The 144,179-nt window shown below is 39.4% G+C and overlaps 1 protein-coding gene across 2 annotated transcripts; it reads right to left on the bottom strand.

The window, feature by feature from the left end:
- Window positions 1–41,048: 41,048 nt before the first annotated feature.
- On the bottom strand, window positions 41,049–136,446 carry LOC129353936 (uncharacterized). Of its 2 annotated transcripts, none has more exons than XM_055023368.1 (5): window positions 135,453–136,446; window positions 70,148–70,252; window positions 62,113–62,249; window positions 57,273–57,397; window positions 41,049–53,153 (listed from the first exon to the last, which is right to left on the bottom strand). In XM_055023368.1, the coding sequence occupies exons 1-5, from the start codon at window positions 135,561–135,563 to the stop codon at window positions 49,222–49,224; spliced, it is 4,410 nt and encodes a 1,469-aa protein (XP_054879343.1). In that variant the 5' UTR covers window positions 135,564–136,446; the 3' UTR covers window positions 41,049–49,221. The 2 variants fall into 2 exon arrangements, with proteins under 2 accessions (XP_054879343.1, XP_054879344.1); XM_055023369.1 differs by having other exon boundaries at window positions 41,049–53,114.
- Between the last annotated feature and the right edge of the window lie 7,733 nt (window positions 136,447–144,179).

Below are 144,179 nucleotides of genomic sequence, written 5' to 3'. Positions count from 1 at the left end.
CCGGTTCAGAGACAGCAGGAGCCCCCTTTCTTCTCTAATGGCAGCAATAACTCACACACATACACACACATGCTTTAATGGCTTTTATAATGAATGGACCAAGATAGTGGGCTAAATGGGGGGTTGCCATGGTGATAGGGTCAATCGATCAGAAAGTATCGATCGGTCATCGATAAGTTCCAGACGGCGAGCGACTGGAATAGAGAATGAGCTTTGTGTGTGTGTGTGTGTGTGTGTGTGTGTGTAGGTGTGTTAATATGAGGGCTGCAGACATTTCTCCACAGCAGTTTGTAATATTGCGACAGTGCATTGACGTGTCACGGCCCCGCCCTCTGCTCAGTGATTTTGGGAGACGTTAATGTCTACAGTAACCTTAGTGTGGCCTGTTAGTCAGCCTGCATGACGCCTATTTGGAGAATTGAACAAGAACTGTCTTTAGAGCGCTGTCTGAGCCAGATTACCATTACAGGGAAAGGTCTGCATAGAGATATTCAGCGTGCTACACAGTAATTTAACTCATTATGCCAAATGGCATTTTAACCACCTGGAAATTACAGGATGTGGTCTGTAATGGACAAAGACATTAGTACAAGCCTTTAACTCGCCCAGAAGCCAAATCAATTCCCCCGAAATGGAAAGAGAAGACCTATTAAAACATGAGTATGGCCCATTTTATTCAATAGCGTACAAAACAAACCTCCACTGTAACAGGTCATGGTAGGTCGGGGGAGGTATCCTGACAATGATGAACACTTAGTGCTGTTCTAAATGTAGTAGTTTAATGTAGTTTGTGATCAGTGCTGTTCTTTGTGAAGGCAGTAGTTTGAATCAGTTTGTCTGTTTGTCTGTCTCGCTCCACCCGTATTCTGCACAGACGGAGGCAAAGACAAACATGACAGTAAAACATGGGAATAGAAAGCTTCTGATTTCTGTCGGCTAACGACGGTGTTAGAGCAACGTTGTGACGATTTCCTGAAGGTGGAGCTTCTGAGAGAGCAGGAGTTTCGTAAAGAGACAGGCATTAAATTACAAAGTACATTTTTTAAGTCTTGTTTGATAGATATAGAACTTTTAGTACAATTGAATATAACATAGTTACTTGATAATGCCATACTGCCCCTTTAACATGTCTTACTCAGCCACTTTTTAGTCTCAGTTTCAGACTAATTTTACTTTTAAATTAAATCAGGAGAACACTGGCTATGTAAAAATATATATTTTCCATGCAAAGGAAGCAGAAAAGAAAGAGCGAAGCCTATGTAAATATGCAGAGACCAGACTACAGGCACAGCGTGATGATGCACTCTGTTATGCTAATTAACACATCAGAACACATCAACTAGCAAAACGACATTTAACCAAATAGAAGTAGGAGTGTGTGCATTCATTTCGGTATGTATTTATAGTTTGATCCTGTGTGGATGAGAGAAAACCTACAATCGTTTTTGAAACTTCTCATTTTATGTTTCTAAAATATACTTGCTCATAGAAACACCAGTTTATCCGTTTACATGATACGGAAAGCCATGTATTATTTTCCTCCAAATTCACTATTGTGTCCTACTTTCACAAAAAAATCCAAGTAAAACAGGGAAATTTTGTGAAGTTCAATGGTAACAAATGCTTTTATACAGCGCTCTGGATAGAAAGCAGAGGAAACTGTTGAAAAATGGCTTCATGAAAAGACTTGAGTCGTCCCGACATTTTATTTGCTGAAACAGTTACCAGGCTCTGCTTAATTTAAATGCCATAGGGACATATTTTCCTCCCACAGTGGATCTAATTAACCTCACAAAGTGGGAAAAGTCCACATTAGAAAAACGTGAGACACCAAAAGGTGAGTCTGTTAGAGAAATGATCGAGAGCCACATTCACAACATGTCAAGTGTGAAATGAAACAACTTGTAATTATTTTTACTGATCAGTTGGAACTGCAACTCTTACACATTTATCAGAATGCCATCAATATTTCTGACACAATCGCTGACCCCTGTGTTTTGGGAGTGGAGCAGGTGAATTGTGCAGAGACAATTTAATATGTAGGAGAGTGGGGAGGATATTCCCCACTTTACTGGTTTTCATCAGAATAAATACAAAGGTTTTCACATTCGTTCAGTGTTTTGGTGATGTTGGTGCATTTTGTGTTACCATTATCTTGTAAAGCACCACTTTAGGGTGTGTTTTAGTCTTACAGGAAAAAACAAGTCAACATTCAACTGCAGCAGATTGAGTCAGTGTAGCACAGCTAGTCATTATACCATGCCAGGTCTGTTTCTTCCAATCGGTAAAACAATGAATTGTTTGCTAGTTTCTTATAAATACAGAAAGATAATGAAATAAGTATTCAGCATTCCAGAGAAATTTATTCAGGAGGTTTTTTTTTGCTTATAATGCAGAAGGAAAGCTGATTAAACAATTTATTTTTTCAGTGCTGTTGTATAGAACTGGGTGGTGGTGGTGGGGTCAGGGGGTCGCTCACCACTTTTCAACAACTGGGATAATCAATTTAACGATTTGGTTTGGAGGGATGACCTGATACATTTGGCAATACAGTGTCCAGTTAGTAGTGCTTTACATACCATTATGACATTATTAATAAACTGACATTTCCATTGACCATATGATTATGCAAATTGAAATTCTGAAAACAAATTTGCTTAATGTAAAACAGCAATATCAACAAACACTGACTTTTGGTAATAATATTAATAATATTTTTGCACAAGGGAGTAATGTTTTTTCAGCTTGATCGAGAGTAGCGTATAATGAAAAATTGTAATGGAAACATTTTTGCATCACACAACTTATGTGATCAAGCACCAGACCGCTTCATCTTTTCAAATGACTTATTGTATGAACAAACTTATTCACGTGTGATTTCAGTTGTGTTTCTTATGTAATTGAAAAACTGAAGTCCCAAATTGTTATTTTTTTTTACATTCGTGGAATATCAACAACATTTTGCACAGATTTGTAAAGGAAATTCAGCTCCCGATATTCTTCTTCCAGGATATTTTGGAGGCATGAATCAGGAGAGAAGTGATGGACTAAGAGCTGAACATCCAGAGACGCATAAAGACAATCTCAAAGGCAGTCTTTTTATCATCTGAAGATCATAGGACCAACATCCCAACAAGATCTAACAAAACTCAGCCATGCGTTTTCACATTTGTTTAGAGCTGCATTTTATTAATTATAGCTGGTGCATTGATTACTATCTGTGATGATTATTATTTTGACAAAATGTGTTACTTGTTTCCTAATTAGCTATTGTCTGATATTTTTAACATGTAAAGTTCTGAATAGCTTAAATTTGCAACACATGTAAACTTGACTTATCTTGATTTTCAGGCCATTATCATGGATCATATAAACATATGAAATATGTTTATAGGAAACTTTCATGGACTGTGCTTACATGCTCTATTATGAGGTCTGACATCTTGCACTGATTAAACAATTGTTTTTTTTTTCAGTGCTGTTGTGCCACTGAAAAAAAAAAACAATTTCCGGTTACTTAAAGGCTACATTCAGGAACCAGACTGAACATTAGTTTTTTTTTTAAATTGGCATGTTTCCATTAAGCAAATGTATTATAATTCCAATTTATGCCATTTTAAAGTCAATAGAAACATAGCTCATGGTGCATCAATGGAAACACCAATTGATGCATAAATTGGTGTGACACAAGCGTTTGAGACGATATAAATGTCTTCAACGTGTTTAAGGTATTGAAGATGTCGTCTTGAATTCTGCCCTGGTGAGTTGAGCAGGAATCTGCAGCTTCTCTCATTCTGCAGCACAACATCATGGCATCTTTTAAAGAGGTCTTAAAAATAAAACTCCTCTTCTTCTGAGTAAATATCACATGCTTCTTGGCTGATGGAGAGAAAAGAAATTTAACAACTTCATGATTATTGTTGCCTTGAACATTCAGACAAACTGCGTCACTTCTGTCTTCTTAAAGCTTTTGCTTGGTTGTGTGTGTGGACGAGTGGAAGAAGAAGAAGAAACAGTAGCCCTGTTCACAGAGTTATCTCCATGGTAAATGTCAATCTGTTGTCTTCAGCTTCTGCTGTTGCAATTAACTTCAAGAAGACTTAGCAAAAAAAAGAAAACAGAAGGAACCATTGGGTAAGAATCTATTTCTATGGTTACAGAAACATTAAAACCAATTGCAGCCAGTGTATAATGGCTTGCACAGTGTTTCTTAATTCCTTTTTAGCATTTTTCAGTTGGTCAATAACAGCGGTTACACTAATTTACTCAAGATTAAGAAAAAAAAAAATACACACAACTTTCCTAACGCAATTAATCATGAGCCATAATAATGGATCAACAATCCAGGGTACATTTAATTTTCAGTTTTGGTAAATGGCTCCTAATCATCTCTGAAGAGGACATCAGCCATCAGAAAGGACCACTTTGAACTACACAACTTACATTTCATTGGCAGTAAATGGAAAATATCTGAAGAATATCAGTCTGGACAGATTTTAACAGCAGGATAATTTAATAAGTGAACATGATGGGAATGAAAATACCTTCCTGTTATTTTCTTTCTTTTCCTTGCTATTTATGAAGCAGGAGTGTGTTATGATGCATAAGGTATTTACTGATTCAGAGAATTAGACATTTTCAAAAACGTATTTAAAAAAATTAAAATTAGCAAATTTATGTGAAAAGCTAGCAAAATTGCACCTTATTGTACCGTCTGACTGATGGACATTTTATGATTCCGGTCATTAGTTAGAATGTATTCCTGGAAACCCATCCACTGTTGAAAACAACCAAACAGTTCTGAGAAATCTGCCTTTGGAAGAGCAGAAAAATGGCTTCTGGTCAATCATAAACGGGACTTGAAGACGTGTTGTCCAGTGTATTTGCTGGCCTCCAAAATATATTCAATTATAAATTCAGCACAACTCAAAATAGCTGATATATTTTAATGAACACAGATGCTTGTCCAATTGCAATTTTCATTTTAAAAAGTGATGAAGAACTTCACAGCTGTATGGTTTAACCAGTGCTGCATATTAGAATATGTTCAGACCAATTTTAGATGCACAAGGTTCATGGAAATTACTGCATGTTGGTGAGAGCACACTTAGAAAAACTACTCAACAGATATAAAAAGGTCTTCAACAGAGGAAACCTTGGTTTTATTTTCAAAAAGTACAACGTGGATTTGGTGAGGACCAAGATTCCTGGACAACATCCCGAAAATAAAACGAAGCGGCTAATGTATAACCATAAAATAACAATTGCAGGTTGTGCCACATTTGCTTTGCTTTGAATCTCCACAATAGATGCCAACATCTCAGAAAAATGTCTTCATTCTCATTTTGTAGGAGTACTATTTTATATTGAAACCTAATAACACAAATATATTGCTGATTCTATATAAATGAAATGTCTTGTTGTAGGTTTTTTGCACAGTATGTTTATCATAAACTTTTCAAAGGATTGTGTAATATTTGCTCCCCTGAGCAACTTTTATTGAGGGCAAAAACGTCTCTGAGTTGTAAAGTTTGCACATCCCTGGAGAGAATGAAATGTTTTGCAGCCTGTGTGACGCTGTCAGACTCCAAACATAAGAATCAACCGATTTAAAGATTGTTCACACTTATTCAACATGGTTATTACACCTTTATGTTTCCCTCTGACAGATTTCTTTGTTTTCAGTTTAATACGGCAGGAGAAATATAATACAGAAATGGATTTGAAATGATTTATTGCGACCTCATTTTTTGAACTCCAGAATAATTTGATGTTTTAAAAGGAGTTCATAAACTTATAAAAGCATAAGAATAAAATGAACTCCAGATTTTTGGATTTCACCCTCTAATTCCTCTTCTTATTCTTGTCAGACTGTCAGACTGAGCCCAGAAGTAAGCAGAATGAAGTCAGTCACTGGCCCTGCTCTCGCCTCAGTAGAAACAAGTCTAATTATTGATCCGTGATCAGATTATTGCTCATCAGCTGTTTTCTCGCTGGCAAGACGGCAGCACGCTTAATTAAGGTGGTTTCAAATGGTCACAATGCTTCAGCTGCAGCAGCTCCAGGTCCATCTGCGGCGCCTGGAGCCGCTGAAAACCCTTCAGCCTTGTCACAAAGCCACATCAGAGCGATGCAGACTTCCTCAGGTAATTAACTGGGACCGCTCTCAGCGAGGCCATCACACAGCTCATCATGGCGCCGGCAGGGGAGTTTTGTCACGTTCCCTGCAGCCTTAGAAAATACCTTTGTCCTGACACTTTTGACAGCCGCCGCAATTTCAGGAAGATGAAAAGTAGTTGTCGACCGCCGCGTTTTAATAGATACACTGACAAGGCGATGTTCAATGTGGGGCGTTCTCCGACAGAGTGTCTGCTCTCATTTGGTTTCAGGCCGCATCATCATTTTCTCAGGCATCAGTAGGTTTTGGATCACATTAGTGCAGCCAGAGAGAAACTGTAATTGAAAAATTGAAAGGGGTAGAAATAAAGACACTTGATGAAAGAGAGAGAAAAAAAACAAGCTGTCATCTCAAACTGTTTGGTCTGGCCTTCCTGTTCTTACACATGCTCTGTGTTCTCTTCCATGAAAAAGTCCAAGAAACTGAATTTATACCCATTGAACTAATTTAAATTGTTCAATTGAAGCTGCAACAAGCTTCAAAGATGAAGTATGTAACAAGAATATGTTTGTTAAATATTTCCTAAAACTGTCACCATGTTTTGACTGACATGACAGATTATCTTCTCCACCTCCTCCTGGAGCTACTATTACTGACTGAGGAAACGCACCAAAAACAACCAATCAGAGGCAGGAGGCGGGTCTTAGCGCTGTCAGTTTAAACGTGCCAATGGTGGAAAAACAACTTTCCGTTCCATGAAAGCCATTTATTGCCATTGTTGGTGGCCATGCTAACTAGCTGATGGAGAAGAGCTACAACATAAATACAAATCTACTGAAAATGGACCAATGAAAACGAGGCATTGTCTTTCCTCTAGCCGGCACTGCTTCCGGTAGATAATTATCAAAAAAAGTTATTTTCCCATTTCAGGTTTTCCTACTTTCTCTTGAATGTCACATAAATCCACTAAAAATATATGACAGTTTGTAGTTTTACTGTGAAAAAAAAATGTAAGGGGGTATGAATACTTTCTAAAGACACTGTTTATGTTCTGTAGATGTATTGGTCTTGGACTGACATAGAGTAAATGTTTGATTTCGAGATGCGATGGCACCGGCTGTGGCGCTTTAAGGAAAGTAAATATTTTAAATCTTGTGTGTTTGGGAAGCTTCACATCACAAACTCTGGCTTCTCCCATGGCATATGATTAAAATGCTGCTTTATGAAGCAGATTTAACTCATGCAGGAATCTCGTTGCAACTAAAGTCCTCATACTGTTGGAGTGAAGGAACCTATTTGAAAAAATACTGCAGCACTACTTCATTATTTGTTTTTGAAAATGATTAAATACTTATTTATGTTATAGCTTTCACATCATAATTGTGTTGTTGACTATTGCAGAAGCAGCATTCAGTTTTTCTGCTCCTCTAATCTGGAACAAAACTCCAAAACTGCTGAAACACTGATCTGCTTTAACTCAAGTCTAAACACCCACCTGTTCAGAGATGTATTTGATTCATACTAACTGGAACACAGATTAATATACTTCATTTATATATCCTGGAGGATTTTCGTGATACATTTGACAAATTGTAATCTTTATTGTTTGTTTCAAAACTGGTCACTGCAAGATGTTTTTATGATGATGAAGAACTTTGAACTGCCTTGTTGTTGAAATGCGCTATACAAATAAACTTAACTCGACATCTACCATTACATTGATTTATGCAAATATGTAAAAGATATGGAAATCAAATCTAAGAAAACTAAATCAGTCCATGTGGCCAATGGACTCATTAAAATACATAAAGAAAGCCTCCTGAAAGGATTTTCTGAAGAATACACAAATGAGTTTTCTTTTTATTAGTTTGAAACAACTTTTCTTGTTCATTGTTTGGGTTCTTTATTTGTATTTGCAGTGGCTAATTGCAGTCTGAACATTTCCCAGCTAAGCTCTTTGCCTTAGGCGCAGAGAGAACAGGTGCAGAGATTCGCCTTCCAGCCTATTTGTGGGAGCAGGGCAGGAAAAAGGTGAGGATTCTCTCACTGTGCATATAGAAATGCTTTGATCAGCAAGATAAAAAGCCTCTCCTCTGCAGAGAGCGCATTGTAGCATATGAAGAAGGTCAGAAAAAAAATAAATTAACAAAAAACCAAGCCTGTTGAGGATAAGGAATGAAAATAATAGAATACTATGAAGACAGAAGTCTCTAAGACAAATGAACTGTTTGGCAAACGCTCCTCCTGTTGTTTCATCAAAGTGTATGCCAAACAAACACTTCTATTGCAATTGTTAATTTGCCAGTGTTGAAGCAAGTTGAGTCTTCTTGAAGACAACGATGGGCTTCAATGGTTTCTGTGAATTCAGTTCAGACTAAGGGTGTTTTCCCATCTGATGGTCTTCCTGCTTTGCTATGGTCCACTTGGCATTCATAAATGCATTCAAACCACACCAGTTGAGTTCACTTCAGCTAAACTGAGACCAAAGACTGTACACAGACCAGATTCTGACCAGATCAGAGTTTGATTGCACATTCACACCTCTACAAATGAACTTGACTTTCAAGTTCTAGAGTTGGATTAAAGTGGAATAAACAAGCCTGGTGTGAATGCACTGTTAGTCTAAAATCAGAGGTTCCAACTTTTTCATTAACCTGAATTTCTTTCCAAGTCACAACTCTACTGAAGCGATCTCTTGCGGCATCAGGAAACCCCTCATTCAGTGACGCTTGCTGACTTTTGATTGCTTTAATTGGAAAAAAAATGTTCCCCTATTTCAAAATTATGGTTGAAGAGGTGCTTGTATTTACAGTTTCCTGAGTGTGCATTCAGTCTCCACATCATCATCACAACCCTGGTGAAAAGTCATCTGTTTGAGGCAACCAGCGTGCCTGAAGCACAGACTGCTTGTCTAGATTCAAGTCTATGTGGACCAGGAGGAAGTTGAGAGATTGTATATTTAGGCCACGACAGGCCAATTTGTAATTTGCTTAATTTGATTGTTTATGTGTAGTTACTGCACACCACAGTGAGGGTTTTTTGTCACATTGAAGGAAATGATGCATGTTCATCTGCTTGATGTATAACAATATGATGTGGGTTCTATGTCCAACTTGATTAAACAAATTTAAAATTCAAAGCATTCATTTTAACAATTGACAGGTAAAAATAGATTATGGCTGGATTTTTTTTTGACCCTCAGTCAAAATGACGGACAAAAAAAAAAAAACATGTCGCACAACCTTTGTTTGGCAGCTTATTTTATTTAGGGCAATCGGAACAAAGAGAGCAAACGTCCATAGAGGTCAACACATCTCTGTGTAAGAAAAAAAAAGTATCATTTTTTTTACATTTGCTAAAACTTCACTCTACTTTAAGTTGCTCTTTTGCCAGAAATCTGAATAAAACTTATTGAGGTTGGTGGTTATAAAAGGATAAAATATGAAATGTGAAAGTTAAAGGGAATGAATATATTATCTAGTTACTGCATTGGAAACCTTTGAAGGCCTGCATGAACTCACTCCCTGCCTGCAAGCCAGAAATTACAACGAAAACCTTTGCCTCAGTTGGAAATGCACAGATAACCAAAGTTATGGTTAGAAAAGTTTAACTTTTTAAATTATATACACATATTTTTATTATGTAAGCCAATATATTACACATGTGAGAAATATTAGAAATTTAAGAAATAAATATGGAGGTCAAGAGGTCATCTCAAGCATTAACATCACAATTGCAATTTATTTGAACTATGATTTAAAGAGTAGAACTATGCAATATGCAACTTTTATCTAAAAGAAAAACTGGTATTTTATTAGGTGATTTTTAAAAACAACAGGATATGTTGGATTTTATATAAAGGATGGAAGATTAGTTGAACTTGTTGGCCTAAATATGTTGTAATTTCTCTATCAACTAAAAGAATAGCTATTTGTGATACGCCAAAACTCATAAATACTTCAAAACATGTATATGTTCCTTCCGATGCGTTGATGATGCGCTTTGGTCCATTCTGTACTGGAATCTACAGAATAAACACAGGAAGGCTAACTTTATCTGAGTTGCTGTTAGTAATATTGTTTTTGCCTGGTGTAGTTTTAGATATGGCCACACTGTGTCACTGTTAGCTGTAGTTAAAAAACAAAAACAAAAAAGGGAGGTAAATCTTGATCACTTCCCACACAAGAAAAGAAGAGTGCAGTCTTACAACATATGCTGATCTGACAGAACACAAACTGAACATAAGTTCCAAACATTTGTCATCTCATCATTTTTCTCCATAAGACTTCGTCATTTGTACGAGCAAAACTGACAAAGTCTCTAACAAGTGATTGTTACTTTAATAATTTAAAAGTAAATGCCATAGCACAAACTTAATCCACAAAGCGCCTAAACCCTACTGCTGCAGGAACGAAAAATGTCAGGAGAATCATCAGCGACTCTTTTAAATGCTAACGGAGCTCTGTGCCAGTGTATCGGCAACTGGTGCCCAAAAGAAGTATAGCTATCCTTACCAGATCACACTCTCTCATCAGATATTTTAACACAAACAATACAGTTACTTAATTATGCCACAAAATAACATATGTGCCTGGAGAACACATAATACTGCTCTTTAAGAGTATCACAGAGCCAGTTATGGCTCTTCAGCCATAATTTTGAAATAGGGGAACATTTTTTTCCAATTAAAGCAAGTTGAACACCAATTCACAACACACTTTTCAGATTATTTGCGATATAAAACAGCTGAATTTCCCTTCAACAAATATGAGTTGCTTTGTGTTGAGCCATCAGATAAAACCCTGCTAGACGAGATCAAAGTTTGTGGCTAGATGGTGAAAAAATTTGAATTAGCTCCAGAGTATATTTTGGTAAGACGGTAAACGTGTTTATCTGTCATTCTCATTCCTTTACTTATGGCAGATCCGTATCTCAAGATTTTTATTTCCCTTCCACACCCTCCCCTCTTGCAAGTTTTTTCAATTTCTCTCTTCTCAGGCATGAGATTACAGGAAAAGGCGGTGAAGCTACCAGCGGAGCACGCAAACACGCGACGAGCGGCACATGTACATCCGCTTTGGTGAGCGCATGAACATGGGTGATGACACACAAATAGGAAAAGCAGGTGCCGACTGGAACAGTTAGCCGAATGGTGGCTCATGTATATGGAATGGTCTTTTCGCTCCCAACCTGCCTCTGTGCGTGTGTGTGTGGTTGTGGATTTGTGTGCGTGTGGGTATGTGTGTGTGTGTGTGTGTTTTCACCATGCAGAGCTTTGGGAATAAGACACTATTACCTGAGCCAGTCTATGAGAGGCAGTGTAAATATTGACAGAGAAGAGATAAGAGATGGGGAGGAGATATGAACCCAGAGGGGGTTGTGGATTGATAATTTAATGGTTTCACTGGGAGAGGAGATTAGATTGAGAGTAGAAAAAGAAGGGTGGGGGGATTTGAACCCTTTGTGTTTCCATAGTGACAAAAGGCTGTAAAGTTGCAGCATGCAAATTTCATAAAAAATATGTTTCTTACAGATTTGTTTAAATTATTATGAATGCTAATCCTAATTCTCATGGTGACTACGACTGGATAATCAGTTTTCCTGTATCAGTAAGTTGTTCCTCCACGGTTAGCACATTAAACAGCGTTTACACGATGATGACTGTCAGTGTCAAGCCCCTCCTCCTGGCTCTCATTGGTTGTTTTTGGTCGGTGCGTTTCTTCAGACACCAATAGCAGCTCAGGAAGGAGGAGGGCAAGACTGATCTTCCCACAGACATTTGTCTCATATTCTGTCACGACATGGTGACACTTTTAACAAATGTAAAAGCCACATTTGTAAAAGTTACGTACTGCAGCTTTAAGAAGAGTTCAACTGTAGGCAGTTGCAAAGAATAAGCATGGAAAACAAAACATAGTTGAGTGTGACCCGCCACCGGCATCACTGCATCCAAAACAGAAACACAGCAAAAAACATTAATTAACTTTTCTGCATGTTAAATGAGTCTTTTCAGTCTGGGTGGACTTAAGGGCATCTATGGACCTGCTTGTTGTTGCTCTTTGAAGGACAATTAAATGTTCCTGATCAGAAAGGCAGAAAATTATGGGTTTCATCATGAGGTGGGATGATGGCAGGGACTGGGGGGCCCATCAGACTAAACACCAAGCAAAGGGAGGGTCGCAGGTGGAATCTGGAGCGATGTCATTTTTCACACTTTAAATAGGCTTCAACATCAATAGGAACAATTTGCTCCTAATCAATGTATGAAATCTGTTTTATTGATTGACAGAGAGGGGTGAAAGCTCAGCCACAGCATTCCCAGCCTCACCATTTAGTGCATGGTGCACTGCAGCAAACTTTGTCATAGTTCCTTGATGCTTGGGTTTTAGGCTAAGTTATTCTTGTGGGTTGTTTGTGTTTCATTGTTTCTACTGTCATGTTCATTCACATCGTTCATGCTGGGGTTTGTTCCATCATGTCTGTCTAGTGCGTTCACACTGCAGCCTGAAGTGACCTAACTCTGATTTTTTTGATGTAATGTGACTTGTGTCCTACCTTTTTATAACAGTCTGAACAACTCAGGTCCGTTTTTTTCAAACGTGACCCAGGCCAACTGGCTATCTCATATGTACCTGATTCAAATGTGACCTCACATCCAGGTCACATTCACTGATGCTTGACAAATGTCTTGTTTTTCTTCCGCACCAGCTAGAAGAAAAACAACAACCATGGAGGACTATGAGGATTAGTGCTTGTTCTGCTCAGAAAACTGCTTGAAAATCGGAAGCTATGCTCTACCTTTAGCAACCATGTTTACCTCTGAGCACTGCTTCTTTAAGGTGGTTGGCTCAGTCGCTATGCGTGACGTTATTACGTCCTCTGCTGCACATGCGGGACACTTTTAGGTCTTTTGCCCGTTCACACTGGAAAACACACACAGGTCGCACATATTTGGAAGTATGAATGGCCACGGCAAAAAAAATTCAATTTAACAAAAAATTGGAATTGGGTCACTTCAGGCTGCAGAGTGAACGCAGCCTTGGTGTCTTGGTTTTCTTTTGTTTGTTGTTCATATTTTCTGGGTACATTAATGACATTATAACTGGATAAAAACCATGTTAATGTCAAGTTAATATTAAACGAACTAGACAGCTTTATTCTCTTCCTCTGCTGCCATTGCTGAAACTACAGAGAAAATCAACGTCACAATTACTCCTTCTGTTCACTGATAGGTCCGGTTGAAATTCTAATCCAAACCAGAGGGAGGAAGCCCAGACTGAGCTGTAAGCGAGATTTGAATGGAGCAGAGTAACGCAGCAATGCATTGGCTAGGCTAGGAAAATCCCTGCATCCCAGTCAGATTTCCCATTAGGAAAATAGGAAAGTTTATATATTTGTATGGTTGGATTTAATCTTCTTGTGTTTTTCTTTCTTTATAATACCATCATTTGGTAAATATGACATGGGCGTTTTTGTTGTTAATTGTTTGTAGATATTCTTTTTTTTTTTTTTTTACATAGAACTCTGGAAAGAACTTCAGTCTCCTAAAGGAGTTCACACTAAACTTTAAAGCAGCTGTATAATTTTTCCAGGCTCCCACTCGGAACTGTGTGTGTGTGTGTATGTGTGTGTGTGTGTGTGTGTGTGTGTGTGTGTGTGTGTGTGTGTGTGTGTGTGTGTCATTGAGAAATGTTGCAGCAGCAAAGATAAGCAGTAAATCTGGAAAATGTGGGTTTTACTTTGAGAGTTACAAGCCCATCTGAGATCGACTAAAGCCTTTAAAGAGCTTGTTAAGCTGGAGACGAAGCAGTGCCGAGTGCCACGCGGCTTTTACCGCGTCAGCATGGAGGCCATATTCCCCCTCCTGCCGTTTTAGAACACATAATTAGTTGGTGAACGATAAGTGAAACTCACCTGCGACGTTTCTTTTACATTCAGCTGTACGTCCATCGGCAGCAGCTTTAATGATTCCTTCTCTGGTGATTCTCACCTCCTCCCAGTCAACAGTTTGGTCTGAGTGTCGTCTCACATCAGCAGCTCCTCTGCTAATGAGCTGCCGCTGTGATTGTCAGGCGGCCTGAAGAGTTTCTGGAAGTTAGAGCTGAGTGGTCGATTTCAGGCGAGTCGACACTGAGGCTCCCAATAAAGTCGGAAATGTTTGCACCAGAGCTCTGCTTTTTGTTTGCTCTTTTTTTTTTTTTTTAAAGGTTGAAACTCTACAGCAAAACGATGAATCATCTTATCTGTAAAGCTCCAGAGTCAACAGAAATACCAGGATTTACCACATTATAAGATTAAGGCTCAACCTCCAATATCTAGTGTGGCTTTGATTATATATATATTTGTTTCTGTAAATGGCAGAAAACAGCAAAAAAGCTCCAAGAGCTGAAATAACAATTTAAGTTCAACAAACAGCAAAAGGAAATGAAAGTTGTTTGTTCAGCTTTTCGTTGGAAACGTGACAATTATTTGAGATGTTTGTTTGCTTTTTTTCCTGAAGAAAAATAAAATGAAGCAATTCCATCAGACGGATGGTTCTCATCATTTGTTTAACCTGACAGAACCGCAGAAAGTATGTGCCCTTTACGTTTTCTTATTTGTGAGACTTAAATGTTACAGACCAGATACCAGTTTTCATATCAGACAAAAAGCACCTGAAGAATTATAAATCAGAATTCTCTCAACAAAATTTGTCCCTGTTATTTCTATCACCATTCTGTGGTTAACCACATTTTGTAAAGATTTCATCAATAACAGTCAATATAAAATCAATGAATCACTTAAACAGAACCTTTCAACATGGCTCCCTTGTTGTTTCGTTTATGAGCCTGTTAGCAGTTGTTTTGAATTTCCTGCACCTGCAGATTATTTCCTCTACATTTTCATGTTACCACATTCAAAAGCTGCGACATTCTTCAATCTGAATGCCTCAGGACTCGTTCAGTCTCAGCATGGTGAGTACTCTCACTGCAATAAGACACCAAACATACCAGGTGGGCAAACCTCCTTCAAAATACTAAGTAATGATCATTTCAGCGTTTTTAAATAAGGATGAGGAGGGGAATGTACTTATTTATTCCTCAGTATTGTTATTTTTGAAATTGCATTTTACAGAAAATTTGTAAAGTTTTGTCTCTTAAAATTCCATAATTTAATCTCATCTCTTGATCTTAAAAGAGTAAACTTGACATTGAATTATTTCAACACAATTTTATGGTCAATGGAAACAGCTGCTGATGTAATCCAGGTTCCTTTTTCCTGTCACATTCCCTCTTAGCATTCTGGTTTTAGTTGCACAGCTCTCTCTTGATCCAGCGATGCATTATCTCGGCAGGCAGACACACAGGAAACATGCTGACACAATGACAAGAATAAAAAGGCCTCTCAGTGGAAGTATGATGGAATCAGTGTTGTTGATTTGTCATTTGGTCGGCACACGGCAGGCGGCTGCCAAACTGCCACTGATACGGTTGCCATGGAAAGAGTGCTGGTTTGGTACACGCAAGGCAGAAATCTGGTGGGCTGCTTTGAAATCCAAACTCTGCAAATTCAAGCACTGAAAAACTGAAAGCTGAAGAATTCAAACCTTCAAAAATGTGTCCTTTTCTGTCCTTTCGGAGCACGGCTGTCAGTGAGCGATAATAATAATAATAATAAGAAGAAGCAGCTCTGAGCCGTTCCTGATAAGGAAACAATCAAATCTCAGCTAGAATACCGAAACACACTCAATGTATTTACCTATTATCTAACTGGAGATACAAGATGTGATAAAGAAAAAGGAAGAAACATATATTTCTCCTTCCTCTCCTCTCCTCCATCGCCTATTTTCCATATAACATAGCGATCCCAGTGACCTTTAAGCTTTAAAGTTTGACAAGAAAAATGAGAATTACACTGCATGAGGCTGAGTTTGTAATCTGCATCCGTGGTTTAAATAAGTTAAGTACAGTCTAACATCCAGGAGGCTGGCTGCTTTAGAGCAAGTGGAACAGAAAGTTATATCAGATCTGTATGTTTATCACATGCTTAGATAGGAAACTAAAAACTAGTCAGTTACAGCATGTAGTGACGTCTTTAAACCAGTGAAAGACCAATAAGTAATCTATAGATAATATCAAGATTTGTAGAAGCTATAAAACAGTATCTAATTTAATTTAAGATTTCTTATTTTCTGTCAGCAGCACTGATTCATTGGACAAGTTTAGTTTCTATTCCTTTATGAATGTCAATGTCAGCTTTATTTATAAAGCCCTTCACAACAAACAGGTTGTGGCAAAGAAGAACACAATTAACGCCAGCAGGAGGCAAGAACAAAAAACACAGACAATATCATTAAAATAATGCTTTTGCAGCAAACAGTAGTTCATATTATTGATAATTTTTAAAATTCTTGACCTAAATTATTATTAATAATTATGCTGACCAACAATTGAAGACAAATAAAAAGTAATCTGAGCTGAAGATATGTGGACATTCAGATATGTAAAGCAGAAAATCACAAAATCGGCAAAAACCATTAGTACTGGTGACATGACAACACGTTGACAATGGCAGTGAGAGTTCAAGTGGTTACAAGACAGCAGAAGGCAACGGTGCCCAAAATGATGATGTGGAAATAGAAAGTAGAGGGAGCAGAGGGCACAGAGGAGAGCAGACAGATGGAGGTGAGGAAGAGGAGGAGGAATCTCAGGCAGGAAATTTCGATCATAAACTCTAAAGTTGTTAGTAGTTTCCAGATGTTCGGAATGCAGACTCTCTCAAAACCCAAACAACATGTCGAACAGTAAAAAAAGCATGACAGAAGGTTGATTGTAAATAATTTAAAGAAATTATGCCGTATATTTACTCTCATTATTCAGGCTCGGCATGCAGAATACTAATGATACGCCGACAGGTGGAGCTGAGGATGGAGGGAGCTGTTCAGTGGAAATTTGTGTGATAAGAGTTTGAACTTGAGCTGAGGTTGCAGGGCAGCTAAGCAACATGTCAGGCTGTTGAAAAACACCAAGAAACAGAAGGTTGAAGGTAAGTAATTTGGAGGAATTATAGCATAATGTTCACTCTCATTACTTAGGCAGAGCATGCAGAATGCTTAAACAGATCCTGATTCGTGTCGGTGTTGAGTTTCCACCAAGCCGCATCGTCCAGAATCTCCTGAAGGAAACATAATGTTGCATAAAGTTTGCAAGCAAGTTCCACAGTATTACACATTATTCCTCAGGATGTTAAATGCCACAACTGGCAAAAGCTGGGGTAATATGAGGCTGTGCACACAGTGTAAAAGCAAAGTAAGCTTATGCAATTACAGCCTCAATGGCACAGAACAGCAGCAAAGCAGAGTTGGTGGGGGCTGTGCAAGGGGGACACAATAATTTATAATACAACAATACAACAGCTGTGCAGAAAAATCTGCTCCTGCGATCCTGCAGCACTGACGCTGAGATGAGCCTGAGCTACAGAGAGAATGATGACTCAATGTGTGTGTTATTATAACCCCATCATAATGCTGCTCATCTCCATTGCATTCAATAGCGTTCAAAGATACAGGGCTTTTGAGTAAGTAACAATTCAGCAGAGCCTTTGTAGTTAGAGGCAATTTCTGGTACAGATAATATGACATAAGTGCAGTTCAGGGTAAATGATATATTGAAATAATACAATTTTAAATCACTTTTTTTGTTTTAAAAAAAATTTTTTGTCTTGATGTTTTGGAAACACAAAACATCAAGACGAAGTTAAAACATCAGTTATCAATAAAACTCTGTGCCTGGAGGAGCTACGTTGTGGCATAATCAGGAAACTGGACAAAAATGCAGTAAAAAAGAAAAACAAACAAAATCCAATCACTGATGAGTAAATGTATTGAGTGGAATAAAAATCTGACATTAAATACTTTTTATGAAATCACAAGTTTTCTTCAACATCCAGATCTTTAGACTGGAAGAAAGTTGAACATCTGCCTATTGAATTTGTTTGAGATTTATTTGTTTTACAACAAAGCTACCGGCAATGTTTGTTACTGAAAAGTTCAGGTTCCCATTTATTTAGAACTAGAAGTGCAATTCACACCAACTGTCAAACACACTCTGCTTTAGACCTTAAAGCAGAGTTGAGCTGTTTGGGGCAATAAGCTGAAACACCCTGAAATGTCTGAGTTCAGGCTGAGGATGGGTCTCCACTCTGGGTTGAACCGTTTTCTGTAATCCTCCTCCACACTTTGATTAAAGTCCAGGGCTGCTCGCGTGCAGCAGCCACCTCACCTGAGTCATTACTGCAGCCATTTTATTCATTTTATGCATTGAGTTGTCATCCAGTGTCTTCACGCCTGACTGCGGCTCCGGAGCCCCACGGGCCACGAACACAGAACTGCAGCGAGAGCCGCGGCTTTACAGCTGAAGTGAACGTTTCAGGAAACACTGGAGATAAGGAGTAGGTACTGTGGACTGGGGGGGAGGGGAAGCATCACAACAAATTCAGTAAAACTCTTCTAAGAAACATGGCCGGTACTGAAAAAAACACAGCTTCAGTTTTGCTTCCTTGGGTGGAAGGATATTTCAAAGAACGTAGCTGCATTTCCATTACAAATGTCTGCAAAACTGTGTCGGTATTTAGCTAATGTAGAAAAAACATAATTTTCCATGAAATAAAAAAACACAATTAAAATCAAATGAGAATAAGCTTGTTCACATGATGAAACATGCGGTACCATGTTGGTTGTCTTCTTCGTGGTTTGCGCCAGTGGTCACCTCCAGTTTTTGATAATGTGACTCATGTGAAAAAGCTGTTTTCATTGCAGTTTTACAAAATAAACCCATTTCAAGATGGCCAAAAAATATCCACACCATCCTGACACTTTCTTTTTCAAAATTGACATCTTTCCTTTTAGCAAATTTAGCATTGAAATGTGAAATTATGAAATGCTGAATGGAAACGCAGCTATTGTGGGATTTACTTCTGTTCCCACACATGAACTCATTCCTGCAGCTGCCCACTTATTTCACATATAAAATGATCAAAGCTACTGCCTGGTTTTTGCGTGGCAGCATTGAGACGAAGGCTGTGAGCCAGTCAGATGGGAGTTCCAGCTGAGTCCAGGTCCAGTGGAGGCGAGCCGAGCCGAGCCGAGCCAGGCGGCCTGGATAAGAACAGAACATTCCCACATCCATCTTTTCTTCACATTCTCATTACAAAGTCCCTGACAATCAGACGCTGTCTGTCTGTGAATCCCAGTGTGTTTGTGTCATTGGATCTCCACTCCAAAAAGCTAAAGCAGTGAGTCACACAGCAGGAAAAACATCCCAGAAAGGAAACAGCGAATTTAGCAGCTTATTTTTCCATGAGAGATGAATGCATACATATTGACTTCATGTGCTCTGCATTACTTTCATGTGTTTAGAAATGTTAAAGTGTTTCTCATTTTTTCAATGGAGCATAAAGTAAAGGTAGAAGTCCCAGATTGATTGTTAAAGTGCAGGCTTGTAATTAAAGAGCTGAAAGCTGGTAAACAGTATTTTATGGACTATTAAAGGGAAGTGACTCTGCTACTGTAGAAGTGATTGCATAAGAACATCTGTTCCACAGGATTATATGCTTGCTTAAGAGATTTGTTTTATGCCAATTAATAGTGTCTTGTAGAGACTTACAGGAGATAAACCAACACAAAGTACTTCTGATAGTAGACTGGAAAGAACATGGTGGATTAGGGTGGGCAGGTTGGTGCCTATCGACATCTCTCATTGGCTACTGCAAAACTGTGATCCCAGCAAATTCATTGCAAAATTATGTAAATTGGGCTCCTTAAATTCTCCCTAGGTGTGAGTGTGTGTGTGCATGGTTATTTATCATGTTTGTTTCTGTGCTGCCCTGCGACAGACTGGCAACCTGTCCAGGATGACCCCGCCTCTCGCCCGGAACACAGCTAGAGACAGACACCATTAGGGTCAAGGGTGAACAGGAAATGGATGAAACTTAATAAATTTTGCACAAGGTTTTCAGGCTCACCTGAGGAGGTTTTTGGCTTTTCCCAAAAAAGATTTGATGCAGTAAACGGGAGACGGAAACACTTTTCTAATGAGAAGATAACTGATGGAAACGCACCTGTTTCACATTTCATTTCATTTTGTTTGCTCAAATTTTGCATGACAATTATATGGAAATACATCTGGTGTAGATGTAATTTTGAAATTTGCCATTTCCATCAACCTTTTCTAAGACATTGATGGAAAAATCTTTTTAAAATCTCTGACCTTTGAATTGCAACATTGCTATTGAGGAAATCATTTTGAATTTTGTCATTTCCATCAATCTTTTCTAATACGATGCTTCAAGATACACATAAAATTGTTGAAGGAAACATGTTTAATTTACTCACTTTTTACTTAGATATATTTTTGCATAAAAATATACCGGAGTAATGCTGCTATTACTCCAGTATAGCAGCATTACTTGAGTGCACATTCTGGCCTCTATCCACCTCTTGGATGTTGTTTCCATAGTGTGAAGTTTTCTGCGTGAAGAGCTGGTGTTATGTGATTATGTGATGCTAAATAATCTAGATTATTTCCCTGAAACATTTCAAGCGTCTTAACTTCTCACCAACTCCAACAAACATAATTTATAATTCCATTTTACAGAACAGCTAGTAAACTAACAAGACTATGTATAGCTTTCATTGAATAATATTATTTAGAAAATACAAGCCCATCCAAGCAATTACTTTATGATTGGGGCTTTTTTAACTTATTACCCTTCATAAATTAAATTATCATTTACTTCTTTGTTTTTGCCCAGATTATTCTCATTTTATTCTAAAAGCAGTTCTATGATCTCTAATGTATTAGTGTGACAAAACAGAATGAATGTCCAGTGCTTCCTGCGGCTCTGCTAGGCGGTTTTATCAGAGCTCCTTTGCAGAAAGCAGCCGTCTGGTCCTGCTGGAAGGGAGCTCTATGGACGCGCCCAAGCTGAACCATCGTACCATACAGCTGATGTGCGTCAAATGGGCTGAAAGGCCCTTAAAGCTACAAACAAGAATTTTTTCACCTCAAAGTGGCACATTGTTTTGATTTAAGGCTGTGTAGCTTTTCTTGTGATTATTGGAGGTTGACTTTTGCGTGGCGGGGGTCTGTGCTGTCATTTCCATTGTGACCTCCTGTCTTCAGTAAATGGACACCACTCTTGTTTCTCAAGGTGTGACAGGAGTGTGTTGCATCTACCTTAAGTGCTTCGATGAATTTGTCCCTCAGCTCGCAGATGTCCTGATTGCTGCCATTTGCTGCCACGGCACCCACTTATTGCAGTCCACAAAGAGGTGTGTGTGTGTGGACGTGTGTGTGTGTGTGTGTGTGTGTGTGTGTGTGTGTGTGTGTGTGTGTGTGTGTGTGTGTGTGGAGACACGAGGAAACCAAGGAAGAGGAGGAGAAAGATTGAGGCAATTTGAAGTAAGCAGAGTGTGTCTCCTAATGTTTCTTTGAACATGTGTGTGGATTATTCAAGCAGCAATTTTGGAGACATGCATGCGTGTGTGTGAGGACAGTTTGAACAGCTTTTCTAGTGGCCACTTTGATGTCTGACCCACTTTGCCTGTTGCTGAGCATAAAGCTATTTATTTAGTTTTATGTCAGTGTGTGTGTTTGGTGTGTTGTGTGCATGTGTGTGTGTGTGGTGTGTGTGTGTGGGTGTGTGTGTGTGTGTGTGTGTGTGTGTGTGGGTGTGTGTGTGTGTGTGTGTGTGTGTGTGTGTGTGTGGGTGTGTGTGTGTGTGTGTGTGTGTGTGTGTGTGTGTTGTGTGTGTGTGTGTGTGTGGGTGTGTGTGTGTGTGTGTGTGTGTGTGTGTGGGTGTGTGTGTGTGTGTGTGTGTGTGGGTGTGTGTGTGTGTGGGTGAGAGAGAGGCTATTTATGTGGACTGGGTGAGTCTGGGTGTGTGGACTGTTGATGCCCTCAGCATCTGCAGGTTAAGACAGCAGAACATCTCACACTGCGTCTCCTCCTCACCTCCTTTTTTCCTGTCTTCTCCTCCCATCTTAGCTGTTCTCATCTCTCCTTCCTCCTCGTTTTCCACTTTGTGTAATGCGCTCTTCTCTCTTTTCCTCATTCTGCTCCGTTCTTCCATCTTCCTTGTGTCATTAGCTTTTTCTGATACAGTGGTTAGTTGCGGCTCTTAGCTCTGATTGGCTGAATCCTGTTAGCTGTTGCAAAGCACCAGATAAATCTTTTTTTTTTACTCCCTTCCTGCCATGACTTTGCCATGAGAGTGTTTAGTAACCAGGAATGACTCCACTAGTCAAAGCTTCTGTTCTGTTCTGCAGGGCTTGTTTATAAGTGAAGGATTTACTGCCTCTGCCTCCTGTACTGTCATTCCACTCTGGAAGGAAACTGTAGAAACTGTGGAATCTAGTGAATGTACGTCTGAATGTTCGGTAGAACAAATGTTCTATTGAACCAACATTTGTACATTCGATCAAATGTACAAATGTTCGTTCACATTGAAATTAGCCCAATTGAGCATAACCTGAATCTTTCATCAAACTCTTGCTAGTTTTTTTCTCATAAGTCTGTTTTGTTTGGGAAGGCTTGAATTGACTAAAAGAAAAATCAAACTGGTCTGCCTACACACCTCAGTTCGGTGTTGGTTGAAGTGAACTCTGGTGCAGTTTGAATGCATATGTGAATACCATGCAGACCAGAGACTGCTCCAAAAGCAGGAGACCAACTCCACTACAGGGTATTATGGGTAAATACAATCAAACAAATGTGTGAGTATAGTTCAAGCAGAAGAAATGTCTTGAAATCTTCAGCCAAAGACAAAAGAAACAACCGCTAAAGTCTGACATCTCATAATTGTTTCTATTTCGTGAAAAAGGAAGTTGACTTCTTCAGAAGGCTTTGAGTCATTTCCCTCCTCACCTGTGGAGCAGCATCACCACAGGTGAGGAGGGAAACAGGTTTCTCAAAGGGTTTGGACGCAGTGTGAAAGTGAACCGCACCAGCTGAAAATAGAACAAACGTTTTGGTCACCAGTTGAACTAATTCCACTGGACTGTCAGGTGTTGGACAGAGCTTTAGACGAGTACTTAGATGATGACTCAGTTTGTATCGGCTCATTTCAAAATAAACTTCCAGTTCCGCTTGCTGTGCCCTTTGGGATCCAGCACCCTGTCTAGAGTGGATGTGTGTTTCCTTCATGTTTCTTAGATTAAAGCATATTTATTTGTTTAATGAACCAAAGCCCAGGCTTAAATTAAATCGAGAATGTGAGGCAGGGTTTGAAAATGACTCTTCACAGACGTTTCCATCAAATCTGACAGAGCCTGAGCTTGTTCATGGATTCACTAAGATGTTTTCTGGGAAGCTGGAAAATTCAGAGTATAAAACTGGCACTACAAAAGACTCAGTGAGTGCTCTAATTACTGCAGATGAAGCCTCACTCAATAGACATATTATGTTAACAAATATAGGTTTAAAAATAGTCAGTAAAGGTCACAGCTTGACCTGGAGTCCACCCCACCGTTTCCAGTTGAACAAAATATCAGTAAGTGTTTCAGTGAGCCGGTCTCAGCTTTGGCTGTGACTAAATTACGTTTATATAAAGGCAGCAGAGGATGGAAATGAACACTAAGAACTAGCAGGAAAATGCAGCAGAGATTCACACTCTCTGTTCACACTTAAGTCTGCATGAATTAATAATTCGTTCGGCTGTTATGGTATGGAGATGTATTAAAGATGCAAATGATTATAGGTCTTAAACTTGAACAGATAGTGTCGCTGCCTGCTCTTTGAAAACAATCATTGATTTATTCTTGTTTTGTTTTTCTGTGCATTTGTTCACCTTGCGTCTGACTGTTCTAACGTCAGAACAGTTTGGAGGATGGAGCAACACTGGCTATGAAAACGTATTCACCTCCTTTGGTCTTTTACTTTTATTTGATGTATTTAACTTTTATTTGACCAGGTAAATTGATTGAGAAGAAATTCTCATTTTCAACAATAACCTGTTCAGAAAACATTAAAGCATCGTACAACAGGATATTATACAGCAGAAAACAGAATATCATAATACACAAAAATTGGCTGTGGTGTTCTGAGCTTTTGTGTTTTTTTTGTAAGTATTTCCAATTACTGAGTGCAGTTCAATAAATTGACGATTGACTCTTGGAATGTCAGATTTGTTTTACAAATCAATCATGATCAATAAAAAAAAAAAATGACAAAAACGGTTTTAATTTTAAAGTCAAAACTGATTTCTGCAAAAAAAAAAAAAAAAAAAGACAATTGAATAATTATATGTGACAAATGCACCTATCACAGGGGCAGAGGTCTGAACTTTGACTAGGTCACTCCAGATGATCCACCTGGAGTGGTGGGTAACCTCTCAACCCATCTCTGTGTAGATTTAGCTGGATGCTTTGGGTTGAAAAAATCAACGTTCTTTGAGGGAAACTAATCGTTCTGAATGATTTCCCTATTTTCATTCTTCCTCCCATGGTGGTGCATGGTGGTGCTGTCACCACCATGCTTCATAGTGTGGATGGTGTATTTATAGGGCGGAGCATTATTTGGTGTGCTCCAACCATAGCATCTTGTCTAATTGTCAAAACGCTTCATTTTTTTTCATCAGATCAATCAGTTTCTTCCTCCTCACCATGGAGTCTTCCTCGTATTGTACAGCAAACTCTAGTCTAGTCTTGATCTTTTCTTCAGTGGGGGTTGAGTCTCTGTTAAGAAGCTATTTAACCATTAAAACACAGCTTTTCCAATAATTTTGTTTTATCAGTGCTGTTTTTAAAGCCAGTTTGATGGCCTTGTGAAAGAGACCAACTGAATCAATCCAAGTAGCAGCTGTAAAAAAAAGCAAATGTTTCTTTGAAATTGTCTTCCTGTTTTAGCCAAGATTATGTTGAAGAAAAGACATGCAGCCATCTCCTGGAAGGAAAAATATTCATAGACCATGAAGAAGAAAATGACTAAAGTTGCCAGAAACCTGGCCTTAGCCTTCTTATGTAGTTCTGCTCTATTCTCATCCTCCTCCAGTGTTCTGTCTGGGATTTCTCCCATTGATTTTGATTTCTCACTATGTATTTCATCTCAGCCAATCAATTAACACAAGGACAAGTTGTGAACTATGTAAATTTTCTGTGTTGTTTTAGAATTGAATCAGTCTGCAGTTTAAGCAATGGCAATGGAGGAAGTGAAGGAAACTGTTCAGTCTGTGTTGGTCATACCTGCAAATATTGAACAATTAAAGTCAGAGGGAAAGGAATGTCTAAGACTGTTTATTGCTGCCAAAGATGTTGTTTGTTTCGGCACTTTTCTCTTTTCTGTGGGAATGGTTGCTTATGGCACATACATTTCTGGTAAACCTCATATTGTTGCTTCCTTCACGATCAAACTGACTGCTTATGGCTTGGCTGGATGTTCGCAATTGGGTGAAATCAGATCCAACTGTTTCAAATTTCAATATCTGCCTACGCCTCTCGCAAGCAGTTGTTTTTCAATAGCTGAGGGTCAGACTCTCTGTATGAAGAGAAATGCAGAACAATGGTCTGGTTTTTACCAGGCTACCATGAAACTAGCATGAAACAATTTCAAAAGTGTGTTGTGTTGCATTATCCTACTGGAGCTCCAAACCAAAGATGGAAACATTAAGTTCACAAAGGGAAAAGTCTTGATCAGCAGCAATGCTCTGCTGGTACTCAGAAGCCAAAAGTGTACGAAGAAAATTTTTCCCACACTACTCCACCACAGCTAACAGCAAGTACCATTAATACAAGACAGGATCTGAACGTCCAGACCTTCTGTATGAACGATGTTATTTTTACACAAAATTCTGACCTTACCTTCTGAATATGGTTCATCAAACCAGGCAACAGTTTTCCAATTTGTTATTGTCTGGTTTTGGCAAACCAATGTGAAATTTACCTTTGGTCTCCTGGTCTTATTGGCTCCCAGTGTGATCACTAACAGCCATGGCATGTTCAAAGACAGCTAAAGCTCCTTCTGAGTCCCACTTTTAACTCCTGTAAGTCGCCTTCCTGCCGAAACACATTTGAGTTGCTGTCGTGGGTTTGTTTCCCCAAATAAAGATTCACAAGTGCATTTGCCAATAAAAACATTTGAAAACGTAAAGAAATGTCATTTTAGTTCTTCCATATAACCATTTTCTAAAGCCCACAAGCAGTCCAACTTTCCCCCATCTGAAGAGGAAGAAGCGGCTGCTGCCTGTAGAGACTCACACGAGTTTAACCTTTGATTTAAAATGGCTGTTTCCCCAACAGTGCAAACCTTCCATGGGATTTAAGTCAGGTCACTAGAGTTGAAGGTAAATACACACTTTGATCTGCCAGCTCCGCTCTCTGCGCTCTCAACTTTGCTCTTTGCCAATTTCCCTGTCAAGACTGTGCGACTGTATGTACTGCCTCCTGCTTCACGCAGCCTTTTCATGTCGGGGGAACACATTCCTCTCATTTCTCATGCAGGCGGTTCTTTCCCATCATTCGGCAGATTTCTCCTCGCTTGTTCCAGAGATTCCAGCGGCACAATACATACAACACCTCAGTCCTTTTATTACAGATTTTAGACCAGCAATAAAGATCAGCAACCCACTTGACAGCCAGCTTCACTCTGATCTTAAATCAGCTAACAGGATTTTAATGACAAAGGCTTCTTGTCTTAAATAACTGCTCTCTGGTGGATTTCATTTTCCCTCACCCGCTCTTCCTCACATTTCTCCCCATATTTCTTGACTCTGTTTTGATGTAATTGAGGAGGAGGGAAGGGTGCAGAGAGCGAAACCTCCAATCAGCGATGTCAACACTTTGCAGCTATGCATTGTGAAAAGGAGACCGACTTCACGCGCTCAGGATAATGGCCGTTCCAGGTCCATAAAGCAGAAGCCGTCAGTAAGCGTCTGTATTCCAACTCCTGCGAAGGCAGAAGCGGTGAAATAGAAAGCCTCTTCTCCATGTGGAGATCTTCCTCTTCACGCATTAACATTTAAATTAACATTTATGCGGGCACAGGTGTTCGTTTATCGGGTATTTAACAATGGCTTCAGCTCCACCAATCGGAGTGTAGGACAAGAAGTATCCACTTTATGTGTCATCATTAACGTCGCAGAGCGCCCAGATGTCACTCTTTTCCCCAGAACAGGATGCATGTCCTCAGATTTTATTTTCTAACTCTGAAAGATTGATGTGATTATTTTTTGGATATCCTGTGTCCTTTTGTCTTTTTGGAGAAGGTGGTCTGAAGGGAGGATGCTGAGCAGGGAACAAAGTTAAATGAGAAAGTGAGCTGCGTGGCTTTAGCTGAGGATGTCACAGTTCAATCGTTCTGGATTACAGCTTTAAGAGAAGCTGTCTGTCTAAATGGTCTCTGTTGTGGATGTGTGTGTGCGTACTGTGTGTGTCCTCCACCTGAAGGATAAGCCGCTCTTGTTTGTTTTTCAAAAAGCAATTAGGTGTTTGGTTGACATCAGAACTCCACAGACACAGAGCCGTTTGAACACCAAGTGGACTGGAGACTGCTCTAAATGCAGCTATAGTAGCCATAGCGCAGGGCATTCTGGGTCAGTACAACCCAGAATGCTTTGTATTTTGGTCTTTTCCCAAAGACTAAAGAGAAATTCGATAACTGTTAAAATCTTTCACCAATCCATTTTTGTTTCCATTTTGTGAAAAAGGAAGTTGAGCTCAGTCTCTTCTTCAGAGGTTTTCATGTCGTTTCTTCCGGTAGCTCTTGTTGCAGCGCCACCACAGGAGAGGAGGGGAACAGATTTTTCAATCTGCTCCCCTCAATCTGTTTGGTTGGTTTGATACAGTGCAGTGTGAAGGTCAACTGCACCAGCTGAAAATAGGAATTCAATTCGGTTCCCAATTGAATTGAGAACTAGTTTATCAGGTGTGAAAAGGTGCTAAAATGTAAAAAATTTAAATCAAAATGTTCAAATTCAAAAGTTTACATACACCACCAAGGATTGTCTTTCAAATGGTGTAAACAAGTTGCTCACATTAGTTTGCTGAAATTTTGGAACCCACTCCTGATAAAATAGATTCAACGATAGCTACATTCACACAGTAGGCAACGCAGTTCATATCCAGTGTTTTCATGGCAGTCTGAGGGACCCATCCGATCTTTTCAAGACATCCAAGTGTCACTTCCATATGCGGTGCTAAATCGAATATGTATCCACTAGCTTTCTGATTGTTAAAAATGCTTATCTTATCTTAAAACATTTTACCAATCATCCTGGTTGAATACTCCTCAAAAACATCTCTTGTCCAATTTTCTGCAACAAATCAAGAGAAAATGTGTGGAGCTTTAGAGGAAAGTTTGTGACAGACAAATGTCTATAAGTGCCAGAAACAGAACCTACGAACAGTCACTCTAAAATGAAAGCGGCCGCCATCTTTCTATAATCCATACGAGCTCTCTGGACAATTCAGACATCTGCCTACTGATAATGCACTCCACTGTCAAACCTGGTGAAACCTTTAAGACTGATGTTGATGAGTCGCTGAACTGACAAGCATCTGCCCGTTGTTGCCAGTTCATCCACTCAGCTCCTGAACCATAATCAGCTCATCGTTCCTGCTGCTGCCGCCGCTGCTGGTACAGACCCGAGTGATTGCCTCTTGTTCCGACAGTCCTGGCAGTGGCAACAGCAAGCACAGCCAGGAAACACATTAGCAATTCATCACCAAACTATGACTGAATCACACACTTTAGGCTGATTTTATCCAGTAATCTGTGATATGTGAACTTCACAGCTGTGAGATGCAAAAACAACAGGAGATGAGACACTTGTACAGGCAGGCTTGGTGAAAAGCACCAATATAATTGTAGGATGTGCTTTATTAACCTTTCAAATGAGAAAAAGATAATCAGTTATAGAAAAGGGCATTTTAAATTATGAGATGATTGACTATTCCCAAATGCAAAAACAATACTGCCTTTAAAGAGGCAAGAATTTTTCTCAGTGTTCAGGTTGGGTAATTAGGTTAGATCCTAAAACATATTACCTAATTTATTTTGTGCTTAGACTCAATTAATTTCTGAGGAACAAAGATTAACATGCATACTTTCTGGGAGAAACTGTAAATGAATGCATCGACAGTCCTAGCAAAGAGTAAAGGCCCCCAAAAAGCAAACACCTGTACCCCAAACCAGTAAAGCTTCATTGTAAGTACTAACACAGACCTTTAGGGTGATTTACTGTGGAACCTTAGAGGTGCGAAATCACTGCTCAACGCAAATGATACAAATTTGTACCAGTAGGGGTCACTGTTCTGTCATCAGTTTCTTCCCAGATGACAGAAAAGGTACCAGAAATGTAAAATGGCAGACTGTCCAGTTTGACGTGGCCTTTATTCTTCAAAAACTACCTGATGCTGTAATCAAAATTAATGAAGATCTAGGAGACTCAAGGAGAAGTAATCTGGCCCATTTTTGTTCACTCAGTCTCCATTTCTTTCAGACTGACCTGCTAACAGCACCTAGCATGTTTTATCATGTTAGAGAAGTGAACAATTGTATGTAGTTTAGTACGAAGAGTCGAAATATTAAAACTATATTAAAACTCTGGTAAGACTTGTAATCTATGAGCAGATTTGGAGTTTCAAGTTGGCTAACACAAAGACATGCTAACGTCAGGCTAACTTTTGGGTGCTAAGAGTTTGGCTTTTTAAACACTGTTAGATATACAATTGAAAAAGATTGTAGTGTCTTGACACAAACACTGTACAGACAGTGAAGGAAATTTACTTGGTTCCACTTGCATTTCAAGCAGGATGATACGCAAATTAAACTACAATTTAATTCACTGTTGCCAAATGAGTTTGCGTGGCACAATAATATAATAACCGCTGCATAAGCTCACTTCATCCCTTTGTGCCTTTGTCATGGTGCGCAAAATAATAGCTGCAGATGGTCTATTGTTCCAGGTAGTTGGAAGCAGATGCTGTTTGTGTAAAATGCTAAATTTGTTATAGACACTCCTTTTCATAAACATCAACACTAAGCAGCAAAAAAAAAAAAAAAAAAAACACTAAAATCTGATTACTATGGAGATTATCTGGCTTTAAGCAACTGATATTCATTGTCGACTTTTGCAAAGAAAAAGCTTTCAATGTTAGCTTGGCAGTAATACGGTAATAAGATATAGAGATGTGTCCTAAAATAGCAATACAATTGATTTTTAAGAAATTGATAACAGGTTCATTAAAAATATTTAAATTTAATTAAAATTTTATTAGTAGCATTTGATAAATTAATTATTCATGTCTTTGAAATCAATCTGAAATTTATTTTTTTTTTCCTTTAAAACAATACTGTACCTTTACAGCTGCATTCCAGGTTTTGTTGAGGGAATAACATCATAATATGATAAGCTCAAAGAATATATTGTATATTTTCCATATTATACTTCAAGAGTCACTTAGAGGGAGTGACTCTTTAAATCACTCCCTTAGTCAAAAAATAAAATAAAAAAACTCCTTACCTTTATTGTGCTTTCAAGCACAATATTGTGAACACTTTTTAATCATAGCAGCTTGAGGGTCCCAGTGATATTCTCACTAACTCTTCCTATGTGAAAAGTCAAATTAGGTTTATTTACGTGAATGTGATTTCTTGGTTTTCTATTTTTAATACATTTGCAAAACATGCCTAAAACATATTTGCAACATGATGGAATGTTTGTGTGTCAAATTTTGAAGAAAGAAAATTAATTTAATATAATTTGGAAAAGCAAAATGTGAAAAATAGATTTCTAATTTTATTCAATGATCACATATTTATCACTGTTAGTAGCAGGAAGGTAAATTAGAACCGGGAGGGAAAAAAAGCAGAAAAATATAAAATCCAGTATTGTGCTTGTGCTTTCAAGTAAAAACACAAGCACAGTGGGCACTGAGACAGTGGGCATAAGAATCTCTGCTAGAGCTGGTGTATCTGGGTTGAGACATCCTGTAGAGAAGAAAATGAAGGTCAAGGAGGCTTGAACACACTTTGTTATTGAGCACTAAAGATTCCTTCCTCCATCCTTGGTTGTGTTTCCCAGGATGAATCTGTAAGATTGTTTATGTCCGCATGCAGCGCCAGTGTTGAGTTTGATTACAGATAATGAATCACTTTGCATAGCAAGTGTTTGGAAGTGCAATGGAGAGCTGTTCAGTCTGCGGCAACTCCTTGTTTTGTCTAAACAGAAGCACCAAGGAGGAAAAAAAGAGGGATGCAATCAGTCGTCATAAATGAGCAGAAAAGTGGAAAGACTCAGAAGTAAAACAATGTCAGCGTTTGAAACCGGAGCACTGACAGCACGCTGCAGAAAGAGGCCCATCAGAGATTCCACTGACTCAGATGACTACAAGATGTGTGATGTGTTTCTGGCAGCCGTGACCCATTTCTGCACTGAAGCAGGAGTGATCAAAAAAATCTTAGAACAAATGTTCCTGCTTTTTGCCTTTTTCTGGCTCTCTGCAGTTTCGGGCTCTCTGAGCCTTGACTTCCTGTTGGAGGAAATGTCTGGCCCATCGTGCACAGCCATTACAGACCGACCGGAGTGCCAGCTCACCGCACAGTCACACTAATGCCCTGAGGGCCCCATCGATCCACCACTTCCCTGAAGTTAATGTAGTAATGCCACTGTGGTTTAGCATTACACTGGAACTAAAATGTTGGTAAAACGTTTATTTCTATTTCTGCACAGTTGTCAGGAATGTTGCCTTGTAGCAAGAAGATCCCAGGTTCCAATCCCGGTATGGGGTCTTTCTTCATGCAGTTTGCTTCGGATCCTCCAGTCCTAAAGTACTATTGGCAGGTCTTGGACTCTGTTGCCGCAGGAAGTGATTGTTTTTGGGTACATGGTTGTGTGTATCTATGATAGGCTGTTGTCAAAGCATGTACAGATGTGTTAACTCATGTAACATAAAAAAAACAGTCGGTACAGTAGTCGATTTCACTGACTGTAAAAATGGCCTTAAGGTTCATTAGCAGGTTGATGAGGACAGCAGCCATACATTAGAAGTCATAGCCTCAGTGAAATTGCAGATTTGTAGCAAACGCTTTCTCCAAGGTAAGAAGACTAACGCTGATACTCAGGATTAGTAAGTATGTATTACATTGTGGCATATTTATACGTCTAATCATTGGTAACCATGAAGAAAATATCCCACCCTCATGTAACCTACCATATATAAATCTTGTCTGCTCTGGTATAAGAGGAGATGTCATTTATGACATAGTGGTATAAATTATGTGTTGTGAGTTCAGTTGGTGACTTGATCCAATCAATAGGAGGGAGAAGCTTTGGATCGGTTTCTTCTGGAAACATGGCTGTCAGTGAGCCCCAGCTTGGTTGACCTACTGCCACAGACTTGAGAAGAAGCAAAAACAACCTGGGAAAACAACTTCACATTCAATACCCCGATCATTACTACCTTCTTTCCCTTATGACATTTATCACGATGCCTCAATGTGATTAGATGACATAGTTCAAAAGGTCAATACAGGACGAACTCCACCGAACGCCAGATATAGACACCAGCCACTCTGCAAAGCCAGGTAAAGATGATGGATGAATCAATTGTTTTCTGGCTTCATCTGCTGTTAGTACAAGAATAAATATTTCAGTTTGGCTCATCATGAATCCTGGCAGAGTTGAACTGTTCTGAAGAAAAAAAGAGCATATTTGTTGGAACATTTGGGGGAACATTGGACTTTGTACAGCCTTTTTCATATCACTGACATAATCGGTCTTCAAATTAGAACACACACAGAGTCTTTAGCTGTGTTTCCATTGGCCATATCATTGCACAATATGAAATCTGAAAAATTAAATTAGCTTAAAGAAAAGATGCTGTTTTGGCTGTTTCATAATTGGTTTATTTTGCAAAACTGCAAAGGAAATCTTTATTTTTTTCTTCCATCACACAATTCAGATGATCAACAGCTGGATGTTTCTACTGCCGCAAACCAATAAAGAAGGAGACAGGAAGTAGTTAGAGAATCATGGTGCATGTTCTTTAATGATTTATCGCATGAAAAAAATAACTGTATGTCACGTTCTGATTTAATGGAAACAGTACTATTGCAAAATTGTGTTATGGAAATGACTCTACAGTCAAATGTATAATTCCAAGAAAATATATAAAGGCTTTCCTATTGGGTTTATAAATACAAGACTTTGTCTCTGGATATCAGATGAATTTAATATTCTCTTGTGCTTTTTCAGAGAAGCATTAATTACTCACATGTTCCAGATTTCAAATGATAACACATTAGAAAAATTTAATGTTTGTTTGTGGGGACAAAACTTCAGGATTTAATGGAACCTTTAAATATAAGTCAGAGTATATCATACTGTCAGCTTGTCAGTGTGTGTAGCAGAATTTATGAACTGGGACATGCTTCTTTGTTTAGTGAGGAGCTTTAACATGTCAGCCTTATAGACTTCCCACCGACGTGTGCCGTGTCAGATCTAACTCTGGCTGCAGTTAATGTAGCCTGGAGGCTTTAGCCTGGAGCAGAGAGGAGGCAGGCTGCAGTGGTCAGATTAACTCATGTCTCCACACCCCCAGATATTTCTCAAACTTGTAGTCATTAGCCTCAACCAGCATTTTTATCACACTTGGCACGTTTCAATTGGCTTTATTTGTGTGTTTTTGGGTTGTTGGTTTTTTTTGAAAATCTGAAGCAGCAGTGAAAATACCTAGCTGTAGGCATAATGTCTGACCACCGGCACAAGAAAACAAACACTTCTGGGGAAAAGTGTTGCCTTCAGGCTAGTTTTTATTAATAACAACCACACGTGTTGCTGAGACCAAGTGAATGTGTCTGAGGATTAGCAGCTAGAAGATAATATGTTTGATATTGCCTGTTTGCAAAGTTTGTGGAGGAGCTGCAACCAAATCCAGCTTCAAATAAGACAGGGTGGGGAAATCTGGAACAGGTCACCTGTCTGTCTGAGAGTCTGTGACTCAGAGGCAGGATTAGAGATCTTAGATGACCTAACTTTAAAGTTTTTGTGCAATAGAAGGATAATAGAGTACCCAGAGAAACACAACACACACACAGAGGAAGAATGACATTTCCAAGGTTTGATTGGTTGATGTACTTCACACTAGCTACACAGAACAAACCAAACAAAGAAACTCCAAAACATGAGTATATTATGTAAAAACCGTAATGTCGTCTCACCACTTTTAGCTGCTAACACTGCTAACATTTGTACCTGAATGGTAAATTACTACTGATGATAATTGACTATATTTTAACAGTTGTTAGTAAAAATCTACATAGACTGATAAAATCTGCCTTATTCTAGAGGAACAGAAATGATTCACAAGACATTTTTTGGGAAAGCACTCTATTTGTGAAAACACAAAATGGACATTTTCAATATCTTCCTTGGCGTCAGCACTGAGCGAGTTAAGATGAGCATAAAATGACAAAATACAGTCAAACTGAGAGAATGTGATCTACTGTAAACTGATCAGAGAATAGAAATGATAAATAAAAGAAGTTGTGCTTTTTGAAATGTGAACCTTTCAGCAGTTTGTGAAAAAAATTGGATTGTCAGAAATTGTGTGAAAATCTTTTCTTGTTCAGGTAATAATTATTGTTTACGTTGTTAGCAGAATAGATCACAACAGCCGTTAAATGTAGTGTTTACTTCAACTGCTTTAAATAATTTATTGTTTGAGATTCAGTTTACTTAGTTTATTGTTTAGTTCATTTATCTACAGAAAATATGATGACTACAAAGATACTGTCCACAGTCCACGCTTGAGAAATAATTAATAACCATTAAAAATAGTTCAGAACGCAGGAAGAGTCTGTCCTGTTCCACTACTGGTTCTGCTATTTTGTTGTGACCAATGAACCTTTTCTGCTTGATTTCTAAATGATGGTCCTGCTCTTCACAAAGACCACCCAATGGGACGGAAAGAAATAGCATCTGAATCATCAATTCCAGACAGCAATTTTCAGACATTTGTAAAATTAAGACTGTTGACCAGCTGTCATCTCTGAACTGCGGCCGACCTCTCCAGCGTTCCTTTTGCGCAAACTGTCCTACTTCGCTCAGGTTTGATGGATGCATTATCCTGACTGCAAGTAATCAGAGCAGTCCACTGTTTTGCTGCCGTCCATTCTTCGGTGCTTTTAGATGCATACTTTGGTTGATTATGTTGTTGGAGTGAGTTGTGACCTGCAGACCCTCTTAGAAAAGCAATCCTGGAACACAGCTGAGGGCCTCCCTGTCTCACCATGGTTGCTGCTTCTCTTTTAAAGCTTTTAGGGTTTTTTTCTTGTATGAAAACAGAACTGTTATGACTTGATGTGACAAAAGGCTCTAATTTTGTCTCATAAGTTGAAAGGACAATGTCTCAGAAGAAATCTGGCTTGTCACTCTGTATTTGGTAAACTCATGTCAAGCTCTTTCTTCTCCATTTGTCTCGGTGCATATGGTGAGGATGTTCTGAAAGTTTTTCATTGCTTGTAGCTGTAAGTGGTACCAGTCAGAGCTGTCCATAATGAAGTAACACTTTTATACCGTGGTTCTGGATGCCAGCTTTTGTCTGTTTTAAACACTTTATTTGCACTCTATTCATACTACTTTTGTCATAGTCAGAACTCAGAGTCCAGTTTACTCCTGGATTTTTCTGTGGAACATAACTTTAAATTAGAAATTTGCCTGTTCACAGATGTTGTTGCAGAGTATATTGAAGTAAATGTACCTTGGAAAGATGAAGTAACTAGGCACAATGCCACTTGACACTGGCTGGCGTTTCCAAAGCAACCAATCCAGGAGCGCCATGTCTTCATTCTTCAGAGAATCTCTCAGACTTTGACTGGGCCTCAGTTTCTACAAGTTTTCTTTTTCCACTAATTGTCTTGAGTTCACTTCAATCAGCTTTGACTAACTTGTCTGTCCAACAGTGTCAGGACGGTGTTTTCATTGTGGTACACGATGCCACTGTCATGTCAGGGGAAAAGTTCATCTTGAGCTCAAAACATTCATCAACTCTGTTTTCCCCACGACTTGTGATGACCTGCAAAAAAAGATTTCTGATACAGGAGTTATCAGTTGATGTGACAAGAATACATTCATCTAACTGTTTAAACTATTTAGAATTATTTTGATGAAATTATTCATAAGTCATAGGCAGTTCAGATCACCCCTGGAGCAGGCAGCTTCACAGCTGTCAGAGCTTTTATTGTTCATGCAGCGTCTCTGTACATCACACTACCTTCAGGTCAGCCTCCTGCACCTTTCACTTTTATTTTAAGATACTTACCTGCCTTGATGACCCCTTCATTTTCCTGCTTATTATGACCAAAATAGGAAGAAATGATCATATTTCATTCGTCCTTTTGAATTCAGTTTTCACCATTTTAGAAAAACCTTCCCTTTCAAGGATACGTTTGTCTTACTTAGAGGAACTTGACATATCTCGTTTAGAGGAGAGGATTTTGCCGTGAACAAAATACCTTTAATAATTCTAGGAATTAATGTCCAACCATTGAAGTTTGGATTGTTTTTTTTCTCGCCAACTGCATGTAACGTGTTGGGGTCATTAACACGTCTCCCGTTTACTAACACTAACTTATTTTATCATGCTATGATGAATAGTTGTAGTACGCTGATAACATTCCAGATAATGATAAAGCAGTAAGATAAATGTGGGTAACCATGGCTACCAGTGACAGTTTAAAGACCGAGGGTCTTGTTCTGCAGACGAGCTGCGCGCGCACCCACTGTGTTTCTGAGCACACAAACAGAGTGAACGGACAGGTATGACCCGGTTGGTCTGCAGTTGTTCTACATTCTAAGAACTAAAACAAAGTGGGAACATGTTGTTCAGTTTGGTATGAATTCTGTCACACAGTCGCAGCACAGATACCTACTGCCAGGCCCTCCAATGCAGATATGCAGTCACACTACAAGTGAATCTGAGGACACAGAGAGCAGCACAGCAGCTCATGGGCCAAGTACCTTTTAGTTGAGTCTGCGTTCAAGTGCTCTGTTGTTCAGGATTACATTTGCTTGCATCACCGGGGTTGTCAAATTGATGAAGTTGCTTTGTTAATATGCAGAGTCCTCATCTATTTGCATGGGTTTTCTCAAGTTCAGCGCACTAAGAGATTTTGGCTATTAGGATTGTTTTTTGTGGAAATGCAGAAATATTCTCAGTGATTTATCTTGATTTATCTTGCACAGCAAAATAATTCACCTTTAATTCTTAGAGGAAAAAGGCTTTTGTTCACATTTGTTGAATACGTGTCTACAAGAATAGAACATAATATAAGGAAATCATATATTATGATCTTTTTCTTAATCTCTAGTTTTTTTCTTAATCTGTAGAGACAGTTCTCCATTCAAGTTTCTGATACAGAAGTCATAATAAATTTAAGTGCCTCACGAAACAAATAATTCATACATTTTTCATCACGCCTTATTTTGCTGGTGTCCAAAGAGAGTAAAAGCTGCCACAATTACTCATTAATGGGCCTGGTCTTTAAGAGCTTTGTCTCTTTGTTCCAGTCAGTGTGAACAATGAGACACTGCTGAGGTTTCCTTAACACGTTCTGGAGTGATTTCTGTGGTTGAAGCAAAGCATCAGACTGCTGATGCACTAAGATGTTCATTAACCCTCTCATGAAGCCACTTCCTGGACTAAAACATGCATCAGCCCCCCTCACTGTGGATGATGCAGGGAGAGAAGTACATCTTCTATTCGAAAGCATTTTCCAGACAGTCAGGTTTTAATGTAAGAAGGTTTTTTTTTGTTGTGGGTTTGTAAAGGTCAACAAAGCAAACTGCTGAGAATCATTGGTTCTGTTCTGTGCTTGATTCGTTACGCTCATTGAATATATTTTTTTTGTGCCTCAAACACGCACACACGCGCACACACACACGCACACACACACACCCCCACAGACACACACTCATTCAGAGGAATATTCCACAGACTCTGTCACAGCCCCAGGTGTTGAACATGTTGAATTTTGACGCTATTTTAGTCATTGAACATGATGGTCCCAGCTGTCGAACTTCCCTCTGGATACACACTCATTCACACACGCACGCATACACACACAGTCCCAAAGCAAGCCTCCATTCAGCTGTAGAAACTATATACATTTAAATCCTTCCCCTGTTTTTTGGGCCACTAAGTTCTGTTTTTGTCTCCTGTAGTCTTTAGGCAATCTGCAGGCCGAGCTGCATTTCCGTCAACTTGTTAAGTTCGTCTTTACATCCTGCTTCTTTCTACAATTGTTATTTTTGCTCCAATTCCAATTTTTCTTTGAACTGACAAACACATTCAGTTCTCATGTATTTTGTGTTTTCTCTGACATGTTATGTTGTTTTTAAGTTATCATCATCATCATCATCATCATCATCATCATCATTATTATTATTATGGTTTTCATCAGTGCAAGTGTTGAATTCAGACTGGATCAGACTGGACTGATCATCCAAAGCATAACTTTTCCATAAGCTCAGTTCATGTCAAATACAAACTTGGATGCACAAGTTCAAGTTTAACATATTTCTTTTAACAACACAAGGTCCAAATTATGTGCATTGGCTTGAAGAAACAGCCTACAGGCAAGCAGTAGATTGTGTTTATATATCCCACAGAAAAATTCAAAAAACAGATTTTAGTGGGTTTTCACTCCAAGCTAAAAATTAGTAGCACCAAAGCTAAATCACTGTAACAACCTGTTATTCATCAGAAGCTAAAGTGCTAATTCCAGCCGTGTTGATACCCACTATGTGTCGAGAACAAAACGTGTTAGAACATATTATTTCACTGTCTGCGCACCAACCTTTATGCTGATCAGGAAGTGATTCTTTGGAACTGACCTTTCACTCAGTTTTGATCATTTTGTTTTGAACTCTGCTGCCTTTTCATCCGTCCATCAGATAATATATGCTACATCAGAATATTTAAACTTGGTTCATTCTGGGTTTACAATAAGTCATTGGCTGCAATGCATCATGGGTGGAGAACATGAGGAGAGGAAATGGAACTGCTGCATAAACCGTCCTCATTCACTTCAAAATAAGAGCATGGATCTAAACATCTAATTAACCAAACCTTCAACACACGTCAAACTTTATGACTAAAAGTTTACAAAACACCCAAGTAAATTTGTGCTGAAGAATTTAACCAGAAAAAATTATTTAGGGGAAGCTAAATGCACTAAATGCTTTCAGAGTCACTAAAAATGCTACAAGAAACCCTAAAAAATGATTTCTACTATTTGTGCATTAGCAAAAGTGTTTAGCATTTAAACAGTTGGTTTCCTGCCATGTTCATTTCATTTCAAAGTTATGTTTTTGGGGACCATTTCTATGTCTGCCAAATTAACCAGACTGCTGATGCTGATCACTTACTGTGGAAGTCAAAGTGCAGCTCTTTTGTAAAATGTTATAATGTGAGGAACTGAAACCTTTTTTACCTCTTAATTTGTCAAAGATATGAGGTAAATTACACAAAAAAGGTAATATGTCAACCATCTCTTTCTGAATTGTTCACATGATTACAGCTGTGAGAACAGCTCTTTGGTACGTTTTGCAGCTTTACGGTAAACTATTGCTTATAAACGAGGGGTTGTGATATGGTGCTGTACTCCTTGCCTGTATGAGTGGATATTGAAAAATGGAAGTGTCACAGTTCAGTGCTATCAATGACAGCTGGTTTTGAGCCAATAACAGCAAAATTATGCTGTCCATCAATCTAGATTCAAGATTGTGTTCTTGACTGCCAACCATGAAGTACCACTGCTCACATTTAGATTGAATGAATCAATGCTTCTGAAAGGGCCTTGAGTTTTCTTTTTGTTGCTCATTTCTTCTTTGTTGCTTGTCAGCTCCTCAGAATAAATCTGATACAATTTCCTTCCCACTAGAAGATGACTTTCTTTCTCTTAACCTTTTGACTTCACTTCTTTGGAGATACAGTTAGGTTTTGTTTTTTTTGGATTTCTTGTCACACAGATTTTTTGAATTTGTGCCTTGCTGTTCATTAAGACTGTTTTCTATCAGGTCTCCTTCAATGATTTGTGTACATTTTTGCAGTCTCTCAGCTTATTTCACACAAGAAAGAATGTGTGGTTTGTGTCTGATCTATGGTAATTGTAAAGCATTGGCCTGCCAATACCAACAGTAGCTGATTCAGATTACTTTAAATAAAATATTTTAAAATATTGTTAAAAGTATTCCCTCACCTGACAAAATCATTGGACTCAGGGGTTCAATTGGCGTCCATGGTCAGACGTATGAAGTCAATCTCCTATGTATGGAGATCGACTTCATACATAGGAGATGTATGAACCTGGGTGGTGCTGCCGGTGTGAAAGTTCTTTGCTACTAAATATTTCACTGCCTTCTATAAATAATGTGGAAATTATTTATGTTCACATTACTTATGTGAAAATAAATAATGTGGAAATTACTAAAAATGTCAGCAACTCAGTCAGAAAGTGGTGGGCCATTTAAAGTAACAGAGTGGAGTAAATAAACGTGTTCTCCATGGTGACCAATCATGCGTTCTGTCTGACAATCCAATGGACAGACGTGTCTGGATTTTGCGGTTGGCAAACAACGATGCATGCTAGCCAGCCTTGCTCACCTTGCATGCTGTGGCGGGAGCCTGGACTCTTAAAGCTTAAGAGTATCAAAACATTCTGGACAACTCTCTACTCCCATCCTTGTGGCAACAATTTGTGGATGGTCAATTCCTGTTCCAACATGACTGACCACCAGCCTACAGAACTCACCCATGAAGACGTGGCAAGTCGTGGAAGAACCGGACTGGACCTGTTCTGTCCTTAAACCGGCACAACACTTTGGGATGAATGATGATATGATGATCTGGTCCTTCAGTCAATGTAATAAACAAGCAGACGCGTATATTCTGATGTCAAGTCTTACAGATTTATTCAAACTGCCAGACTAGATTCACTAGCTCTAATATCGTAACAAGGACATTTATGTACAATTTTCATGATATTCCATAACAAACCAAAGAATCAGGTAAATATTTGACAGGTTTTGAGACATTTCTATTTCACAAAATTATATTTAAAAAATGCTCTTTTTTATACATAATTTACTTGACAATAACTTAAATATGTACAACAGCATGAACAAGAGGACAAATGACGTCAGCGTGCGGCTCATTTACTAGCTAAAATAGGAGTACATGATACAAAATGGCCTCATTCAACTGAGGATTCGCTACAAAAATACATCTAATAACAGCTTTGATCGTTTCTAATGCACACAGTTCGTCACAGTAATAAATAAGACCCATGTTCAGAGAGAACTTTACTTTGCTAAATCATCTTCTGGTGTGACACCATTCTTGTCCATGCATGTTCTCCAGCGCTCAGAACCTCAGAAAATTTTTGAACCAACATGGTTGGTGAGCCGGTGAGCCGCTGTGCCGCGGCGCCCCGCCCTGTGAGGGAGGCGGGTTTCGGTCCGGTGCGACGTAGACCGGACACCAAGCAACAGTTCTGCACCTCGCCTCATTTTATCAAGCGCTAGCCGCATTCTGCCGGATGAATTTCAATGCGCTTTATTGTTTGCTTTGTTTGTTTGCACCAGAATAATCTATAGTCAGAGAGACGGATAGTTGCTGCCGCTGATGCCCCAAAGCAATCTTTGCCAGATGTTCGACTTGAGAGGAGAGGGAGAAAATGTCAGAGGATGGGAGGAGAGAAGAAAGAAAATGTGGAAAGAAGTGTGGGAGTTACTGTGCTCTTCCTGCATGCTTTCAGCTGTCAACATGCAGCAAGGATAATCTCCTTCATCACATGTAGCAGAGATAATTGTCCTTAAAATGATGTTTTAGTGAAAACACGATTGGCAGAATGTTTATTGACGTCAGATTTGAACTACCACTACTTAAGACTAACTAAAAGCAGTGAGCTGCATTTGACAAATGGCTGTTTTACTGCATGATAACCTGACAATCAAACCTTGACGTCTCTGCGTTTCACGGCCCTGAGCGGCTCTGGGACGCCGGGCTGACGTGGAGCAGGTCACGTGACGAGCCGAATCAATTACTGCTCGTTTCAGCCTAAACTCTCCCGTCACTTTGGGATATTTAAACTGACTGAGATGGCAGAAAATCAAGTGTGTGAAAAGCAGAGTGTAAAGGTCAAACGCCTGAGCGGTTTATCAGATCAAAGCCTCTTAACTGCACTTCACATTTTTGACCTACTGAAAACATGACTGGGTGTGAAGGAACGTAGCCATGGTTTCAGGCTGTGTACAGGCGGCTCTGGTCATAGAGGCTTAAGCTGCATTCAGGGGTACAGAAGTGACTCAAATGGAGAATATCTATTTTTTAAAATGATTCAGTGTTAGCTGAATCAGACCACAGTGAACAGAGAACAATTGCAAGTGTCAACTTATTTCCCCATAAAGTAGGAACATGGATCTGGGAATGACGCCAAATCCAACTAAACCCAGTAGCAGCTGCTAGTCGGAATTCAGATTATAATTGCTGTGCTCAGACAATACTGCTACTATTAGCAATAGATAATAACATAGTATTTCTTTGCAGTTTGGGAATGTGCTCAACAGAGGATGCATTATAGTACTGAATGTGTGTGGAAAATGTAAAGAAACAAAAGATGGTTTAAATAAACCCATTTTAAGGTTCATTTTCCACTTAGAATTTCAGATTCAGACTCTGTTTTTTTTATAGGTTTTACTTTAGACTCACAAGTATCGACATCTGAGTAAAATAAAATATCTGAAAATGCCCAAGATTTTTTCTTTCTTTTCATGTCGTATTGTATTAAAACGTCTGTCGCCACAGTGCGCCTTGGACCTCCAGGGATTCGCTGAGGTGTAGTTGTCGTAAAGCATCGTAGAACCTCAGATGTGTCTTGGAGTTCTACTGTCAGTCTGCAGAAAAATAATAATAAAGTTTGTCTGACTGTGTAACTAGTAGCGCCATGGTAACGCATTTGATAGCTCTGTTGCCTTGCAGTAAGAAGGTCCTGGGTTCAAATCCCAGTCTGAGGTCTTTCTGCCTCAGACTGGAGTTCACTGGAGTTCATCTGTGGTCATGGAAGGCTCTCTCTGGGTACTCTGGCTTCCTTTTGGGCTGTGGGAGGATAATCTGTTCATTTGTTTCTCTAAACTGCCCTGAGGTGTGAGTGTGTGTGCATGGTTGTCCGTTCTGTGGTGGACTGGTGTACCCTGCCTCTCACCCAGTGACCACTGGAGACACCAGTCCCTTCAGAACCCTGCAAGGATGAGTGGCTACAGACAACAGATGGATGAATAATATGTTTTGGCAATGACAAAATGCCTGGTGTCAAATATCTGATTTAGTTATGGTTATTCTCCCATTTCACTGTGGTAACTATAACACACTTTATTTTTTAGAATTCAGCCACAAATATATAAACATGCAGGTCGTCTTTTCCAGATTTGACATTTTACAGATTTACTGCACTTTGAGCTGCCTTGTTGCTGAAAAAGTGCTATATAAATAAAATTTGTTTTCCTAAAGTCACATAGGAAACAGTTCCATGGTGTGCATGACCTGTGGGTCACCTCAGCTGAAAACTGAGTGGCTCCTCATAACACTTTTACATATCTACGTAGTTTTGATTTTTTTACATTTGCCATGAATATTTCGACAGATATATTGATTCCGAGAACACGATCCCATCAATCATCCTGCGGGTTAACAAAGATTCAGCTGGCGAGTGCAACCCACAGTGACCCGTCGTCCCCACGTCCAGCCGTCCTCACCATTTAGTGAGAAAAGCAAAGCGAGCTTGACTCCTGATTTATTGTCTCTTCACTCGTTACCGGCTGCTGTTAGAAATCATTTAACATTTATAGCTTTGCATGGTCAATGCCTCAGATTATTTCTGACCCGCTGACGCCTTACAATTAAGCTCTGACCTTGAGGTCGTCCAAGCAGAGATCATTAATAGCTTCTCACAACTGATTTAAATCCTGCAGGGACGGTTTCTTTCAAGCTGTTGCATCTCATCTGTGGAAGGAGCTTCTCAGGTTTTTATCTCATATTGACTGTGTTGGTTTGTTTAAACAGCAACTCAAGGGAAAAGCCTTAAGCGATTTTTCTTTCTGATTATTTTTTATTATAGTTTTTCCCTCCCCACATTGTATTTCACCATTTGTAGTTTTAATGAGAAATAAAAGCACCAGGCAGATTTATTGGCATCCCTGTAGCATTCATAATAAAAAATGTAGAAAAATGATCCATTAATTTAAGTGCATTAATTCAATGTGGAAAATAAAACCCATGTTCCTTTTGCCAATAGGATTTTTCCTTTGGTTAATTATTTGTTTTGCCCACTGGGTCTAAGGTCAATAGACCCAGTGATGACCCACGTTCAGCCTACTATTACTCCTGCTACATTCTCATTAGCATGTGTAAGAGTCTGTAATGCCATTCTGGCCGAGTTTCCATTAGAAAAGGTTTTTGGAAACAGCAAAATTCAAAACAACTGTTGAAAAATTTATGCTCACTTAAGGCGTTCTTTTTTGTTTTTTGAAAAAGACTTAATGCACTGAAAGGAGATGGAAACACATTTGCATAATAAGTTAACATTCCCATCCTCTAATAGGCCTCTGCCTTACCAGAGCCACACAACAATTCTCTCCATGTTTCTGAGCTGTGTGGTCCATCTACTTCCTGTTTGCATAGTCAGGTTGATTCACTCCAAGCTAGTAAAATAAAATACACCTAATTTGCATTTTTATTTGTATTATTTTTTGTGACATTTTAAAAGTTCCCAAAGCATTTGGTAGAGAACCAGGCCCATAGCATCATAGATCCTCTTCCATACTTCCCTATAGACGTGATGTGTTTTCACACATTTTGCTCATTTGCTCCCTGTGGCTCCTCATTCAATGACTGAAAGAAATAGACCTTTGAATGATGTCATAGGTTTGGTATTTTAAAAGTTGTGAGCTGGTGTGAATTTGATATTGTTTTTATTTGCATCGCAGCTAATTTGGAGAGAATGAGGCTGAAGACATAATCTGACTCTGATGGGTCAACATACCAACTACCCATCAGTAAGAACATTTTTAGTTTGACTGTATCCATAAAAACCTTCTCTAAATCTGCTTAAACCTCTCACCTCTTGCATTTGGGATGATGCTTATGTTACAGAGACTGCATTTTCATTCAGCAGCGTCGGACTAGATCATTACTGCTAATTCCAGTTGCATTGCTATTTCAATTTATAATAATACCTTCCATTTGATATTCAAAGAGAAAGTGGTGTATTTCTAAAATGAAATGCCAAAGAAACTCCTCTCAATCTTATCTTATTTAATATTAGCGAAGAATGATAGCCCTGCAGAGAAAGTCTTTTATGCTTGTGCCTCTAACAGACCTGGATAATGTGGCTGAAAGATGAATTACTCTTGGATATGTTCAATTGGACTCAGAGTTGGTGGGTGGGTGGGTGGTCAGTGCATGCTCCACAGTTTCTGCCCGAGGCTTTGACACGGAAGTAACAGCAGCAAATACACAGCAGAAAAAGAAGCCCGTAACATCAGAGGCTTTCCAACAACAACAGAGACAGAGTTCACACCGTTTCCAGCCGCCAGCTAAATCTGTTTGTCAGCCGTTTTGATGTTTGAAGCAATAGGTCAACTTGGAAAAGGTTCAGTAAAATCAAGGTGAAAGGGGTTGCGTTGCCACCGACAGTTGTCATAAAAAGTTTTGAGTGTCACAGATGTGTTGGAAAAACTTTAGAGCTTCCATTTTTGTGGTGGAAATTTGAATTGTTCTTTGATTTAATCCACGTCTTTGCTGTATTTGGGAACAAAAACTGAGACCAGCTGAATGAGTTGCCATCAAACTGGATTTGGTCCAGACGTTTACAACTAGCCTTTCAGGGAACAAGGCAAACCGTAACTCTTCAAACTAGTTGCATGTATTTCCAGAAAATACAATCTTTGAAACTTTATTTCGTCATAATATTTCTAAGAAACATGATTAAGTCAAGAAATACACCACTGACTCACTATCAAAACTTGTGTTTATGACTTTATAATCAGATTGATCAATGGAGATACACTTATTAGTAAATCTCTTGCTTTTCTGTATTTGTTTTCTGAGGAAAGGACTGCAATCTAATAAAAGGCCTCAGCTTTATTGTGTATGCAAAATCTGAATTAATGTACTGACTTGCTCTAATTGTAACTTCAATCCTTTTTAATGTGTTGAGATCTGCTGTAAACATAACGTTTCATGAATGTTATAATAAAGACCTCTATTTATGTGCTTTATTACTGAACACTGTCTCCTTTCCTTCGTGCCTTTTCACTGGTTTCCGTCTTTAGTTTATCACATCCCACTCAAAACTCCTGCAAAATTCACTCGACTTTATCTGCATCTCAAACTGCAGGCAGGTCACTACTTGGCTCTGGTCAAATCTAGGGAATGATTTTGATATTTGAACCTTTTCACATTTTGTCACATTGTGATAACTTGACAGAGCAGCTGTGGTTTATAGAGATATTACATTACCAACAGTTGGACGCTATAGTGGGTGACTATTTGTAAAAATGTCACAATTACTCACTTTGTGTTGACCTATCACATAATATTTCAGAAAAAAATACTTTGAAGTTCAATGTGAGAACAAGTTATGGTGTAGAGATATTGCTTCTAGTCACTGTATTTCTTTGTAAATGAAGCCCAATAGTGTGTTACTCATATTTGTACTGGATCCTTTGTCCCCTACAGAGGAACAGAAAACCTTTTGCCTTTCATGCTTTTTGTAAGTTCTCATAAAGGAGTCTGAATAATTGGCCTCCTATTTCCTGCTTCACTTCTTAGAGGCTGGGATTCACATTTCATCTGCCTATTACTATTCTAACTGTACAGCTCTTCACTGATTTAACATATTCAGCACAGCCTGGCGGAGTGGTCAATTTAAAAAAACTCTTGCAGCAGAAGCAGAGATATCATCTCTAATATCAAATACATTTTCTTCTTCATTTGACTTTGGCACAAAAACCACCCCTGATGCAATTTGAGCATAGATGTGTCAATAAAAGATAGTGGCATGTTTTGGGAGTGCTGGTAATATTATTATCAAGCCAAGTGATTTTCATGCGAAGCTCAGGCCTTTCATTTCTCCAGATTTGTAGTTTTCAATCTTAAGAATCTGAATTAAAATTATGGATTAACCAATATGAAAATTTGGGCCAATATCAATATTTGTACTGCTGTTCTAACACATACTTATCTGTATTATATATAAATGTCATTATCTTTTAGGCATCTTGAAAAATCGACCACACTACTGACTGGGATCAAATGAATATCACTGCCACATGACCAACCTCTTCCCCCTCCAGAAACAATATGGAAATAAATATTGGATGTTGATATCGGCCCAATTTATTTATCAAACTGATAGCGATATGTTATAAATAGCCAGTCCTGATGATAATGTTGATGTATCATATATTGACTCAGCAGAAATGTTTTATAGTCAATAAATAAAAGACTGCGGCATTAAAATATTTAACTCGTGATAAATATATAAAAATTTACTCTTTTACGTTTGGTCACACTACAACCACAAAAGTCTCCATTTTGTATTTAAATGTCATGCTAACTGCTGCTAGTTACGCACCTAGCAACACGCAAAACTTTGACAATATTTTGCTAATGTTAAAAATAAATCACAATTTCACAATTGCGGTGTTTCCATTTAATAAGAAACACGACTCAAATCACACGTGAAAAAGTTTGTTCACGAGTAAGTCATTAAAAACATGCTGGGTTATCATCCTCCTACTACTTCCTGTGGTCTTCTTCTTCATGGTTGGAGCCAGTGACAACATCCAGTTGATGATTACATGACTCATGTGTTGCAAAAAAAAGTGTTTCCATTGCAGGTTTGTGAGATAAACCAATTCCAATATTTTTTCAAAATTTTCATCGACAAACAAGAATATTTTTGAAATTGGGATTTCTATTTGGCAAATTTATTTTCAAAATATCAAATTGCACAAATACATGGTGAATGGAAATGCAGCTACTGTTAATTGGAAGGAGCATCATCCTTAAAATAAAAAATCTGAAATGCATGGCAAACATTTACTGTGATAAAAGCTGATGCAACTGATTCCCATCAGTCACCTGATGTCTGGTACGTTTTCAGGGAACATTAGTGAACTGCTCAATCCATCATTCATAAAAATGTATGTTTCAAAAATCTGGCCCTTATGGAAGAAAGTCACTGTTGATTAAAAACTCATAAGAATTCCTAAAACGTTATGTGAGCAGAAAAACACGTCGCCTTAAACTCTACCATCGCTGTGTGGGCGATGCTTTTCTTCAGCAGGGAAAGAAAAGTATTAACTCAGGAGGAAGCTGAATAGAAATGCAAATATCAGATCTGTCTTTGTAAAGAATTTTGATTTCTGTCTGCTTTTCACTTATTTATGTTTCTTTAATCCCAATAAAAGAAATTCATGTTTATAATATGACACAAAAGTGAGAACGGTGACATAGTTCAAGGGATATAAATACTTTTACAATAGTGTTTGAAGATCTGCCTTTCCTCTGACACGGCTGTGTGGCGTCGACAGAAACAATCTGAAACCTCTCGGGGAGAACATGTGAACCAAACAGTGCATGTTTATGATCACAGAGTGAAGATATCTAAAAGGAATGCGAGGCTGAACTTTTTTCTTTCTCTTTTTAGTGTCGCCGAAATTCATCCTGAAAGTAAATGATCGGTTTAAAATGCTAAACGGGAGACGTCGACTGATTTCTGCCGAGGAAAACGAGCCCAGCTGCGTATTCCTGCCACGATCCCACAGGCTGCACACCTGAGGCTCATTTAGAGCGAGATTGCGACTGATGAGGATAATTAACCATCTTTTTATATATATATTTTTTTCCAGACGCGTGAATCAGTACTGCAGTGTAAGGACTCTACGAGGCTCTGCATGAAGACAGATAGACTTTGTTTTCTGATTAGGCTCTCCTTAAAACGACTCATATTCCACCCTGGACGTGATATTTAGGCAATGAAGTGGGACTGGTCTTGGGGAACAGCTCACAGTAACACCTGTAAGGGCAGAACTGCCGGATGAGGTGGAGGGTACAGGGATGGGTGGTGACTCTGAACGGGATGAAAAGCCGCTAAGGGGTATGGACTGGGAGCGTCCAGCAGCGGGATGGGAGAGGAAGCGTAGAATGAAGGAGGAAGAGGCGGAGGGGGCGGTAGTGGAGCGGGTGGTGGTGGTGGAGGAGCAGGGGCGAGAGGAGAGATGTGAGGGGAGAAGGGGGGTAGAAGGTGGGGGTATGAGGAGAGCTGGAGGTGTGATGGAGGTGGCAGAAGGGAAAGGTTGTGCTGGATGAAGGTGTGGTGGAAGGAGAAGGAAGAGGAAGATGAGAGGGACGGCTGGAGGAGGAGTGGAGTGTGGAAGGGGATGCAGCGTGGGGGGAGGTGAGGAGGAAAGCACTGCCTCTTCTCTGAAAACAGATGCTCCAACTCTATCCCTTTCCTCCTCTCCCGTTCCTCCTTCTCCTTCCTCCTCACCCACTCCTTCTCCCACTCCTCCCTCTTTCTCTCCAACCGTTTCTCCTTCTCTTCCTCCTCCTCCTTCCTCTGCCTCTCCCTGGTGTGTAGATGTTCTGCTTCGTCTCTGGTGCTGGTGTTATTAGCAGTATTACTGCTGGGCTTACAATCAGGATTACTGTTGAAACCATGGCACTGACCGCTGTCAGTCTCAGTCTGATGAACGCCCTGGCTGCTCCTATAACCACCATCTGGACCAGAGAGCGGGGCGCTGTCATGACCCTGTGCTTGAGTTTCACCCTCCTCGCTCTGACTGCTCCTGATAATTTTATCGACAGAGTCACAACTGCGATGAAAAGTGTCATCAGTTACGCTTTGATACTCTGTTTTGGTGTGCTTGTCTTCACACTGACAAAGGTTGTTGGTGCTACATCTGAGGGTACCTGTTAGCTGTCCACACCCTGATGGTTCTGTTTTGTTCAAAGTACAATCAGGATTCTGGTCAACCAAACGTACATGACATCCTCTACTAAAAGTTGTATCATGATCACAGAAGACGGCAGAATTAAGTCCATCATTCCTGATGGACAGCTCAGCTCCCTGTCGGTGCGGCATTGAGGTGTTACAGGTGTGACAGTCACTGAGTTGTGTCAATCCTTCAGTTTGACTGCACTCACAGTCGTTAGCAGTTCCATGACTCTCATCACAACAGCAGGGCTTGTCCTGATGGTCAGGACTGCAGCTAAGTGGTTCCTCGTCAGTGTTGGCGCTGTGGCTCAGGGGCTCTTGGGTCTTACAGATTGGGCGGCAGTCTGTAGGTATGAGCTGACAGCAACAATCCCCTCTGTCACTGAGGTCAGAGGTCAAGATGGCCTGATTTCTTTCTTGCCTCTTGAGTAAAACATTCATGAATCTCCTCAACTGCCTCCTGCCTCGTCTTCGTTTCTTCTTCAGTGCCACCGGCTCCGGCGATCCTCCCTTCCTCTTTCTGGACAATCCTGCAAGCAAACGAGTGGGAGGGGGAGCCACTACCTCACAGGCCGATCCGATTCTTGGCTTCCCTTCCAAACAGCACAGGCTCTCAGCTGTCGTGGTGCAGCTTTGTCCTGCAGGTATTGTTTGTGTTTGACCACACGCTGTCTCTCTGGAGGAAGGGGAGGTGGGGCTAATCGCCAGATTTCGTGCCATTTCTCCGTGAGGTCTAGGAACGAGACACATTTCCTCCTCGCATGCAGCGTCTCGACGGGGGAAAGTAACACTGCTAATCGCTAGCTTACACGTGTTTTCCTCAGCGCCACTTATCTCGCCGCTCCTCGGATTCCTTTGCTCCTGCCCGCCCTCCTGCTTCCCCGCCTGTGCGTCTTTGTGGATCACTCCCGTCCCTTTGTCATCCTCGGCAGGGCCAGGTGTAATTGCGGGACAGCGTGGTGTCTCCATAACAGACTTGGGGACGTGGCTAATCACAGAGCAGCATGCTGCACCCCTGCAGAGGAGCTTTCTGAGCTCTGGGCCCCATTCGGAGACTGATTGGTGGGATTGATGCTGGCTGGCCTCCCGCTTCACCTGCACACACAGCTGGTTACACCGATTACACCGATTCATGGGAAGATTACTTAATAGCTCTCCCCTCTTTTCGTCGTTTCTACCTGCCCTCTCTCGCATCATCTGATCCCTTCTCATCCTTTGCTCGTCTTCCCTCATCTTCTTTTCTCTCCCTCCTACAGGCTGATTTGCAGTGAGATTACTTAATAGCTCTTTATCTCTCCTCTCAGCTTTTATGTTGCCCTCTCTTTTCAGCTTCTCTTCCCCTCTCCCTTCAAACATCTGACTTGCAAAGAAGGGACTCGTTATCCTTCCCTTTTCCGAATCTTTTTTTTCCGCCTTTCCTCTTCTTTTCTTTCTCCCCCTCCTCCTTGTTCCCCTCCCCATCCCTGCCCTCCTCCTTCGCCTTTTCCTTGCTGCTTTTAGAAGGCCTGGTGCATGGTGGCTTTCTGCAGAGAGGGGAACAAATTTTAAAGCATTTTCATCATGGCAACTGGAGTGGCCTTGGATTGCGACGCCACCATCACAATGGTCGACAACTTCCACAGGATTTCCCGCCTGTCCTCCCTCTGCCTCTTCTCTCCTTTCATCTATCTTCTCTTCCTTTCCTCCCTCTGTATCTTCATGCCTCTCTTGGCAGTCGGGTTGTTTGATCACAAATGGCTTTATTCTCTCTCTCCCTTCCTCGAGACCTCCTTTTTTTTCTGTGCCCCCTTTTTTGGCCTTGTGATGGGCTCTGAAATCGTACAGTAGAGGGTTGACGCTGTAGGAGATGGAGGGCGATGTTTTGGTGTAGTTTACCATCTCTGTGGGCCAGAGAAGAACCCTGCCTCTGTCACGGCTCAGAACCTGACAGAAAGGTTCTTTGGGACGATCTGGAGGTACAGGCATCAATGTGCTGCAACAAGTTAATGAGGGGAAGCTTGATTCTTTTGGACTCTCATTTACGACACAAGAATCAGACTTCTCAGGATTATTTGTGGCAGAGGAAAGCAGATCTTCACCTTCTTGATGTGTTGTCTCTTGATGGTGGATCTCATTTTCTCTGTGTGCTGAATCAGTGCTGATGCTGTCAGAAATCTGTTCTGGTGTGTCTCTGTTTAAATAAAGATGAGCTTCAGTCCCACATTGGGCTTCTGTCCCATTGTCCTTACATAAAGAGAGCTGGGCTCCACTCCCACTAATTGTCAAGTTTTCTTCTCCAATCACATTGCGATTGCATGAGGAAACCTGGGCTTTATTCCCAGGCGGTCCCAGGGGTCCTTTGTCAGCAGACTCAGCAGGCCGGAATTCAATCTTACTGTCCGCACTGCACTGGTTTCCAGTGTCCCAGGCATCCACATCCGAACACACCGGAGACTTTGACCCCAGGTCAGTAACTTTCTCCCCAAGGTTTTTTGTCCTTTCCTGGTTTGCCACACCTACTTGTTTCCCTGGCAACCCTGAACCCTGTCCGGCTTGGATGAAGACCGCAGCTGATTGGTGCAGGAGGACGCAGGTCCGCTTCGGCAGGGAGAAGGACACGGGGCGAAGCCGGCAGGGGGCCAACAGGGCGTGAGTCGTACTCATCACCTTGCTTCTGTTGTCATTTGGGTTTACGTCAGGGTGATCGCAGGACTTTGTGCCAGTGGTAGCTGTTGGGACATCTATAGGAGTCATGGCGTTACTCGTGTAACAACGAGGCGTCAAATGCTTGTAGAAGTGATTTGAAACGGTACAGTTTGTGTCATCAGGGTTTATCGTGTGGTTGGCTCTGAGGCGGCCGCAGTCCAGATGGGTCTGTTTGAGGATGCAGGGTTCGTCAGCAGCAGCTGCAGAGTTGTTTGCATCCCTTTGGCCGTATGCCCAATCAGTGTTGCTCAGGAGTCTGGACTCGAGTGTGGGGTCTAGAGGGAGGAAGGGTTGGATCAGATGGGTCTGTGGCTCTGAAAGGGAGAAGAAAATAGAGGCTTGGTACTGCTGACACTGCTCATATTTACATGCAAAACATAAATGGGTTATTTTTCTACGTCAGTAATAAAAAACAGAGTAGGAAAAAAAAACTGTGGCACATTGGGCATTATTTTCTAAGACTTTGTCTACAATATTCCGATCATGCTTTTGAGATTTTCTGTTTTATTGTTTTTAGTACAGCTGGATAATTTACTGCTCAACAACTAAAGACAAACATGCATTACATGAGTTTGCAAACACACATCTTTGGAATGATGTCATATTCACTTTGAGACTTTAAGGATTAAGTTGGACTTTGGTTTTAAAGCAGGGCTTCTGTCTCAGTTGGCACTGATGTTGATTTTCTAACTTCACTATATAGTGATGGAGTTTAGGTTAGTTGTTCTTGGGTTGTTCCTCAACACTCTAATGACTTTCCTTCATACAAAGGTTATAGTCTGGATTAGATCATTGGTCCAAACAAAACAAACCTAGATCTAGAAACTTTGAAAAAAAATATTGTCATATTACGTTGTCTGAGCTTGTAAAATGGGCAGCAACCTATTTACTATGGAAATTATAGAAAGCTATGGAAAGAGTGAGCTGGAATCAGTTAACCAATTCATCTCTACCAGTTCACTGGAATAGCTGAAGGAGCTTGTTAATGGCTGTTATCTGGGGTTTTTTCTAGGGTTAGGTCTGATCATTTGACTCAAAAGTCTGGTTCGTTTGGGGAAATGTGAATGAGTAATCAAACTCTGGTGTGGACCCATAAAGCTGAGTCTGAGCTTCCTGCAAACCTAGATTTCAGTTCGGTTGAAGTGAAGTCTGGTGTGGTAGAAATGCGTATGTGAATGTCAAGTGGACTGTCGACCACTCCAAAAGAATTGTGGGTAAATACTACCAAAACTAATGGGGAAGTCTCGAGCCAGCAATAGAAATGGCTTATGAGAAATCCTAAATAAAAATCTGACACCACTCCATTTTTCTTTGCATTTTGTGAAGAATGAAGTTGCATTCAGTGTCTTCTTTAGAGGTTTCTGAGTCATTTTTTTTAGTGGCTCTTGGTATTGCACCCCCACAGGTGAGAAGGAGAACATGTTTTTCAAATGTTTGAGATTGTTTGACACATTGTTTTTGTTCCCCAATTGATAGTTGGGGCTGATAGCTGATACTCTACTGGACTATCAGCTGTGACGACATCCTAATATTCATTTTCTAGAACCATTTTAGTGCACAGCAAACTCCCAGACATGCATCTGTCTGCAAACAGGTGTGTTAAATGACTCAGGCAGATATTTCTGGGCAAAGGTATTAAAATGACCCACAGCTTTAACAGTTATCTGTGACGTGCCGCCTTCTTTTGCCATGGCGCAGGGTTTATAAAACATTTGGGTGTTTAAAGAAGGCGAGCCTTAAAATGACATTTCTCTCTCCCGATTGTGAAAATGCAAATTCATTCAGCACTCAGGCAGACAGCCGAGTTTGAAAGGAACTGCCCAACTTTTCCGATGGCTTTGACTTTATAATGAGAAACCTGTACCGAATGAGGGGGTGACATATTTTGCAGATCAGAGGATGACAGTTGATTGTTTCTCTGAAGTCTGCGTTATGCTTTCTTAACTTTTAAAATGCAGCCATTCAGCACACAAAATCCACTAGAGATGGACTAAAGGGATTTGATTTCAACTTTTGTTTCAGAAGAAACTCAGACAAGATGACAGAAAGTAATTCAGTCCAACAATTCCTCACAGGCTGACCCACTTATATGTGAATATATTTTAATTATGGACCTAACTTTAAGCAATTCGTTTTTATGAATCGATCTTGCAAAGGAGAAAATAAACTTAGAGCTTCTTTCGGGTAATACTTCTACCAGCTTTGCATGTCTAGCAACTGACATTATCAATATGTCACTGTAGGCTTGATGTTTGCAGTAGCTGCGTTTCCATTGCAAATGGGCTTAAAATTTTTTGATATTCTGCTAATGTATAAAAAACACAATTTCCAAATTGTGGTGTTTCCATTAAATAAGAAACACAATTAAAATCGTACGTGAATACATTTGTTCACGTGATAAGTCATTCATCCTCTGGCCCAAAGGCTTCATCTTTCAGTCTCATCCACCATGTTCATCCTTATTTTTGCCAAGCCTTTTGCATTCTTTCAACAGCTGCTTTCCTCCTGCCACTGGAACAGTAACATCTCTAACTTGAGAATCTTCATGCTTGAACCCACAAGGAAAGGTACTGAAGCTTGAGCTCCAGGTGCCATGTATAGAGAGACAAGGCGGCGATGAAGAAGGTGGGGGTCATATGTTTAGAGTAATGAAGCAGCCTGTCTGTTTTCTGTATCCTATAAAAGCTCCTAGTGACAGTGGGACAAGTATTTTGGAAACTATTTTAATTGCTTTAATTTCCCTCAGATTGAGTGCACTGGTCTATTAAAATGGGCGTGTCCTCTTGTGATTCATCTAAGTCTGTGTATCAGAGTCCACACTTGAAATATCTCACAGAGGAATCATGTTTTACTGACAGCAACATCTGTTACATTTTCAGCTGCTGTGGTTTGCTTTCACACTGCTCTGTGTCAAACAAACTGAACACTGTTCACCTCCTCGCCTGTGGTGGCGCTACACCAAAAACCACTGAAGGAAACATTTGTTATTACAAATGACAAAAACCTCCGAAGAAGTCACTGAGCGCAACTTCCTTCTTCACAAAATGTAAACTCAAATGGAGTGGAGTCAGATTATAGCTGTTGTAAGATTTCTCAGACCACGAGCCACTTCTCCCACTAATGCTAGACTCACGTTTATTTTAGTTGTATTTACCCAGAATGCCCTGCGCTGCAGCCCATGTCCTGCTGTTGGAGTATTCTATGGTCCGCTTGCCGTTTACATATGCATTCAAACCACACTAGAGTTCATTTCAACCAAACTGAGACCAATGTTTATAGATGAACATTTTTTGGTTAGCATCAGAGTTTACATCTATATCACCAAAGGAAAATAAATTTCTAGATCAATGATCTAGAGTTCAATTACAGTGGGCCAGACAAGTCTGGTGTGATTTCACCTTAAGATTCATATTGGAAAAATTATCTTCTTTTTTAGTTTCCCAATTATGTAATACTATGTGTTGGCCTCTTATGGGTTTCAGGTGACAAAATGTCAAAGAAAGTGTTGAAAACTTAAGAATTTTGTAAGTCACTGTATAATATCTGGTAGAGTTCAGAAGTAATAATTTGGGATAATATTTGTGTATAAATGACACCAGACTCTTAAGCTTCATTACCCAAAGGCTACTGATGGTCATAATCATAATGTGACTGGGATATTGTGGCCGTTAAATAAGTTTCTTCTTTGACTTCATAACCATGAAACAAAAACATGGACATGGAAAAGTTGAAGTAAGAAAGTTAAACCATAAATATTTGGGAAACCCTTGAAATGAGGAAGTTTTCTCTAAAATGCTAATCCTGTTTCTGCAGTGTAACGACTGACCTGAATTAAAATAGAAGTTTCAACTCTGTCCTGGTTATTATTACAAATGACAAAAGTGAGTTTTTTTTTTTTTTCACATTTTGACAATCTAAATTCTTTATTTAAAAAAAAAAAAAAAAAAAAACAACTAGAGAAATGTATTTAAATACAGTCTTAATTTAGTTAAATGGATTAGGACTAACTTAACGCTGCAGTGACTCAACATTAATTTCCCTCCCTGTTGATATGCTTTTCAAATCATCAATAATAAAAACATTTTTGCTAATTTCCTGAGCAAATTATTTCATCTGCGTTTTTCTCCTGCTGAATTGAACTTTTTCTCTCTTTTTTTGGTTCGAGGCTCCTTCCAAATCCCTACAGCATTATTTCATTTGCTGTATGATTGCCCAGAACACATTTTTCTTGTTATGTTGCATCGGCCAGCTTCCTCATCTTCATTTCTCTCCCCATTTCATTTCTTGCTGTCAACAGACATAATTCAGCAGACCGCACGCCGGTTAATCCCTCAGTATCAAGAGTGATATCCTCATCACCGAAAACCAAACACTCTCTCATAAACTATTTAAGCAGCCCGCCACATGCCTTTTAAGTGGATAAGAGCTCTTACTTGTTGCCCGTTCGGCGCCGCTCGAATGGAAAGCTTCCCAGTTCCGCTCGACATTTGGTTGGGGCTGATTCGCTGGGTCGATTGCCACTGTGGTGGACCGGAACATCGGACCAGAACCCGGAGCGCTGAGGAGAAAAGAAGAGAGGAGAGGATGAAGACAGATAGTCCAAATGGGGAAAGTGTATCAGGGTGATTGGAGAAGGTGAAAGCTGAGGTGAAAGGAAATAAAAGAAAACCAGAGATAAAGGAAATGAAATAAATTTAGCAGAGAGGACAAGAAGAATCAATAAAGAGTTAAGAATGAACACATTTAGAGGAGAGGAATTAAGAAAGACAAGGAGACCAAAACTAAAATCTAGCTGAAAAGAACTTTATCTGTGCCTCTCTTTTCTTCCCAGTTTGTGCTAGAAACCGACTGGCATTGTTGTTGAACTGAAAATGGGAATGACAGCCGACACCGAGACTATTTATATTCGGTGCCAGTGCTAAATACTGTGCGCTTGGTCAGAAAGGCTTTACAGGCTTCCTGAAAATCCATACGAAGCTCCAACACTTCCACTTCCTTTTAAGAAGGCATACACCATCATTTTTATAACTTTCTCTGTAACTGCATCCATGCTGGTAGTTCACAATAGTCATATCAGACTTATGTCTAAAAGTGTGATTATGGAAATAATCATTTTCTGAAAAGTGAAAAAGGGTGTTGAACACCTGATGCTACAATCAGAACAATATATTTGGTCATCAGTGCATAAAGGAATGACCACACAAGAAGAAAGTAGTGATAATTTTCTTTAAAGTAAAATGTGTGTTCATACGGTGAAGGTTTAAATTGTCTCATCCCTGTAATTTACTACAGCACAGAAAAATCACCATTCGTGATAAAATATGTAATTGACAAAAATAATAGCATTTGCATAGATTTGGTCATTTCTAGTTTTGTTCTGCACTTCATTGTTACTTTTACAGCCTTTACTTTAGCTAGACATCAGTGGTTGGAAGCAGCTGAAAGTCTAACTTTTCTCCACATACCAGTTTCAGCTTGATATCACTACTGTAATTTAACAGAAGATGGAAACAGATAATTGATTTTCAAACGACAAACCAAGCTGTTTTATGTTTTGTGATTTTCAGACTTTAGTTTTAGATTGCTTGTAAGTTGATTGTGTGGAAAGTATAAAGTGTTTTCAGGACAAAGCTTCTGGAAACGAATACAGTCCAAAGTATGATAGTAAACTAAATACTTCCACTGATCTTCCATCTATAACAGCAACAGCAAACTATAAAGCCACCATAATGTATGTAAAGTTATGTCATATTTATGACCGTCTCATGTTAGTCTTATGCACATCCATTCAAATAAAATGTAAACCATCCATTTACTTTTTCAATAGGGATTTGTTAATATATTTACAATGAAAATATCTTCGTCCATATAGTTCCATAAATTCCCTCCACAGATCACATTCTCCTCATTGTTAAAAAGCGCTTTGTGTTTGCTAACATTTAGCCCTCAGCTTAACTCGTTACCCCCTTTTTTTTCTCCTTATATCCCTGACTTATACCAAAAAGTCCTTTAAACGGTTAAAAATCAAGCTAGAATGAGCAAGCATCTCATTTTAATTTTTATTATTTATGTTTTGGGGTTTTTTTTAGAGTGTTCACCCTAAACTACAGTATGACAACATCCTTCCACTGTAAAATCTGAAGATTTGACCTGTCAAACACATGAGCTGTTCTAAAACAAGCAGAATGAATGAAACATTGAAACTCAGTGTCTCATCTTCTGCATGAGGAGCAGCAGCAGGATGAAGTCACTGTGGAGCAGCGGTTGGTGCCTTCAGGTCTCAGACACTGACAGTGTTAGAGATGATGCAACTCAAAGACAAATTATCTTCATTAACAAGCAGCATAAAGCTTCAAAATGAAAGCATATTACTCAACAACATATTTGGTTTTATTTTCATACCAAATATAAACACAATTTAATCTTAAATCATTATAAGTCTTTTTTTTACATTTCTAATTCCTGCAGAGGAAACTTTCCTGCATGGATTAAAGAGGCTAAATGTTTTGAAGGTGTGTGCAGGGACTGTTTTCTGGCACGGATCAGCGCTCTGGTGGTGTGGGCGTGTTTGGGTTGTGACTCTGAGCTCGGAGCTCAGATCACGCTCACATGTGACACCGTGTTCGCCGGATTCTGCTGCTGGAGGAACGCCAGATGAGCCGTCCTCAGAACATGTTTTCAGGAGGAAGCAGCCGAGTCCATGTTATGTTTCTGAACATGCAGAAACATGACATGGTTATGATGATGCTCCAGACACACAAATCAGAGGTTAAGATGCACGTTTTTAAAAGATGAGATTATAGTTTATGCTGTTTGACTCTGTCTTATCTCATGTTTTGGCAGTTCACCTTATTTAGAATTACAGTGTTGGACTTTTACTGTTTTATGCCTTTGCTTGTTTAGTTGTTGGAGTGTATTTGCATATCATTATATTTGGTTTTCATCTTGTTGCATTTCTCATTATAAATCTGAGCTGCACAATTAGTTTTCTAGCATCTTTTTAACAAATTGCAGGAAATAAGTTAACAAAAATTCTCCTGTGCAACAAAATAAATATATGTAACATTTTCTCCTTAACAAGTGTCTGACTAAATAAATAAAATATCCCCAACAAAATTACACAAATATCCATAGTAATTTTTTTTTCTCATCATTACTTTGGAATCATTTTTTAAGTCATTTTCCACAAACATCGACATCCAATTGAAGGAAATGGGATGTAAAAATCTATTTATTAAAACAAACAAACAACAATAACAAAAAAAACCTAAATATATCTGCAGCTCTGAACACAATAATTTTTTTTAACTTAATGAAAGTGGAACATCTTTGACTGTGGGACACATTTTACTCTGTTATTAATCTAACAGATAAACAGCATGAAGTTTTCCAGGTAGCCGCCTCCTTCATTTCCCCTGCAGGAGCAAAGGCCAGATCAGATTACCTAGGAACATGTTTACCCCAGAGGCCTTGACTTTTGGTATCTAAAGTCTGATCTCTGCTCATATTTCCAGAATTTCATTTTATTCATCTCCCAGTTTGAAAGTCTCCACAGTTGTTTCCTCTTTGATTAATAAAGCTGGAGTAATTGATATTTTGTTTGCAGACACAACATTTTGACCCTGCCACTCACTTTAAATATTGCTTCTTTACAGTGTTTGCATTTGAATACATTAACAAGACTGGCTAACCTTTGTGGAAATTGTCATTAAAAGAATGAACTGTGGAGTTTGGCTTCCAGCATCTGTGGATGTGGAGAGATTAACCAGACATTTTTTGAGCCCACAATGTTATAATATGACAGCATTTAACTGCTGACAAACAAAATAAACAATCACACTTTCTGACGGCGTTCATCGGGTTCATCTCCAAACGTTCTGCTCTCTGAACCGTTTGTTCACAAACAAACCCTGGCTGCGTTTCAAGTATTGCATTAGAAAATGTTGATGGAAAAATCCAAATAACCAACTCCAACCAAACAATAACCAAAACGTTTTTATGCTCGCTTGAGGTGTTTTTTCCATAAAGGAGTTAATGCTGGAGATCCCATCCACTGGTGAGTCTGTGTCTTATGAGGAGCATAAAACCTGGAAAATGTTCAAAGTGCAATCTTCCAGCACAGAGGGGAGGATACAATGCAACTTCAACTTCCTGTTTATTACAGCCGTAACATCAACATCTGAAGGAATCACACTTTGTGTAGCCTGGCGGGTTTTGCTCCAAGCGAATATATTGAAACAAGCCTAATTCATTTTCGTATATGTCTTTATTACAACATTTTAAAATGTTTGTTGTCACAAAGATTTTAATTTATTAAATGGGTCTGTAAATGAAACTTTGTTTTGCATTACTTTTAAATGTTTTGCATGTATGTGTTTTTTATATAATCACAGAAGTTTTATGTAAATCACTGGAAATATAGAGAAATCATTTGACATTTCTGCTTGTTTTTTAATAGAAAATGAAGAAATTTGAAGCAAGCGGCCAAGATAGGTTACGAGATTAATCTACTTAAATGTACAAATTTGGATTATTTTAGAACAATTCATTCGTAGCATCGTTTTGAAGACCCTGACAGTGAGGATGTAAAACTCTGATGGCTTCGCCTCCTGATGAGCGCATCGCTGTTATTGCTGGTGTTGGTTCTGACCCGTCTGTGTCCTGCTGTGACATGTCAAAATGTTAGCAGTAAATTAAAGGAACTCCAGCTGCTTAACAGCCTAAACACAACCCAGTAAGACACAAAACATCTCAGGGTTTTTATATCGTCTGTTTTCTAAATTTCAACAATCACAAGCCTTTTACTTCTCTGCCTTTGGGCTCCACCTCCTCATAAATATGTTGAATAATTGTTCACCTAACCTTCTCAGCCCGCTGGTTGGCGCTGAGTGCATATCAAACATTTTTTTTCTCATGGAAAGCTACATAGAAAGGGCGCTGATTAAAGCTGAGGAAATGCAGGGAAACCATAAATGTCAGCCTGATGAAATAATAGAGTGAATGTAGTGAGAGCTGCACAGTCAGGTGATTAGCTTGAGCAGATTTATTATTACAAGCAGTCGCTTACATTAAATATATGGCGATATAAAAGAACTCTAATTCAGAGTTGTAAGAGAAAGGGGGTTTTCCTCACAACAAAGCAACATTTTTACATAAATTGCATAAAATATTCAAAAAGCAGGCCAACATCTGCTGTGGTGGGAGATGGTTGTGCACCAGAACAACAACAAATGGATTAAAGTGTAAACAATAGAAGTACTGGATGTTGCTCACCAGTCTCCGGTCCCCCTCGCGTCACGCTGATGAACTCTCCTCAGCGCTCTCTCCTCTCGTTTCTCCTCCCTGCGCCTCCTCTGCCTCCTGTAGGCCAGCGCTCTGTAAAACTCCCTCTGCTTCAGCTCCTTCAGGCGCTGTGGAGCAAGAACATGTCTCACTGTTTGCTGTAAGACAAATCCTACATGCAGTTTGCTAACAAACTGAGAGAGGTTGTGAGGGTAAAACACACATATAAAAAAATGTCTGGATTTAAACTGAAGTGTGAAAATTTACCTTTTTCAGTCCATTGCGGACGTCACTGTCTTTCTATTTATGCACGTTACAAGTATCTTTATTTTTGCTTCTTACTCATAAGTCCTTATGTTAGTTATTACCACTATCACTGAGCAGAACCACTCTGAAGCCTTTACAGAGTATTAGTACTGCATTAATGCAGCATATTTACCATTATCATGTCAGAGTTAGCCAAGGAGGCACAAATTACCCGTGGTGACTTCATGGTGCTTGTCTTTATCAGTTTCATCAGATGTGGTTTGGGATATTGATGTTGATGAGCTGAAGCACAAGGCACACTACAATATGACACCATCACACCGAAACTAATTAACTACCTCGCTACCCAGATAAAATAACATTTTATACCCAGATAGCCTTAAGGCTATCTGGGTTGCTAGAGAGAAAATTTTATTTTCTAGCTGCTGTGCAAGGAAAAGGTTTGGGTATACTACCAAGATTTTATTATTATTATTATTATTATTATTATTATTATTATTATTATTATTATTATTATTATTATTATTATTATTATTATTACTTATTCATTATTAGAAAAGCCATGAATAGTGTACAAAACAAGTCAGGGAAGACAATTGGACAATATTACAGTTTTCAGAAAAGACTTTAAAAAGAATAGTTTTGTAAATAAAAAAAAGGCAAAAAAACATCACACAAAACACATAATGAATAGCTTTAGTATCATACTTCAAACAGTCAGGACAAAGCAATGTGCTGATAAATCATGACATTTTTCTTAATTTTACTTGAGACGTTTTTATGTGATTTGAAATATTCAGATAGATAGAACTGATAAATATCAGTTTTGTTGAGAAACAAAACCTATAGAAAGCTTGAACTTTATGGAAGTTTAAGTTTCCGCCCTGTCCTTCCTATTTTACATCAAACAAAATAATGATGAAATATTTACAGATAAAGCTGCATTAAAATTATTAGAAAATTATTAGGTGCAGTCGAGCCCCATCTGACAGATACCCAACCAGCTGCCACTGGTGCTCACTAAGTCAGCAGAGTCAGCTCCAGCACAGTCCAGATCAGCTTAATTCACTTACTGAGCTCTGTCTGGAAACCCACAACTACTTACACACTCTGTGTGTGTGTGTGAGTGTGTGTCACAGATAACAATGATAATAACACAAGGATGAGTTCACATCACACACAGACGGACAAATAGACAGCAAGGCGGGCAGTGGGAATGGCAAATGGACGAGCGAACAAAAATAGACAGACAGATGAAACGCAGGCAGACAGACAGATGCAAGCAGGCAGACTGGAAGACAGCTGCACTGGGGTTTGTTAGCGCTTGCTGCTGCATGTAGCCTCTGTATTTCATGGATGGTTTGGATGTTGTGTTGGAGAGGAGGAGATGACAGGAGGGCTCACAGCAGGCTGTAATCAGAAGCTCCAAATATCTCAAAGTACAATCTTAGAGATGTGAACAAATCACCACAAAACAAACTTTTAGCAACCTTACATTATCACATGTTCAGGTTTCTTCACCAACAGGAAATACATTCATACTGATTCTGGACTTTGTTCAAAGGTTAATACTCATGGAGGTTGGGTGGAGTATTCATTAGCTGTGAGTGTCCGAAATGTGAGGCCTGCTCTGACAAACAGATAGTCAGAGCCGGCCCGGTTCCAAAGCAGACTCTTTAAACAAGTCCAATGATTCAAGGCAGTAAGGTTCGTCTGTTGCTCATCTGAGTTATTAAAGATGAAGAGTTTCCACCACGACTGTGGATAGCTGATTTTTCTGTAACAGTTACGTGTTTCTCCACCATTTGCACATTGAGCAGCATGCAAGCGCTAAGACCATCCTCCTAGCTCCCAGTGTCTGTTTAATTACTTTCTTAATTACGTAATTGAGGTAATTGAGCAGACAGAAATCCTTTTAAAATGTGAGCAACTCTGTCAATATTCCACTGATGGAAAAAAAACTACATTTTGTCATTATGGTGTTTCCATAAAATGAGAAATCCAATTAAAATCACAAGTGGATATGTTTGTTCAGGAAATACGTCATTAAGAACCTGCTGCATCATCATCCTCCAACTGCAACCTGTCTTCTACTTCATGGTTTGTGCCGGTGGTACTGGGTCTTAAATTGCCACTGTTTACACTATACTGGCAAATAAATCTGACCTTCTCACTTTATTCCTGCTGAAAGCGTCAGATAAAGCAACACTTCTATCCTGAGCTTAACAGCGCTGGGTTGTCTGTATCCAACCAGCTGCATAATCTAGATTTTTTAATTTCTTTAGAGGCGTCTAGTAAAGGGGTGGACGAGAGAGTCATGACACTTCCTTCTCGGGTTTTGTAACGATTCTCTTCAATGTGATGCCATTGCTGAAATCAGAAGGAATTTCTTTGCTCAGCTTTGAAATGAATAATTAGACTCACACATCCAGGTTTATAACTGTGGTACAGACTTTTCTGCAACAATGACTGAATTTGTGAAAAAAAATAACTTTTTTGTCTATGCACACAAACAAATCTTGTTCTCAGTCAATGAGCCACATTTGTATTTTACAGAATAATACCCCATAGAAAATGTTGATTCTGACGGGAAACTAAAGGTTTTCTGACTCATCTGGTGGAGTGTACTCATTGACGCAGAGCACTGTATGTAAATGGTAAGAGCCATTATAAGTCAAAGACTTTGCGAAGGGAAATCAAGAAGACATAAGTTCAATATGGACTAAATTTAATGATTTTATTGTCATAGTGACCATTGTATACACTAGAGCTACACTGACTGAGTCACACACTTTCATACACTGATACACAGATCACTGAGTGCCCAGGGGCAACACACAGTTTAATAGGGGGAAAATGGAATCAAACCCACAACCTTTCAATTGCAAAACAATGTGTCCAAGATTCAACTAAAAATTCTGAAATTCTGAAAACAAAATCTGAGAATAAATGAAATGGTAATCAATGGGGAAAATCTACAACTAATGTGCTTACAAAACCAAGACATACTGAAAATATAGATATAATGATATAATATCCTTTGTTTTGTGTTTATGAATCTATTTGTTAGCCTTTTGAACTGTTGTGAACTTGATGTTTTTTTTTTTTTCCATACAAGCATCATGTAGTCCTCAAAATGTCAACGGCAAAAGTTGGGAGAAAAGAGTGAGTTGTTGTTCAACAATAAATTAATCATTTTACAAAAACACACTGTGTGTGTACTGGGTCTTAAATGGGCCGGTTCCATCAAAGCTTCTGTGTTCCTCTGTTAAGGATACATTTTTAAAATAATCAACCTCTAACTTAATCTGTTTCAACTTGTCAGATTAGATACTCAGTAATAACAAAGTTTTGCTTATTTAATCTTCATGACAGCTCGTCAAAAACAAATGAGTTGATCAAAAATTAACATTTTAATGGCAGTTTATTTGCATTAAACTGGGAAATAAAAACTCCTACTGACATTATCATGTCAGTTGTTAAAGCTGCAGTAGGTAACTTTTATAAAAACATGTTTTTTAAACATATTTATTAAAATTATTACTATGTTGACACCGTACATTATAAGTGAGATAATATGTGAAAAAAAAAATCAAGCTCCCAGTCCTCCCTGTACCAACTGCAGAAATACACCACTCAGTCAGAAACAACCAATCAAAGGCAAGAGGCGTGTCCTAGTGCTGTCAATCACTCTTATGCTCACCCTCTCTCTCTTTGCTCTCTACTAGGCTACAGCTGCTATGCCACAACATAACCTGCCACGAATGCTGACGCTAGTTAGCATGAACACCTTGACCTTGGATAGCTGGTTTTCCTGTAGCAGTTATTTGTTTCTCCACCATTCGCACATTAAGTAGCACACAGGAGATTGATTGACAGCACTAAGACCCTCCTCCTTGCTCTGATTGGTTGCTTCCTATTGGGAGCGGTGCGTTTCTGGAGACCAATATGGAAGCAGAAGAGGTTGAATTTTTTCAGAGATTATTTGTCTCATACAGATTATTTGTCTCATATTTATTTTCATATTTTAATAAAAAAAAAAAAAAAAAAAAAAAAACATTTTTGTCAGAGTTACATACTGCAGCTTTAAGAAGTTAGGCTGCATTGTGATCTGTAATTACGACGTATTCAAAAACAGGATATGCTGACTAATGCATGGCGACAGGATGTATATATTTATTCAGTTTATTTCAATAAAAACAAACAAAGAACAAGAAACTTCCACTGGTAATGACTAAACTCAGTCGCTGTCGCATTACAGCATCAAACATCTGCTGTTTTGGGTGTGAGCCGCTGTTGGTGTCTGTTTCTATGTGTCGTGTGTGTGTATGCGTGTGTGTGTGTATGCGTGTGTGTGTGTGTGTGTGGGTGTGTGTGTGTATGCGTGTGTGTGTGTATGCGTGGGTGTGTGTGTGTGGGCGTGTGTGTGTGTCTGTGGGCGTGTGTGTGCGTGCGCGTGTGTCTGCACCAAGAGTCAAAATTAGGAGGGCCAGTGTTTACACTATACTGGCAAATAAATCTGACCTTCTCACTTTATTCCTGCTGAAAGCGTCAGATAAAGCAACACTTCTATCCTGAGCTTAACAGCGCTGGTCACCTTGTTGACAGGGTTAAACGGAAAGAACAGCAGAAATCTGTTCCTTTTCATATTTTACACGGTGTCAGCAGCCTGGGCTTAGAAAACACTTTAGATATTCATCAATCAAACAAGAAACCATGCAGCACACAAGCTGATTATGAGACGATGAGCCCTTGGGCACAGGCTCTTTAAAGACCCCTCCCCCCTTAAGCAGCAAATTAAATTGCTTTGTTAATTATACTGTAGGCTTACAGTAACATTTGTGTGGAATTTACTGCACAGCTGTGTTGTGTAGGAATTAATGAACAAATGCATTATTAAAATGTGAAATCAGCTCACTGTTCTGCAGATACTTATTAGGATTTCGCTTCATTAGCGATGATATTTTTTGCACGTTCCCTCTGCTTATTTGCTTATTTGTCTATAATAAGATGAGCCGGTCCAAGGGCTCTCTGTGTACCTCTGCTCAGCAACTTTCCCTAATCCAAGGCTGCACTTATTAAGTTTGTTTTTCTTTTAATAAACTTAGCATGAAGAGCTGCTGGAGACGCCAAAGGGCCAAAGTCAATAAACAAAAGAAGCTCGACTTTGAGTGTTTCACCTCCATCACCTCGAACAGACTCACAAAGAGCAATGAATGTAAGGTTCATGAGTGTAAGCATCCACATCTAGCATACGTGATTGGATAGGAAGTATTGCTGTGCTTGATAACAGTCATTGCCAATAATTTTGTTCTTATAACAAATACAGTCATTATCTGAAAACTGCTTTACGTATTTAATCTGGTTCTCTTTGTATGTTAGGGAACATCTGAATGTGAAATAAGACACTCAGTTCTTCTTTTTCATACAACTGTGTCTGGTTTAGATAGAAGCACCTCACATTTTTTCCCTTTTTTTCGTTTCAACTTCGTGGGAAATAAGCAACTAAATCACAGGCCTTGTTTTTTCTGCTGAATGTGAGAAAAGAAAACAATTGTGTTCAAACTGAGCATTATTGTTGAACTACAGAACATTCACATTTGTCACAAAAGTAAAACCAGTTCTCATGACGTACAGCCATTTCAGAGACAAGAGTGAAAACCTCATCATTTCCAAAAGGATGACCATGAACTGAAAGGCGGGCGACACGGCTGGATGTGTGCAGGCTGGAGAATATTATTTCTGGAAAATTCATTCCCTGCAAATGTTGCAGTCTCCAACAATATGCCCTAAATGCTCTTTGTCCTCCAAAAAACCTAATAACTATGACATGCCACTAACTGTGACAAATGTTATGGCTCTTTCATTGGCCTGCAAGTGAACAAATGATAATTGTGGCAAATACATGCCTCCCAGCTTCTATAATTTTGAAAAGATCAGAGCAGCTGCAAGTTCTCAGTCCTCCACTCATAAGCCATGGTTAGGTAAGAAACCAGAAACTGAAAAGATTTTGAAATGGTGAACAGAGAAAGAGGAAAAAAAAAAAAACATTGCGTACCTTCAGGTAAAATCTAGTAGATGCTCTGATTCTGATTATTTTATTTGACTGGAATCTTTGAAAAACTGAAACACCTCAGACTGAATGTTTTGCTGTTTCCATGTTGTCTTGCTAAAGTATTTGTCCACCTTAAACATTTCCCATATTAAAACCTCAAACTTCAGTGTAAGTACAATGAGAGTTTCTGACACACAGCAGTGCATAATTGTGAAATTGTGAAAAGAAAATATTTCAGGGATTTTAGAAGAACCCTTTGATACAAATACATCTGCAGCTTGTTGGTATGTCTCAACCATCTTTTCACATCTATATACCAACAATCTTTGGCGTATTTGTTTCTCAAGCAACTGAGTGTCTTATTTCACATCTCAAGCTACGTCAGATTGGAGGGAGAGGATTTGGGAACCTTAATTTTGAAGTCCTGCCACAGATTAGATGCATGTGTCATCTGGTTTCTGCTCCTTCGCTTTCTGACTGCCTACACGTCACATTCAACAGGCTGCGTTCCCATTTGTCCTTGGGGAACAACACACACACTGAATATCTCCAATTTGATGTCTGAGCGCTCCTGATGTCCTTGTGAGTGGACCGGTTCACTCTTCACACACCAAACCCGGTGGGAATATCTCTTTAGTTTATCTATAGAGCCATCCAGATAGTCCTTAAGATTTCTAGAAGGGGAGATTCAGAACAAGCATCTTGTTGTGTGAACCAGGCATAAAACATGATTAGATTGTGAGCCTCTGCAGTTCACATAGTACATCGAGGACAGGATGGACAACTCCAGTCGAGATCCAACACTTCTGAATCAAATTATCGAATATTCTCAGTATGCAGACCTCGTCTCAGATTCCTGCTAACCATGTAATTATTCGACTCAGATGTGTTGAAGCAGGAACATACCGAGAAGTTGCAGGACAGGACTGGAGTTGTCCATGTCTGGTTTAGGCTCCTTGCCCTGCTGGAAGATGAAGCTTTGCCAGACTCAAGTCTCATTCCAATATTCTAACCCCATTAATTCTGACTGACTCTGTGAAAACATCACATTTATGATCTGCTCAGTTTTGGTATTGTCTATTTGGAGGTCTGTCTTTCATAAATTTTTGTAGAAGACAAAAATTCCACAAATACTGCAAACCAGGCATACAGTGGCTTTCTTTCAACAGTGGCTTTCTTCTTGCCACTCTTCAATTAGGCCAGATTTGCAAAGTGCAACAATCCCTGTTGAAAAATGGATCTTTTTCTGCCCTCCATCCAGAATTAAAGCTGGCCACTGGACTGCTTCCTCTCATTGTCATTTTAAGTTGGTAATGTCCTGGCAGATGTATGTTCTTGCTAAACTTTTTCAATTTGCAGATTTTGGCTTAAACAGACCGCTGTGAGATGTTAAAAGCTCGAGTTTCTTAGTTTATGTGAGGCTGTTTTCTCTCCAGAGTTTAAATCACCAATCAGGTGATTTCTAAACATAACTGCATTAAAACCGATTTAAGCGTCAGAGTGTTTATATATACATTCAAGCTTTTGGATCGTTATATATAAAAAAGTTTGAGGCTGTAATAAGACAAAATGTGCGAGGCCCGGCCCTCTGCTGGTGTTCAGAGTTGATTGGTCTCATCCGCAGCTGGTTCAGACCAAATCCACTCTGCTGCGCGGCAGGATGAAGGAAACCTCTGTGTGCCTCGTTAGAGTCGGCTGACTCACCTGCTTGTGATGGTGGTCGTAGGAGTTAATGTGGTTCTCGTACTGCTGCTGTCTCACGTATTGCTTGTTGCAGAGCTCACAGTAAAACCTGGAATCTCCTTCATCCTGCAGAGCGACAGAGAGGCAGACAGGAAACAAGAAAACTGTTTTATTAGATTAATTTGACTTTGATTTTTGGTGTTGAGTATTTTTGTAAATATCTAGAACTTAAGCATGAAGCAGCTCCTTTTCTCTATGGAGGGATTCATAACTTAACAGTTCACCCCATCATGTCATCATATGACATTACACCAAATATTTAGATTTATTAAGCATACATTAGCATAAAATATTAGCTGTATGCACATTAAATGTCTCCATGGTAACAAGTCCGAATTCAGCTGGATGGACTAGCAGGCTAACAGCTAACATTCTCCCACTTGATGCTAAGTGACTGACTGATTTAAAACCCAGTCCACTAATGAAAGTAGCAGGAAGTACTATGGATATATTGGCTGCTATGGAGACTGAACAGGACATTGCTAACAGGTTGGCAGACATGATGGATGAGCTTGTTTATTTTTCTTTCATTCAAAAATGAAAGAAAAATAAAAGACAGCTATTAAGCTTTTAATATCATGACAAAAAAATATTTCAGCAAAAAAATATGATTTTTAATTCTATACAGTGTTATGAAAATATCTGTAAGCCAACAGATTTGAACTGTTATCACAATATAATTTTTATTTTTTTAGCACCAGGAGAGACAGAAAAATAAACACTGACTGTTTCTTCTGACTTCTCTACATCATGACGCTGAACATTTTGGATGCCAGTAAATTATATTTTGGGATTTAATGCGACAGTATCTACTTAGTTAAAGAGCCTGATTTATTTAACATGAGCTCAGTTCGCTAAGTGAGACTGGCTCTCCGCTTCCAGAACATTTCTGGGTTAAATCAGATTTTTTTCATGACAGCTACTGACCAGTCATACTTTAAAAATGGAAACAGACTACAGGCATACAAAATATAATTGGAAGTCTTTGGACATCCTTTCTTTGTAAGAGGTTTTTATTCAATTTTAAAGCTAATTCCAAGCTGATGCAACCTACATTAATATTTGCTTTCAAACAATACCCACACATGGAAGCAGATGGTTTTGGACCAAACAGGAAGATGGAGACAGAACCACGAGACATGAAGTGAGACTGAACAAGTCTGGACCAAATATGACCGGTGAAATAAACTCTGAAAACTACCCTTCACATCCTGTTTGGATAATTATAAATCATGACTCTGTCTTGGAGTTAGTCATGAAATTAAAATGAAAACAAAACTGTGTAGGTGGGATGGGTGAGTTACAGTCAGAGGCAGCATATGCAGTGAAATGTGTTTATGGTGATGTGTATTCATCTTACTCACGCTTTTAATTTGTTACCTGTCATATGGAATGAGTGGATGTGTGTGTAGGTGTGTGTGTGTGTGTGTGTTCAGGTCTTTCCCATATACGCTGATGGTGTCTCTTAGGCTTCCAGTAGCTAATGGGTTCTTCAATCACAACTACTGACCAGCGAGAGGATGAACAAACAAAAAGAGAGACAGATGCCTGCAGTTCCACAGAGGAGTTTACCATCCATCCATCCATCCATCCATCCATCCATCCATCCATCCATCCATCCATCCATCCATCCATCCATCCATCCATCCATCCATCCATCCATCCATCCATCCATCCATCCATCCATCCATCCATCCATCCATCCATCCATGTTTAGTTTAGAACAGATCAGAAATATTCTTTATTGTCCCAAAGTGAGAACAGTTTGCTGTGGGAGGTCAAGCTGTGAACTTTGGAAACTAGGTCTCAAAGGCGGAGCTAGGTTCAACCAGGCATTTTGCACAGCTGAATGGTTGCCATGGAGATTAAAAAAATTTCTCAAACATGCACGAATGAATTAAGGCAACACTCCAGGTAGTTTGGATGAGGAAATAACATTATAACATGATGTAAAGCACAAAAAAGTCAACTTTACCTAATAGTTGGCTTTTAGTGGACGAGCCTTAAGCCTGTCCAGCTGCACTCAGCCATCCACATCCAGTTATTCCTTAGCAACTGTTTCCATTTTCACTGTCATTGAAGACCTGCTGACCCATCATCTTCATAACCATCATCATGTCAGTAAGAACCTCACAGTCATGAAGAAAACACCCACTGGCATCAGATCAAAATATGATCATGAAATTATCAGCGTGATCTTTTGCTCTCCATTTGTTTCACAGCCTGAATAGTTAAAGACTAATGCTCTATTGAATTAGGAGAAGAAAAATCAGCCTACACACTCCAACATAGAACTGGCGAACATTGCTCAGGCAGAAAATATTAAATCAAACTCGGCTTCACCGATTATATTTTTTCTTTCCTGAACTCACTCAAGGTCTTCTCTGAATATTTGGACAATCCTGAAGCTTCTGACAAACTCACAGCTGATGGAAGACAGATTCATCTTTAACAGTTAGCAAAAAAATAAATTAAATAAAACTAATCTGCAACTTAACCTTCAGTTAAGTTGCCTTTTTTGTGTCAGAAAAACGAACTTGAAGCTTTCAGAGAGGAAGAACCTCGGACTAAATAATGATAAAGAACAAATCGAAGCAAAGGGCAGAAGAAACCAGCTGTTTAATCTGCCCACCATATTTCAGTCAGCATTAGCTCCTCAGACTAGTGACTACAGCATCTACTGTAATCCCATTAAGCATCAAATTTATGTTGCATTATTCTATTACCAAACGAAACATTACATTTGCAGTATTTAATCAGGGATGGCATTGCTTTGCATTATGTCATTAAAGATGTCGTGGGGTTGCATTAGATGGCTCTCCGTGTCCATTAAACATGGCCAGCTGGGCGGCTTGGAAATTGCTGCTCAGTAATCTCAAAATTAAAACACATTACAGCTTAGGAGCTTTTTCTGCGCAGCCTTCACTGTGAAACCAACAGGACGGGTTGGCTTGTTGCCACGAGGAAATCGTAATTTATTTTTCTGTTTATTTTTATTTTTTTCAACCAGCTGAGGGGGAGATTTGAGGAAGGGTTTGAGGAAAATTGTCTGACCTATGGTGTGAATGAATTTTTCAAAACCCACAGGAGCGACTCTCTGATGTACAGCTGAGGAGAAAAACTGACCCCCTGAAGCCAGGCAGTTTACCAGCTTTCACTGAAAGTGTGTGAAATGACCTCTGAAAGCAGCTCGTTGTCTCACTGACCTCTTCAAACGTATTCACTTGTGAAACCTTAGATGCAATCCACAGCTGAACGTTCTACCAATTAGCTCAAATTACAGCCAGATTAGCAGAAAACAACGGTTCATTTTTTTAGGGTTGGGAACGTTCAGGCAGTGACACGTGATTAATCTGAACATTTTAACACCCTAATGTTATGTGATGCAGATTAATCTAACTACGATGTTGATCTAAAAGCCTCTCTCCTGCGGAGGGATACCAGCTCACAGCAGCTGGTCATCGGCTCCACTCTAACGGAGACAAACGACAGCGAAACCTGAACGTTTTCCACAACACAAACAGCAACAACAGTTGAAAAATGTTCAGTTTCTTGTGTTGTGTCGTAGTGTGCACTTCGACGTGTAAAGCCCAAAATTTCACAAGCATGAATCATTCTGGTCACTCGGCTGGATAAGGACCAGCAGCTGTCGCCTCGTCCAGAATTAATGAACAAGGAACATTTTTAAAGTAATGTGTCAAACAAAATGGCTTTCTTTAAACCTTCCTGAAAGGTTCCTGAACATGTCTGAAGTATCTCACATGTGAGATACTTCACATGTGAGAAGTATCTCACATGTGAGATACTTCAGACATGTTCAGTTTGAGACAGTGAAACAATTTTTGACAATGTACAAACAGTGGCGGTTTTTGAAATGGGCAGTTGCCCATGCCGGCATCAAAAAGGGGCGGGGCAACCAAGAACTAGGAAATAAAATATCTTCTCTAGTGTAGTAGGTTCCATGTAGTTACTGTTAAAACTACATTACCTGATTTCTGATTGAAAAAAAAAAAGACAACAACAAACAGATAATAATTGAATTGGTAACCAGAGCATCACTCACAAACCACAACTACTCTATATTTATACTTCAGGCTTACAAAGTTAAGCATACTGATTAAACGTGATTGATCACATCCTGTCAACCCTGATTTGACTTTATTAGTCTTTTTTCTTTTATGTAGAATAACTGCAAAGAATGCAGTACTGGCCTAGTCAAAGAATTATGCTGATTTTTCTGCCACATCTGGTGACACCAAACTAGAAGCTGAGGTTTTCACTTTGACTCTGTTGTCACCCCAAATAAATAATATTAGATAAAGAGAGGAGGAGAGGAGCATCAAATAATCTAAATTTTAGGATGTCTTTCTCAGCTCAATATCTTGAAATGTATTACTTTTGTTGAAACAAAGCTGGCGGCTGTAACTAATTTGATTTTCCGTGTCTTGTAACTGGCTTGATAAGTCTGAAGTGTGAAGTGAAGCCGCTCGGCAGCCTCGCCGAGCGGATCCTGTAAATGGTTTTCATACTGACAGATCTCCCTTCCCGCACCTCCCTCAGGGTTATGTTCTTTCTCCAAGCTTGTACTTTCTTAACACTAATGACAAACTGCAACCACCATGAAGACGGACGCTTTTATCAAGTGGACGGAGGAAAAAAGATGGAGAAAATGATGCAGGCTCTGCGCTGATCGCTCTGTTCTGTGATGCAGTCATTTTTGCTTTATGGCAAAAATGAGGGAAAAGGTCACAGCCTCCTTTTGATTCTTTGTCTGGGAAAGATAAGAAAACCCAATAGTTGCTTATCTTTTGGCTGCATGTTAAGATAATTACATCAGTGAGGCCCTGCAGTGTCCATTTCTCCCACTGTGAATTAGTTTCTATTGCGGTTTTGCCACAGAAAATGAATAAAAACAGATATTTGACAAAAATTTCTTATGAAAAGATGACACACAATAATCCAAAGACTCACTACAGGGATTGTGATAGTCTCTGAACCACATTTCAGATAATATAATTTCTGCAGTTTAACTGCCTAATTGCCAATTTGGCTCTGAAAACTAAGCGTTATTGACCCAACAGTTATGAGTGATACTCAGTTCCTACAGACTAGCTCACAGCAATTAGCAAACACCTGGTGGAACTGAGCATCTGCTGAGCTCATCATATGAGCCACGTCTCAGAACAATGCTTGTAAAAACCTTGATAAAGGGTTAACAGACGCTGTGATGACTTCCTGGAGGTGGAGATTCAGAAAGAGCAGGGGCCTCATGGTAAAGCAAAAAATGCCATATTTTATGCACCAGTCAGCATGGAAAAAAATTTACTTTGCGTCAAAGTTTTTGCAAATATGCGCACACTTCTTCGCTGGTTGAAAATGTGCAGTAGCCATGCAAACTTTTTCTTTGGACAATATCAAACTACAAAGCATCAAAACTCACCTAAATACACTGAAATCTGACTATATTCAGTTATTTTGCCCAAGAAGCATCAAACCTGATGTCTTTTTCATGATTTTAATATTTTATTGTTTAAATGTGAACGATGAATCTGTACCACATTTATCCTCAGACAATAAGCTAAAACACACACAAAATAAAGAAAACAAAAATAAAAGGATGTGAAAACCTCACTAGAATGTAAATTGTACTTTTCCTCAGTTTGTGTCTCATTAAGGCAAATGAAATGCCTCCATAGAATCATTTCATTCTGAGTGAAAAAGAAAACAGGTTTGCATCAGCAGATTAACTCCAAACAGGTTTGATTATTTTAAGCTGATCAAGGTGTGCATGCAATCATACATGGGCCACAATTATGCAGCACAATGTAATTGTGGCACAGAGCTTTGGCTCTAATGGAGAACATCCCAATGGAAGGATTCAGAGGGAGCGATTGATCAGATATCATATCGATCTGCTGGGAAATGTTGATGATGGTTCATTAGTGTTTAGATTAATCCCTACTGATCATGCTGGAGCTCTGAGCAGAATTTAAAGAAGGAGCTGTGCAGCACCTGTACCGGTACCGGTACCGGTACAGCTGAAGTCATCTTTCAGTTGAGACACCAGCACCTTTAGGGACAGAGATGATCTCTATTATGTAAATGTTCAACTTCTGCACATGATTCTATTATTTTGAATAAAAAATGTTTATTTAATTTGGAAAAAACCCAATAACAACAAAAAAACACTGAAACATTATCTCACTATGCTTCTTTGTTCTGATTTAACTTCAGACCTTGTTTGATGTTTGAACATTCTGGTTTTAACTGTCTATGTCAGAATTGGTGATTCAGAAGCGCTCTGCGTTTTTCCATGAATGATCAAACATTATCTCAGATAGGTAGGTGAGAACATGTAACAATATTAGGGTTGTTATAATATAATACCAATTAAATCTCCACCGACTTCAACTTGTCAGATAACAAAGATCCAATTTTGTTTTACAACATATAAAAATCTGGATGAAATGATGCACACAAGTAGACTTTAATTTCTCCGAGCTAAAATAACGTGGAGGTTATCAGCGATAGTGGCAGATTTCTCCTCCGCTGCCCACTGATGTGATCTCGTATCAGGAGAGCGACATGAAAACATTTTTGGCTGCTTGTCAAGGCTCGGCCTCTGGGGAGCGCTGCTCCCGCTCACTCTGCTGCTGGAGTTGTTGCCTTTCGTTTAGCAAAAACAACTTCCTGTTTTGTACGTGAGCGTGCAGGTTACCATTGGGATGACTTCACATTTCATGACAGGTTGACAGAATCATGCTGGTACAGTCAAAGTCTGTGTGCTGAAGGAATGCAACAAAGGAAGGCAGAGCCTGTTTGACCTGACAGCAGCAGCTCTGGCTGGGACTAGAAAGGCTGAGAAGCCCCTTGCTGGAGCGATGGATCTGGACTTCACTGGACTCTTCCTCACTTTTATCTATGTATGCTGTTGGATGTTGGACTGCATGTCACACCAGGGGTAACGAGGTACTTCAAGGCAAGGCCAAAAAAAAGTCTGTGTGAATATAATAACCAAACCTCTCTCTTAATAAAACTCAATTACTTTGGTTGATTTGCATTGTTCTCCGTGCAAACAGATTTATGTGACACACCAACATAAACTATGGATCACCTGTGAAAGAAAAATGATTTATATTTAAAATATCTGGACATTCACTGAAACTATCAGGTCTGGCAGAGACAGAATGAAAGGATCTCCACTCGTTTCGACCGGGACCAACATGGCAACATTGAGTAACCTGTTCCCCTCCTCGCCTGTGGTGGCACTGGACCACGAATCAGTGAAGGAAGCAACATGAGAACTTCAGAAAAAGACACTGAGCACAACTTCTTTCTTCACAAATTGTAAACAAAAGTAGAGTGGCATCAGATTTTAGAGGTTGTAGGATTTCTCTTGTGTCTTTGCCAAACGACCATGAGCCATTTCTCCCGCTAGCGCTGGACTTACATGTTTGTTTTGGTTGTAGCTGCCCAGAATGCCTTGCACCATAGTCTACTTCCTAATTTTTTAAATGATGATATTGAACTTTGGCTCAATCAAAACCAAAAGATTGCTCTTGATCACAACTGAAAAATGATTTCGAATGATGGTTAAGAGTGACGGTCAACAGAAAGGTTTGCGAACGCCTCTCACTCAGATACTTGTTGGGTTTGCATGTTTCAGGTAAATGATGTGCGACTACTTCCCAATTCAGTCACCTCAGCTGTAGGACAGGCTGATCACCTGTGCCACCTTAACAAATAAACCAAACAGAAACATTTAGGAGTCATTCCCATCGTTTCTGTCCAGACCTGATCTAAGACCACCAGTGTGACCAGACTGCCACCTCTCATATTCACTGAATGTGATATTGTAATAATACAAAATAGACTCACTCTACTTTTCAATGCATAGCATTTTATTTTGACCAGTCAGTCTGGGTGGCTGACCTTTTATTTCTTAAGCACACAGCATGTTGCTAATAGTGCCTCGACATTCACAACCAAAAGCTGCATTATGCTGAATCTCAGGCACTAAAAGCATCATTTTCTTAAGTTTCTGTGTAATTTAACCAACCCCTCGGTGGTGTTGTTTATATAACCAAGGAGGAAACAGTAAATGCTCCGAAGACTATTTGGTTGTATTTCATCTTGGCGTTATCGTGTCAAAAATAGTGTGAATTTCTTAACACAGCGTGAACAGAGTTAATGAATCTCTGGTGGCAAATTCAACTGGTGTGTTCAGAATCTGTGAAGAGGAGAGTCCCAGTTTATTAAGGATGCTGAGCTGGCTATTAACTGCTCCCACATCCAGCACAGATGTGACACACACACAATTAGAATGAAGACACGGCGACAAAGTCAGACTCTTTTTGTAAAACTTGCACAGCTGCTAGGAGAGAATTATACTGTTCTTGCACTTTTTATGACAAGTGAAGAGATTTGATACAGCAGTTTTTTTTTATTATTCTTCAGTAATTGGAAAGCGAGTTTTAAACAACAGAACAGAAAGGCATGAAAGAGAACAAAGAGTCAGGAACAGATCTAAGCAGAATTGGCTACTGTAATATTCTGGAGACAGTAAGTCAGACACTGAGTGAGTTTAAGCGTTAAGAGATTGTAAAAGTTGTATAGTCAAGTATGGAAAGAGGCTCCAGACTGATTAGCACAAATGGTTTAAGCGCTGACTCGGCACACACAGGCAGCTGAGACATCTTATAGTTGGAGAGTTGTGGGTTTAACTCCAACTTCGTCCTCTCAAATGTGTTGATCTGCACATGGCCAATGCACCTTACACCAAGTCCCTATGGATTTGCATAACTGTCTGTATGGCTGGTTGAGTCATACTGAAGCATAAAGAATTTTGAATGTTGAGACTCGAAAAGTGGTACATAAAAATTCAGTCATCTATACATTCAAGAAGTAGCAGTAAAAAATGGAGTGGGTGTGAAGTGGCAGCTTAATTATCAGGAGTCACATTTTACAAAACCAATGCTCACAAAACATGCTAACACTATATTACATCTATTATGTAAAAAGGTAAGATATGTCCTACTAAGTCCATTAAATGAAAACAAATAGGTTTTCATTACTGTCAATACAGTCAATTGAAAACCTGAGCATTGAGTCATGCTATTCACAGGGTCAACAACCACAAAGAGCTAAAATCCACACATACTTGAGAGCCCCTCTAACATTGATAACTGCCATTAATAATAGTTCAGACACTGAATATTCCAAGTATACCTCAATATTCATTAATATGCGCAGCTGAGACCATCTTAGTACTACCTCAGAAACTAACATCTATAGTCTTCCTTATTTCTGCTCTTACTTCTACAAATGTACAGGAATATATGTACTTACAAGAGTCAAAACATGAAGCAGCAAGCAATTGGTATAAAATACTCTCCTTTTATATCATGGAAACTGATTCCAGACCATCTTCACCTCACCAGACATGGAACAGCCACCTCTACATTCATGACACGGACGGTAGAGCGATACGTTAGCGCGCCTCATTCCTCCCAGCAGCTATCAGACTCTATAACCAGCCCTGCTCCCTCAGGCTACATAAAACAGAAACAATATCAATACTATCAACATAAAACCAAGTCTTTAAACTGCTCAGATCAGACTCAGCAATATTACCTCCATCGATATGCAATCACCATTTACAGTCCAATTATTTTTTTTCTTTGCAATCAGTTCAAACCTGTTTATGTTGCTGTTTTTTCTGGACAAAAATAAGTGCATGGTTTTGTAACCTTCGAGGTGATATATATATATATATATATATATATATATATATATATATATATATATATATATATATATATATATATATATATATATATATATATATATTTTTTTTTTAACATCTGTCTTATGTATCTGGCTTTGCAGATTTTTGTCTGAATTTGACTGAAACCCACAGTTAAAATATTTCCAATTTGAACTACAAGAATAAACACATTTTTAGCTTCTCTTGTGTGTTTTTTTTTAAACTCAAATCTTGAGATTGAATTGTTTGAATTGTTAAATCTGTGAATGCTACTGGATAAGAAATGTGCAGACCAGTTTCCCCCCACAATGTCACAAACTGCAACTTAAACCCCTTGGTTGGACAGGATCTCAGTGATTCACTGTTGCAGATCAACCAAAGAGGAATAATGTCTAAAATAATGATTGAGTCTTTTTTGTGCAACACTTGTTAAAAATGTCAAAATTTGGCATGTTTTATATGTAGTATTACAACATTTCATAAAACCTCATCAAAACAAAACAAAAGTCTGAAAACATTTTTTTCATCTCCAAAGAACTACTACAAACCCATGTACAAGGTTTAACTTTTATTTTATGGTTTTATATGCTCATGTGATGTTATGTCAGTTGACATTCTACAAGTTATAAGATTTAAGCGTTCAATGTCGCCATCTAGTGGTGAAGTGGTGAAATTTATGTTTAAGAGTTGAGCGTTAATGATTCATTAGAAAGACAGGTCAGGACAACGCAACGCATGGGTTTTCGCAGCAACACGGCTACTGTTTATTGGTCCTAGAAGCACTGTCGTAGTATAAGATTTATGTTAATATTCGTTGTGGCGACCGAGTGTACTTGTGAGTGCTGTATTGGCGCTGTGTATTATTCAAAGTTTGTATATTTATTTCATAGTTTTACACCTACTCCAACTGGCTTCATTAAAGACTCAACGCAAGCGCTCCAGTCTGTGTGATTCCTTTGGAGAGGAGTTTAGCTGAGTGTCGACTCCGGCAAGGCGTTGGAGGTTGAGGACATGACAGTAAAACGACACTTTCTGGCGGTCCAGCTTCAACGGTGAAAAGTAAACGAATTAATCAACGGAGAAAATCCAGCTCAGCAAAAGAGTAAGCAACACGCTTCAGCCTACATCATGTCAAGAAAAAGCTCCATATCAGGATCTGTTAAAACAAGATCACGCATCTCAGGCTCGTCTAATCAGTCTACGAGTTCGGAAGCTAGCAAAGTAGCAGTAGCGTTGGCACGTGCAGAAGCCGAAGCAGCTAAAGCTGAGGCAGCATTCGTCGAGAAAGAAATTAAACTGAGGTTACAACAAGCAGAGCTAGAGGCTTCAACACAGCTTCAGAAAACACATTTAGAGGCTTCCTTAGAAAAGGTGCGCTCGCAGAAAAGAGCTGCAGCCGCAGAAGCTAAAGCCGAAGTCTTAGAATTAGCTGTGGGACAGCATAGTGAGACCTTCAGTGAAATAGATGTCCCAAATGAGGACCCAGATTCACGCACAAAAGACTATGTTGAGGGAGCAACCCAACATGGGCCTACATTTAACTTGGAGCAAAGAACCTCTGCATCAGTAATGGCGTTGCCAGTTCAGCCAAGACCAGAACCTGCCATAATGATGCAGGCTCAGAATCCTACTAGGACAGTGGGGTCCAATCACCATTTCACGCTACAGACAAGATTAAATGAAAATGTATGCCAAAAATGGAGCAAAACACAGGTTCTTGGGATAATCCAACGGACATTCCCTTCTGTAGAACAGACTATAAAGACAGAAATGATCATTTGCCTTTGCCACAAAACGCATGCTATCCCAACGACGGTTCGCAAATGAGTCATGGGGATGAAAGTAAATGCATGTCTGACCTTGTCAGATTCATGGCAAGACGGGAGTTAGTCTCCACAGGACTCACACAGTTTAATGATCGTCCTGAGTGCTTTAGAGCCTGGAGAGCATCCTTTTTGAGTGTAATCAGAGATTTAAACCTCTCAGCTAATGAACAGCTTGACCTTTTAGTCAAATGGTTAGGGAAAGACTCAGCAGAACATGCTCGACGTTTAAGAACGGTGCATGTGAATTATCCTGAGTACGGCCTCAGGGCAGTTTGGGATAGACTAAACGAATGTTACGGGGTTTCAGAGGTGGTGGAGAGTTCCTTGTTCAAAAGGTTGGAAAGTTTTCCAAAGATCTCTAATAAAGACCACCGCAAACTAAGAGAACTTGGCGATTTGTTAATGGAAATAGAAGCAGCTAAGGTGGACGGTGATCTACTAGGTTTGAGTTATCTAGACACGCCACGTGGAATTAATCCTATTGTACAGAAGTTGCCATTCTATTTGCAAGAAAAATGGCTAACATCAGGCTTTCAGTATAAGCAGGAACACAGGGTTCTCTACCCTCCATTCAGATTCTTTGTGAACTTTGTTTGTAACCAAGCAAAAATGAGAACTGATCCCTGTTTTATGCCAACGACTTTGAATAATGATTCAGCTGAGCACCATAGGCAAGCTTTAAGAGCTGATAGTCATAAACCTCTTGCTGTAATGAAGACAGGGGTTTTCACTAAGAAGTTACCTGGACAGCAATGTGGCTCTGTTCAAACCAGTATGCAATCTGCAAGCAGACCCATCATAACAGATGATCCAGCCAAACATTGTGTGCTACACAACAAACCTCATCCTCTCTCGAAGTGTAGAACCTTCAGAGGAATGCTCATTGAAGAAAGAAAGGCAATTCTCAAGAAATATGGAATATGCTACAAATGTTGTAAAGCTGTACATCTGGCAAGAAACTGTGAAGAAGAAACAGTCTGTACAGAGTGTGGAAGTGTAACACATGTCTCAGCTCTACACCCAGGACCTACACCGTGGGTAAACACCCCAGATTCTCGGATATCAGAGAACGGCGGGGAGGGAACAAGTGAGAAAAAGGAAGAAGCCGTCTCCACGACTTGCACCAAAATCTGTGGCAAGGAAATCTCAGGACGCTCCTGCTCTAAAATAAGTCTGGTGAAAGTATATCCAGATGGTCGTCCAGGTGCTGCAGTGAAGGTGTATGCAATATTGGATGATCAAAGCAATAGATCACTTGCACGGACTGAATTCTTTGATATGTTCAACATAACAGGGACAGCCACACCGTATTTCCTTAAAACGTGTGCAGGAACTATGGAAACGCAAGGCAGACAGGCTTGTGGCTTTATGATCGAGGCGAACGATGGCAGCATTCAGCTCGCTTTACCAACGTTGATCGAGTGCAACGAGATCCCGAATAATCGGTCGGAAATCCCGACACCAGAAGTGGCATTAAACCACAGCCATTTGAAACACCTTGCAAAGTACATTCCGGAGCTCGAGGAGCAAACTCCTATTGTACTCTTATTAGGCAGAGACATTCTTAGAGTGCACAAAGCTAGGAAACAAGTTAATGGCCCACACAATGCACCATATGCCCAAAAACTGGACTTGGGATGGGTGATTGTTGGTGATGTATGTTTAGGAGATGTTCATAAGCCATCTGCTGTGACCTCCTGTTACACCAACATCTTAAAAACTGGACGGCCCTCTCTATTTGAGCCGTGTCCAAGGAGTTACACAGTTAAAGAGAGATTCTGTTGTGATGACCCCATCTCAACTCCATCTTTCAACACAGGCTTCATCAGCAGTAGTGAAGGTCTGGATGCGGATGTCTTTCTCCAAACAAAGACGGATGATTTGGACGCTCCTTCAATAGAGGACATTCAATTCCTGACAATGATGGACAAAGAAGTACATCAGGATGAAAAGAACAACTGGGTCGCTCTCTCTCCTTTCAGGACATGGCGACCACAGCTTCCAGAGAACCGCTCACAGGCACTTCAGAGACTTCACTCACTGCAGCAAAACTTCAGGAGAAAGCCGGAGATGAAACAGCAGTTCTTCGACTTCATGGAAAAGATCTTCAGAAACGGGCACGCAGAGAGGCACCCCCTCTGGGACCAGGAGGAGCATTGGTATTTACCTTCATTTGGGTTTTTCATCCTAAAAACCATCTCAGATCAGAGTTGTCTTTGATTCTAGTGCACAACATAACAGACTTTCTTTGAATCAGGTACTCTTAACAGGGCCTGATCTCAATAATAGCCTCAATGGAGTCCTTCTGAGGGTTCAGGAAGGAACCAATAGCCTTTTCAGTAGACATAGAGCAAATGTTTTATTGTTTCACAGTGAAACCAGCAGATCGCAATTTCCTCCGGTTTCTCTGGTTTAAGAACAATGAGCCGGAAGGAGAGATAATAGATTACCGCATGAAGGTGCATGTTTTTGGAAACAGCCCTTCCCCTGCAGTAGCTATTTACTGCCTTAGGAGGGCAGCAGAAGCTGGCCAAAAAGAGTTTGGTGAGGACGCTAAACAGTTTGTCGTCCGCGATTTCTATATGGATGGCCTAAAATCCCTTCCTTCGTCAGAGGATGCCATCAGCCTGCTAAAAAGAACAAAAGACATGTTAGCTTGTTCTAATCTAAGGCTACATAAGCTGGCATCTAACAGTAAAGTGTAATGGAAGCTTTTCCTGGTGAGGATCATGCTACCAATCTGAAAGACCTGGATCTAGATTCAGGCAACCTGCCTATGCAGCGCAGTTTAGGATTGCTGTGGGACTTGGATTCAGACAGTTTCACTTACCAAGTTCAGGAGGAGAGAAAAGCATTCACTCGGCGTGGAGTCCTCTCCACTGTAAATAGTTTGTACGACCCACTTGGATTGGTGTCTCCAATCACCATTCAGGGCAAAGCACTTCTTCGAGAACTCACCACAGACTCCCCAGACTGGGATGCGCCTCTTCCTCCAGAGAAGGAGAAGCAGTGGGAGAGTTGGAGAAGCACTCTTAAAGAGTTGCAGCATTTTAAGATCCCTAGATCTTACACACATGTACCACCATCTGCTGCAAAGCACAAAGAACTTTGTGTGTTCTCAGATGCCTCTGAAAGAGCAGTGGCAGCAGTTGCATATTTAAAGACTGTGGATGGGCATGGAAAATGTCACACTGGCTTGATAGCAAGTAAAGTCAGACTTGCACCAAGGCCTGGCTATACCATACCTAGACTAGAGCTTTGTGCCGCAGTCATGGCAGTGCACTTGTCTGAGGTTATTGTCTCAGAAATTGACATTCAGTTCACATCAGTTACCTTTTACACAGACAGTAAAGTTGTCCTGGGGTACATTTACAATGAAAAAGAAGATTTCATGTATTTGTTCACAACCGTGTCCAGAGAATCAGACGCAGCACACGGCCTCAGCAATGGCAATATGTGCACACAGAGCACAACCCTGCAGACATTGCTACACGACCTGTTCCAGCAGAACTGTGGAGAAACACAATATGGTTCACTGATCCAGCCCTTCTATCCAAACATGAAGTCTCATCAGTTGTAGAGCAAACATATGAGCTTTTGGATCCAGAATACGATCCAGACATAAAGAAAGTGACAACTCTAACAACAGTAGTGTCTCAGCATCTCGGCTCTCATCGTTTTGAGCGATTCTCTTGTTGGAGAACAGTTGTTAGAACAGTTGGATTGATTCACATCACTCAGTGCTTCAAAAAGAGACGAGACGACCTTTCAATGGAGTGTAAAGGCTGGCATTTGTGCTCACCACACTTGTCAGTGGACATTCTCAAAGACAGTACTACAATAATTCTCAGATCTGTTCAGCAGGAAGTCTTTGGAGCAGAGCTGGAATTGATTGCTGCTAATCAATGCATTCCAAAGAGCAGCCTGTTGTGGTCGTTGGATCCTTTCATTGACTGCAAGGGAGTTCTAAGGGTCGGAGGTCGTCTTCAGGAAGCGAACTTAGGATCTGCAGAGAAAAGACCAGTAATTCTACCTGGACGTCATCATGTCACCACCCTGATAGTTCGTCACTACCATGCAGAATCTCAACATCAAGGGAGGCATTTCACGGAAGGAGCTATCAGATCTGCAGGCTTTTGGATCCTGGGTGGCAAACGATGCGTGAGTAAACTCATCTTTGAATGTGTCACATGCAAAAGGCTCAGAGGAAAGTGTGAAGTTCAAAAGATGGCAGATCTCCCGGCTGACAGACTCAGCACGGAACCACCGTTCTCTAATATCGGCCTAGATGTCTTTGGTCCATGGTCTGTATCTGCCCGACGGACAAGAGGAGGTCATGCGGAGAGCAAGAGGTGGGCTATTTTGTTCACATGTTTAAGTGTCAGAGCTATCCATATCGAGGTCATTGAATCCTTGGATACCTCCAGTTTCATAAATGGATTGAGAAGATTCCTGGCCATCAGAGGACCAGTGAAGCACATCCGCTCTGACAGGGGAACTAACTTTGTCGGGGCTTCAAAAGTCCTAGGAATTCCCTCAAATATTGATGAAACATCTGTGCAGGGATTTCTTTCAGATCACGACTGCACTTGGACCTTCAACAGCCCTCATTCTTCTCACATGGGCGGAGTGTGGGAACGGATGATTGGTGTCACACGCCGCATTTTGGACTCAATGTTCCTTCAGATGGGAACTTCCAAACTCACGCACGAGGTGCTCGTGACCTTCATGGCAGAGGTCGCAGCTATCGTCAACAACAGACCGTTGATTCCTGTCTCCTACGATCCTATGGATCCATTCATCCTTACACCTGCCACTTTGTTGACGCAGAAAGTGGGACCTTGTCCAGCTCCTGTGAGAGACTTGGAGGACAAGGACTTGTCCCGACAGCAATGGCGCAGGGTGCAAAGTCTGTCTGACACCTTCTGGGACAGATGGCGCAAGCAGTATTTATCTACTCTGCAACCTCGCAAGAAGTGGACATCTGAGCACAGAAGTTTGAAACCAGGAGATGTTGTGCTCCTAAGAGACAATGCGGTGAAACGTAATGTCTGGCCTATGGGCATCATTACTGAGGTGTTCCCCAGTAAAGATGGACTTGTTCGGAAAGTTCAAATTAAAGTACCGAAGGTAGATGGTATTAAGCTGTTCTTAAGACCCGCGTGTGATGTGGTTTTGCTTATTGCTTCGCAAGTGTAAAGGTTGTACATTTTTGTGTTATGTGAAACTTCGTAGTTTCAGACGGGGAGTGTGATGTTATGTCAGTTGACATTCTACAAGTTATAAGATTTAAGCGTTCAATGTCGCCATCTAGTGGTGAAATTTATGTACATCACTTTAAGAGTCGAGCGTTAATGATGTCATTAGAAAGCCGACAGGTCAGGACAACGCAACGCATGGGTTTTCGCAGCAACACGGCTACTGTTATACAATTGGTCCTAGAAAGCACTGTCGGTACGTATAAGATTTATGTTAATATTCGTTGTGGCGACCGAGTGTACTTGTGAGTGCTGTATTGGCGCTGCTGTGTATTATTCTAAGTTTGTATATTTATTTCATAGTTTTACACCTACTCCAACTGGCTTCATTAAAGACTCAACGCAAGCGCTCCAGTCTGTGTGATTCCTTTGGAGAGGAGTTTAGCTGAGTGTCGACTCCGGCAAGGCGTTGGAGGTTGAGGACATGACAGCTCATGTCCTCCAGGATTAAAGTAAAAGACCGCGTTCTTTAATTTTGCTATTTTAAAAACATCCCTATTATTGCTAATGAAAGCTTATTATATTCCATCCTGTGATGCTCAGGGTAGCAAGGAGGAGAGGTGAACCGTTTTATTTGGAGAACCCAGACTCCTCACTGACCTGCTCCTTTCAGCTCAGTAGTTGAAATCTTGTTTCCTTTTGGGTTTCTGAATATTGGCCACTGCAGAGCCACTCCAACAAGCTGCACACAGCTCTGTGAAGTCACTTTGCTCAGCAGTGCAAGAAACCACAAGAAATAAATGGGCATCAGGATAGAACTGCTGCCGGCGCTTTTGGACCATAACAGACTTTTTTCATGAGGTATTTGCATCTGGTTTCCTCACCTACAATTACATTTTATAGTAAAACTGAGATTATAAAATGTAGTTTCATTGTGAAAGCAAGGAACCTGAACAATAAAGTTTATTTCTAGCAATTGTTTTGAATAATTAGGACACAAACATAGCATCAGTTACATTATACTGGTAAATGTATCTGCTCACCTGACTTGTCTCACATCATAGCTTAAGTGACATCCCATTCCTATCAACTTTCAATATGTTAAATTGTTGGATGTTGGATTTCAAGTCAGAAATCCAACATCTGGACGTTGGTTTACCCTTTACAGCTGGAACAGCTTCAACTCTTCTGGGAAGGCTGAAGGTTCAGGAGTGTTTATGTGGACTTTTCTTCCAGAAGTGCATTTGTGATGTCACATACTGATGTTTAAGGAGAAGGCCTGGCTCTACGTCTCGCTTTAATTCATCCAAAAGGAGTTTTATCAGCTTGAGGTCAGGACTCTGTGCAGGACAGTCAAGTTCATCCTCACCGGACTCTACCATCCATGTCTTTATGGACCTTGCTTTGTGGACAGTCATGTTGGAAGAGGAGGGACCAGCTCCAAACTGTTCCCACAAAGTTGGGAATATGGAATTGTCCAAAATGTCTTTGTGTGATGAAGCATTCAGAGATCCTTTCACTGGAACTACGGGCCGAGCCCAGCTCCTGAAAAACAAGCCTACACCACAATCCTCCCTCCACCAAACTTATTTAGAAAGAGTTGTTAAAAATGTCAAATAAATAACAAGCTGCTGTTATGTTGCATTTGAGTCGGCTTGGATGTGGGAGTTACACACACCTGAGCTGAATGTGTTCTGGTTGAAACCCACTGGGATTTCCCATCTATTAGGATGTTAACTACTATTCACAGTACAATATGATGACAATGTATTTGTCTGTATTTGATGTATTCAAACAAATTCCAGACTGAACCACACAGTGTGTCTCACAGGCATATAGAGACATTAACAGTCAGTAGTGCAAATATTCATACCTGCAGTTTTCTTTATGATTACAAACATTACAGACTCGACAACTTTCAACTCAGAAATCCAACATCTGGATTCGTCCTTGTTGTATTTCTGACTGAGAACTCATAAAATTCAGCTTTCGAGTACAAACACAACTCAGGGAGTATTTGTGCTTTTCAGCTTTCACATATTTAATTTCCAACAGTTGTAAAATGATTCATTTTATTCTGTGGTTGTGATTCTTTAGAACTATTCTGAAAATATCTTGAATACTTCAACACATTCACTGCCAGCTCAGCTTCCTTTCAGTCATTTTATTGCTATTTTCACGAGGCAAATATTTGTTTTCCTTTTCAGAAATTGCTTTAACAATGTAGAACATCTAATGAATTGTCAACATAAATGCTTCTTGTTAAACTTAGTCTGAAAGCTTCTATTCTTAAACTTCACAGACTTTTCATGACATTTTTTTCTGTAATTTGAATCTTTTCTCTCTGTTGTTTTCTTGTTCATTCGGTTTTGTCCCAGCAGATTGTGGTTGCTAGAAGAAACTAAACTAATAATCATAATGTTGCATTCTGCTATTTAGACTGTTAGCTGAGTTCTGCAGGAATCATGTCATTATGACATCAACATGTCGCTGGTATTTTCTGCAGGAGCCACAAATGGAACGATAATCTGGTTGTTAAGTTGTACAATTTCCTAAACAATAAAAGTGCTAATGCAATAGAAGACCCGCAATTTAACATGCGGTAAAACAACTGTAAACAATCCTGTGCTCTAATGACTCTGCAAAGTCATTAGAGCACAAATATAAATTCATTTGACCTAAATGACCAAACCTTTGACCTGTAATTATTGCCATTATGAAGACAGATGAGATGCTCAGTTGTTCCTTTAATGATCATTTTCTTCTCCAAAAATAAAAGCAGACGTGTCTGAACAGGACAGTTAGAAAGTTGCGGCTCCAGGCCTTCTCCCTGGGCTCCTCTGTTGTCTGTGTGTTTATTTCCAGGTGACCACTGCTGATTGGATCTGGAGCCAGATGGCCACAGCCTCCATTACAGCCCATAACATCCAGTTCTTTCTCAGACTTCCTCCTGCTTCTCCCCAAGGCAACATCACGTCTGAAGTTTTAGTTGTTCTTCAGGTTGAGTTGGGTTAATATTCCAGGATGTAATTCAACAGGAGTTTTAATCATGTTTTGCAAGAGGAAGCCTGAATTTAGTTAGTCTTTTCCATAGAAAAGAACTGAAATATTGATTTTCAAATCTGTCAGAAATTTAAAAATCCTTTTCCAATCAGTAAGCATTATGAGGTTTTATTGACTGCAAAGCCGTTGAGTGGAACTTGTACCTTATAGTTAACTTCTTTCAGTATCAGAGGTGATTAATGGTGTTTTCACGTCTGATTGGCTGATTGATTTGCTTGAGTTTGGGACCAAAATGGTAACATATTAGATTTTCGTCTGGTGCGCTTCGCTTCCATACTGCACTGAGTCAAACTAATCAAACCCTTTGATAGACCTGTGTGACATATGAACAGCTAATCACTCTCACTGCAACAGGATTTGAAAATCATTTTGATTCATTCTAAATCAGCAACAACATTTTAATGAGTGCCTTTTAATTTTTTTCCCCTTGAATAATAAATACTCCAAAAGAATCCTGGGCTCCACTCCAGAGCATGTAATAAAAACTTTTATCTCTCTTTATGGTGACACTGCTTCCTGCTGGCCAACGTTTTTCCCCTTTAAGAGACAAACTGCTTCCTCACTCCTTGATGTAACGTCTAACCAGGAAGTGAAACAAAACAAAAAAACAATGCCCATCAAGTGAATCAGTGGAATCTGCACCTTGTTTGGATACTGGCAGAAAAGCCCAGAGTACTTCCAAGTAGAGACTCCATGTGCTTACATCAAAGAGGGGATTAGCCATTTGTTATGCTTGCTGAAAACCCTCCGTTGATAATTTCAGGAATGCACTTTTTCTGGGGGAAATTTGTATACTTCAATGTATTTCGCTTCCCAAAGAATAGTGGGAAGCCCCCAGCCCCGCCACGTGGGCTTAAGCTGGTCTTCCTTTTGGGATTCATGAGCTCAGAAGTGGTGGTGTTCAATTTTCTGGTTGGAGAAGTTGTCCTGAGGACATGGCCACAGATCTGCTATGAATGTGTGAGCCGGCTGGTTGCCTTGCCGTGGTCTTGGTGTTCACTGGGTAAGGTAGACCTCCCTCCTTAGTTTTCTAAGCCATATTTGCACAGAGGGTCAGATTTGTTAGTCATGATTCTATTAAATTATAATTGGGTTGTTTCTGAAGCAAACCTGATGGAGAATCGTTGAGGAAAAGTTGTTTTTATCATCTCTCAATTCAATGTTTTTATGTTTCCTGTTTTTTGCTCAAGCAAAGTTTTCAAAGTTTTCATTAAAGTTCCTCCCAAGAAGAGTTCCACGTTTGATAAATGCTTAGAAATTCCTAAGTTATGAAAAAAATATTAAATAACACAGTGAGGTCAGGCCAAAAAGTATAAATCCTGCCCTGACCAAATTGAACACTGAGAATTTCATACCCTTCATCCTGATACCCGGGATCGACACAGAATATCAACACTGCTTTAAAAAAACATTATTTCCAAAATGTGAGAGGATCTGATCTTCCAACAAATGAACTTAATTTCCTATCATTTAGACACATAACATATTTTGAACCACAACGTACCGGGCAGGATAAGGAGCAGTGTGACAGCAGCTTAGACGTCAAACCCATGTCTCTTTAAAAGGGATTGTGTGTCACTATAAAAGTAAGCCCCATTTCTCTGGAGGAAAAGCTTCCTCAGTGAGAGAAACTAAGGCTAAAAGTGTGTTTGAAAGTATCTGCAGTGTTTGTGAGTGAACTCTGTTTAAACCAGCAAACTTCATGTTTCCTGGGAAACAGTTTGTCATAAGTGCCAGGTGTAAGATGGATGGGTAACCTGGGCGACTCCATTCAACACTAGCGGTTCTGAATCACGCTCCAGCATTCAGGAGAACTACAGTCTTTTTTTCACATTTTTAAACAGTTTTTGCATCTGAGATTTCTGACAAATGTTAAAAAAATGTAAAACATGACAACAGTCACATGCTGCCTGCATTTCGGGCGTGTCATGATCCTCATGTAACTGCAGCAGAAGTCAAATTTCCGCTCTGTGAATGCTTTTCTTTTTGTTCTTGTATTCTTTGCAGACAGAGAATGTGACATTTATGAAGGAATGAAACAACATAGCTTAAAAACTGAAACTGTCTGAAACATTGCATATTACATTAGAAAACATCACTTATAGATGTTCTGTTTGGAATTTGGTTCTCTCCCGTTGTGTAAATTCCCCTCCTCTCTTAATGAGAAACTCTGTATTTTGAGTTGCATTGATTCTGTTGTCTTTTCTGTTCTTGGTTAAAATAACTTTTCCACAATTTATGTTAAATTTTATATTTTAATAAATTTTGCTCACATAATAAAATACTAAATTAATATTTAATGCAGGGTCAAAATAAAATACAGTCACTGACTTTTCTGAAACAGAAGCTGCTTCTCAAGAAGCTAAAAAATAATGTTTTTTATCAACAGTGACACTTTCAGCTTTAACCTTTCTCCTTAAGGTCCAAGCTGCTGTGCATTCAGACACAAACATACACACACACACACGCACACGCACCCACACACACACGCACACACACACACACCCACACCCACACACGCACACGCACGCACACGCACACACACACACACACACACACACACACACACACACACACACACACACACACCTTGGTTGTATTGAGTGGATATCTGAACCACTGTTGCTGTTCTCTCATCTCAAACTGGTTTTCCTCATCCTCCTTTGACATCAACTCAACATTTGCATCCAAAGAACAGTTTCTCTTTTGAAATTTTCTCTTTTTTTGAAGTATTCTCTGAGATGTCGAGGTAAAAAACCCCAGACTGATGCTTGGCTTGAACGTCAGCAAATCGTCTTCACAGCATATAAGTGCCTAAATGTATTAAACTGACTATGAAACTGGTGCCTTATTATTGTTATTAAAAGCAACTAACATAAGTACCTTATTGTAAGTTGCTGGTAAATGTACAAGTAATGCTTTTAATCTGATGCATTTTCAACATGTCGATGCGTTTCATCTTTAGTTAAATGGACTGAATTTATGTAGCATCTTTCCAGATGTACTGGACACTCAAAGCACTTTATGCAACAGACACGTTCATATCACTGCTCTCAGGTCAGCACCATGCCCTTCATTCACATCAATATGTGATGGAAGGAAGCTGGACTTGAACCTACAACCTTCCAATTGCAAGACAACAATTACAACTTACTACTGAACCTGAATCAACCCGGAAAAAATAAATAATAGTTATATTTCCATAGTTGATATCAACTATGGAAATTCTGTTCTTGGTTAAAATAACTTTTAATTAAAATTATTTGGTTAAAAGTTATTTAACCAAATAACTATTTGGTTAAATAACTTTTAACCAAATAGTTATTTAGTTAAAAAACGTCAATTTAAATGAATTAAATTGACGTTAATTCATTTAACGTCAATTTAAATGAATTACGTTACTCAGATTTTAACACCTTAAAAATTTTAATACACTTAATCACATTTTTTGTCTTGAGCCAGAACCTTTGATTTCACATGTTTCTGGTAGGCTTGTAAATCTGACACACAAACGACTTTTGGAAGCAACATGGATGGATGAGGAGGCCACCGGGGTCAACTTCAAACTCAAAAATGATCTGATGAGATGCTGAAAAACACTGCTGCTGTGTACATGATGTGCCAAAAGGAGTCAGCCTATCAGCAGAGCTATTAAAGGCTAAAATAGCATATTAATGCTAAACATGTAGCAGCAGCATGGATGTCAACAATGTCAGACCACAGTCCATATTACCCAGGAGCAGAATAAGACCGGCTGCTCAATAACCTAAATAACAAATTAAAAACAATAAATATCTTTGTTGCTGAGCTCATATGTTTATCTATTCAGTAATAACTTGGCAGGAAGAAGTATTTTTGGAATGCAAATGTTGCTTTTTTTTAATCTGTAGTTTTCAATGCAAATGAGATTAGTTGTGACTGATTAATTACAGAGCTCACAATTTACTCAATTAAAAGTTTGTATGGAGTCCCACCATTAGTGAGAATATAACACAAAAAAAACAAGTTCAATGCCTTTTTATGTCAATAAATGGTTTTTGAATAAAATGTTAATATTTTGATTAATTAATTATAGATGCTGCAATTAACTTGATTAAAAGTGTTTAGCAGAGTCCCACTACTACTGTAAGTTGCTTCCTGGCCTGTGGTGAGGCGCCTTGTGCATCATGTGATGTGATGTACAAACAAACAGCATGAACTAAAGAAAAGTCAAATCAGTCATTGTACATTTGCATTTCTTTCTCTTGTTACCTTTGTTACTGTTTTAGTGTTTAAAGTGTAAATTCTTAAATATATTTCTGAAAGTATGAAAAAGATCTTGTGTAAGAGCTGATGCACAAACAGAAGAACAACTGAGAATCCTTGGTAGTTAATGATTAATAAACAACAGTCTTGAGGCGTTTTAAGGCTCACTATGTCATCTGAACACAGAAAACAGAAGCGGCTCCTCATGCCGGCTCCTTTCAGACATCTCTAATGAGGAAAAGTTTTCAAAAATAAACGAGCAAAGGCTCAATGAGCCTTTGCAGCCACAGTCACATCCAAATGACGTTTTTTCTCAAGGAATGTTATGAGAAAACCATCGGACCTCAGAAATCCCCAGAACCAGTCGAGTCTGTGTAGTTTTTTTTTTTTAACGCTCATAAAAGTAATCTAAAAAGGTGTGAGGCAAATTCAGCCTTGAGCCTGAAGTCTGTCATCCTGCTGCTGTGATATCTGGCTCAGACCCTGGTGAAACATGGCCTGTTCCCCGGCGGGTCGACTGTACAGCGGAACATTTCAGCAGTCAGTTTGATTTCCTACATTTTCTTGGATCACAGTAGACGGGATCAGCCACTTTCCACAGCGCCGATGAGACCTCACAAACTTCAAAGCCAAAGGCAAAATGGGACCAAAACACGCCTGTGTACGGCCTCCTCCACATGTAACACACACCTCACACACACTTTGTGCACAGAAGCTCTTCTGTGTCTTGATGGCGAATATTTCACGGCTCATTTGTCTGAGTGTCTGAACAACAGAAAACGGGGGAGACAGAGAGATAAAAACTAATGATAGAGACACTTAGAGAGGGGATGAATAATAGAAAGAAAAGACAAGAGAGAGGGAGAGCAAATAATAAAAAGAGAAGATGGTGGAGGAAAAATGGGGTTCTGGAGTAATGATGCAGGAACAACAGCCTCCTCTTTGTCTCCTTCTGTCTCTTCAGTCTCAGTCCTCTCTGCCGGCCGATCGTCTTTCAACTCATTTCATCATCAGCCATGAAGCAGAGACATGGACGAGTCAAAACTCACTCAGACATCGTTTTTTTTCTCTTTTTTTTTTTAGCTTGAACCAAACAGCGCAGAGGACATCTGTGGTTCACATCAATGGACAGGTTATGGAGAACTCCTGCTGCATGGAGTCACCAAGAGCACCCGGGAAAGTACGAGAAGATGCTGGTATTGTGTTGTATTTCTTATTTTTATTGTCATTATTGTATGATGAAGTTGTGATAACCAGATTTTAACTGCTCACAATAGAGCAGAAACAAACCTTTGCAGAAAAACCAGCTCCAGGCTGTTGCTCCAGCAGCAGCGTCTGGTTTTCAAGATCAGATCCTAGTAAAATCTTGGGGCGATGCTAACCGTTCCAGTTTTTGTGTTTCCATAAATAGAGAAAAGATTCCATAAATTATAAACTAAAGAAATAAGTGTGAAACTTCAGCAGTCCCACTGGCCTGTCCCTTCACTGCCCCTACAGTCCAGCTTAATCCTGGCCAATCACCAAATTATGAAACAGCTGCTTGTTGCTTCAGCACCGGCAAAATGTTCAAAGTCGTTCAGTCCGTGTTGATCGCTCTTCCAAACATTGAGTTAACATTAACATTAAACTCATTGGCTCAGCATGTCTGTCTTTGGAGTGGAGGACGGTTGTTTGTCAAGCTTTCCGGACGCTGTGTCCCACGGTCATATTAGCAGTTTACAGAAGAACTGGATGTTGCTTTCAAAGACTGACTTCACTTTGATGAGCAATATCAGGTTATTTGGTAATAAATATCCTGCAATTTTTTCTTTTACCAATTTTTATCCTTATAATTCCTATAAAGCACTTTGAACTGCCTTGTTCCTGAAAATGTGCTAGAAAATAACATTACATTACCTTTCCCAAAACATTTTTAAAAAAAAAAATAAAGAGCATGCTAACAAAAGCTACAATAACAACTTTAATATCCATGTGAAGAAATTTTTTGAAATTTTTAAAGGCAAGTTATGTTGGATTGGAGACATAAGACTTGTGGTGAAACTATTTCATTGGAGAATGTTAGGGGGATCCTTGGATCCTAAAGGCTGGCTTTGTTTTGGAAAAAAGCACAAAAAAAATGAAAAACTGCCTTGGGCGATTTATATATCAGCACACAATAAAAATCAATGACAACTATATTAATATTTACTCAGTGGTACATGCTGCCCAAAGAACATGTAGAGTGAATATTTTTATTTATTGTCTCATGTATTTCACAACAGGTCCATCTGTCGGCCTGTCCGTCTGTCCGTCCATCCATCCATCCATCCATCCATCCATCCATCCATCCATCCATCCATCCATCCATCCATCCATCCATCCATCCATCCATTTTCTAACACCCTTGTCCCCAGTGGGGTCAGCAGGTGCTGACCCCCCAGCGAGAGGCGGGGTCACCCTGTGCAGGTCACCAGTCTGTTTTACAACAGGTGTCCTCAGTAAATCAAGCAAAATATTAAACTGCCTTCATATGCAGAAATATAACGTTGCAAGCCACAACTTAGAGGAATTAGACTGAAAGTTGACTTAAAACAGATTTGTGTAAAGCACAAGAAAGACGCCAAACAACAAAGGGAGACGCTTTACCTCACCAAGGCCCACTGATCTTTAAAAAGACACAAAGACAGAGAAAAGAATATGCCGAATGAAGACAAACACGATACACAAAGAGCTACAACCAGCCATAAAATAAACTGAACTAAAGGGACACGAGCAGAAAACATTACAGAGATGCAAAGATGACAATTACTGAATGTGAACATTTCAAAGGGACCATAAATATGCAACCACTTGTAAAATATCTTCAACTAAACAATGAAGAGAGTCATGAGGTGATCACAAATCAGCAGAAAAACAGGAAATGACAACAAATGTATAGTTCAAACAACAAAGTGGCCAAAGAATTACAGGGGAGAACATTACTGAGCAACTAGAACACGACTCAAATGGAGACTTTGTTCAGGCTGTAAAGAGATGCAAAATGATTTTAAGAAATATACAAAACAAATGACAATGAATGAATACAGTTCCAATATGAAATGCTAGAATAGAAGGAAAATCATAAAACAACAAAAGCTACATAAAGGCTAAACCCGATACAGAGCAAGAGAACAAATAAAAAAAATCACACAAATTACAAAACAGGACTGGGAAAACATAAATAAACAATATAATCAAGCTGGCCACTTTATTGGGTACACCTTACTAGTTCTAGGGAGGACTTTGTTTTGCCTGCAGTTCTCCCATAATTCTTTATGTCATAGATTCTACAAGGTTTTAATCAGTCAGGAACATTCCTCAGACATGATGTAAGTCTCCCATTTCAACACATTTTCACACTGACTGAGATCTGATGGCTCAGGAGGCCAATGGAGGAACAGATGATCCAACTTTAAATAGTTTGTGTTTTACAAGTAATCTAATTACATTTTCCAAGTAAATATATTAAGTTGTCATGTTAAACAAATGAAAATAAAGTTTGATAAATTTTATTTGATTACATGTAACTAATTAACTTTGTTTTTAAGTTAGAGCTATATTCTCTTTTTTCAGTGTAGGCAGTGGTGGGCTTCTATAGTATCGTTTATTATTTATTGTGTAAATTTCTTATTACGATAAGAAATTTGATTTATTGTTGAAACATTAATTCCAGTAAATGAAGTTTGACCACCTCCTCCCAAAAAAAATCTGTTTATTATTTTCTCTTCTGTTGTTCAGAGTAATAAATATCAATAAATTGGAAATATGAGTCAATCTAGTTACTATGTGCAGCTTTGTGATCCAAATCAAAACGAAATTAACTTTTTTTTTTCAACATGAATAACATTTTTTAATCCAGTGTCAACTAAAAAGTTGAAGTGGAAAAATGAAAAACTAGGAAGGAAATGACAATACAGATGGATAAAACTTCTGGTTGAATTTAAGTAACTTAGGGAGTAAAATGGCTGCAAAAAGATACAAAACAGGCAGAAACAGAAGAAAAAAAAACACAAAAACCAAAATCCAGGCAGAAAGACGTCAATCTGCCACGAAGAGACGCAAAATGGCATCAAAGACGCTGAAAAAATGAAACAAAAGATGCCAAACAGCTGCACAGAAATAATACTTTTCAAACATATCAAAGAGACACAATATAGCTGTGAAGCGAGGCAAATCAAATTCACTGAGACGCAAAGCAGCGGCAACACCACCACTTCAAAGAGACACTAAACTTATTTAGTTTGCGTGTGGTGATACTGCTCACATCTGATGCTCCTCATCTGCTGTCAGAAATGACTCCACATTTCCACCGTCTATTTATGACAGATTAAATCAGCACATCCAGGTACGAGCCCCTCACATCCCGCCTCATTTAAAACCAACCAGTCGGTGTGTTTCAAACGCCGGCCGGCCAGCCGTCTCCAGGGAAGTCCTTAGGCTGCGTGTAACTTTATTCCAACTTTAATGCTGCCCCTAATTAACACCCCACAGGCACCAGCAGCCTCCCTTTATTAGATCACTCTGATTGAAACGGACACCAAATGTCTGTGTTTTATAATTCTGCTCTCTCTGGTTTCGAATTATTAAATGACAAAAAAAAAAAAAGCTGATATAAAAGAGGAAGAATATAGGATGTAAGAGGAGAGGAAATGAGTATCTGAGGAGCGAATGGCTTTGATAGGGAAGTAACATCTCCGAATCATGACTCCTTTCTTCTCAGCCTCTCAGTGAGACCCTCCTAACTTTCCTGATCCTCCGTCTTCCCCGCCTCCTCCCCCTCCTCTTCCTCTTTTCCTTCCTCTTCCTCGCCTTTGCTGCCTCATTACGTGGTGCTTTAATTAGACCGGGTTATTCACCAAACTGGACTTCAGAAAGATGGCGAGGCGGGGGAAGATGGAGTGATAGAGACAGAGGAGGGCAGAGGAGGAAGACGGGAGGAGGGTTTTTGAAGTTGACGATGTACTTTGTGGGTTAATTATGTTAGTTTTTTTCCTCGACGTCTTGATCAGGCTGCAGGAAACATGATGCCGATGGGACCAAATCAGCAACAACTGCTTTCAGAATGAAAATTTGGTGTTTTCCAGTCACATGGAATCCTTTTATAGCACAATCAAGTAATCTAAAGTTTTCTGAAATTTCTATACATATCAGAAATTAACAGAAAGAAATTTGATTGTATTTTAACACCTTAAAATTGGTCCTGTCTCTTTAAGAAGCTCCTGCTCTTCTTGAAACTCCGCCTTCAGGAAGTCCTCACAACATGGCTCCTCTATTAATCCTTCAACAAGGATTAATAGGAGCTCCAGAGTAGCAGCTCATATAATGAGCTCAGCAGATGTGCAATTTCAGCAGGTGTTTGCTAATTGCTGCTAGTCTGAAGGAGCTGAGTGGAGGAGTGGAAAGACCTTGAGACAAAAAAAAGAAACTCGCAGTTTCTGGTTGATGTAGGACATGAGATATGGGTTTTGACCCAATCAGTGACATGAAATGGCCGATACAAACACCCAGAAGGAAACTGGGTTCCACTAAGGAAATAGAACGAGGAACTCCATCTTTCACAATCCTGCTGTTCCTCTACATTGATAGAAGTCATGTGAAGTTTGTCATCTGGTCAGATTCTTTGGTCAGGTCCTTTTGAGGTGTTCAGGGTCAGACCCACTGGGAGGGACAGAACATTGAGTTTGACCTCTGACCTGACACTGGATAGCTGATGGTGGATGTTTTTATTGCTTAAGTTAGTAAGACATTTCTTATATTTTGATGTTTTGGATGAAACTGGACCCCTCTGCCAAACCCCGATTCATAATGGAGCTGATCATGTATTTCTTGGCTTGTTAATCAAATAAATTATAATATATTTGAAATTCTAATTTTTTTAAAACAGAATTCTGACACCTCAGAGAAACACATTCTGTTTCTAATAAAAACACATATAGTTGTATCTGGTGGTGGTGACTTTGGTCTGAAAATATTTGTTTGAGCCTTCAGGAACCATATGGCTCCAGCTCCATTGTGTGTGTTGTTGCTCCTCAGCATGCTCCCACACAGCCAGGATAGCAGCCAGATTGCAAAGCTGTGTTTGATGCCAGCTACTTTTTTAATAGTGCACGCTCATATGAACTGCTATCATATGGGAAACATGTTGGTGAAAACCTTAGTGGTAAAACTGAAGGAAACTGGAGTGGTGGTTTCATCACTGATTTAGGGACAGTTTGGGTCAAGTTAGTTCATATGATCTGAAGTGAGGTTCTTGTGGGATGTTATGAGTGGTCTGTATTTTACCTGTAGTCGGTGAGTCTCTTGGTGACGTCACTTTGATGAAACAGAGATTAGCTTTCCAAGCCTTTTGTGGAACCCGAGAGTCTCAAAAACTTTTTCCACAGTAGATAAAAAAACAAACAAACAAACAAAACAAAACCTTACTTTGTAGAATTTGTCTGTGTGTTGGACAGACAGAAAAGATGAGGAATGGTGAGTTAAAGGCCGACTCTCCCCACTTCTAGATACCACAATGTGCAGCAATGGGATTTTTTAGTATTTTTATCTGCAAATATTTGAAAAATGATGAAAAAAAATATTTGGTCAAAAATATACATGTCGACTTAATTTCAAAATCTTGTTTAAGCAATAACGGTATCAATCAAATAAACGACATAGACTCCTTAAGAGCCTGGTGGTTCTAATCAGCATCATACCTACATTTACAATAATAGCAGATACAATGTTCAAATGCATAATCTGGAAGTAATTTGATATTTGAATGACAGCAAAAAGTGAAGGGTTTAAAAGAGTGCATTAAATCACTGGTGGTCTTCTTTAAAGTGAAAGGTGTTTGCTCACCGTTCCCCTCTTGGGCTTTTAATCATCTCGTCTTTCCTGCTTTGTGCCTTTATTTCCAGCAATAAATAAAAAGTATTTTTCCGTTGTTGTTTCTAAGCAACATTATTGAAAATAAATTGGCAGGAAACACAGACCCCGTTAAGAAATCTCACCAAATCTGTGACAGCAGGATGAGAAGGAGGCGGCCATACTGACATTAATATTGCATCCCTTTCAAGAGTGTTTGCCATGTTGTTTCATGAAGACGACCCACATTCCAGCCAAACAGCCTAATCCTATGAATAAACATTGTTCAAATTAGACGAGATGCGCACCAACTCCTCTCTCTCTCACACACGTTCACGCACACACACATTTACACTCCACATTGTCCATGGTGTTTGGAGAAAAAGACCTCATCACTGAGGCTTCAGTGCAGGATTCATCTCTCACAATTACGGCAGTATTTCATATTACCGTCTGCAGACTGTATTACTCACGCTGGATTAAAGAAAGAGGCAATTGTGTTGTGCTTTAATGGAGAGGCTGAGCATCACCTTTCCCTCTCTAAATAAATGAGAAGCTGCAAAATGAGCCGGTGGGCACGCTGCACACCCTCCACGTTACAATCAATATTAAAGGCTTTCATATGGGCGACTGCAGTAATATGAAACAGAGTGAAAAAAATAACAAATTGGATTCAAGATGTAGATTAAAAAGCAGCTGAGTGGCAGCTTTGATGGGATGTATCGTCAGGGAGCATTGCTTTCACGTGCTCAGATCGCAGACCTCAGCAAACTGTACATGCGCACGTAGCCGTTCATTTGACAGTAAATGTGACCGTGCGTGTGCATGGAGGAAGGAATCTGCAGCCAGGGGCCCAGATGGAGACAAATGGATGATCTTTCAAGACAACAGCCCTCCAATTAACACAGACACACTCACAAATCACACCAGCCTCGTTCAGACGGACTCCTCACACACACACATCCCGCGCCACTTCTCACCAATTCTTACAAACATTCACCGATGGCAGTGTTTTTGTGTTGTTGTTTTTTTTAAGGTGCTGCTGGTCTTCTCATGACAGTGTATGGAGCCTCTGTAGATACAAAAAGAAGGATGTTAAAATTCTGCCAAAGAACTCAGAAATGTTTAGATTCTTAAATTTTCTAAAAAAAAAAAAAGACATATCTGAGTTTGACAAAAATATGCAAGCAATTTTTTTTCACATTTTGTTTTCCAAAAAAATTCCTGGGTGGAAATTTACCCCTTTTTTTTCCCAATCTAGAACACCATGGAGCCTTTTTGACAGAACCGGGCAGGAAGAGGGGAAGGCCGTGTGGTAAAGGTGTGGAGGATGGCAGTGGAAGTCAGGACAGCTGCGTCAGCGGCCCTCTCTCTGCCGCGCCACGCGACGCCTCGGCCGTCTGGGCTGTTCTGCCACATTTTCTAAGTTTGGGTTTCAGTCAGCAAGAGATTAAAGAAGGAGCTTTTGGCTTGTGCTAAATGATGCTCAACACATTTTTTTGTTGATTTTTTTTTGCAGACTTCTCCTGCACCAGTGGGTGTCTGTGAAGATTAGAATCCATTATCACAGATAGTTCCGCTCCATTTGGATCCATGTTACATTATGATGATAAACGCTGAGCTGTGACTTCACCACTGCGGGTGAATTATTCTAACTACAGACGTTTCCTGACCTGCATCTCCGATTCTTATGTTAGAGTTTGCTCTCTGCTCATTAGAGGATCTTTGAGTGTCTTCCTGTCTCATGGTCTGGTTTATGCAGTGAGCTCCATCGTAACGTCCAGCTGGTCAGAGCATTTGGGCTTCCAACTGCTCCATTTGGCAGCAGCTTTGTCATTGTTGACATTACTTGAAAATAACCAATAATTTACATTTGTTGGCTGTCCAGAGTGGACCCCGCCTCTCACCCATAATGTATCTGAAGCACCGGCTACCAGCACCTCGTGACCTCACTAGAGACAAGGCTTTAATTTTATTCTTCTAATGTCAGTAGTAGCTTCACACATAGATATAACAAATATCGGTTGATTTATCCCGTTGACCGCTGGTGACCCCACTGGGGAGAAGCATGAACGATGATAGATGGTCGGGATTTAAATGATGGAAGTGGATGAAGTCATAAACAGTTTCAATAACAATGCTCTGTGTTTTACTATTAAAAGTTAATAAAATAGTTAACATTTTCAAAAGATATGGAAATATTTGAACTATACTCGAAAAAGCAAACTCAGAACAGAAGCCTTCTGTTGTGAAATAATGGAGAATGCACCTAAAATAATTACGTTTTAAAACTGCAGAGAACTTTTTATAGGATCCCACATTCATGTGGGATGCTATGCTAGCTGATTTATAAAATTGCGCAGAATATTTTCACAATACTTCAAACTAAATCAATGAATTTAAAACGAGCTTATCCCAAAAAGCTCCCAACTTCTCAAACTACATATCAGAAAAAAAAGTTAGATTCACTTATTTTATTCAATTCATCTTAAAATTGTTACTTTGTAATGCACTCAAAAGTTCACCAGACTTCATTTAATGAAGGGTTGACCTTGACCAAAGCCAGCAGAGACTCACCTTCATAAACTAATCAAGTGTTTTTTAATATCTGTGTGATTTCATCAGTATAAATTGTGAGTTAACAATCTGAGGAAATAATCACATCAATACTGATAGCTAATTGAGAACCTGCTCTAAGACCCAAGATGTCAAAAACCAGAGAATGAGACAGATAGACAGAGAGGGAGAATGGAAGAGAAGAGTAATGCAGAGGGTTAATTATGTCTTTAAATAGTAAATATTATTTCGTTTTCTAGTAGTTATAGAATGTGGTGGGTGGGGGCCCATCAGATGACCTGGCAAAGCTATCAGCTGCCCTGTCTGAGATTCATAGTTCTAATAATAACAAAATAAAAGAAATGAAAATGCTAAAGTTTTTAACTTGAAAAAGTTCAGTAAGAGATGAATAAATACTTTTGCGAGACACTGCACACTTTCCATGTGTATTTGTGTTCTGATACAGGGTCAGGACACGGATGGTTTTCAGGAATCCATTTGGGTTTTCCTCCAGGGAACTTCAAAATACCAAAGTTTGAGGCTTCAAATAGAACATTTCAGTGGTTTTATGTTTTTTTCTTTAAGAAAAAACAACCACAGCTAAATTATAGACCTGCTGGAGAGAAACAACCAGTGCATCAGTTTGGTACCAAGCAGAATTTTCTTTTTCTTCTTTTTTGTGAAATATACATTTTTGAGCTTTTGCATTTTTTTCAATTAATCTAATCGTGTATCTGAAACAAACATTACAAACTAGCAAACAGAGAAACTGATGCATAAGATAACCAATTAGATATGAGGAAAAACTGGGCATAAATGAAAATGGATCCATTTGGGACATTTCAGACAAAGTACAGATCATAACAAAGTGATGTCACAACAACAATGGAATTACTTTATATATGCAGATCAGTGTATTTTTTTTTCTTTTAATTTAGCAGTCATTTTATGATTTTTTTTTCTGAAATTCTTTGTTTTAATTCATCTGAATTTTCTCAATATGCAACTGAAGCGGCTCAGTTTTACCTTCTGTGACTTTATTTCATTCTGAAGTGCTTTGCTGTCCTCATGCCCATGAGCAGAAGCATCATAACCATATGTTTGCATTTTAGCAATAAGCTGCAGGAAAACTTGGCCGAAGCTTGGGATATCGATTTTGTTTCCCATCCTTCTAAAAGGAAAGTGGTTCAGTCGACACGGTGAACCCAAGGCACCAGCTTCATCTGCTGCACCGTGTAATAAATGGAATTCACAGGCGATGGAGACCTGCATGTATTCAGCACCGTAATGCTGCGCCATATGGAGCCTGAGCATCTGTGCCAGGCCTCAGCTCCTCTCTGAGGTCCGGGGACGTTGAGGAGGTGGGATTGTCTGGACTCCGCTCTGTGTTATGGATTTCCCAGAACCCGCAGCGTGGCCGGGAATAACGATTTCAGTTGATGATGCCAAAGGAAGATGGGGGCTGCTTGTAGTTACATGGCCCCGTCTTTAACCTCCCCCCGCCTCCCTGTTCCCATCTCCTCTGGCCAGCTGAGTGCGCCCATCCGGACTGCAGTGACCCACAGGGGCTCAGTTTCACTTAATTCCCGCTGCCCTTTCTCCCTTCTCCCCTCACGTGACTTTTTACTGAACCTGAACTTTCCCCAGTTCCATTCTGTGAGCTCCTAAACACGTAAACACAAGTGCACACATGCAACGGTGCACACACACCAATAGGCATGATGCACCAATCAGCCTATGACTCTGGATCACACACACGCACACACACACACACACACATACACACACACACAGGCTATGTTAGGATTAGACCACACACACACACACACACTGTACACGCAGAAGACATCCACTCATAAACAGATGCTGACTGTAACACACACATCCACTCTGTCTTCTTTCCTCCTCTCCATCACACACACACATGCACACACACCGAGTTTCTCATTATCATGCATAGTGGTAGTGGTTGCATTGATTTCCACTCTGTCTTAAACTTAGCCCACACAGAACGAGTGCGTGTGCATGGTGTGCATGGTGTGTGTGTGTGTGTGTGTTTGTGTGTGTGTGGTCAGCTTGGCAGAGCTTCTCCAGGCTGAGTGAAGATTATGGCTCAGAGATTTTTCACTTCTCTTCTTTTTTCTCCCTTTTTCCCTCTCTGTTCTTCACTTCTTTTCTCTATAACACACACACTCTCTCACACACACACACACACACATACTCACTCCCCACTTCCTTCGCTTTCTCTCCTCCTGTCTCTTTATTGCTCTTCACTCCATCAATCTCTGTCTTCCCTCCAAGAAAAAGAGCAGGGGGAAAAGTGCCGTTGAAGAATTTGTAAGGGGCAACTGGAGGGAATGGTAGGAGGAGATGGAAATAAAAAGAGATGAATAGATGCAGAAGAAGAAAACAGATCAGCAAATGAAGGAAGGAAGGCAGGAGAATAAAAGATAGAGAATGCAGAAGGGTAAATAAGGAGCAGACAGGTCTGACAGGCTGAGAGGAAAGTGGGGATTCAGCAAAGATCTGGAGTTATATCGGGGAATCGGGACGCGGCGTCAAAATATTCCTGCAGAGAAAACTGATCCATGAGGCGGCAAAACGCCACGCTGGGGTCTCATCTCCACAATATTCGACATCCCGTCCCTCGGACACTCAGTGTCGCTCCCCTCCAGTTGAAGAGGATGCTCCACCGAGGTCTCTCAGGCATCACGGCCATATTATGGGATGTCTTAACCGCTGGCATCGCTCCATTCTAATTAACTACCTCACAGCGTATATCTGGCTCCTAAGACATTTGGTTAATGGTTTGCAGCAAGGCATGAGCAATCCAATACTGCAATTAGAGAGGTTTACTAACTTCCTATCATGAGATACCTGCAACATAATTAGTTAAGGCCTACAACCACAATGTTGAGGCCTATTTTTTCCCCCCATCTCACACATTTGGGTAATGAATTTCAGTGTAGAATCACAGCAGATAATCCAATAAATCTCTGTCGCCTGAGCCGAGTCAGCCTAAATGATTTAAGATACACAATAAGCATTTCTATGGTGATGGTGAGGAACATGTTATTGATGGTGTGGAGCATTTTTGCTTATACTTTTACAGTAATGTGGACCATAAATCAACTCAGGCTCAGTGAAATAGAAACTAGAGTTGTCAAACTAACTAATCAAACTGATCCTTCATTGTTGCTTTTGCCTCCAAAACAAACATAAAAACATCATCAGGAACAAATGACAACCTTTCATATTATCATTTTGACATAATCCATTTTATAATGATTGTCCTATTTTGTAATCCCTCTTGACTAACGTGGAATGTGTTGATTGACATCCACATAAATACAGACTGTCAGAACCACAGAGCTGGTTCTGTTGGACCTCACTGTTGACCATAACATGTCACTGAATCGATTGGAGAGTTGAGTTGGATCTCCGGTCCAGAACTCATCTGGTTTGGTTCTTGCATAAAGAACAGAGATTTCTTTGTTTCAACAGGAAACTTCTCATTGAAGTGGACAGAAGTCACATTTGGGATTCCCCAAGGCTCAATCCTGCCCCCTTCTATTTATTGATCCCACTAGCTCAGCTTTTTAGCTGCCATACCTATGCAGATGATACATAGTTATCATCTATGTAACTATAGATGTCACCAGCTGACTTGGAACCATCACTGATGTTGATGGTTAGATCCTTAGAACAGGTCAATGTGTGGATGAGCCAGAACCTTATCCAGCTGAACAGAAACAAAACTGAAATTATTATGTTTGAACCGAAAGAGGAATGATCTAGAGTTATAGATCTAGAGTAATAGATGTAGAGCCATATATCTAGAGTCATAGATCTAGAGCCATAGATCTAGTTATAGATCTAGAGTCATCTATCTAGAGTAATAGATTTAGAGTTATAGGTCTAGAGTCAAGGCACTGCTTCAGTTATTACAGCTAGAAACTAGAGATCAGGCTGACCTCTGACCTGAACCTTCAGAGCCACATAAAGACGGTTACAAAGTCGGCCTTCTATCACCTGTAGAACATCTCCAGGACTAATGTCTCAGCGAGATCTAGAGAAACTCATCCATGCGTTTCTCTAGAGTCACATTGATTACTGCAACAGTGTCTTCACAGGTCTGCATAAAAAAATAAATCCTCCAGCTGCAGCTGATCCAGAACTCTGCTGCTGGAGTTCTGACTAAAACACCAGCAAGAGACAGAACAGATTTTAAGATACTGATGTTAGTTTATAAATCACTGACAATTTAGCACCACAATACATTAAAGATCTGCTGCTGTTGGATCAACATTCCAGACCTCTTGGATCTCCTGGTTCAGAACTAAACATGGAGAAGCAGCATTCAGCTTCTACACACCACAAATCTGCAACAAACTTCCAGAAAACTGCGAAACAGCCAAAACACTGAAAGCCTTTAAAAATGCATGTTCAGCATGATTTACAATAAAATTGATCAATTTGATGTATATTTGGTTGATCATTTAGATTAGGGCTTTGGAATAAATGTGATGTTTATTGCTGTCTCATAATTGGCTATAATATAATTATATTATATTTTGTAGTGTAAAGCACTTTGGACTGTTGCTAAAATATAATATAGCAATAAGCCATAGAGATCTGATACACGGCTTGTATGAAATATCCTGTGATAGACCACATGAAGTGAAGAGCGCCCATGGTGAGAGTGGGAGTGGGAGCGCATAGTAACCACAAAAGGTAGAATGAGTTCATTTGTTTTGGAACACAAGATTGGAAGAAACAGACTTGGACACCAAACCAGATATCCTGCTCAGTGTTGTCAGCAGCACAGCAGACCTCTGCAGCCTGCTGGAACTTAAACGCAGGAATCTATGAGCAAATACAATAACAGAAATAATCATTCTTCAATTGTCCCTTTGGTGAAATGTTCTGTTCAGCAGCAGATTTATTAGAAAATAGGAGCAGAAAGATTATTCTGCAAGTATAAATGTTTCTAGGATCTTTCACTAGATTATTGCTCTAATAGCTGAACAAATAAATACAAACTTGTATTTATTTTTAGTTGTGATAGTTAAGTGGATGCTTTTAAAAAAATATTTAGATTTTATTTAAATTATGTAAAATTGAATAAATATGTAATTTTTAGAAAGTTAGAGAAATATTTGTCTTTTTCTTCAATCTGGTGCCAAATATCACTGTGATGGAAAGGTTCTAGTCTGACCAGAGATTTCACTCAATGAAGGCTTGTTAAGAATCATAGTAAAAGTTTGATCATCTATAATCCTCTACATATGCAACATGTGCACTCACACCTTCTATACATTCAGTGCAGGAAAATAAATCATTAGCATGTTTTCTTCTGCTTTCTCAGTCAGCTGGATTTGGGGTTGAAATGTTGGTCTCGGGTACTTTTAGTTCCCAGTTAAATTTTCTCCAAACTTTTCTCACCTTTTCGTCTCTGTGTTTGAATCCTCTGCCTCCAGCGCAAATGTTGGAAAGCGTTCCTTTAGGCTTACTGAAAATACATGCTGCCAAATCTCAGAACAACATTTTATTGCCTCTACAACTGATGAGTTGACATTTTGGAGGAATGAATTTTCTACTGCAGTAGCTTTGGCCTTTAATGTCAGTGATTTAAGAGTTAGATCAAAATGGGTCAAAATGGGTCAAAAAACGGTTTTCAAGTGTGAAGAATACCAAGTGTAAGCAGGCTTCTGCATCTCTGTTTCATTAAACATGTTTTCATTTATTAAATTAATGCACTATTTTTACTTTCATAGCAACTTTAGTCAAGGAAAAGCGGAAAGTTAAATAATTTGCCGGAGAATTTTCTGACGTTAAATATAATTAGTGAAACATTTCCCTCCAAAGGCCCTTCAAATTCCCATGAATTATGTTGCAAGCATAACACATTTATTTAAATGGGGTTCCTTGGAAGTTGTGCCTTCTTACTAATTTATAAATATATACCAGGCATGATTTTTCAGACTGTTACTAAAGGCAGTAATGGTGCTGGCCAGATGGAAATGTTCACTGCAGGTCAAAGTTTAAGGAGCACGACTCTTTCTAAAGCACAAATTGTTCATGAGAGGTGTTAATTAGTGAGCGTCAGAGGTGACACTGGCTGCAGTTGTATTTAAACTGTAGGAACAGTGAAGTGGGAGTAATTGACTGGCCTGATGCTTGTGTGTTACTGAGGATGAAGGAACGACTTCTGGCTGCAGCGACAGAAGTTTCTTAAACTTTACAAGTAACTGCAAAGACTGATGCAAATATGGAAAATCCCAGTAATTCAACAGACCACTGTGTGACTCATGCTTCGTTAAAAATGAAATACATGAATTATGTGAAACATTCAGATAATTAATCAATTTGTAGAGCTAAAAGCAGATTATTAAAGCAGCAATATTGTGTCAAAATTGACTTTTTTGAGTTTACATCACGTTATAAAGTTATTCCCTCATTAAAAACACACCTGGAGTGTTGCCTTGATTTTTCAACCCTTCAATGAAGGGGCGTCCTCAAGGACAAAGCTCCTCCTCTGAGCTGCAGCCTCACAGAGCAGTAATCCCCTACAACTCCTCCACTCAGCTCATTCAGACTAGCCAGCAGCATTTAGCACATACCTGGTGGAACTTCACAAGGTGGAACTGCTAAGCTCATAATAGAAAAAAAAACAGAGCTGTTTTGATGACTTTCTGAAGGTAGAGTTTCAGAAAGAGTAGGAGCTTCTTAAAGAGACAGAGGCTCAATTTCAAGAGGTTATGTTACAATGTCTTGAAATTGGGCCTCTTTTAAGTCATATCTGATATATTTAGCAGGTTTTTCTTCTATAAAATGACACTATGTGCTGTGGAGAATGCATAATTCTGCCCTTTTAAGGTTTATCTGCAGCCCAGCTGGTTTCTTCATTATTATACTTAATGATGTGTTTCTAGAGGATAGTTTTGTGCTGCAAATCTTTGTTTTGTTCTAAGAGTTTTATTTTCAACATAACTATCCTTCAAAACCAAAGTAATAGTTCATTAAACTTGTTTAAAGTCTTAAAACATTTTTGTGTTTCTTACAAGTAGCCATTTGAAAACAAACAAAAAAGAAATCTTCTCTGAGGGTCTCCTTAAAAAGGATCTAAGGAAGTGCCGATGTTGGCCCTGCTCAGCAGAAATAAGGGCCCATGTGACTCTGGCTTCGCTTTTCATTTGAAACTCTGGCACATCAGTGATGGGTTCTGTCCTCTGGTTCTGACAGCATATTTGCAAGTCAGATTTCTGGACCCTTCCTGCTACTGCAAAGTAAAACTGAGGAAGGTTTAGGAGCAAAATATTGGACAGAAACAGGATATTGAATCAGACCATAAAACCTGGCAAGTTGGATAAACACTGATCTTAGTTCTATGTATATATTCTACTGTTCCTTTATCAATGATTATTTTACAGATTCTGTTTAGAGCTGTTCACAGCTTCTTCTCCTACTGATCCTCTGAACCTCGTGACCTTTTAAACACATGAACAAGGAAGCACCAGGATATAACCTCTAATGATGAAACAATGAGAAACTTTAACTGTAAACATAACGTAGAACCAGATGTGGAGGGGAAGAGAGTGAAGAATGACACATCTGCCTTGGCGGTGAATCGTGTTTTGGGAAAACTCCAAAATAAAAGCAAACTTAAGAGCAAACCCGGACAGTTTAAAAAACAAAAATATCAGAACCTTTTAGCAACAAACTGGGACAAAAACTCTCACGTTTGTGTCTTTGATGCAAAAAAAAAAGACAGATAGATTTGCCAAAACAACAGACCTCCTGCTGGTAGACAGCATCTACTGCAGTTCCATTATCAAATTTTCTTAAACTTTGACTAGATCACAGAAAATGATCTAGTCAAACTCCCAAATGGAATGAAACATCTTCGAGGATAATCCAAACCGATACATTATTTCTTCAAAATGTCCTGTCTATACAAACAAGTTGAACAAAAACAGTGAGAACTGTTAACTCAAATTAAAACTAAACCAAAGATCAGTGCAAGGAAAATGAAGCGATCCCCTTTAACACAGACGGTGAGCTCTGACGCTTTAATTGCTTCATTCTGCAGGTTTGCGAAAGCGTTCTAACCTTCAACACAATTATTGAGATATTTTCAAGAAGGTGCCAGCTTAATTAAACATCAAATTTTCCCAGACTTCTTCCTTTCTGCTCATTTGCTCCGTTCTGCATATGTTTGCCTCCTACGTGGGGGGAATTACAGACTCCAGGTTTGCCAGACTTGAACTGACAGATGCAGAGCACAACCTTGCCGTGCCCTACCTCCATCCTTCCTGTCTCCTGTCTGCGCCCGCCATAACTAATTTCTCCAGCCCTCCTAATCCCAATACATCTCTTTTTATTCTCCTGCCCTCTCTCACTCACTTCTCCACCTTTACATCATCCTCTGTCGTCTCACGTCCCCCCCCTCATCCCTCTCTTCCCTCGCTCTCATCCGTCTCCTGCCTCGCCGCCTCCATCTCGACTCCCGCTCCGCCGCCGTCCTCATATCTATCTCCCGCCCTGTCAGGGGCGCCGGAGACGGAGTATCATTTGGAGAAGATGGCCTGGGCAGACATGCCGATGCACTCTCACACACACACATACACACACACTCACCTACGCACACGCACTAGTGATGTGCGGTCAGGGAATCCTGCTAAGTAAAAATAGGTACATGAGAAGTGAAATAGATGCTAACTATGAGACAAAATCTATGTTTTCACTTGCAATTTTTATGGTCAAAAATGTTGAACTTAAGAATTGTCAGATGAAATGCATGAAAGAAGTTTGTGGTGAGGCAGAGCAGTACCGTGGCTCACCTGTGGTGGTGCTGTGTGGTACAAACGTGAACAAACATGGTGAATATTCTTGTTTAATTACACATGTTGATATTCCACAACATAATGCATTTAATGAAAGTAAGTGGCATATTTAGTCTTTCTAATCGACGCAGCGAAATGCGCTGGGTGATGCCTGACCAGTAGGGGGCAGTGCAGAGTGCTTAAGACTGTTCAGGGGCCATTGTTGATAGAAAAAGAGTAAGTATCCACCATAAACTCACAAATTTTAAGATTAGCCTCAGAAAAATTTTCCTAAAAAGAAAAAAAACGGAAATTTTGTAGTTTCAAAAGTCAGTAATTTTCTTGAAAAAACTGGGAAGTTTCTGAGTGTTTTTGGACAGAAATGTATTCTTCTTCTTTTATATACAAATCTATAATGGCACTGAAACAGCATCGTGGGTCAAGGCCTCTGATTGAACGCCAGAATTTTAGAAATGAAAGGAAAGTGAAAGACAAGGATGTTTTTTGTTTGTTTGTTTGTTTGTTTTTTATCACAGTGACACAGCTGCTCACAAAGGATGGCTGCATGGCATTCATATTAATGTAAAGGTAAGATCATGTGTGATTTTCAGTTTTAATCAGAGAAGAGAGAAGTTAGCTAAAGGAAATATTCTTTTAAAAAATGTGACCTTATTTATTTATTTTTCTTAATATTAGATTTTTTTAATTGAATAAGACATAATTAAAAGCTTTAATTAGTTATGGTCAAAATTAAAATATAAGCTTCTATATTGGATTTGTACAGTCGACTCTGGAGTCTATGCCTCAACAGTCATGATCCACACTGCATGTCACTGACACCCCCCCCCCTCCCTCCCACACACACACACACACACACACACACACACACACACACACCCACACACACACACCCCCCCCACACACACCACACACACACACACACACACACTCACACACACACACACACACACAAAGCACACACAAAGCACACACTGAGCTCACTACCTGTTCTCTTTCTTTGTGTTTGTCTGGACAGCAGCTAAACTAGATGTTATATAGTGCAACTGGTGCTGTGTGTGATGTTTGAGGGGAGCTTGAGAAGAGCTGGTAATGATGTGTGTGTGTGTGGGGGGGGGGCTGGGGGTGCGTGCGTGTGTTTGTGTGTGTGTGTGTGTGTGCGTGTGGGGGTGTGTGGGTGTGTGTGTGTGTGTGGGTGGGTGTGTGTGGGTGGGGGGGCAGGGGTGTGTGTGTGGGTGTGTGTGTGTGTGAGGGTGGGATGCAGGATGGGGTGAGGGCCACACAAAGTTAGAGAAGGAGAGAGGTGGCGGATTGGGAGAGATGGAAACAGGAATGAAATAGGGGAAAAAAGCGAGGAGGGTGGAAAAGCAATCCTGTTGGCGCTGATAGATTTCTGGGAGAACAATGTTATCTCTGCTTCCCTCTCCACACACACTCCACAGACACACTCAGATACACACACAAACTCAGTTGTAATAGAGAGAGCTAACAAATCTTTGTGGAAGAGTACATGTATCCGCAGCTTTTTTCTTTCCTGTTTTTTTTTTTTTTACGATCAAGAAACGCTCAAAAGGCGGAAGACTTACAGAGAAGTAAGTCGAACCGCCCTGAAATAGAAATCGAGACAAACCCGTTGCTGAACGAGAGGCTCTGCAAGCGTGTGTGTGTGTGTGTGGGTGTGTGTGTGTGTGTGTGTGTGTGTGTGGGGGTGTGTGCTTGGGCACCCTTCAAACTGTGGGTGTGTGTGTGTGTGTGTGTGTGTGTGTGTGTGTGTGTGTGTGTGTGTGTGTGTGTGCTGGCTGTGGTTTCTCAATGCTGGTTTATTTACATTCAACACTGCATGAGGGCGCATGGAGAGGGAAGAGGCAAACCGATGGAAGACGGAAATAGCGGTGACAGAAAATCTGAGCCAGGTGATATCCTAGCTGTGGTGAACGAGCGACAGAGATGACAGGGAAACTATTTTAAAAGCATCAGATTAGATGACCACAAGATATTCGAACAGGGATTCAAGGATGGCTGCATCACACATAAGTCGCTGGGTATCAAATGCTAATCCAGTGTATTTGTAAATGTTGAACAGGCCTCATTTTCAGGAAAAACTAAAGCTTGAACTGCTCCAATTACAATAACTTTAAAAGAGCAGTTTGAGTTGCAGCTGCAGTAAACAGAGGAGGGCAATCTCTCAGAGATCAAATGCTTCTTTAAAAGGTTTTCTCTAACAGAGAATTGATTTTTTCTAATCAATGCAAGATGACGCAATTCCTGTGAAAAGGTAAAGAGATCTGCAATCACCCTTGTTAATTATTTTGGAAGGATCCCTGAAAGATTGATCCAGTGGGCAGAGGACAAACTGCTCTGGTTTCTTAGAGTTGTAAATAGTTGGTAAAACCAAAGAATCATGAAATACAAAACCAAAAATGTGTGAAGCAGAGCTAATGTTTACAAAGCTAATGTTGACAAAGCTAATGTTGACAAAGCTATGTAAACAGGCAGGGGACATGTGTCACCCAGACTCTTAAGAGTTTGGATGCTAGGATGTTCACAAAGATCATCAGCATAAATGAGAATTCTATCATTATGACGGAGCCACCATAGAGCTGTGATTACAACAACTAATCTCAGGTTTAATTCCCCCAAAGCGTTGGTACTCCCAAAGTCCTCCACCAGCAGGTTTAGGGAAAAAGAGCTTAGGGTGCATTCACACCAGGTCAGGTTAGTCTACTTTAATCAAACTTTAGTTGGTTTGTCCAGGTCTAGGAAGTCTGACCTGGACATGTTAAAACAAGTATTTGTTTCCTTGCATTGGGTGTTGAAGATCTATGCAAAATGATTTTCCTCCAGTGCCTGATGAGTCGGGATGCTTCATCTGCCTGTTGCTTTAAGAGCAAATCATCTTCGTCTGCAAACAGAATCATTTTAATAAGAAATTTAATGACTTAGGGTTTCATTTTAGAAGGTGATGATATGTAGTATGATTAACATTTAATGGAAATAAAGTCAAGAAAAAAATGTGCTACTTTCTTTGTTATTCTGAAATTAAACTTCTGCGATATGATTGTCTCTTAAAATCCCATTTTGCAAAATTTATCATCACATGAGATGTTCAACAAACGATTCGAAAAACGTCTCAGCTGGTTTTGCTCCAGCCATGATTTAAATGTTAGGTGTACAGATGGATTCCCATCTCTTCGTAGATTTTTTCTACAGCTCCACCAAGAACAGCCCAACAGTTCTTCAATACGACTTTCTCCCGTCAATATTTGATACCAGAGAACTCTCCGAGTCCAAACATGCACAGGTCGGGTGAAGAGGATGCCTTCAGTTGTTCATTAAATGAGTTTGTTTGTTCTCACACTGTGACAGAAACACGAAAGGTGAACCCGGTGGTGGAGCTGACCTGAAAAACAAACACAGACTCCCAACTCCCCGTCGCATACAAATGTGTTCATCCTCACTTCTTACTATTGTTTGCCCCCCCTTTCTGCAAGGTGATTAATGATGTGACCAGTGATACAGAGATTGGTGAGCAAAAAAAAGACATCTGGATTCTGAAGTTCTCGTTTTTCCAAACATTTAGCTCACCGCCACCAGTTCTGTGTTTAAAAACCGAGACGGCAGACGAGCCAGATGGTGGAAAACGAAAACGCTTTGCCACGACGCCACACCGATCATGTGACATTTTACACTGTTCACAGACGTCACAAAGTGGCTGCTGGTGTGTGAAACATTTCGACGGGTTGAGCCTGTGAGAGCGCACACGTTCGGAAGTACAAAGCCAATCTGCTGCATTGTGATTTTTTTTTTTAATAAATGTGGCCTTTTGTCTGTGCGAACCTGTCAAAATTAGATTAGTTTTCCACATCAAGGGTGGCCTTTACACAAACACACTCCAAGAAACACCTCAACAGTCAGGCAGACCGTCTCACACACACACACACACACACACACACACACACACACACACACACACACACACACACACCCACACACACACACACACACACACACACACACACACACACACACACACACACACACACATTCAGGGATAAACTTTAGCTTCGCCATGTGTGTGAGGCCAATTCATTTTGCCACAAGTGGTCCCAGATTGGATCTGGTCAGATTCCCATTACATCCCACCTTGGATGACCTTTAAAAAAAAAAACAACACACAAAGAAACACACATTTACACACACCTTCGAATGCTTTTGGAAAACAGGTTAGACACGGGTCAGGTCATCGGTGCAGGTCCCCCCACCCAGACAGACCCACAGTGGTATTGATTGAAACGTTATCTAGATGGGATCATCTCTATCGATTCAGAAAGTCGGGTCGCTCTGATCAATGCTATCTGCTCGTCTGCTGTGTCATTAGAGTTGAGCCTCAGTGCCAAAATATCCCAGTATCTTTCTGGAAAAGGCCACCAAGCAGGAGGAAGAATTACATGTTTGATCTCCGGTATCAACCGGGCCGACACCGCCGACGTGCCCCGCGGCAAGGGCATCGACGTGTCATCTGCTCAAAGGACTTGTACTGAACATTAGCGAACAGGCAGTAAACAGAGATAAGGAGGAGGGTTGAAGTTCATGATGCAATCAGTTTGTCTCTTTTTATAGAGTCTGAAAGCATCAGCCTTCTGTTCGCTTCACTGTTGCTCCTGAAAGAACAGCAACACTCTCCACCCCAAAACACACAAATATTCTGCATCTCTTCATTGGATCGCTCATAGACGTCAATAGATGGTGTCTTTGTGGAGTTTTTTTGTTTTTTGTTTCACTGATGGATTTGGAGAGACGTTATGTTTCAAGTTGAAAATGGCACTTAAAATCATTAATTTCATGTTAAATGGTTTCTTCCTGCACTAAGTTTCTTTCCTGCTGTTTTCACATTTACGATGCCTTGACCAGGTTTGACATTTCTTTATTTCAGCGTCGAGCAGCAACTTTGGAGACAGAACATGCTTAACTAAATGCATCACTGTCACACAAAAACAGACAGGACTGTATATCCAGAAAACATGGTCCTATTTATAGAGAACCATATTTTCCCAAGCAGACTCCTTTTCTCTTTACTTGATCATTATAACTCTGCCACACTAATGCATCTCTGCCTTTTATTTCAATGATGTTGGAAGACACAATTTCATTAGAAAATAAAACTTCTTTTCGGTGCATTTTGAAATATCACATCAGAAAAAATTGATTGAAACAGTAAAGTTCAAAATAACTTCCTCAGTTTTTCAAAAAAAATGTTTATAGTAGCTTTCAGTGACTTTTGGCTTCTCCAAAAAGGATGTATTGAAGAGAGGAAAAGACTCACTCCATCTTTCTGGGATGTGTAGTCCATGCCAGTTTGCAACCTTTACTTCCTGTTTATTACTGCATGTGTAGAGTCAATATCTTATAAAATTACACATTGCACAGCCTGCCAGAGTCACTCAGAACCAGCAGATGGAAACATGCTTAAGTTGCTTTTTTTCACCTTTTTGAAACATGTCAAAAGTTTGCTCTGAATTCACATGACTAGAGGATTGAAGCATCTAATTTTTAACACCATTGTGATTCCTGGTTCTTTTAAGATCTCGCCGTCTTCAAAGTGTTTTCAATGTTTTGTTATTATTCCATGTTGGGTTGTGGGTTTTTTCTCTGCCACAGATCTCCCCGGTTATTTGTTATGTTACCTAGATGATATAGTTCCCTTTTCCATCATATGGATTTGTTTCATTTTTATTCCTCTGGTTTGAATCTTTTGCTTGGAACCTCCAGAGCAGATTACTGTAGTTCTTGTTTTTTCCAGCAATTGTTTCTTTTTTTCAGGGCCTTGGCCTCCCAGGGGTTTCCTCACTGGACAGCATAACAGTGACCCATCATCCTCCAGTCCATGTGATGTCTGGCTGCCACCATGGACTGACGCCTGCCCCACAGATCAAGGGTTGTGAGAAGGTGTCCTATCTCTGGTGTTATGTGTACTTCATGCCTGGGGCAACCAGAATCCAGGCTTGGCCTGAACTGGGTTGGACCAGACTGGGTCAGAAAGAGCAGTGGCAGCAACGTTCCCAGAACCTTTTCAGCCTTTGGTTTCATGCTCCTGTTCTTTACTGCAGATGTAACATCATGTAACTATCTTATGGGGAAGCCTGGGGCTATTGCAGCTGCCATGTTCAAAGCTTGCTGCCACATGCTGCTCACTTTTGCTACACAAATCCACAAACAACTGCATTCATAATCAAAATGGTTAAGGGTTATATGAAAACAAGTTTATATTTCATCAATGTGGCCGTTCTGAAGGTTGTTCAGCAACTTGATTCTGAATCCTTCTGGCTGACTGGAGTTCTGTCTTCACAGAACAGAGACTCTAGGAAGGCTTTTATTTACTTGTTGAAAAGATTACAATAAAGGCTGGTTAAGTGGAAAAAGAAAAAGTTAGTGATCTATCTATCTATCTATCTATCTATCTATCTATCTATCTATCTATCTATCTATCTATCTATCTATCTATCTATCTATCTATCTATCTATCTATCTATCTATATATCTATCTATCTATCTATCTATCTATATATATATATATATATATATATATATATATATATATATATATATATGAGTTATTTTTAATTCGTGCAGTTGTAGAATCGCCAGACAGACTGATCTTTGTCTCAAGACGTTTCTTCAGGCCCTATTTTAAAGTCTTGGTCTTGTTTCAGTCTTGAACATGCTGGACATGCTGGACATGCTGGACTGCAGTCTTGCGTTAAATTCCTGGCTGCATATAAATAAGATAAAAACATTGTTTTACTGTGAAAACTTCACCTTTGCTCTGACGTGCTGAGCACGAGAAGACGAAACAGATCAAATCAGAGACAGAGAAAATTCTCCTGTGCAAATATTGTATACCAACTCCAACTCCAGCCTTTGAGATTTACTGTGCTGCAACTCTTCCCTGCTCTGACACAACTGAATCACACTGAATTATCTCATCATCATGTCATTGAGTTTGGCAATCTTGATGACATACAAGCCATTCATTTGATACAGGTGTGTTGGTGCTGCATCTAAAACCAGCAGGACAGCGTCTGCTTAATACAGGCATGTTTTCTGTCTAACACAATGCTAAGACCTTCACCTTGACGTGTCGCCTTCACTCAGTCTGCATTCTGCTAGTGCTGTCAGCAAACATTGTTGGGATGTGTGGGCTCTCCAGAATTTTCCTGTTTAATTTGTTGGCAATTCATCAGATTTTTTGGATAAGTGGTATGTTGAGGGTTTGCAGGTAACAAGTTTGGGTTTTGAACTGAGAAAATGAGTGGAACCAATCAGTCTGGAGCCAAATTTACTGACCAACAACTATTGGTAGAGGTCAGGGGTTTTCAAAGTGTGGGAGAACTAACCCACCCCAATTGGGAATTGTACTGTTTATAATATATACCAGTAATGTTTCAAACACCCATCCATACATCCTAGGATTACATTTATATTAAAGTTTTACATTAATCATATGTTGCACAGCAAATATTAAGTTATTAACTAAAAGTACTTTCAATATTTTTGTTATTGAAAGTGTAACTAAATAAATAAACTTATTTTCAGTTTTGCATAAACTGAAAATCAAGTATATAAAATAAACTGCAGTATAATTAGATTTCAATTGGACCTGCTTAGATTTACTGTGGACATTTGTAGAGATCTGGGCTGTTATGTGTCATAAGTTAGAAGTGAAGGCAGGTTATGCAGTAAAATGCCATCTGTCAAATCAGGATCTTCTACAGCTCAGAAATGACTCCCCTAGTAAAATAAAAAGCTATAAAACAATGTCCTTGTCTTTTAACCATGTCATTTTATTGACCTGCAGCTCTCCTCTTAAATGATTTGACATTTCAGAAATAAAATTGATAAATTATTAATAGATGAGCACCAGATGTAAAGTTTATTCAAAAACTAAAATACAGATAATTTAATACCCTAAATGAATAAGGATGTTACAGTTGAGGGAAAAGGACAAAAGGGGACAAGTCTCCCCCACTCCCCTCCACTCTTTTTTCTTTGCTATTAGAATAACAATCTCTGCTGTGGGCCATAAAAGTAAAATAAATGTAAGAATTATGTGCATATGGGTCCCTTGGGCAGTCATGACCAGATGTGTTCATTTCATCTTATTAGTGTTTGCCTGACTGCTCTTTAAACTCCATGAGCACTTGGCATTTGTACATACCACATAGAATTGTAAATTATGCAAATTCTGCCATCTATTGTCCTTTATCCTTCCCACACTTTTTTTTTCTTGCACATTTTTTATAATTTCTCTGCTTTTTGTTTTTACCCATATTTTATTGTAAGACATTCTCTTTAGTGTTGCACTGCAGAAGTAGTTTTTCACTTTCACTATTCACCCATCCACTGGGCATAAGGCAAGGTTATGATGACGTGATATTGTCCTTCATTCTGCCTGAGTGTCTTCATCACCTGCTCCATTTCAGAATATTTGCATTTGTGCCTATCTATCTATCTATCTATCTATCTATCTATCTATCTATCTATCTATCTATCTATCTATCTATCTATCTATCTATCTATCTATCTATCTATCTATCTGTCTGTCTGTCTGTCTGTCTGTCTGTCCGTCCGTCCGTCCATCCATCCGTCCGTCCATCCATCCATCCGTCCGTCCGTCCGTCCGTCCGTCCGTCCGTCTGTCTGTCTAGATAAACAGTAAGAATGTTTCTATAGTATGTATAATAGTGGTAAATGTTGCTTATTGGCCATCACAGCAATAATAATGTCAGATATTAATATTGGCATTGATCCAAAATTTCATATTGGTGTACTCTTACTTATACATAAATTGTTCCCTTAAATTATTTAATTGAAAACACAAGCTACATTTTTATACATTCATGTAGGTTTTAGTTGGCCAGTTCTAAACCCTGCCATGGTTTCTGGACTTTTCTCCTGAGCCGAGACGAGGCACTGCTCTCTGACCTCCAGGTGTCTTTAGTCTGAAATGCTCCCCTGAGTATCGACAAAAATGCTTTCGGATTTATCTCGTCCTCCTGCGGCTCGCGAGGACACGAGGTTCGCACAATGACAGGAGTGAATAGTCACACAGTATCTCTCCATCGCGCAGACACACACACACACACACACACGCACGTACACACACACACAGGCATCAGAGTGGCCTCCAGTCAAGCGTATCTTATTGGCCTTCTGTTTGACTTCCCATTCAGCTTGGTGAGTGTGTGAGAGATCCAGATGGAGATGGGTTTCTAATTATGGGACAGTTGTTGTTTTTATTATTATTTTATCGTTGTTTTTACTGATCACTAAACTGAAAATGAAGAGTGAAGAAATGAGCTGAGGAGGGAAGGATGAACAGAAAGCAAGATTTGAGAAGGAAGTGGAACGAAGGAGAGGTAAAACGAGCAGCAAGCATCGATTAAATGGAGAGAGAGAGAAGCTGGGATTGAAATGAAAAGCAGAGAAAAATAAGATGGAAACAAAGCAAATGTAAGATAATGAAGAAAAAGCAAATGAAGGAGATTAGGTCCAAGGAAAGCTGCAATGTAACAAGGAGGGGGAGGAGAAAAATAGATGAGACATATATCAGGAAGACAGCTGAGATTTTATTTATGCAAGAAGAAAAGCGAGAAATGACAAAGAGGAAATAAGTCAAATCAGAGAACTGTGGAAATACAAACTCCACGAAGAGAGAAGAGAGCCGAGACACGGTGGAGGGAAGAGAGGATAAGTAGAAAGCAAGGTCACCCGTGTCGAGTCTGAGGAGTAGAGCAGAGCACATTAAATGATGTCGAGACTCCTTCAAGTCAGATAAAAGCATGACAAAAAGACAAATAAGTTGTAAAAGTCAAGTTGAAAACCAGGGAAGGAGACAAAGTGAGGAGGAGAGAGAACAGAGGGGATGTTGGAAGCAAGGAAAAAAGAATTGTTGAATGGGAAATATAGAAGACAAGATTAGATCAACACAGTTGAAAGAAATGGATGGCATGAATTGAACAAGAGGAAAAAAGAGAGGATTTTAAAAATGGGGGAAAAAATAATGATGGCAAAAATGACAACACTTAATTATGAAAGACCTGCTGCAAATAACCACAGGAGAGGAGGAGTGCAACAAACAAAAGAGAAGGTGGAGAGTAAAAATGAGCTGGAGGATCAGTGAAGACAACGGATAGAGCTTCAGAAAAGTCTAATGACTTATTGTTGCAGAGATTAAAAGGGTTATAGAAAGAAATGAGAAAAAAAACCAAATAAACACGAAAAGAGAATTGTGTATACAGTTACAGAGGCCAACGCACAAATGCAAATATTCTGAAATGGAGCTGGTGATGAAGACACTGAGGCAGAATGAAGGACAAACCTGTCTACTGAAGGTCATTTATCTGTTTCACTGACTGATTCACTGAACTAATGATCAGCTTGGAGTTGTTTGAACTTCTTGGAATTATGAGATGTTTTTGTGCAGTGCTATGATTTAGGGATGACTTGATCCAAAGAACCAGCTGGGAGTTTCAATAAAAGCCTTTTTAAACTGATTGTTACAGGAGCTCTGAGCTAAGCTCGCCAAATCTGTGAGAACCTAAATGTACCTTACATTTTCACAACATTTTTACAGATTTTTTCTTTGTTGATCTGACAATCCTAATAAAAACAACGTTTTTAATCAATAACATTTCAAATGAAAGTTAGATTGTATTGGCTGCTGGATTATTGTCCGTTTATATCATGTGAATAGTGAGCAGCTGAAACATGTCATTAAACTATACAATGGTAAAGGTGAAGACTCTTTGAATTGAAAGCAGGAGAAACTTTTCCCATACTGTATTATGTTGGTGGGACTGAAACTGCATTAAACTGCGGTACAAGTTAAAATATTAATGAGCCACATCATAAAATGTGACAAAAAATATGCTAGGTTTGTCATGGTGTACTTTTTGTAAAAAAAAAAGAAAAAAAAGAAATATACTTCCTCAGCAGCATTTCCTTCAGAATATTTTAGCACTTTGGAAAAAAATCCACAGACAATGAACCACAAATAGGTGGCGGTCCACTGAAGCATAGCATCAAGAAGCTCATTGGTATTTGAATCAAGTGTTTTATGCAACCACAATGATAATGTAGACCACATAATACTGAAATGTAAAGCTAATTAGATGAATTTTCAAGCATTTACTTTATGCATTTTTTTATGTCATGAGTTTAGCTTCAATCCTGGCAGTTTCCTTTCCTGAGGAGCATTGGCTCCATAAGTGCTTCCATTATAAATGCGCACAAAACTGTCAATGATCCACTAATATGAAAAAAAAACACAATTTTGCAATTGCTGTTTCCGTTAAATAACAGAATTAAAATATCACGTTGATAAGCTTATTCACGCAATAAGTCATTAAAAACATGTAGCGCTATGATCCTCCAACTGCTTCCTGTCATTTTCTTCTTTGTAGTTTGCAAAAATGTAACATTCAGTTGTTGATCGATCATGTAGCATCATACAACATCATAACTGCAATGAAAAAGTGTTTTCATTACAGTTATGGCAAATAAACCAATTTAGATACAGCCAAAAAAAATGCCTTCTCCTTGAGCCAAAACTTTTTATTTTGTTGTTTTTCACTAAGCAAATATTATTTTGAAATGTCAAATTGTACAATTACATGGTCAATGGAAGCGCAGCTAGAGACTCTTGTCACTGAAGATGTGTGACAGAGCGGCTGGATCACAACGAAAATGTTTCAGTTTCACTGATAACTGGCTCTATGTAAACACAGCCCTAGGCATCAAAACACTGGGACATCTGCACTATTGTTATTGACATATTCAGCAGCAGAAAAAACAAAAGATTTATCACTTCCCCCCAAATGTAACTTAGCTTTATGTTCAATGAGACCACAGCTGTCTCTGTGTACAGATGTTTTCCTTGCTCTTCTATAACCATCAGTGTATGTGTACATTGCAACCCTTATCCTTAAGATGCAAGAGAACAGCCGAGTGTTGACCCGAGGGGCGGATTCTTAAACACCGACACTTGTTTAGTGGTTCTTTAGTCTCCCTTATGTATTCCTGGTGGCACCCAGCAGCACATTCTCTAAAGCTCAGCTTGTGTTCATGATACAGGCTTGACTCCTCTCCCCAGGCAGTTTTCATAACCCTTCACACCCTGAACGGTGCAACCAAAACACCTCGCATGTTTTCCATTAAGGAGCGACAACAACAACCCACAGGATCTGAGACAAATGTGTGGCCCCACTGACTGTTAAGGTGTGAACAAACCAGCAAGCGCTTCCAATTCCTGGGATTCACAACCTGGAGGACTGCTCTTTGATAAGTGACTCATTAGAGGGTATTTAAGGACCAAGGCATAAACATCTCATTCTACATTGTTTTTTAAATGTATTTATTCAAAACCACTAAAATGTTTCATTCATTTTAAGGTTCTGTCAATTTAATAAAACACCAGATAAAGTGAGTTTCTCTGCTTCTGTCATGTCTTAAAAGATGGGCAGTGATAGTTTCAGGAGCCCCACTGACCACTCTTGTTAAGGTAACAATGTTTTAAAACTACAGTGAAGCCACCCGACTACTTAGCTTGCTAATCTATACTTACTACAAGCTATACATGCTTGTTATAGAGCTTATCACAGTCCCTCTAGTTTCGGAATTCACTCAAAATCAATATTGAGATAAGTGTTTAGAGAACAAAAATGTTTGTCCAACTCACAGGATCTGAGACAAATGATCTGCATGTGTGGTAACAAGCAGATAATCAACCTTCTAGTTACTTTGTCTCATTTTTGTCATGTAAAGTGTGGAAGGGGTTCAATGACAGAATAATATTGCAAAATTCCTTGCAAATATTTATAACGTGACTATAATGTATTTTTTTAAATCACAAAAACAAAGGTGAAAATCAAGTACTGCTATAACAATATATGTTCTCTTCTATTCTCCCTCCTTAGCAATTGAGGTGTAAAAGTTGGTCCTTGTTGTCTGTGTTTGACATTTATTTTTTTTTTACAAATGCTGGTCCAGAAGGTCACATACTTTCTGAAAAAGCATTCTGGATAATAAAAATGAGGTGAAAAATGTAAAAACACAATATTTGCACCGAACAGCAGAAAGAGATGCACACACAGATGCAAGCTGAGACAGTGAAATCTATCCATCCAGTGTCTATAAGCTTGTTCATGCAGGGTTCCTGCAGTAATTGGACGCATGATGGGGCACATTGTGTACAAGTCATCAGTCCATCACATAGTGATGTATGATAAAAAATTCAAGCACTAAAGTTGTTTGCCACTATCAATTGAAAACATAATTTCCCTTTTAAGGATTTATTTCAAAAAGGATAAAGTCCTGAAACCTTAAACTGCTTGCCCATAATGTACAAACTCACAATTCTGACCTTGTATTTCTTATTTATGTGAATCTGGAGAGGAAAATTAGTATTTGCTTCAACTTAAAAAAATAGAGGAAAAAAAAAAAAAAACTTATTCAGACTATTCAGCCAGGCTCTGAGACTAACCTTGTACTTTAAGGTACTTTAACCTTGTGTTTTACCAAAAAGATGCCTGAAAATCCAACTTGTGCTTTAGTTTTATTTACTGAGAAGTTGAGCAGAAATCAGTTTTTTAAGCAGCGGAATACAAAAAAGAAAAACAAAGAAGCAATAATCAAGTTTTTAAACAGGAACATTTAAAAAAGAATGAACATTTACAGCATGGTTGCTCACATTTTGTACATATTGTTTCCAGACAGATGGAAGTAGATGAATGGTGCAGTGCAGATTAAAAAATAGCAAACTTCTCATAGCAACCAAAACTTTACCTCTGATCATCTTAGTACTTTTCTCCATCTGCTTCCATTTACTCCGACTACCCGGCCCTCTCTCCCCGTCTCCATGTCCCTCCCACCACATTTTCAAGGTTCATCCAAGTCGCGTTGACGCCCACTCACCTCCAACGAGCTACCTCAGTTTCCATGGTAATTGAGTAATGACAGCGCTACACAAATATATACTTAAACGCTCAGCTCCCCGCAACTCATTAAGAACATCTTCAGATGAAAAAATGAATCTCTCAGGGTGTTGTTTTTCTTAAAGGGCCAGCCTCCCACATCTGGCGACTCTGAGCTTTTCTAACTCCTGAGAGTCTTTGGCGAATACAAACCTCTGAGCGGAGCCGCTTGGATTTCTGGAGCACAAAGGAATATTTCGTGACTTCAACTGGTAGTCAGCTGTCTTTCTGCAAGATGCTTGACATGAATGAAAGCTCTCAAAGTTTGGTGAAAGCAAAAGTTGGTGGTCAAAACATAACAGTTCCAGCTGTTCCACCGCCTCCACCATGGCCCTTATGCTGCCTGGTTTCTGCAACTAGGCGTCTTTTAAAACGACAGTAGTTATTTTATGTGAAATAGACAACACAAACAACATAAGTACCAAGTCTTCTCCGTTGGCTCCCTCTCAAAGCCTAATGGGAGCTGGCCCCCTTTGCAGTAGCCTCCGGTTTTCCTTCAGAGCATGAGGATTTTCTGGGGGATGAGATTAAATCCTCAACGATTTCGTGGAGCTTAAGTTTGTGGGTTTTCCGAAACATGTTTTCGGTGGTTATTTATTTATTTTTTCTAAGTTGTACTGCCACAGAGAAGCCCGGTTTGCAAGCTTAAAGATGTCTAGATCTTTACTAAATGAGGAAAATATAAAGATTAAAGTGAAAAGTGTTAGCTCTACATCTTACATAAAATTGTAACAAGAAAGGTGCAGTTCTAAAGAAGTATGTGTTGTAAAGCGAGTGTTATTTCCAACATGATCAAATGATTTTCTACTTACTGTGAAAAACTTTGACTAGGTCAGAATATGTCAAAGGGAAATTAGTTATGATTTTATGGAGATTTTATGGCCACTGAACTCAAATGCACAAACTTCATTAACAGTTTTTTTCTTTATGAAGTTTTTTATTAGTCAATTACTGACATTATAATTCTACTTATAGTTATAGTCCAACAAACTGTTAACAATAAAATACAGTGGATTACCAAATGGAAGTGGTATTCCATCTCTACTCCTGTTTATTGCTTCTATTCAGCTTTTTGTTAAATAATTTCTTCTGCTTGTTACTATTTTGTTTTTGAGGAGTTTTTTTCCACCATATCTGGTTTCTATGCTTCCTGTTTGTAATGTGAAGTTGTTGCTGTTTGCTCCTGTTCTATTGCTTCCTTGCCATTGTTCTGTCAGATGTTCTCAGCGTCAGTCAGAGTCGTCTCTGTAGCTGATTTCAGTTTGTGCTCAATGTTTATTTTTATCTTTGCACTTTCTGCTTCTATAGCGCTTCATGTTTGTTCACAAAGAGGTCTGAATTATAGCTTTCTATGTTTCATGAATCCACACATGGTTTTAGGGTGGAATGTCAGGTTTCAGGTTCCTAATCCCCATTTGTTTTAGTCGAGTTATTTTAGTATGTTTCTTCTATCCATCTGTCATCTATACCTAAATTCTGTTCAGGCTCAAATCAATGTTGTCACTTTGTTTTATGATTCAAAATGTTTCAAAGAGGTCTGCAACAGGACAGACACTTTCTAAACTTTAAATTATGAATTGGAAGTTTAGATGAGGAGTTGGGATAATTAATATCAAATGGATGTTTCAGCTCAACAGTGATCCTGAATACAGACCCTAGAAAACTCTTAAATGGTTTCAAGGAAATAAGAAAAGCTGCTAATACACAATTCAACTTCAAATCAGAAGAAAGAAATTAGCTTTCAGGTGCAAAAATGAGGCTCTAAGAACTTCAATGATTCTATTTGCACAAATACATGTGGCTACTTTCTAAATGCAACGAATGTCCTGAAGTTGTCTTTAGCAAGACCGGCTTTTCTGCAGGGTATTAAATAAAGGTGTGTTCAATACCCATTCAATGGCATTCCATTTTACTACAAATACTTTATGTGCTAATTTGTGTGGATTACTTGGGCTGTTGCTGAAATCCAGAGTGAATAGCCTCATTAGCAATAGATTCATTTATTTTGTTGTTGCTAAGGCCACAACTCCTAAAGCATAATAATAAAGCACACGGTTCTGCTCTTACCCGGTTTTCTTGCTACTAATATGTGTATGTCTCAAACTCAAGTTTGAGACATACACATATTTTAAAACAGGCAACTTGTTGGGAGTCAGACTGGGTGAACTCAAGCGTACACCCACTGTAGTATCTTGCAAAACGCATGTTACCTAAAACACACACTCACTTGCACTCCGTTGCAGCAGATGGCTCCACAGTCATAGCTGATGTTTCACACATCAATGGAGCACTCCCTGTACTCTCAACATGCAGTCATTCCATGGAAATCACAGCAACCCAACATACCAACAGGGCTGCACATGCAACCCCAACGAACTCATGACAGTACAGACAGTTTGTTTGTTTTTTTCTTTTGCATGCACAGAACATCCTTCTCTGTGCTAATTTATGGAGCGAGTGGCCACTTTTGTTGGCAACTCAGCTCAAACCTCATCATAACACACACAAGTTGAAATCTTGAGAGGCAGAGAGTCAGGGGAAGGCGTTCGGCCCGGTGTCAAAACAACCAACAGCACCAGATGAGGAAGACTGCACCATGTTACCCCTGTTGCTCAAGGACATCATCGCTTTTATAAAACACTGAGCAGCATCTGTGGTTGCTAATTGAAAACACTCAACATTTAATAGAAACCTGTGATGAGGCAAATAAACCAAGGTGCAGTTTGTAAGATCCACTAATAGAATCCTAGGGTCTTTTTAAGTCGAGAGCCGTGTGAACCAAACTGGTTGTCGAAAACTACTGATATTTGATATTTGAGCTGAGAGAAAATTAAAAGATCGGATGAAATTTATGTCAAGTCTTTTTGTCAGGTGGGTGTGGATACATTATACTGACTGGAATCATAGCAACAAAACTCTGGCCTCTATGATATTAGAAAAGGTGTAAAAAACAATTCCCCGACAGCTGGTGAGCCTGTATAAATGAATGTGACTGTGAACTAAAAAAAAATGTAAACACAAGAAGAGACAGAGGAAGAAGAGACTCAGGAGTGGGTTACAGCTCTCTCCTCTTTTAGTAATTATTAGTTCTACTTTCAGGATTTGGACCGCCCGGTGCGGATCTGAGGCGAGCCAGACTGACAGCAGGAATAGTAACACGGAGGGACGCGGGCATCCTGCCCAAACTTTCTCTGACACATTCAGGCCAATTAATGAACAAAAAACCCACTTGATTCAGAGTGGGAGAAGGAGTTGTTTTTCCCTCTGAGGAGAACAGACCTAAGAGATGTTTGATGTGCAACAATTCACCTGAACAGCAGACAAATAACTGTTGAACAAATAGCTTGCATTTTACAGGGGGGTGAAGTTCTGCATGGTCAGATGTTGATCACCTGCAGCACATAGCTCATAACTGACTTCTAATTGGCTGAGCAGATATTAGTATTTTATGACCAGTTGAAGTAAGAGCTGGTCTGAAAGGAACCGTTTCCTACATGGGTTTTCACTTATGATGCCCAATTCAATCAGGGTTCCAATAATGTTTTTTGTGAAATTAAAACCAGGTTCTCTCGACACCTGGTTTTAATTAATCACAGCTCATGTTCATCTTTAGAACTTACCTGAAGGTGCAGTGTTTTCCAGTCACATAGTAACATTTTATAGCACAATCAATTCACTTTGCTACCTTCAGTTATTATAAAAATGGTATATATATCAAATATTACTTAAAAGCAATTTTCCTACCTAATTTAGCATCTGGAACTTGGGTCTCTGTCTCTTTAAAAACTCCTGCTCTTTCTTAAACTTCGCCTTCAGGAATTCATCACAATGGAGAGTAGAGGATTTCTCAAACATGCATGGAAGAATCAAAGCAACACACCAGGTATGTTTGTGATGAAAGAATAACATTATCACATAATGTAAAGGTCAAAAAAGTAGATTTGACCTTGTACTGCCCCTTTAATGTAAAAAAGAGTAATCAAATATAAATATCCCATCCATCCATTATCAAACATGCTTAACTCTAGTGAGGTCATGAGGGCTGCTGGTGCCTATCTCCAGCGGTCAACAGGCGAGACATGGGGTCATCCTGGACAGGTCACCAGTTGATAGCAGGGCCAAAAATAAATAAATAAATAAATATTCTTTTTAAAAATATAACTGGACTTTATATAAAATGTTCCATTTTTTGCTATACTTTTGTTGAACACTATAAATGTGATCAAAGCATACATAATTTTAAAACAACTAAATATTTCAATTAGGATCAACGTTGAACTATAAATTTCTGTTTTGGGTTTTATACATATTTGTATAACCAATTCCAGCCACCTACCTCTAGTTTTAACTCTTATTAAAACTTTGTTCTATTTATGCAGAATGACAAACATGCTGCTTCAAACAGTCAGTACATGCAGTTGTAAATCAGTCGCTTCTTATGTATGTATTCATGCAAACAACTGAGATTATTTAGCAGGATGAAAGTTGTCCTAGCTGTGCAAGTATTTGCAGGAAACAAGCATTTCCATCTTGGAATAGAAACAGCCATCCTGTACTCCTTCTTTATTCAGCTGCTCCCCCTGGCTGTTAAATTCCAACCCTCCTGCCTGTTTCCCCCATATCCTGCCTCCTGCAGTGATGAAAACAGAAATAAATACTATATGGAGAATCTCTCTCCTTCAATTTTCATAATAATCTAGAGTCTTAAACCTTGCCTTATTTCACTGCAGAATAAACAGTGATGTACAACCCTTTCATTCAAATCAGTTTCTAGAAGTTTTTCTGTGGTAAGCAGATGATCTAAACAACAGTCCTCTCCCCTAAAAAAGAATAATTAATGTAAGACTGTGGTTGGACTCATTTCAAGCAGTATATCTACACTTGGAAGTGAACTTCATGAAGGAAACTCCTCCATCCCACTGATTCCTACCCTCCTCTTTGGATTCCAACCCTGCTGCTATTTCTGCACTCTCACGCAATCGGCTTGTGCCGGCGTGAACACATCTCCCTCGTTTTTCTGTGCGCCAAGCATGTTATTTGAATTTTTAAGACGTTTCATGCAATTTCATCAGACCTGCCCACACTAAGGAAGTTGGGGATAAAATTAGCTTGAGTAGATGAGGCTCCAAGGTGACTGGTGATAGTCGTGTGGGGTTGTTTGCCAATTAAAAACTCTTGATATAGCTTTCTATTCCTGGTTTAGGTGACAAACAGAGTTGAAATCTTTGAAGTCAGATGGTTTTCTTGTGCAGAACATATAATTCAGAAATGTTTTCATAATGTTTTGGGGCTTTTTAGTTTGATACTATTTAAATCTAAAAGCGCTTTCTTGATGAAGGTGCAATAACAGCTTCATTACTCTGTCATCTCTTTAATGAAGCTCAGTAATTAATGTGTTAGAAGTGAGTGAGCATCTGTTTTTTTTTCTTTCCCTTGTCTTTGACAGTAATTAATTAGAACTGTGGTTGGAGATTTTGGGTGTCTTACAGACAAACTTGAGAAAAGAAGAGTTTCCAAAAATGGGACAAATGATGAGCATAAAACAGGAACTGTAACACTGTCGATTGGAATCAGTCATAAAACTGCATCTGTTGAAGTCACAAAGTGTGCTTTCAGGAAACAAGTTGCTGAGAATAAAGAGTAACTTGCATGAGCTGTGCAGCTGAAGTACAGTGGAAATTGTTCTGGGTTACAGATCAACAGGAACTTAATTCTTCACAGTTCAACAAAATAAAAATCGTGATTGCTGTAACTTGGTAGTTCTGTGTAAAACTTCATTCATGACTTTAGCATGTTAAGCTCATGTTACTAGCATATTTAGCAACATGTCTGGTGAAAAGGAAGTAATATTAATAATTTCATCACAGAGAAAGTGTTTTAAAAAGTGTTTATGTATGCTATATCACAATATTAACATAATTGTTTGCATATTTATATATATAAAATGTGTAAGCCCACATTGACCATAAAACAAGGTGTTTCTCTCACCATTGAAAAAATCTGATTGTGTTCATTCTGCAGCATTTTCTGCTTCTCACCACAAGACTGTAAAAAAAGACTCTTTAACCTTTCTCACATAGCGCTTCCACTGAACAGTGTAAATGCCAATATTGATCATCCCGGCCTATTTTTAATAGAATACGCTTTCTTTTGATATTTTAATGTAACACACTGAAACCTGTAGAGCTACAGCTGAGAATTTCATTGATTCTGCAAAAGGCTGCAGGGTCCGTGAATCTCCCCTGACGACTTAGCCTCATCATGCCATCATTAAATGTTGTCATAATTCATGATTTTTAGAGGTCAGAAAAACAGGGGAGATGTCAGAATTAAATGGTTTAAGCTCATATGACAACTTCACAAGAGTATGAGATTTTTTCCAAGGCAACATTTGTTGTTCTTGAATTTTAGCTTTTTTCACCTCGTCTTTTACCGTGATTCCTTCTTTACAGTCGTCCTGCTGTCTACCCTCCTTTTCATCCCACTCATCGTATCCTATTTACAAGTCTAATATCAGGCTCATCCACCGCAGTCTTCTTTTTTATGTCTATTCATCACATTCATTTTCCACATCCCTGCTTTCAATGTCTTCATCCAACTAATCTTCTTCATCCTCTTTTTATGCTTTTTCATCCATTTCATTCTCATCATTTTTGTTCTGAACCCTTTCCATCCCAATGATCCACTTCATCTCTATATCATTGTTTTAACATTTATCCTCCTTATTCTTTTAGCCAATGATTAATCCCGCTCATCCTCTGTCATCCCACTCATCCTCCTTATTTTTATGCCAGTCTTTCATCCCACTCATCATTTTAATACCAATGTTTTATCCCTCTTATACCTCTTCACAGTCCTGTCTTTATGCCCATCCACCTCCTCCCTCTTTCTTTTTATTGCTCTTCATTCTTTTTTTTCCATTACACTCATCCATCTTATTCTTTTTTGTGGCCACTTTTAACCCCACTCATCCACCTCATTCTTTATTTACAACCTGGTCGTCACACTCATCCCTCTTTTTGATGCGTTTTCATCTCATTCATCTTCCGTATTCCTTTTTGTGTCCCCGTTTTATAGCGGTCATCTTTCTCGTCTCCTTTGGAATAATTTTTTCTTTCAACTCATCCTCCACAGCCTCCTTTATTAGCACTTTCATCCGACTCATTCTCTTCATTCCTTATGTTTTTGATTCCCATCCTCCTTCTCCCCTTCTTCAAAACTCTTCCACCGTATCCCACCTACAGTAATGCGGCTATAATATGTACTACCTGTTTTAAATGGTTTTATAAACATTCAGTTGTTTTATGCGCTGCTAATTCAGAAAAAAAGTCATTCTGAGCGCTATAAAAGAGAAGTTCAACACAAAAATATTACTATTTTTGTGTTCAACTTCTAGTAGAACACAATAGCAGATTTGGTTTTATATGTAAAAAAAAGAAGTAAATCTAGTCTTTGTTCAATTCTGAGTCACTTTAACAACTCAATATCAGTTCATTACTGCTTCTCATTTCTACCATTATCTCTTCTTCCCAATTCCTATTTTGCTTTTTGTATCATCTGGCTGGCTGCAAAAATGACCAGATCATTTTCATACTGAGACGACTCCCCACAGTTTAAGTCCCTGTTGTTATAATAAAGAAAAACTTAACAAAAATCACAAATAGCAACCGTTCTTTATGACTTATCACCCAGGGCAAACTTTTTAAACAGGACATCAGAATCACTCAGGAGAAATAAAATTCCTGTCAGTTTTCACATCCAGTCCAGGATTGTGATAAAATATATCAATCATTTTGCCTTATTAATAACCCAGGAGCTGATTTCTGATTCTGAGCTTTTAATACTTTCATCATCTGTAGGTCAAACTCTGAAAGATTTATTTTGTTTAAACTTTAGTTAGACTAATCTACAAGTCAATATCAACAAAGTAGATTTTTTTCCAGTTCCTCTGGGCAGTGTTCATCCAGATGACTTAACTTTCTCATCCTCTCCCTCTCCTCAACTTTAATACCCCACTCATAAAAGCAGACAATATTTAAGCACTTGATCATTTCGAATGTTTGTTTAATTGAGAGTTAAGTAACATATTAAGAAAAGTGTCTTTTTTCTACATTTTCTTTTAAATTTAGCCCTTTTCTGTCTGATGATCTTTCTGTAGGTAAGAAGTATTTCGCCCTCCTCAACGTCTCTTTGAAGCTGGAAGTTTTTTTTTCTTCTTCTTCTTTGGGTTTGTTGCATCTCTACAAGGACTTGCTGTAATTACGTTTGCCTGCTGCATTTAGAGCCGATGAAGCACAAGGTTTAGTTTTAGCTATTTAAAAAAGTAAGGAGTGTGACTCATCTCTTTGGTTCAAATCCTCCCCCGCAGCTCCATGACTCCACAGATATTCCTCTCCACTAATTTACATCAAGAGATGAATTAAGTGTGGTTAGAATTTTTTTCGGTTTTAGCAACGCGCTACTTTAGTATATTTATGTTAACTGCCGAATTATACACCTGAAGGAGAGACTGTTACACATGGCTATGAGGGGCTCTCCAGTGACAGGGACCCCTCCCCCTCACACATACCCCCACTTAACCCCCAAACCCCATCCCCATCTGGATCTTTCTGCCTCTCAATTAACTCTAATGGAAGTGGCAATTAATTAACTCCTCTCAAAGAATGATTAAGAAGCTGACAATCAAGTGAGTGGGAGGGGTTTAAGTAATGACAATTAAGAGGTAATGCTTTCCCGGCAGAAGAAATACATTTAAAAAAAAAAAAAAGAAAACTAAGACTCGCGTGCGTTCCGGATCAGCGTGTATTTCCGTCAGGTGAGCTCAGCCCGGAGTTCAGCCTGATCTCTGCAGGTTCAAGTCAGCGCGAGGCCTTACCGTGCTCCTCTGGCCGCTGGCTCCTATTGGTCCCCTGAAAACCCCCTTGATGCTCCTCAGCTGTCCGTCACGCAGGTGGGTGGAACTGATCACGATGTAGTAGCACGCCATTGGATAAAGTCGACTTTCATGAGGTTGAATATCTATCTAGCTCTTTTTTTCAAATCTTGAAACTTCCTTGTCTTCCTTCTGCGGCGCTTCTTCTGCTCGTTGCTTTTATTAGGAAGAGGACGGGAAGAGGAGGAGCGGCTCGGCTCGGCTTTCCTCGCTGCTCGCGCTCATTTATTCTCTCTCTTCTCCAAGTTTTTTGGAAGTTCCTCCTCAGCTAAGACTCTCTCTCTCTCTCTCTCTCTCTCTCTCTCTCTCTCTCTCTCTCGCTCTCTCTCTCTCTCTCTCTCTCTTTCTCTCTCCGGGTCCTCGTAAATATTTCACCCTCTGTTCCTCCTCTGCTTTTCTGAGACGCTTTCTCCGTCTTTTCTGGATTTGCTAGCTGTCCCTGTCTCTAGTTAAATATTTCTCTTTAAGTCTTTTCACCCATCTCTTATTCATCAATCCTCGTCGCTGACTCCTCTCTCTCTCTCTCTCTCTCTCTCTCTCTCTCTCTCTGTCTTTCCGCTGAGTCTAAATTTCTTGGTGAAATTGATTAGTCTCGCAGTTGCTCTAACTATCTCCTCCTCCTCTGCTCAGTTCCCTGGTGTTTGTCCTGGCTCTTTGTCTAAGTATGGAGCAGGTCTACTTTCTCCTGTCCCTCTCAGTCCTGTCCTTCCTGTCAGAGCAGCGCGTGCAGCTTCCTCTCAGATGCTCCTCTCCTCCGCATGTGCTCGCGCTCCTCTCTCCCTCCCTCCGCTGATCTCTGGCTCTGTGGCCGGCAGAGTGGTTTGCTCCTCAGTTACCCCGCCGTTACCATCTGCCCTTTTAACACATGGAGTGCTGACGCTTGCTCCCTCTCTCTCCCTCTACCTCTCTCTCCTCCATCCATCCATCCCTCCCTGCCTCTCCTCTTGCCGTCTTTCTTCTGCCTTTAATCATCTCCTTCTCTCTTTCTCTCAAGCCAAAGGAGACAAGCTCCACCTACTGGTTAGCGGGGATCGCACAGAGCAAAGACACGGAGAGGAGGACACGGTCTGAATCCACGCCACGCTGCCTGGACGTTCACCCACAGGGAGATCTAACCTCCCACAACCACACGGTTTACAATAAAGAGTTGGGTTGTTTTTTTTTCTTGGCTGAAAAAGTTAATTTGTCTCTTTTTTAGCATAAAAGACAAAGCAAATTTATTCAAATAGCCTAGAATTACTTTTGCTGGCCATTAAGTCTCACCAACTGAAATTTAAGACTTTTTAAGGCCATAATAATTGAAATCTAAGACCTGGATCAAGACAGAAATGTATTTAAACATTCATTTATATACATTAGAATAGGAAACTGTTAAATAAATTGTACTATTTATGAGATTAACTACAGATACTCATTCTTACATTCTCAGGGCTTTGGCTGAGATTTCTCCCATTGAGCTGAATTTCACAGGGTGAATTTCACCCTGGTCAATTAGCAAACGGACAGAAGAGACGTGAACGATGATGTTGATTTTCTACATTGGTTTAGAATGGTGGCAGTTGTAGTTTGGAAGTGGATGAAGCTGTTCGAGATCTGGTCGACCCAGTGGGGCGGGCTCCATCAAAGCTTTTAGAGTTTATATTATATATTTAAATGGACATAAAATGTTAACTTTTGTTAACATTTTTCATGTTCAAGAAAAAAAAATTGGGCCAAGATTCCAGTACTTGGAGAATTGAAATATAATCTCATGGTTTTTATAGAGGCAAGACAATGTCTGGTTCTTTAGATTTAAAACAAGAGCATTTTAAATACAGGCATGAAAATAAGTTTTTATACCCTGAAGAAGTCTGTCTTTTAGAATTTAAAAGTAACCCAGGCACTATTTTATTTTTCTGCAGTTAAAATCCCCCTTGTCTTGTTTATAATAAATAATCCATCTCTAATATTTATAAGATTTGAAGATTTAGTTGAAAGGAACCACAGAACCTTCTGCTCTACGAGGGCTTTGAGCCGTCCATGTCTATGTTTCAAAAAGACTTCTTTCATTCATTTATGACAGAGACAGCTCAAAAATATAAGACAAATGTCTCCCTAAAAGAGACGGAAAAGAGGATTCTTGGCTCGTTGTCATCTCAGGCTTCCAATATTCAGTCCCTTATAAATCACAAGAAACCGACTGATTGCTAATTCCTTTATCTAATCATCATTTTTATGTTCTTTCTCTTTCATAAATGTGTGAACTTCCCATTCTGAAGCTCATATTTTCTCCTCAGAACATGTTTTCTTATCCCTTTTCTGTTTGTCAGAAGAACCAGCGTTTGTCCTGTTAGAAGTGAATTAAGGTTTCACTTCCTGTATACTTTTCAGAGAAATGAATCTTAATGTGCTCTTTGAGAAGTTAGGGATTTAAATTAAAACGGACCATTTATTTTCTCATGTCTCCAGAGAAAACTAATCAGTGAAAGCAGCTCTGAAAAATGGATGCAATGAAGATGCAAATGAACATCCTAATCAGCTCAAATCTGTATATTTGACCTTTGACCTGCACTGGACAAATTATGAAAACATAGAAGGTTGTCAGTAAAAGTCAGAATGATACCTAAACATTTTTTATCTTCAGCCTTGCGGTATGTTCTCTGATTAGACTGAGATGCAGGTTGGGTTAGACTGAATGTGAGAAGGAAACATATGGCCTAGTAAAAGGAACAAAACTGAGACACAGAGAAGCCACAGAGGGCGCGGCTTTGCCAGGCTGAGCTGGCCAGAGTCACGCTGTCTCAGCTTCAGGCCCAACTGAACCTACCGACTGAAAAACTGACAAGGTTTCAAAATGCATTCCACACTCAGATAAATTTAACATTTTAAAGTTTACAAACGGCCTACAAAAATCACAAGTGATGTCAGGAAATACTGTTTTCATACATTTCTGCTTTTGCCATTCATAATATTATTGAATGAGTTTAATATAATTTTTTAATGAGACAAATAAGCAGGAAGAAGAGTGTAATTCTGAAGCGGAAGAAGGATTATACTTAGTTTTATGTTTTTCAGCAAACAAAAATCTTAAAAGCATAATGTGCATTTGCATTCAGACACATTTTTATTTAGAAATGATGTTAGTTTCTAATCTTTAGAAACTAACACAAAAATATCTAATTGCATGCTGTAATTTTGTGTAACATTTACATTTTCAAGAGACTGTGTTTACATTTCCGTGTTTTCAAAGGTATTTCTTACATTATATGAAATGGAAGTCTGCCTCTAAGCCTGCAGAAAGAGAGAAAAACCCAGAAACCACAACAACAAACAACATTACATATAATGTTAACATTTTTTTAGTTAAACTAGTCTGGCACATCACCTGATCATCAGGAATCATTAACCAAACACATTCAGGTCTCCTGAAAATATCCCCATGAGGTGACCTGATGCCCTCAGGACAACTTATGAAGCAGTGAATGCTAGTACACCAGAAAAGGACAAATAACTTTATTAATAAGTATGAAAATATATTAACAAAATAGTTTAACTTTACAGTAAAACATTTAGCCAATAAACCCTGTAAGTAAACTACCAGGCATTAAACCAATGTTATGAAACAATGTCTGAACTATTCAGAACTAACATAGCTCTGCCTAGACACAAGAAAAAGGTCTGTCTTTTTTTTCATGGTGAAAAATATCAAAATGTGGAGGGAATAGCCAGGCATCCTTATAACTTCAATTCTGGGATTAATATCTTTATGAGTATGAAGTCTTTTTGTTACCTAAAATCCCTCTTCCATACATCACTGCATTAAGCTCGATCCTCTCAGCACCCATTTTTTTCTGTTCATACTGATTGTTGTAAATACAACAAAATTCAAAGAAATGTAACTTTAGGTGTTTTCTTATTTTTCTGGTGTACATTTGTTAATGGCCTAGTAAAGTGTGACCGCTGTGACAGGCTGCCTCTTTCTGCAATGACACCTTTCCTCCTGCTGTCAGACCGTTTTCCCTCACCGCTCACCAGGATGTGGAACAAGCCCACCAAGGCCCCTCTTCTCTCCAGTCTCCAATTCCACAGTGGACCAGTTAGTTGGAGGAGAGTGTGGGTGGCTCATGCAACTCCACCGATTTTAAATGTGTTCTAAGATCCCTGGGAGTTTTACTGAGAAAAAGAGAATGATATTAATCTTGATGTTGGAAAAGGTGTCTCACTCCTGAATCCAAGCTAGAAGAAAGTTTCATAGTTCAGCAGCCTGATAACTTATAGCTTTTACTTACTTTTTACAACTTAACATTTCTTGGAGCCATAGATATGTCAAGTAGGTTTTAACTCATTATTTACAAAACAGTCATAAGATATGTTTGCTAACCTGCCAGTCAATCTGTTTGTCAGTCTGACATGAATTGACTACATGTTTATGTGGGAATATTTCTGCCTTAATCCTGGTGTTGTCATTACAGCTTTTTAGAAGAAAGACATGAAATCCAACTTTTAGACTGAAAGGCTGAATGCTTGACATAATCCAAGAGAAAAATTTCCTCATACATGTTCCCAATGTAGTAATTCAGCTGATAGAGGTCAAACAGTTTTTCAGATTTCATCAGACTCCAGTGGTGAATCTGTGTTTAACAAGATCTTCTCTTATTCTGATTACTATCTGATACAGGGGAGAAGGAAGAAGGTTGGACAGGCATGTTGCATTTCTTCTGATTTTTATGACGGTGACATGACACGTCCATCATGATTCTGGGCCAGAGGAAGCCAGATGTGAACAATGGCTGAATATTGTGATTATGAAATTCTGAAACAATCTCATGTCAGTGAAGCAGTGAAGTTGCAGTCAATGGTTCACTAAAGGCCGTTGCAATCGTTTTTTGCTTCTTTTGTATTCTGATCATGTTGGCGGCCATGAATAGTTTGCTGCTGTGTGACATCAACACTTTTCTGCACCTGCTGGTCACTTTGGAGTCATAAACCATTCACAGCAGTCTGATAGCAATCACAGTTAATTAGAAAAAAAAAGGATTTCAGCAAATGAGTGGAAGTGAGCATCAATACAGTTAGATTAAAGAGAAAACCAAACCCCATGGTTGTTCCCTCACTGGTCCTTGGTGATCAGTGTGTTATGGTGATGGCACACACTGCTCGGTTGGAAGTTCATCCTCTTCTGTTTCTGACTTTCTGTCCTGACATGTCAAAGAGTGGCCAAGCTTCTAAAAGTGTTTCTCCCTTCATGGCTTGCTGCCATGTTGTAGTTGTCAAACAATCAGTCATGGACTCGAGGAGTAGATGATGTGTTTGCAGCACTCAAATTAACCCTTGACTGACAACCATGACGCCCAGCAAATAGAGGTTTTTACATTTGGCCTGAAAAATACTCAAATGTTCTTAAAGGAAAATACAGCCTTTCAAATATACATGGAAACAAAAAATCTGTAATAACAGCAAAGAAGAAGAATCTAAATTATTCTAGGGACAGTTTCACAGCATTGAATAAAACATCATGATACAATCAAAGCTGCTGCTGATATAAAATAATAATAATTCCACTGTAGGTTTTCAGTCTGTGCATGATGAATAGATTATACAGCTGCAGACTCACCAAAATATCCAAGGTCAGCAAGTTTAGAGAAACTCAAACTCATGTACAAAACCTGAGGGAAAATGATACTGCAGATAATAATGTAACATTTTGTGTGTTCACCTAGGAGATGAGCTTCATGAGAAAGTAAAGAAGTAAAGGTTTATTTCTTGAGCACTTCTCAAATCATATCATTTGAAGTCCTTTAATCCTAATAGAGGGATAAAAATAAAAATGCAAGTCGAAATAAGAAAATAACTTAGAGAAGAGGTAGTCTACAGGTGGGATTTGGAACAGTCAAAAGTTGCAGCATTGCTGCTCTTCAGAGACAGGCTGCTGTGGATTCAGTACAGTACTCTGATGTTTTCATCAGGAGACTGGAGGGGCCTGGAGAGAAAGCATGGAGCTTGTACAGGAAGTAAACAGCCGGAGCACTGAGGGGAACGCGCTTGTTGTGTTTTTTCAGCACAAAATGTATTCTTTACTTTCTGTGTTCTCTTTCAGTACATGAAGCCTGTTGATGTTCTTACATCACATCACATCAATAACCACTCTATTCCAGTGACCCTCCTGTTTAATCACCATGGTTAACTTCTGTTTTTTTCTCTGTGTCTGAGCCAAATGAAAGAGCATTTGACTACATGTGTATCAGCATTGAGTATTAGCATGTGACTTTTCGAGGGTCTTAACAGTGTTAGTATGGATGATGGAGTTTAGAGTAGAATAAAACAGAAAGTCCTGTATTTTATCACTGTGGGGGAATTCATATGTACCAGCAGCAAGTTAAAGGTAAACTGATGAAACTGTCGCCCTGTTTCATCAGTACATGTGTTTCCCTTCTAAACATGCACAAAACCTTTTTGATACTCTGCTAATGTGCAAAAATATATGTAATTCCACCAAATAAGAAATACAATTAAAATCACACGTAGAGAAGTTTGTTCACACATTCAAAAGCATGGATTTTATATATACATATTTCAGCCATATTATCTGTAAGAAGTGTAATATGTCTTGCACTCGTACTCAGTTTGAAACAAACACGGTATCTCTGCTTGTGTTCTAAACACAAAATCATCTCTCTTTGGTAACTCTTGACAACGTCCCCAGGCTTGATTGTGGATGTTTTTATACATTTCTTGATTTCTGTGATGCTACAAACTCAAACCCAAACTGAAAAGGAAAGGGGGTAAAAAAGACAAGTGCTGCTTAAAGTCTGTGACCTGATGACAGGGAAGCAGGAGTTGATAAATGATTCCATCTCAGTTTTTAAAAAAAGCGTAAAAAACAGAGAATCTTCTGTAATGAAGTAGAAAAATACTTAGGCTGTAGGGAGACCTACAGTTTTCGGCGTGTCGTCAAAGACCGGTGTGATGCTCCGGGTGAAAAGGGATCAAATCAATATTAGCACCATTTTACAACAAAATGTCATCTCTTTACACAACACAGGAAACAGATTTTTATCTGTCAGCACCTGCAAAAGAGAGAGACAAACTGAAAATGAGTTAATTAACTCCAAACAGACAGGGATTGTTATTTTAGAAAGTGCTACAGTTGATTATCAGTGTTTGCTACCTGTTGCAAGAACAAATCATTAATTTCCCTTTGGGATCAATTAAGTATTTTTATTATTATTTTAAGTTTAATTGAATTGAAATCTATCAAAGTTCAAAGAGAGCATTCTCCATTTTCCTATTGTAGGTTATTTGAAATTACCATTAGTTTTTAATATTTGTTAGTGATTTTGTTCAAATTGCAATACATTGAAACTATGAAAAAACCCAGATGCCATGGCTTTATTGAATGAAATCACAATGTTTGATTTAAATACAGGCCCATTTAAGGCAGCACCCAAAGGCACATCTACACACCTGTGAGGGAAAATCAGAAGTAGGGTGTCAGAACCAGAGAGCTGGTTCTGTTGGACCTCACTGTTGACCATAACATGTCACTGAATCAATTGGAGAGTTGGGTTGGATCTCTGGTCCAGAACTCATCTGGTTTGGTTCTTGCATAAAGAACAGAGATTTCTTTGTTTCAACAGGAAACTTTCTCATTGAAGTGGACAGAAGTCACCACCATGTGCCCTGGGCTGCCCCTATTAATTTAATATCTATATGCTCCTGCTTGCTCAGGTTACAGCAAGAAATAAGGTTCATTATAACTATGCAGATGATACACAGCTCTACATTACGATGTTACCAAATGACTCCAAACCATCCAATCGCTGAACAGATGACCTGAACCATCAAGACAGTTGCAAAAATCAGCCTTCTTTCACCGAACTGTGGATTTAGTTCTGCAGAACATCTCCAGGACTAATGTCTCAGCAAGATCTAGAAAGAAACTCATCTATGCGTTTCTCTAGAGTCACATTGATTACTGCAACAGTGTCTTCACAGGTCTGCATAAAAATCAAATCCTCCAGCTACAGCTGATCCAGAACTCTGCTGCTGGAGTTCTGACTAAAACCAGGAAGATGGCGCACATAACACCAATTCTACAGTCCTTCACTGAGAGAGGAGACTTTAAAATACTGTGTTTGGTTCATAAAGAAACTCACAAAGTCATATTGCTGGTATTTGTAGAAACAAAGGAGTTGCAGACAAACTGTCTTTGGTCTGACTGAGACTAAAAAGAATCTTAAAATAAAAGGCAAAGAATCTCCAGATTACATAACGTGAGGAGCAACTTCACATTATAATGATTTTCTTCAAATGTTGTTAAAATAACCTAGTCAAGTGTTTGTTTTGTGCAGATCCGTCATGTGAAAGTGCCTCTTGGTGATGACAACACTGCAACCCCATTAAATAAAAACGACTCCCAGTGGTCTTCTGCTGAGCGACCCGCAGCGCTTCACTGCACTGACTCCCCTGCTGCTCCCAAGGAAATTTCAGCATTCTGTTAAAGCACACCAATATTTGAACGGGAAAATGTCTGATAGCGGCTTTCGCTAAATATAAACACATCACGTTGGTCCAAAACCTTAAATCCTCACGAGAAACATTGCCCGCATGTGGAACTAAAACTCATCTTTCCGGAGTCCTACTTAGTTTTATTTCAACAAGAAAAAAACCCCAGAAAAACAAATCCGCATT

This window comes from Poeciliopsis prolifica, unplaced genomic scaffold, assembly GCF_027474105.1.
Source record: "Poeciliopsis prolifica strain line A6 unplaced genomic scaffold, Auburn_PproV2 SCAFFOLD099, whole genome shotgun sequence".
NCBI lineage: Eukaryota > Metazoa > Chordata > Actinopteri > Cyprinodontiformes > Poeciliidae > Poeciliopsis > Poeciliopsis prolifica.
The sequence above is the reverse complement of the archived record's forward strand: the minus strand, read 5'-3'. Positions and strand labels throughout refer to the sequence as shown.

Bases quoted from the DNA above. Each gene is read 5' to 3' on its own strand.
- LOC129353936 (XM_055023368.1), bottom strand. From the start codon at position 135,563: ATGGCGTGCTACTACATCGTGATCAGTTCCACCCACCTGCGTGACGGA. The intron at 57,398-62,112 runs GTGAGCAACATC...TTTTCTCCTCAG, and splicing joins GCGAGGGGGACCGGAGACTG to CGCTCCGGGTTCTGGTCCGA. The intron at 53,154-57,272 runs GTAAGAGCTCTT...TCTCCCTTTCAG, and splicing joins CGGCGCCGAACGGGCAACAA to AGCCACAGACCCATCTGATC.